General features: G+C 36.2%; 3 protein-coding genes and 8 non-coding genes across 12 annotated transcripts; 3 read left to right on the forward strand and 8 right to left on the reverse strand.

Moving 5' to 3' along the window:
* Positions 1 to 18,226: 18,226 nt before the first annotated feature.
* Positions 18,227 to 18,308, reverse strand: TRNAS-GCU. Its single transcript has one exon. It is a non-coding gene; the product is annotated as a tRNA-Ser (tRNA).
* A 1,356-nt stretch (positions 18,309 to 19,664) lies between these two features.
* Positions 19,665 to 19,746, reverse strand: TRNAS-GCU. The gene has a single exon. It is a non-coding gene; the product is annotated as a tRNA-Ser (tRNA).
* Positions 19,747 to 20,293: 547 nt separating this feature from the next.
* Positions 20,294 to 20,375, reverse strand: TRNAS-GCU. The gene has a single exon. It is a non-coding gene; the product is annotated as a tRNA-Ser (tRNA).
* An 871-nt stretch (positions 20,376 to 21,246) lies between these two features.
* Positions 21,247 to 21,328, reverse strand: TRNAS-GCU. The gene has a single exon. It is a non-coding gene; the product is annotated as a tRNA-Ser (tRNA).
* A 545-nt stretch (positions 21,329 to 21,873) lies between these two features.
* TRNAS-GCU lies at positions 21,874 to 21,955 on the reverse strand. Its single transcript has one exon. It is a non-coding gene; the product is annotated as a tRNA-Ser (tRNA).
* A 540-nt stretch (positions 21,956 to 22,495) lies between these two features.
* Positions 22,496 to 22,577, reverse strand: TRNAS-GCU. Its single transcript has one exon. It is a non-coding gene; the product is annotated as a tRNA-Ser (tRNA).
* Positions 22,578 to 23,111: 534 nt separating this feature from the next.
* Positions 23,112 to 23,193, reverse strand: TRNAS-GCU. The gene has a single exon. It is a non-coding gene; the product is annotated as a tRNA-Ser (tRNA).
* Positions 23,194 to 24,013: 820 nt separating this feature from the next.
* Positions 24,014 to 24,095, reverse strand: TRNAS-GCU. Its single transcript has one exon. It is a non-coding gene; the product is annotated as a tRNA-Ser (tRNA).
* A 9,081-nt stretch (positions 24,096 to 33,176) lies between these two features.
* On the forward strand, positions 33,177 to 52,150 carry LOC121425892. The gene is made up of 7 exons (XM_041621982.1): positions 33,177 to 33,361; positions 42,843 to 43,031; positions 43,474 to 43,581; positions 43,939 to 44,199; positions 45,070 to 45,268; positions 46,251 to 46,393; positions 50,518 to 52,150. Exons 1-7 carry the CDS (start codon positions 33,301 to 33,303, stop codon positions 50,820 to 50,822), a joined length of 1,266 nt encoding a protein of 421 aa, XP_041477916.1. The 5' UTR covers positions 33,177 to 33,300; the 3' UTR covers positions 50,823 to 52,150.
* Positions 52,151 to 53,514: 1,364 nt separating this feature from the next.
* On the forward strand, positions 53,515 to 76,192 carry LOC121426748. Its single transcript, XM_041623131.1, has 7 exons — positions 53,515 to 54,468; positions 69,197 to 69,385; positions 69,804 to 69,911; positions 70,267 to 70,527; positions 71,322 to 71,520; positions 72,417 to 72,559; positions 74,485 to 76,192. Exons 4-7 carry the CDS (start codon positions 70,281 to 70,283, stop codon positions 74,787 to 74,789), a joined length of 894 nt encoding a protein of 297 aa, XP_041479065.1. The 5' UTR covers positions 53,515 to 54,468; positions 69,197 to 69,385; positions 69,804 to 69,911; positions 70,267 to 70,280; the 3' UTR covers positions 74,790 to 76,192.
* A 505-nt stretch (positions 76,193 to 76,697) lies between these two features.
* On the forward strand, positions 76,698 to 111,717 carry LOC121426869. Of its 2 annotated transcripts, XM_041623272.1 has the most exons (7): positions 76,698 to 77,214; positions 104,061 to 104,249; positions 104,668 to 104,775; positions 105,131 to 105,391; positions 106,190 to 106,388; positions 107,285 to 107,427; positions 110,406 to 111,717. In XM_041623272.1, exons 4-7 carry the CDS (start codon positions 105,145 to 105,147, stop codon positions 110,708 to 110,710), a joined length of 894 nt encoding a protein of 297 aa, XP_041479206.1. In that variant the 5' UTR covers positions 76,698 to 77,214; positions 104,061 to 104,249; positions 104,668 to 104,775; positions 105,131 to 105,144; the 3' UTR covers positions 110,711 to 111,717. The 2 variants fall into 2 exon arrangements, with proteins under 2 accessions (XP_041479206.1, XP_041479207.1); XM_041623273.1 differs by lacking the exon at positions 76,698 to 77,214 and having other exon boundaries at positions 103,977 to 104,249.
* Positions 111,718 to 125,154: the final 13,437 nt, after the last annotated feature.

Here is a 125,154-nt window from a genome sequence, read left to right on the forward strand (position 1 = left end):
TCTTCTCTCCCGTTTCCTCTTTCCTTGCTCGTCTTCAAATCATGTATGTCACTTTTGATATTTTATATGTATATCTTTATAATGCTATTTTATTTCGATAGTTATTTCGGTAAGAATTAGTGAATTTAGCAATCATTTATTTATCTTTTTTAAATATTGTGTTACTTATATTGGATTTATTTTACACTATTTACCCATCTTTCTTTTTGTGTGCACAGCTCTGGGCCTTTTACATTTCATTTCCAATCTTTGCAGTTCTTTTCTTTTGTCAATCAATGCCTTTCAATGTCTTAATGAACCTCTCCATTGTTTACTTACCATTAAGATGATAAGTGTGCGCGGAATGAAAAAAAGGGGGAGAAGGATGAAAAAAAAACAAGGGCAATTTTCTGACCTGAAAATGGATATATCGGCCCGAAGGGGTATGGTTACGGTACATCTCCGCTATAGCCGGCGCACTTGGGAATTACCCAAGCAAAAGTACAGCCGTATTGGGAGGTTTTGGGTATCAAAGCGATAATTTGGGCAAATTTGGCAGGAAAAAGGGTAAAAATGAAATCTTTGAGATGGTTGTCATCATCAAGAGTCCGTCGGAGTTTGGTCTCGGGGATCCTGGCTTTGTTCCCTCGCATCCGAATTCCTCACGAAATCCGACCCGTTCAATACCGTTTCAGTTGAGAGATAAACAAAGTTTTTGGAAGTCGGAGAGACAAGGAGAATAAAGAGATGAGAAAAATAAACAAGCAATGTAGCAAAAAATAGTATTTTTACGGAAAATACATCGAAGATATACGAGGGAGTGTTCTCTTCTTTTCAAATAGCAATGTTGCCAAATTTAACCTATTTGGGGGATAAGCAGTGACTCTGACGAAAAATCTACAGTGTCTATCAATAAAAAGTTTACACTTTGAAAAAGCTCTGTGCATTAAAAAATCTACAACATGTCGGTAATTTTTTCACATACAATCTTGGGTTTTGGGTCTCATCTATCCAATGAAAGTAAAAGTTTTGACAGAATGTTACACTTGAGTGAGCACTGTCCATTTTTGTAAAGCTCGCAGAAATCTGTTTGCGCAGAAATGCCCGTTTGTACGCTGTATCAAGGGGAAAGGGTGAAATCAAACTTACCCTGCGAAACATTTCTCATATACAATTCCCTTGCACTTTAGTCAATTAAAATAAAACGGATACATTTAAGCATTTTCTAACAATTTGCCACCCAAATTGAAATTTATCACTTGGTATACACAACTTTTACATTTTTTGTAACTGCTGAATCTGAGGACATAACTAAATCTGAACCAAAGTTTATATCAGACATCTTTAGCACTTTTTCACTAAGTTTTTATCATTTAAAGTGGGTTTACATTTCATTTTTTTATTTAATACTTGTTTCTCCACACTTTTTCCAAGCTTGACAATGATTAACAAAATGAAAATCAAGCCTAAGCCATTTCATGTAAATCACATCCAGTGTAAAGCAATATCGTCACGATGGCCTCGGTGTGTGGGGGAGTAGGTGTGGCGCAATGCACTCCTCAAAGTGGTTTGGGCAAAGAAACAGGTTAAATAGGTAAAAGATATCTTCAAATCAATTTTACTAGCTAAATTCCACGTGTTATTCATGATTAAGGTCTACTTTTATTCGCATAACTATTTCAAAATTCTGCGCAAATCATTTCACTAACTTTTCAAAAGTATGTGGTGCTCACTCAAGCGGAAATATTTTTCGATAGTTTTATCGTCATTTGCTTAAATGGACCTGTACCAATGTTAAAGTGTGGAAAAATCTTCAGGATATTACAAATGTATAATTTTACAGGATTTTTTCTAAGTGTAAACTTTTTTTTGATACGCACTGTATATCGATTCACAATCTCTGTCATCATAGCAAAAAATGTGAATTTTCCATAAGAACTTCAGATTCGATATTTTCAAACCTACGACGATAAACTATTTTTCAATTCGTTATACCCTTTTTCACAAAAATATCTTATTCAAATTGTTTGAATTTCTGTCACTTTTTGCATTACGTAGGAAAAAAGAAAACAATTAGCAAAATATGTAATAACATTCACATGTCAATATAGACAATGATATGGTGAAAAATCCCCATATAATTTCAACATGATACAAGGGATTCGAGAGAACGGATGCAAGATAAAAATACAAAGCGCAATTCATATCAAAAAGTAAATTCAAGTCGTAATTCATAGTGAATTTGATTGCAATGATAAACAGATTAAATTGATTTTCATCTGAAATCTAAGCTTGATTATTCACACTCTAAAAAATGAAGTGCTAATTCAGCTCTTAAAGAGCGTGTATAGTGACTGCACTTCGGAGTGCTGATTTGTCTAGTTAAAATTTGAACGAGAAAAATCAGCACTCCGAAGTGCAGTCACTATACACGCTCTTTAAGAGCTGAATTAGCACTTCGTTTTTTAGAGTGCACAATTCATATCAAATTTAGTTTATACTTCTTCTTTCGTGTGTGTGTGTGTAATTGAGTTGTTGTTTTTTAGACCAGTATATCAATCAGATATGATTATTTAAGGCTGAGATAACCTTTAACGTCACCATCCGAAAGACAAAAAATCCATTATTTTTCATCTGTTTCGATTGGATTAAATTAATCAAAAACAATCGTTAAGAATATTGATATCGATGCATTATTTGGGGAAATATAATAAATTCTCTTTTATGGCCATGAAGTTTTCTGTAGTTTCATGGGAAGTAAACATGGTAAAAATGAATATAAGAACAATATAATTCCTGCGACAAAAACAATATTATATATCGCAATGCCAATCTGTTATAGCTATCGTATATATTCAATCAATAATATATTCCTCAGAAGGGCACATTATATGCCATTTTAAAGATTAACTTCTCTTTTTATACTCCCTACCTAGCTTTATCTAAATCTTTATCTTTTTATTCTCTTTTATGTAGAAACCTCTCTTTCTCAGTCTCCTTTTCTGGCTCTTTCTACCAATGAATACTATTTAAATTTCTATTTATTTTTCTCTCTCCCACACCTTCGCGAACAACAATAATCTCCCAAGGACACGCATCATTATCCATCTTCCTCCTCCGTGTCTTCCCGATCAATACTATCATCCTGTTTGGTCATCGAATCCCCACAAATCCATCTCATCCCCGCATCTCATCTCTCTTTGTTTTTCGATTCGATTCCTCGATCCGGAGATCGATACCGTGACGGTAACGGTAGATGACATCAGACGACCCCGACACGGAAATATCGTCTCCGATGTCACAACAACTCGGGATGACTCGGGACATCTCGGGAGACCTCGGGATGGACGCATCTATCTAAACGATTCGACAGAGAGGACGGGTTTGGGGAACCACTGCCGAGTTTCGGTGGAGGTGCATAAGGGGAATACTTTCCCCGCTTTTTTTCTTGAACCTTCTTTGTGTAAAGGTATCACTAGACTCAATAATTCATTGTCAACTATTAGTCAATCAAACTGATTTAGTCATAAAGTTAAGGGGAAAAAGGGAGCTATTAAAGGGTTCGAATCCGACACTATCGTCATTGAACAAGCTTTGTCTACCTAACTTTGTTGAGGTATATACCTTAAATACTTTTAAAAAGGGGGATTGCAATATTAATTGTATTGTAAGTGTGATAAAGTGTACTTATTCGTATCACTACCTTACAGTCATTTTATTCATGCCAGTTGAAATTTGGAACAATATTTGAACGGAATGAGATTGACCCAACTTTGCCTTTTCTATAGTATTGGACCATTAGAAAACCTGGGAACTTAATTGTGGGTCTGTGCTTTTTCTAAATGTCTTCTTTTTCCATTGTTTTTAAAGTAACATTGATTGACTTGGAAATGTAGAATCTTCCAACTATTGGCAAGTTTTCAAGGACGCGTCCATTTTATTCGAATTCTTGTTAATTTTAACAAGATAATTATTATGTTACCCCCTTATACTATCATGCTTTATTTTATACAGTGCGTATCAAAAAAAAGTGTACACTTAGAAAAAATCCTGTAAAATTATACATGTGTAATATCCTGAAGATTTTCCACATTTTAACATTGGTACAGGTCCATTTAAGCAAATGACGATAAAAACTGTTGAAAAATATTTCCGCTTGAGTGAGCACCACTTACTTTTGAAAAGTTAGTGAAAAATGATTTGCGCAGAACTTTGAAATAGTTATGCGAATAAAAGTAGACCTTAATCATGAATAACACGTGGAATTTAGCTAGTAAAATTGATTTGAAGATATCTTTTACCTATTTAACTTGTTTCTTTGCCCAAACCACTTCGAGGAGTGCATTGCGCCATACCCCACTCCCCCACACAGCGAGGCCATCGGGACGATATTTGCTTTACACTGAGCTGTGATTTACATGAAATGGCTTAGGCTTGATTTTCATTTTTTCATCGTTGTCAAGCTTGGAAAAGGTGTGGAGAAACAAGTATTAAATAAAAAATGAAATGTTAACCGACTTTAAATGATAAAAACTTAGTGAAAAAGTGCTAGAGATGTCTGATATAAACTTTGGTTCAGATTCAGCTATGTCCTCAGATCCAGCAGGCACAAACAGGGTAAAAGTTGTGTATACTTAGTGATAAAATTTCAATTTGGGTGGCAAAATTGTTAGAAAATGCTTGAATGTATCCGTTTTATTTCAATTGACTAAAAGTGCAAGGGAAATGTATGAGAAATGTTTCACAGGGTAAGTTTGATTTCACCCTTTCCCCTTGACACAGCGTACAAACGGGCATTTCTGCGCAAACAGATTTCTGCGAGCTTTACAAAAATGGACAGTGCTCACTCAAGTGTAACATTCTGTCAAAACTTTTACTTTCATTGGATAGATGAGACCCAAACCCAGGATTGTATGTGAAAAAATTACCCACATGTTGTATATTTTTAAATTCCCAGGGCTTTTTCAAAGTGTAAACTTTTTTTTGATACGCACTGTATAATGATAATGGTACATGATAACTGTGACGAGAGGAGATGAGACGCGTTCTCTTTGCTAAAACATTCAGGTATATTTTGTGGATACCTCTCCCCTTTGAATAAACTGGTTCTAGACTCTGAAATGTCTTCGAGTCACAACTAACATGACTAAACAAAGAGCGGAAATCCCAAAGAAGATATTTTTGCCTGAGTGAAACCTGTTCGAGCAATCCAGTATTATCTTCTTATTTCCTAGTGTTGCCTTCTCCTCCTCCTCCTCCTCTCCCTCATTTTCCTTCTTCTTCTTCTTCTGCTTCTTCGTCTTCTTCTTCTCCTCCTCCTTCTTCTTCATCTCCTCCTTCTTCTTCCTCTTCTTCTTCTGCTCCTCCTTATTCTTCTTTTCTTGACTTATACTTTTGCATATTTTACTTTTCCTTTGTAGTCATCCTTACCAAGCTTTCTGCTTTTCATGTACTCAGTACAAATTATCGGGGCTTTTTAATCGCATTCTTATTAAGTTACCCCAAAAAATATTCATTGAAAAGGTAAGAAAGTAACACATTATTCTATGCTTTAATGCTTCAAACCTCTACTCGATCTATTTAGAATATTTTTTTCTGTTTGTTTTCCTTCTTCTTATTCAAAACCAACATTTTTATTCTTGTATTTTTCAGAATTGTATCCATGATAAAAATGTAACACTTTCCAAATCACCGCACACTTTACCTGTTTACATTACTGTCTATTTTCTTATTTTTCCATTTTATTCCTCGTTTGTTCTCTCTTCATTTTATGTTGCATTGACCTCTTTTTTCATATTCAATGTTGTTCGATTCATTTTGCAAAACATCAAACTTTGCAGACTTGATTATATTTCAGGCTCAACGGAAAACAAGAATGAATAGGGAAATGCGCTGGAACATGCCGCCTTTTGTGTAAAGGGGTTTATTTTCATAAATCTAGAAGGTAGACCGGGTAGAATTCTCTATTTTTACTTGTTTTAAACTAATTTAAGCGGCGTCTACAGTCTCTGCTCAAATAGACACGATTGCTCCCGCGCTTTTTATTTTCCTTCTTCCCCCCCTCTCTCTCTCTCTCTCTTTCTCCTTCTCTTTCTCCCACTCTCTCTATCTTTCTCCTTTTCTCTCACTTTCAGGACATTCGATATGGACCTTTATTAAATCCTAGAAGGGGGGCAATGCCTGTCATGTCTTTCACTCCTAAAATCTGTTTCAATACTCGTGATTAGAACCGCTGTCCCACCGGGGCCCAAGCTCAACAATACGCGAAATAGATTGAAAACATCGAAAACTAGGTGGTTATTGAACGCAGGGACCAAACATACACGGATATGAGCACTCGGGATCACAGGATCAGGGAGCACCCCCAACATGCTACCAGATCTTGCATATTGTTGTATGTAAATTATCGACTATGAACACCGCCCTTTATTGCAAATAGCTTTACTTCCAAAAGACAGCTACTACCCTGTTCGATGAAAATAAAAAAAATAGTAAATAAATAAAATGTTTTGTCAGGCACATTGGCCTATAGTATCAATAATTGCGACGTTCGATACTTGGTATGCCATAGACTTAGTTTTGGGCTTTTTAACATGACTGTTACCGTATCTAAAGTACGATTGATTATTTCTCCTAAATTACAGTGTCCTGGGTTGGGAGAGGCAATGCCACATTATGCCTTGTAAGAGAGCTCGAGAGTGCCGTCCTTGGCCAAGATTCTATCGAATCATGTGATTAACTTCTGTGTGCAACACATTCAAAATATTTTTTTTCATAATTTGAAAATGGACTTATTACCTCCTGGCATTTAACTAGCAGTCGGTCACCTCCTTTCGGTTGGTAAGATGGTGGGGGTTCTTGATGCAGCCAGCAAGCGAAAGTGAGCATGGCGATGGGGTGGGTCAGGGGGCAGAAGAGGGACAGTGACTCGAACAACAAACGATAGATGAGTGGGGCTTTCGGTTGCCGACACCCACAAACAATGAAACGGGGGGAACGCAAACAGACTAGTGGTGAAAGATGGTCAGGGGTGGAGGGGGGAGGACTGCCTGACTGGGATGGAGGGGTGGCGGGGGCCTGGGATTTCGCGATGTGCACGAAGTGCCAAATTGGCAACAATAAGTATCAGAGGTAGTTATACATCCATCACGTATTTTTTATTAATTGATTATCAGTTTGTTAGTTTATTTATTCATTTATTATTCATCAATTTAATTATCAATTATTCATTTTATGTTTATTGATATGTTACTAAAGTTATGCATTATATCTTTTTATTCGTAGATCCTTCGTTTAGTCGTCTTCTTATCAACCTATTTTGTGACCCGAGATATGCTGCTGGGACATTTGCTCCATTCTCGGTATCAAGGCAATAGGGTTATAGTTGGAATTGTAAACGGGTTTTTGGCTAAGAGTAATAAAGATTAGGATTACGGTTTATTTAGGTTTGGAGGCTACTTTTTATGTTTGGCTTAACAGATTTAGCAGATTTTCCATCGGAGAAAATGTCATGGAACTCTCTATTTACTGAGATATGTTCTATACATTCATTCATTCATTTTCTATTTTTAAATTAAAATTTAGTTATGTTTTTGTCTATATCTATAAATCTGTTCAAGAATCATTCGTCATTCAATTCTCATTTTTATCAATATCATCATCATCACCACCATCACCATCATCACCATCATCATCATCACCATCATCATCATCACCATCATCATCATCACCATCATCATCACCATCATCATCATCATCCCCATCACCATCATCATCATCACCATCATCATCATCACCATCATCATCATCACCATCATCATCATCACCATCATCATCATCACCATCATCATCATTATCACCATCATCATCACTATCATCATCACCATCATTATCACCACCATCATCATCATCATCATCACCATCACCATCATCATCATCACCATCATCATCATCACCATCATCATCATCACCATCATCATCATCATCACCATCATCACCATCATCATCATCACCATCATCATCACCATCATCATCACCATCATCATCCCCATCACCATCATCATCATCACCATCATCATCATCACCATCATCATCATCACCATCATCATCATCATCATCATCATCACCATCATCACCACCAGCATCATCATCATCACCATCATCATCCCCATCATCATCACCATCATCATCCCCATCACCATCATCATCATCATCATCACCATCATCACCATCATCATCATCACCATCATCATCATCATCACCATCATCATCATCACCATCATTATCACCATCATCATCACCATCATCATCACCACCATCATCACCACCATCACCATCATCACCATCACCATCATCATCATCACCATCATCATCATCACCATCATCATCATCACCATCATCATCATCACCATCACCATCATCATCATCACCCATCATCATCACCATCATCATCATCATCATCACCATCATCATCCCCATCACCATCATCATCATCACCATCATCATCATCACCATCATCATCATCACCATCATCATCATCACCATCATCACCATCATCATCACCATCATCATCATCATCACCATCATCATCCCCATCACCATCATCATCATCACCATCATCATCATCATCATCACCATCATCATCACCATCATTATCATCACCATCATCATCACCATCATCATCACCATCATTATCACCACCATCATCATCACCATCATCATCATCACCATCATCATCACCATCATCATCACCATTATTATCACCACCATCATCATCATCACCATCATCATCATCACCATCATCATCACCATCATCATCACCATCATCATCACCATCATTATCACCATCATCATCACCATCATCACCACCATCATCATCACCATCATCACCACCATCAGCAGCATTATCTTCGTCAGCATCCTCGTCATAATCATTAGATTCTATTGCCGGATAGCTTATCATTGGAATCGACGGCATCCCGGGACGACACTAGATGACTTTTTTTTTTCTTTTTCATATTAATGAAATTGTTTTTGGATAGAGATAGCCAAGGGCATGCCAAGCCGGGTGTATCGAAGAACTGTATGGGCATGAACCATGAAGACTAGACTCTACTGGATATCATGGAATGGCGCAGCAGGGAATGGGGATAGCATGGAAAAAGGGGCGTCAGGGGCAATTTTAATCTAAAAATACAAAAAAACTAAAAGGCTTTTTTTAGGGGGCTAGGAAAGACGGCGTTTTCCACCTTTATTAAAACCACTGTCACTCCTATACCATTTAAAGGGGAAGTTCACCCTGAAGAAAACTTTAATGTAAAAATAGCAGAAAAAATAGTAAAAAATATTGGTGAAGGTTTGAGGAAAATCCGTTAAAGAGTAAGGAAGTTATTACAGTTCAAAATTTTGGATTTGTGACGTCATAAACGAGCAGCTGCCCCATGTGTTATGTAATGTAAAATGTATGAATTTCAAATTTTGTATGGTTCCTGATGACTTAATTTTACTTTCTTTTCATGATCGGGTGTGAAATGATTTGTCTATTGATATACAAAAGTTACAGTGAAAACCATTTTCAATTTTCTGAGAAAATGACATTTCATTGATTTTTTACCATTCGCTATGTAGGAATGCTGCTCGCATATGACGTCACAAATCAAATAATTGAAATTCTAATAACTTTTTTAATTATTTGATGAATTTTTTTCAAACCTTCGGCAATATTTTTTATTATTTTTTCTGCTATTTTTACAATAAACTTTTTGTTAGGGTGAACTTCCCCTTTAAAGGGTGATTTACCACTTTCTACACTCTAAAACGGTTAACCCAATATTGTGAAAAATTAGAACATGCATGTTGGTTGGGTAAATTTTACACAATACTGCGTTGAAATAGTCCAATATGGGGTTGAAAAATATACCCAGCAAACATTCACGTTCCCGTTCTACCCAATATAAGATGAAATTTTACTCAGTGTTTGTAGAGTGCACCTTGTCATTCTAGAGTGCTAGTATGAATCCCCCTGATCATGAAACAAAAAATAATTTATTATTGGTTAGCTAGACTATAAAACCTTTGAAAATTGTAAATGGGCAAGGGTGGGGTCTAAACATGATATGAAACTGACTACAAAAGATTTGAATATTAGTGATGAACGGTTTTAAACTTAGCACGATTAAATGTATCGCTGATATTCATCATGAAAGGGGCAATCGAATACGCCATATTTTGAAATCATATTAGGTAATGTTCAAGATACCTGGGGTCCAAGAAAATTAGAATGGTGGATATTAATCAATTTACTTTCGGAATATTTAATTTGTATTATCTTTTTTAATCTAATTTGATGGCCATTCAACTTCTAATGCAAATAATGGCACCAAGAATAATGAATTTGGTGACGTCTTAATTTCGATTGACAATGTCCGTTTCTTTAAAAATAATTCATTTTTACTTTTTGCCAGTTACCATTAAATATGAGAAACTTTTGTATCCGATATGACCGACCATTATTGTGGACGTTCGTTGTTCAAGGAAGTCTTTCTGTGTGTCATCTTGAAACGGTATAAAACACATGTCTTATAGTTAACTCTCAAGCATGTCTTATGAGCGTGAAAATGGGCATGATGGGTGAGATGTCTCCGCATCTCTGATGACAATGTGTCTTTTCAGTCTCGGTAAAGGCTCTGAAACGTACAGATGGAGGAAGGGGCTTGGGGCCATGACCCCTCCCCCTTAAAAAAAAGTTTCACGTATAAGGTAAAAACCAGGCAAAGAGGTAAAAGGATCACTAGCGTACCTATGGGGGCAGGGGGCGTACCTATGGGGGAGCAGACTGCCCCCCTCACGAGTCACAACTGATCCCTGGCGAGCCTCAGTGGCCCCCTCCTTTGAAGTTGAAGACTTTTTTTCTTACTTGTCAATATTTTTGTGGTGTGAAATGTCCTTTATATCCTGTTGAGGACCTTTTTTTTTTGCTGGTCAAGTTTTTTTTTCTGCTACGAAATCCTATTTTGTGGTTGAAGACCCTTTTTTTCTTCTTTGCTTGTCATTTTTTTGCGGACGATTTTGCCCCACCCCCTTTGGAAAATCCTAGGTACGCTACCGAAAAGGATAGAGAAAGGGGTCAGATAAATTTGTTTCTCTGAATAATATGTCAAAGTTTATCACAAACTTATGATTTTCTATTTATTGAAAAAGGTAATTTTTGCTTGTTTGCAACTTTATAGTAATTTTATTTCTGACGGCATGCCTTGCCCCTCAAAAATTTGGTTCATTACGCTACTGGATGGTGATGACGGTAAAGACGATGACGACGATGATGACGATGGCGTTTTTTTTCTCTTATCCTCTTAATCGAGGTATTTATTCACAATAACATGTACATTTATATACAAACAATAAAAAAAAAAATTCAATTCAATAATGCAATAATTTTTTGGATATCACATTTTTTCAAAATTCCGAACTTGTTTTTTTGTTTACATAAATTTTCTAAATAAATAATCATAGTAAGTTTGAATTCAATCCATAAAGAATTCGCATTATATCTTTTTCCTTTGAATATGCTTTTTATGTAATTTCGATAAATAACAAATTGGGCAATAACACAAAATAGATTACACATAATATTGCTGGCATTTTGCAGATCATAACCTATAATTAATGTTTTTTCATCTATAGAAATAGTAATCTTGAAAATATAAAATACCAACCTTTCTATAACTTTCCAAAATAATCGAACATATTTACAATACAGTATGAAATGAAAAGTGGTATCAACTTCTCCACAAATGTTACATGTGTTGCTTTCTAATACATGCCACTTAAATAAATTGTCTCTTGATGGTAAAATCTTGTTTAAAAATTTAAAACTAAACTGTCTAACTCTGTTATCCACAATTAAATGCAACTTGAAATAAAATACATGCTCCAATTAAAGGAAATTGGTAATGAGAACAGATTAGACCAAAAAGATACAATGCCTGGTTCTTCCGATACATCTGAACATAATAAAGAATATATCTTTCTTGTTGGTAAAGAATCTAGAGTTATTTGTACTCCACTTTTTAATGAAATTAAAATTCGTTCACTTTTCTTTAATTCTAGTACACGATTTTCCTTAAACAACTTATTCAACCAATAAACAGGAAAAGACTTTTTTAACTTAACATATTCTAAATCAAATAAAAGCTGAGACGAATAGACAGATTTATTCAAAATAATTGGTGATAACCACTGACGATTTCTAATAACATCTTTTACCCTAATTATACCTGCATGCTTCCATTTCTCAAATATCAACATACGTTTATTAAAAGTTATATTGCTGTTATTCCAAATAATTTCATTTTCAATGTTTTTTACTCCAAATATACCAATATATCTTAACTTAGACCAGCTACAAAAAAAATCATAGTAAAAACTGGGCATATTTGCTTTTGTACAAAGAAAATGCATATCTTTTGTTGAAATATTGTATTCAAAACATAAAGGAATTTCACCAATCTTTGATAACCAGTAATTAAAAAGAAATTTCCAACTACGTTCGCTTTGCTCTAACAGCTTGCTTATCCACGAAATCTTAAGTGTTTCAATTTTCGATTCTAAGTGGACCATACCGAGACCACCTTCGTTTGTTTTATTTATACAAACATTTCTTTTAACCTTTTCTTTTGAAGAATTCCAAATAAAAGTATATAACATTTTATTTAGAGATTTGATTATTTTGGGGGAACTCTAATTACTTTTGCAGGATACACAATTTGCGAGACCAACAAAGTTTTGATAATAATAATTTTTCCGAAAAATGTTAGATTTCTTAGCTTCCATACGCTAATAATATTTTGTATCTTATCTAGTTTATTTTGCCAATTATAATCTTCAACAACTTTCTCATTTTTCCCAACATATATACCTAAATATTTTATCGGTTCTTCAGTGCATTCTATTTGTCCGGGGACAATATCAATATTAAACTTCAGCAGTTTTGTTTTTTGCAAATTAATCTTTGGCCCAGCATTTGAACCAAAAAGTCTTAGTTCTTCCATCAAAGTATAAAAAGAATTTTCATTTTTCATAAATATAGTTGTATCATCCGCAAATTGGGATATTTTTACATCTACTTGATCAACATACATCTGAGAAATCGGTAAACTGAGACCTTCAATTTTATGATTCTGTTTAATTTTAGTCGCCAAAACTTCTGCGACAATTATAAAAAGTAGTGATGAGAGGGGGCACCCCTGCCTTACACCTTTTTTAATTTGAAAAGGTTCAGAGATCCAGCCATGATTTAATACACGGCCTTTTGCGTTGTTATACATTGTTTGAATCCACTGAATGAATGAATTTCCAAAATTTAATCTTTTTAAAAGGTAAAATAGAAAATTATGACTTATATTGTCATATGCTTTTTCAAAATCCAAAAACATTATAATGCCCGGAGCTTTCATGCCCTGATAATAATCAATTATATCTTGCACCAGACGTATATTTTCGGCTGAAGACCTTTCCTTAATAAAACCATTTTGATCGGATGATACTATGCTTGTTATTACATTTTGTAGTCGTCTGGCAAGAACTTGTGCAAGAATTTTGTAATCCACATTTAGGATTGATATCGGTCTCCAGTTATGAATAAGGTTTTTATTTCCTTTTTTAAACAATAACGCCAACATGGCCATGTTTTGACTTGGAGACAATTGCTGCTTTCTATATGTCCTTCATTTAAACTGTTCATTAACATATCTTTTATCTTGCTCCAAAAGCATTTATAAAACTCGACTGTGAGGCCGTCGCTGGCGTTTAAAACATGCCACAGATCATCAGAAAAATATACTACATATTCAAGGAATATCCTTCCTGTTTCAAGACTTCAAAGACGATTTAAATTTAGCATTTTATTTCGAACAATAACGTGTGATAACTCTGTTTTCGGCATTGTCCATATACATCCCGATTCGCCATTGTGGAGTAAATGTAAAGTTTGAAACTTCACACTGCTTTTTTATTACATTAGCTTGTTTGCATATCGGTCCAATCGTAGCCAATTGGTTATTTGGCACCTAATAGTGAACCAGACAGAGTAAACCAACCTGATTTGAGTAGATTATCAACGGCATTTATTTAGCAAACCTTTGCTTTGTTGAAGGAATAGATTCTTTTATTTTGTCTTACTTTTGTTTTGAATTAATTCATTTTGTCCTCTCACTTTACTTTAACCCTCCGTTCATATAATATTTTTTCCTAAATTAAGAGACGTGATTTCTAGGACAAATATTCATCACTATTGTGATGCATACTTTCAAAACATTAATTTTTAAAAAATATATCGGTATAAATGTTGACGTATAATATACGTCCACATCTATACCGATATATTTTTTAACAAATCAGATTGGTAGATGATAGGTTTGACAGGAAGATATCACATCAAAATATCAACAAACCATTCGGCTTACTCATGAACGTAAAAGGAAATGGACCAATATAATTTCAAGGTATCAATGGTGTTGACAACTTCTCAAAAAAATAAATAAATCACAAAACCCTAATCTGGAATCGATCTGTATATAAAAAAAATTAAGACATAACCACAGATAATACAAGAGGCCATATTAGGGGTCGGTTGCGCAAAGACTTGGAATTAAACCATCGCCAGTCACGAATACGTGCATTAGATTGGTTGAAATTCGAGTTGAGATTGATTTTTTTTAGTTGTATTTGTTTGCAAACCTTCCTGCAGTTGGGCCCAGGTCCGAGACAATAACGCGGACAAAGGAAATACCAGTAATCTATAATAAGATGATGAGCATTTGGAAGCTATATGTTTACTCGAGGAGACAGAAGATTTAGGACAGTGAATCTATCTCTACAAGGTCAGAAGGCAGAACTGATGACGATACTGGCACGCGACAGAGTCGTTAACTTCCCCCACATGTTTACCATAACAGACCCCCCTCAATCTCCGGTATATACCATCTTTTGTCTTGCCTGGCAACGCGAGAGATTCTGGCCATGTTGGTAGTATGGAGAGGAGAGAGAGGGGAAGAGAGAAAGAATGTAGGTAAGTGAGAAACAGAGAGAGAGAAACATGAAGGCACACGAGAAAGAGACGACAAAGGGAGGGGAGGGGGAGATATATAGAGAGAGAAGGGAAGAAAAGTAAGGATTTTTACGAAAAAGAGTACGACCGTTTGACATTATGTAAGCCTGATTGATTTTCCGGATCAAAGTTTTGGTGTAATTAGATGAAGGCGTGTATGGGCTAAGAAAACACATATGGTGACTTGCATATTTTGTCCATTAATATATTTCTTTTCACAATATTCTGACGATCACCCTGCATTAAAATATATCTGAAAAGCTCAACTATTAGCATGTTCTTTTCACCTAGTTGCACCATACTTGTACTTTTTTACCAAGAGATTGAGGACAATAAAAGCTTAGGATATTTTTGCCAGAGTTTCTGTGTTCAATTCATTGGCCGAATTGCGTTTTAACCTGAGATTGTATATTTCACCAGAGTTTTTATGATGAAACGTTTATTTGCAAGCCCCCCCCCCCCCCCCAAACTGCCCCCTCTCGTGGAACCGCCTGGAGATGTATTTTCATAACTGTATATACAGTGAAACCTGTCTATAGTGACCACCCGAGGTAAACACAAAATGTGGCCTTTATAGACAGGTGACTGCTATAGACAGGTTCTTATACACACAATCTTCCTTCATGGGAATCAGTTTTAGTGGCCACTATAGGCAGGTGGCAACTATAGACAGGTGGCCACTAACACAGGTTTGACTGTAATAGGCCTAATAATTTACAAACAGCCAGCTCGTTTCTTCGATCTCGTTTCCTTATTCTTATTACTGTTTGAAAAAAATCTCAACGAGGTCCATATTGGAACCCTTCGAGAAAAAGGGTTTCTATGAAGGTTCTTAAAGTGCTCAAGAACCTTAAAATGTTTCAAAAGGAACATATAAAGAGTCCAAAGTGTTTGTTTAAGGTAATTTAGAACTTGTTTAAGGAACTTTAAAGGTTCCAAATATGGGACTAGCATAGAGCTCTCTAATATCCCTTTTTTTCTATGAGTTGAATAAGGGAATTATTATCCATGCATATTGTTATTATTATTGTTTATTTGACCAATATAAAAAGTACAAATACAATGCATAAAAAACAATTACAATTTTACAAACATGCAAAGAAAAGTGTAGTACCTACACTGCGCTAAAGACCTTGTAATGTCAATACATTTATTGCAAACAATTATCTTTGTTTGATTTGACCCCTTGCACTTCTTCTTCTCCCCCCAAAAATGCTGCACTTCCGTTTAACATCGAGGAATCTCCCATTTTATCTGGCCGCAATCTGATTTCCGCATCGATTTTGAATGCGTCGTTGAGCACGTTGTTGTACTAGGGGAGGGTCGATGACAGGTACTCCGTTCATGCGTGGTCGTCGAAACCGTTGAGGTATTCATTAACCGTGTCGATGTCGTTATCGTATCCAGATGAGGTGAGGTGCTAGTGAAGGACCACGGTGGTGGTGGTGGTTTTGTTGTCTCCACCCGACATCTATGCAAATTAGGCATTTGTGAATTAAATCTTGTAAAACGGGAGAGAGGGAAGAAAACAAAAGCCATATAGAGAAAGAGCAAAAAAGTCAAGAATGAGGAAGAAGCTGACATTCTCACTTTCAAGTGAAATCCTTTGTTTACAATTATTACACAGATATTTAGAATTGATTTCATTACAATGATTAGCAGTTGTTCGTGTTTCTAATTTCGTCGTTTCCTCTTAATATTCGCATAAAAATATAAAAATAGAATATTTTGTTTTATTATATAAAGAAAGCATTGCATCATAGACGCATATTATCCGTGGTAGATGACAGAAAAGGAAAATAAATTTCGATAGAAAAATTATAGACATGAACGATTTAATTCACTCTCCTCGATCGCGCCCCACCCCCCCCCCCCCATCATCCTCCTGTAGACAAGACCCAGACTAAATCCATTTCCTCTGGTTGCCCCCGCAAAGTAGTAGCACCTAACAACTCGATATCCCCGAATCTGGGTTCGATTATTAATGCATGGTTTCGATGCGGCAGTCGGATGTGTGTTTGTGAATGACTTTAATGTACTGTTTCAACAGGGTATGTCTTCCCCCAGTGAAAAAAATCATGCCACTGTATAAGAATATTAAAGATATTGTCAAGTTCATATATGCGTTGGAATGAAGTAACTTGAACCTTAAAGATGGTGACAAAACTGTTAAGCCATTTCTTTCACTTGTAGTTATTATGCCTAGCTGCTAAATAAATCTTCAGATTGACAGGCAAGATATTCTGTTGAGAATCATCGGTCATTTTTCGAGACAATAATTGTATTGAAAATTCCAAGGGGTACGTGACCCCTCTCCAGAATGTCCGCACGTCAATGGTATTTATGGTCATATTGTACCTCTTTATATATTATCATTTTTTAATGGAATGATGCTTATTCATACAATTTGTTCCCAATTTTCGTTTTTTTTTATTTTAATGAATTACGATTAGCATGTTGCAAAAAAGAACCCGTCATAATTATGAGCGGATCACGGGTTGATGTCACGGGTCTATTAATGAATGTCTGACAACCTTAGACGATTATATCGGTATCATGACAATTCTACTCTTGCCGTACTCTTGCCACCACCAATATTCGATATCTTTGAGGGTACACCTTTAAAAAAAGAAATGTTAACCAAAGTCAAAAAGTCCAAGTTCAAAAGAGACACATCCTATTGTGCAGTACCTGAAGGATTCGGAGCGATTATCGGCGGGGTCTCGCGTTACATCATTGGTGGCCCGCGGGAGATCGAGGGGGAGAAATATGGAACAGGGGTGCTGGAGTGTTGATTGACCCGCTCACTCCCGATCGTATCGGGGGTGGGGTGTGTATCGGGTATATTCTGTCTGCTTCGTGGTAACGTTGGCGCATATAATATTTTAATGAGAGCGCGGTCAAAAACCAAACAAGAAGTTCACTATTCATAACTATGTACCTACAACTAGGTCCATGTCATAACTAATAAGTAATCGAAGTACCAAAACATGCAAAAAGACAATACTCCGCTATAGCAATGACGCCAACATTCGTATATCTTTTTTTAATCAGTCATTATATTAAGTGACTGCTTCAGACAATTCTACTTAAAATATATGCATGCATGTTTTCAATCGGGTCAAGAAACGAAAAAATAAACGACGAGGATGGGATTCGAACCCACGCGTGCAGAGCACAATGGATTAGCAGTCCATCGCCTTAACCACTCGGCCACCTCGTCTCACCATAACAACTCACAAATTTACAATCTGATCAAATGTTATTGACTGTAATCATCTTTGTAATGATTTACACAAATCTTGTCACGCTGCAAACTAGGGCATTTTCTTGACTACCCAGATCACTTTTCGAGGATTCTCACTACGTTATGATTATGAAATAATGGACTAGAATTCTAATAGAGACTATCAACAATAAAAATCACCAATTAATCTAAATTCTTACCCAGTGTCAGTTTTTACGAAAAACCGTTCACAGAAATGAAGATGAATAATCGGTATTGTTTGTCCTTCACATCAGGTGACCTTTTCCATCTGTTTTGGGTTTTTTTATATGATCATCTTTTCAGTATAAATAATGTTCGTTTTCATCAGGTCCAATGATGACCCCAACATTTACGAGAAGGAGGGTGATCAGACTAACTCCCCAACTTTTCATCAAAAAAAGTTCATGACATTCAAGCAAAAGCAGGGGTCAATGAGGACTCCTTCACCCCCCCCCCCCTCCACACACACAAAAAAACACTGATTATAATTTTATTAGCTCCTATATAGTGATAGTTGGTACTACACTATTAAAAATATTGGATAAAATTTTAACCGGCATGAGGGTATTTATGTGTCCAACCAAGTTTGGGCAGTATTTCACCCAATACGGGAAGCATATTGTCCAGTAAGGTTAAAAGATAAGCAGCAATTACTTTAGAATGGGCAAAATTTTCATCACACTGGATAAATAAAAAATGTCCAAAAATAAATACCCAACGTTGGTTGGACAATTACCCTCACGTAGCATTTTACCCAATATATTCTTTAGAGTGTGATTGTGGAATACGACAATAAAGTTGCATTCATATTAACGAGCTTTAAATTTCATAACTTAGCTCATCGGTGCGGAATCTTCTCCCTCTTCCTTTTTCTGCGTCGTGTTCGCTTTGTGACGAACGTAGTATAGCAAAGTAAAATAGTGCCACAATACTACCGCAATTTGTCGATACTGGATGTACTGCAATCGTATTTCGATCGTTAAAAAATTGCTTTATTATGGAAATAGTTCTTCCATTTCTTCATCGAGTGTGCCACGTCAGAATTTTGAAGTTCAAATTTGCGCACCTCGAATTCGGTAAAAACCTTAAATTTCCTGACAACGGTTGTGAAATTAATGATTTGCGACGAATGCATATAAGGCTGATTCCCAAAATTCATAAAAATTTCGCGTCATGAATAAGAAATCCAAAGTTCCCTTTAAATGATTTCAGTAGTCATGGTAGTTTGGTCAATTTGATAAGGATTCCTTGACCTTGATAAGAACACTGAGCACTCATTCTAAATGAATTCGATTTTAGAACAAAAATAAACGACGAGGATGGGATTCGAACCCACGCGTGCAGAGCACAATGGATTAGCAGTCCATCGCCTTAACCACTCGGCCACCTCGTCTCTTATACGCCGCCAAGAAAAATACAATAATTAATCAATTCTTATTGTAAATTGCAATTAAAATACAAAATGTGATTAAAAAACAATGAAGGTGGCATGTGGTAGCGCTCCCATTCGCGCACAAGGAGCATTCGGTGTTGGCGAATTTCTTTATTTTTCGACGAACAGAGTTCATAAGTCTTTTAGCAATAAATTTTAATCTGTTAAACACTGCTTGCTTCAGGTTCATGAGCTCAAATTTTTTTACCTGTGCCAACTTTGATATAGACTGAAGGAGTTTGGTGAGCAGAAAAAAAGAAAGACAGGAGATGATTTAGTTTGTATTCTTAAAATTTGTTCAAAAAAGGACAAAAAATCGGTCTCCCCGTTGATAGCAAAGCAGGCTACCGATGCTCATGTAGAAAATATGAAGCAGGTTGAAAAAAACCCACGTTCTATTTTCTGTTCCCATGCAACTTTGAAGTTCCGAGAAATGTACGAAATGGATTTTGATAAGCAAGTGGATGCATGCCATGTTGAACGGGAAAAGGCAAAACAACATCCCTCGCGACGAGGATGGGATTCGAACCCACGCGTGCAGAGCACAATGGATTAGCAGTCCATCGCCTTAACCACTCGGCCACCTCGTCTTGCTTACGATCCATTATTCTTAGTAAAATCAAGTACAATATAAAATAATGACAATGACAATTTGAAAAATGTACATGAATTATTCACAATACCCAAAGTCCAAAGGTCATAAATGGGCTGTCACGTATCAGAAATGAAAAGAGTGCATGAAAATGATTAAGAAGCTGACTAGATTCTGTCAGATTGACGAACACCTTCGCACATTTGTGTTTCGTCATATTTACTTTATCTCTTATAAGTGTTACTAGTTTCATAATCTTTCTTTTACTTAGTTCATGACTCATAACGTTTGGCATTATTTATTTATTCAGTTAAAATCGTGATGAATACATAATGTTATATAAAAAAATTAAAACAATGAACAGAGTTGCGGTAGAATGTCCACATTTTGCATAATTCTTTTTGGGGTGCTTAATTTTTTTTCGAGTCCGTATATAGCAGGGGCGGATCCAGCATTTTTCGAAAGTGTTGGCACATTTTCCCGAGGAAAAAATTGACAAGCAAAAAAGTTTTAACTCAAAATTTAATGATATTTCGTCCAAGAAAAAAAATTAACAGCAAAAAAAGTAAAAAAAAAAAGATCTTCACTTTCAAAAAGGGGCACACTTCTGTTTCAACAGTGTGTGCCTCTCAATAGGGGGACGGGCCGGCTGTTCCCCCCCCCCCCCCTCGATCCGCCATTGGTATATAAGCTATTTTACAAAAAGTTGATGCACCGATAAAATAACGCATCTGAATCATTGCGTAATCAGTGGAACTATTTTGAATTCCCAATCTTAAAGTTCATGGAAATGGACGAAATGACTTTCAATAAATGCATCGCCGTTATGTGCGTTGTTGAACGAGCAAAAGGCAAAACAACATACTTCGCGACGAGGATGGGATTCGAACCCACGCGTGCAGAGCACAATGGATTAGCAGTCCATCGCCTTAACCACTCGGCCACCTCGTCCCTTATGCTCCACTAATATAAATATAATATTGAATTTATCCCGATTGCAAATTGCAAATAAAATACGAAATGTGATTAAAAAAAACATCAATGATGGTCATGATGGTGAAATGTGGTAGCGCTCCCATGTGCGCACAAGGAGCATTCGGTGTTGGCGAATTTCTTAATTTTTCGACGAACAGAGTTCATAAATCTTCTAGTTTCGATTTTTTTATCAAAACACTGCTTGCTCCAAGTTCATGAGCTTAAATTTTGTTTACTTGTGACAACTGTGATACTGATCGAGTTTGGTGAGCAGAAAAATGACATAAATGATTAATTTGTATTCGTGAAATTTTGTTCAAGAAAGGACAGCAAATCAGCCTCCCAGTAGGTTGCATATTATGTTGCCGGAAGTTCATGTTCAAAATATTAAAAATATTAAGCGGGTCGAAAAAAACGCACTTTTGTTTTCTGCTTCTATGCAAATTTGAAGTCCCAATAAATGGGCAAAATGGATTTTGATTAGTGAGTGGATGTATTGAACGGAAAAAATATAAACCTGGCGACGAGGATGGGATTCGAACCCACGCGTGCAGAGCACAATGGATTAGCAGTCCATCGCCTTAACCACTCGGCCACCTCGTCTTGCTTACTCACTTCAAAATCATCAAAAAAAAAATCTTCAATATTTTATTCAAGTTATTCAATAAAAATCGGAATGAATACATATTGTCATGAAAACCACGAATACGGTTGTGCAGTAGCAAGGAGCATTCGGTTTTGGCGAATTTCTTCATTTTTCGACAAACAGAGTTCATATATATTCTAGCTATAGAATACTTTTTATCAAACCCTGCTTGCTCCAAGTTCATGTGCTTAATTCTTTTACTTGTGCCAACTGTGATACAGACTGATGGAGTTTGGTGAGCAGAAAAAAAGAAGACGTGAAATCGTTAAGTTTATATTCTTGAAATTTTTGTTCAAGAAATGACAAAAAAAATCAGCCTCCCAATATGTTACCGGGTGTTCATATTCCAAATATGAAGCAGGTTGAAAAAATCCGCACTTTTGTTTTCGGTTTCTACGCAAATTTCAAGTCCCAAGAAATGTATAAAATGGATTTTGATAAGTGAGTGGATGTATTCCATGTTGAACGGAAAAAAAAGAAAGAAAACAGAAACCGCGCGACGAGGATGGGATTCGAACCCACGCGTGCAGAGCACAATGGATTAGCAGTCCATCGCCTTAACCACTCGGCCACCTCGTCTTGCTTACTCACTTCAAAATCATCAAAAAAATCTTCAATATTTTATTAAAGTTATTCAATAAAAATCGGAATGAATACATATTGTCATGAAAACCACGAATACGGTTGTGCAGTAGCAAGGAGCATTCGGTTTTGGCGAATTTCTTCATTTTTCGACAAACAGAATTCATATATATTCTAGCTATAAAATACTTTTTATCAAACCCTGCTTGCTCCAAGTTCATGTGCTTAATTCTTTTACTTGTGCCAACTGTGATACAGACTGATGGAGTTTGGTGAGCAGAAAAAGAAGACGTGAAATCGTTAAGTTTATATTCTTGAAATTTTGTTCAAGAAATGACAAAAAAAAATCAGCCTCCCAATATGTTACCGGATGTTCATATTCCAAATATGAAGCAGGTTGAAAAAATCCGCACTTTTGTTTTCGGTTTCTACGCAAATTTCAAGTCCCAAGAAATGTATAAAATGGATTTTGATAAGTGAGTGGATGTATTCCATGTTGAACGGAAAAAAAGAAAGAAAACAGAAACCGCGCGACGAGGATGGGATTCGAACCCACGCGTGCAGAGCACAATGGATTAGCAGTCCATCGCCTTAACCACTCGACCACCTCGTCTGGCTTACTCCACTCCGAAATCATTAATTTAGATTTTTACTATTTGATTCATATTATTCCATAAAAATCGGAATGAATACATTTTGCGCATAATTCGGTTTGGGTTGGTTCTTTCCAGATTCTAGATGAGAAAGTTCCCACCTAAAGGGTAGATTTACCCTGAATAAAGGATGTTTTTAATGAATAAAAGCAGAAAACAGAGAAATATATTGGTGAAGATTTGATGGGATTCTGTCAATGAATTACAGATTTTATATTTTGCGACGTCACATACAAGTAGCTTTTCCATAAGTGCGGTATAAATCCGTTAACTGCCAAAAGGAAATTTCTCAATAGCCAAAAAATGAAAGTAATTTTATTTGAGCGGTGAATATTTCATCAGACACATCATTTCATATCCCATATTAAAGAAAATATTTTCATTCATGCTGTACCATTGTTAAAAAATGGAATTTATGGAATATGTATATTGGGGAGCGGAGCTTGTCGCATATGACGTCACAATTAAAGACTTAAAAATTAATAACACCCTTATTCTTTCATGGATTTCATGAAACCTTGTCCATTTTAAAAAGTATTTTTCTGCTTTTATTAAACCAAACTCATCGTCGGGCAAAAATTCCCCCTTTACTTGGTAACGTCTAATGTTGTTTAAGTTCATATACTTAACCAAAAAACTGATCTATCATCGTATCTGAATCCCGATCAGTTGAATAATTTTCAATTCTCAAATATGAAACTAAGAAATGAGAGAAATGGGGATTGAGACAAAATTGATTCATGCCATGTTGAACAGACAACGAGCAAAATATAAAATAAACGACGAGGATGGGATTCGAACCCACGCGTGCAGAGCACAATGGATTAGCAGTCCATCGCCTTAACCACTCGGCCACCTCGTCACACTTGCTTTCTCTTTAAAAAAAATAATCTTTTGTAAAGATACTGATTTTAATAAAAAAAAAAAAACATGATACAATTAAGGGTGATTCAAAATTATAAATTTTTCCCATCATATTTACGTGTTACTAACAATGAAAACACTAAATAGAATCTATCATACAATCCATGTTACTATGCATGGTAAGGCCCTTATGAGCTTTTTAGAGTACATTCATTAAAGGCTTAATTCAAAAGGTGGCAATATAATTCGAAGAGTCAGCGATTGGACGCATCACCTAAGGTATTTGAAATAGTTTGTTTTCTTTTGTTTTTACTACCTGACCGCGAAGGCTATGTTCAACTCACTTTACACATCTTTCAAAAACTTGTTGGGGATCTTTTTTGTTCACCCATAGTGTCTGTGTGGGATAGCAACAAAAAAATAGGATTTTCGTTTTCTTTTATATTCAGGTATTTAATAAAGTTAATGAATTTGTAAGTATATTATCTTCAATTCTCCATTTTGTGATTACCTTTCTTTTGATACAAACTGTATAGGCTATATACGACATAGACCTGACAAGAGCAATAGGGCCTAATGTGTTTATTTTACTCATGCAAATCCGAATTAACGATAGCGGACTACGCGCTTACGGTGCAACGGCAAAAGCGCATCTGTCATTTTTCAGGAGTACCAAATTGATGTTTTTCAATCATCCATTTTCACAACACTCTTCATCCCTCCCCCCCCCTCCCTCCCTCTCTCTCTCCCTCTCTCTCTCTCTCTCTCTCTCTCTCTCTTCCCCACTCCACCTCCTCCTCTTCTTCCCCTTATTACCTCTCATTTTCTCTCTCTCTTTCAGTTGGTCTTCCATAACATGCCTATATTAAATCATATAAGATGATGAACTATTATACAGTAATAACATCTCAGCCTTCTTTTTCTCTCCAGTCGTTACATGCTCCGAGTGCCACAATCTGTTCACCTCCCCCAAAATGAACGCTAATTATCAATCACGATTATATTTTTATGATTTAATTCGTCTCCTCTTCCTCCCCCATCATTATCATCATCATCACCATCATCATCATCATCATCACCACCATCATCATCACCATCATCATCATCAACAACAACAACAACGTATTCGGACCGATGATTGAAGTGCAACCTCTCTCATAATGTTATAATCCATTTTGTCGTGTACAGGATGACAATTTTGTAATTTCTGTATCTGTTTTAAGGATTTTTTACGTTAGAAGTCGGGATAAGATAGGTTTGAATTTGACCGCTTGGGGGCGTGATGCTAATTTTGCCTAGTGCGCGCAGTTATTTGTGGGAAAGTGTTGCGCTGAGTTTCCTTGATATTTCGTTTATTCCGAGAAACACGCCCAATGATGTGAGTAAAATTGCTTTGTTATCTTAAAATTAATGAATTAAAATGTTTTTTAAGGCCAAGTGGCATGACGAAATTTCTGAAATTAGGACCACCGATCACTTCATACATGTGGGGGGGGGGTGTTACCGAATTGGCATGACCTCTTAGTGTCCCGTATTACGACAGCCACCATTTTGTCTAGCCCCTTCAAAATTCTTTGCTCATTTCGCTACTGGAATTGGGAGTTTTAATCAATAATGCAGTGGTTAATTTCTGTTTGATGGTATAATGAATACAAAGGTTGCAGCTAGCGTACCTGCGAATTCCCCAATCTTTCTTAGAGGTCAAAAATCGGTTTACTTTTTTATTCATCAATCTTTTTTCAAAAAGCACAAAACAGGATTGTCTCAGTCAATCACACACATGGATATCAATCGCTAATAGTTGTCAAAGAAAATCACTGACAAAGGGCTTCGTGAAACCCCCTCCAAGAGTATGAAGAAATAATACAGGGAACTAGGAATAAGGTCGCGAGAAATGTTGAAGTGTTTTGCATGTATTGTTCAACCCTTCCCCCTTTTATATACAAAGCCTAGTAAAGACATTACAGCGTTTTTCGGACAATTCTATTTATTCAGAGGGCACAATAGGCTCCGTCGCGTGCTGTTAAACAAACCAAACAGAATTCTAACATTTCGAAAGAAGGTACAAGGAAACAAATAAAGATGGGACGGTCATTAGTTTTACTACATAATTGGTCTGCTGAAGTTTTTGAGTAGCCACTGATGAGGTTGAGTATAGACACACTCTGGGTGCAGTCACCCTCAGGTCCATCAGCGTAACCGAATCCAGTCCGATCAACGCTATTACGTTATTACCAATGGCATATCACCAGTTGGTTTAGAGCCAGTTTGGTTTAGTGTGACTGAGATAATTTTTGAACGGCCCAGCACGGTGCCAACTCCTCACTTAGAACACAGGCTGCACAGCTAGCAGATGGGAAGATTGGACAAAAAGGAACGAGAAAAAGGGCAGAGAGGTTACATAAGATTTTTATCCGTAATAGTTGAAGATACATGTAACAATAGTCCAGCTGCCCGATTCCAATCATAATTCAAATAAAAAAAATGTTTTGAAATGTTGATAAAGCTCTCGAAGTTGTGGTTCGTAACGGTTTTGTCTTAAAATGAAATATTGATAGGATTAACCCACCCTATCTAGGCCGCGGGCATCGGACCCCCCCCCCCCCCCTGTCAACGATCAGCGCAATTTATTATTTTTCCCGCGCGAATATTATTGACTGCGCCGCTCGCCGACTTTTGCTTTTTATGTTCAAGTCTTGCGCATCTTTAGAGACCAATGCGGTTCCAGAATTGCGTAACATTTTGTTCGTGCATGTAAGACCAAAATTGCTCAAAAACGTGGATTTTAGTTGCTGCTGGTCTAAATGGATTCATTTTATGCCGTTTGTGATCTAAAAAGATTCCCCGAACAAGTTCATCGGAAAAAACAATGAAATACAAACGGTAAAAAAACAAGGAATTACGTAAGAAATTGGCAAAAAATCATAAGAAATTGATCTGATATCGCATTTTTTCAGGTTCATTTGCGAACAACGCCACAAAGAGTTTCTGTACCAAAATTAGAATATATGGGGCTTTATTTAGGGAGTTAAAGGAAAAGTTATGATTTTGCATACTAATGACACATAAATAAGCATAATAACTTTATCATGTTCATTTTGCATGAATTACTATACAGATTTGAAGATTATAGGTCTTACACAACCTCCGTGCCAATTTTCGGCGCGATCGACGGCCGACATTTCAAGGGGGCCTGTGAGCCCCCTCCCCCCCCCCCCCCCCCCTCCCGGTATTATGATCTCCCAATACACCCCGGTTTAGATCGTGAATCTGAAAAAAAGAAAAACCTCTTTCATCCGTTCGTTAAAAAAAAATCTTCAAAGGAATAAACATTTTACCATGCATATATCTTCTTTCTTTATTTATATTTATTTTCTTCTGCTGCTTCTTATTCTTCTTAATCTTTTTCTTCTTCTTCTTCTTCTTTCTCTTCTTTATTCTTCTTTATTTCTGATGAAATATAATTTTGACAGCTGTCTTATGAGTTGAGTCTATGCATGTTCTTTATCATCCATTCTGAAAAAGCAAGCTCTACTTTTAATTTTATTGAGTTCGCTTATTAAAGGGAGAAAATCAGATAGAACTACTTGGGTACAAGCAAGGCCACAAATTGCACACTCTCTGTAATCATGGATGGGGGCGCTCGACCTTCTGATACGGCTTCTTACTGACTATCGTGAGTAGTCGGGAACTTCTGGTGCTTATGGTGAGAGATCGAATCAAAAAGACAGTGTATCATTTATTGTACAAGCTTGAACCCCTTTTTATTAGCATGATTAAAATCAGGTGAGACTCGTGATTCGCGAATCATCTTCTTTAAAAAAGGGGGTCGGTGGTCTCTTCGACATTGAAAGAATCTTCTTCAGACTGAAAAGAAAGTGCAGAGACAGATAAAATCTCGTTGACATATCAAAGGCTTTTTATTAAATCTCAATAAATTCAGTGCGTGTAGTACTGCAAATAATTGTCAACAATGTTTCTGTTTTTTATAAGAAAACCACCGCCTTTCTCTATTGTAGCAGTGCATTGACTCAGAATAAAAATCGAAAATATCCCATTATTTTTGCACGGCGTCAAGATTCATATAAGAATATAACTGATCAGTCCAGTGGTAATAATGGTCATAAAAAAATTATTTACCAAGCAATAAAACTCAATTTACTTCAGTAACAGCAACATAAAGGTCTGGACAGGAATAAAAGAATAAGAGGTAGGCATGGCTCTCATGCAACAAAAGCCGTCAAACTAGCTCGTACTTTGTGAGCACCCCTTTTCTTAGATTACCGTGGTAACAAAGGCCATTGAATATGTAGTAATATAATGGATTTCAAGAAGTTTTAGAATTGATTAACATATAATACTTTCTCCACGTATACCGATTTAATATGTCAGTGCATGGCCATTTTCTAAAATCTTGATAAAAATGTTATAGCATTGATTTCAAAACCTTTATACTCTCCTCTTTTATTCTAAAGTTATTTACCAAAAGAATCATGATTCAAGATGATTTATTGTCATGTATTTAAAAAGAAATGCATGACAATAAATCATGTAGTTAAAAAGGAATACACAAAATTTGCTCTTAGGTATATATATAAAAGTGAATTCACTCATACGTTGACATACTACACTGCAAAAACTCCGGTGTTGATTTAACACCAGCCCGGAATCTATATATGTCCACACCAGAGAAGTATTAAACAACACCAGTTTGAAATCAAACCGATGCTGTTTCAATACTAATTGGTGTTGTACAAACACCTATCTGGTATTAGACCAAAACGAGACTGGTGTTGTTTAACACTTCTCTGGTGTGGACATACCTAGATTCCGGGCTGGTGTTAAATCAACACCACAGTTTTTGCAGTGCATCCTGGTCCCGTCTTACAAAGAGTTAAGATTAATCAACTCAACCTCATCTGTATGGAAATACATCAGTGTAATTTTCTTTACAGGAAATGTGCACATTGTCCTTTGTAAACAAAGCGAAGCACACGGAAATTTCGAGAAAACAATGAATATATGAAAATCTGGAATATATTTTGAAGAAACATGGATTTTAGATGTTAACGTTGCTGGCTTCCCATAGTTGTGGTTGATTTTGGTCAATCTCAACTCTGCATTAAAAAAAAGACGGGACCCAGAGGTTTACAAAGATGTTTCAAAAATATATCATAGACAAAAATTTTTGTACTCATGCACGGAAGAACGAGCAAAAACGTATCCTCGGAGTGTATTTTCAGTGTACATGCTGTACGAAGTAAAAAAAGTTCTTATGTGTGACATAACAATTCTTGTTCTCATTGCGAGTGCAAAGATCTCCATTGATTTGCTGATAACTCTCCCATTGTTGGTCCAATTATTCGTCTCAATCTTCATTGATCATATTCTTTGATTTGCTTTTTTCGTTCAAGCTAACTAGCTTTAACCAACCCGCCCCTACTCCTCCCCCTTTTCCCTACAAGCATAAGATTGAAACCGTGATGAAAACCACAAAATAATTCAATAACGGTCACGTTTTATAATGGTATAGCCAGAGCGTGACAGAACGATTCACTAGCGATTCAACCATGGAGCTATCTGTGTCAGAATAGCGTCTTCCGAAGATCACCTTAATGGCTTTATCTACACTGCAAAAACGCCGGTGTTAACTTAATACCATCCTGGGGGCCGTTTCATAAAGCTGTTCGTAAGTTAAGAGCGACATTAAGAACGACTGGTGATCCTTTCTTACGCCCTAAACCATCACCTATGGTGTATACCATATACCAAAAGAAAGGATCACCAGTCGTTCTTAAAGTCGCTCTTATCTTACGAACAGCTTTATGAAACACCCACCTGGTATCTATATCGGTCTACATAGAAGCGTCGAAACAACACCAGTTAAAGGTAAAGTCCACCCCAGAAAAATGTTGGCTTGAATAAATAGAGAAAAATCAAACTAGCATAAGGCTGAAAATTTCATCAAAATCGGATGTAAAAAAAGAAAGTTATGACATTTTAAAGTTTCGCTTATTTTTCACAAACAATGATATGAACAACTAAGTTATATGCAAATGAGACGGGCAATGATGTCCCTCCCTTACCTTTTCTTTTGTTTTTTATTGTTTGAATTATACAATATTTCATATTGACAATAAGGACCAACTTGACTGAAACATATAGTATTACACAATGCTAATTACACATGTTCAGGGAAGAATTAATCGTTGTTTCACTTGAAAAGTTAAAGTATTTCATATTTCTATAATAAAATACAAAAAATAGTGAGTGAATGATGTCATCAGTCTTCTCATTTGCATACCGACCAGGATATGCATATGACTTTTTTTTAAGCTTTAAAATGTCATAACTTTTATCATTTTACATCCGATTTTGATGGAATTCTCAGTGTTATGCTTGTTGGATTTTTCTCTTTTTAATCAAATCAACTTTTTGTTGGAGTGGACTTATCCTTTAACAATCAAACCGATAACACTAATTGTTTGTACTTAAATGCCAGACTGTTGTTAGCCTAACACCAAACCGGTGTTTCAACACTGGTGTTAAATTAACACCGGGCTTTTTTTTACAGTCCACATGTATTTTTATAGTTACAAAGCTACAATTCGAATTGCACCATTGAACGTAAAATCAACGCAGCATAAAACGTGCAAAGTTACAACTTCTAGGTGGACACAAAAACGTTAAGGGGAAAACAAGAACAAAAGAGGTATCTTTTACCCCCAAACAAAATGTTGCCAGTTGTGTATTTTCGGGTCTAACTTAAAGGGGAATGAAACCTTTGGAACAAATAGGCTTGTGTAGAAACAGAAAAATCAAAGAATAAGAACAAAGAAAGTTGGAGAAAAATCGGACAAATAATGAGAAAGTTATGAGCATTTGAATATTGCAATCACTAATGCTATGGAGATCTTCCCATTGGCAATGCCACAAGGATGTGTGATGTCACTGATGAACAACTTTCTCTTTGGTGGACTATAAAATACCCTCAAAATGTCTCTTTTTGCTTTTTCTTATGATGATACAAACTCTTTGTCCATGATGTATTCTTAAAAAAATATGTATTACATGCCCTCATGTAGAAAGAACACATAATCTATGGATAGATGTGATAAAAGAGGCAATTCAAGTGAAATATATACTAAAGTAATGGGGAGAGTTGTTCACAAGTGATATCACACATCTTTGTCGCATTGCCAATTCGCTATCTCCATAGCAATAGTGATCGCAATATCAAATGCTCATAATTTTCTCATTATTTGTCCGATTTTTCTCAAACTTTTGTTGATCTGTTTCTTTGATTTTTCTGTTTTCACACAAGCTATCTTGTTCCAATGGTTTCATTCTCCTTTAAGTTTAAGGAATAAGTTCTGAAAATGTGGATTACAATGAAGTCCCTTTCTGCATTATGATGAAACGAAATCAAGGACAGAGAATAAAAGATGTCGAAGAAATGTGAAGTGCTGTCTTTTCATTTGGATGTATAGCTAATTAATTGAGAAATTAGTGAGTAAGCGAAGCGAGCGAGCTAAAAATGATATATTTTTTATTCTTTTAAAATGATGACTTGGTCTAAATTGATTTTTACTAAGGGTTATCTTTTTCAAACGGGTAAGGAAATTCCAATATTTATTATCTTTATAAAAAAAATGTAATCATACTGATTTCATTATAAAACAACATACTTTTAAAATCATCATTAAAAGGTAAGGGCTCTCTTGATTTTATAAGTATACACTATTTGAACCGGTCATGGTGGCTCAGTGGTAGAGCGTCCGCCTCATGAACGGGAGGTCATGGGTTCGATCACTGGCCGAGTCATACCAAAGACTTCTGAAGAAAAAAATTGAACCTCCTGCCTTCTTGCTAGGCGCTCAGCATTTAGATTGGATAAGTATAATAATAACATATTATGTTAAGATGTGCCCGCTGGACGAGCAGTTTTCTAACTGAAGTGGCTACCCTGGGTAAATAAAACGTTATTATTATAATCATTATTATTATTATTATTATAATTTAATCTAACTTCGTTAAACTTGCCTAGTAACTCGTAAACATCAAGGCATTGTTGATAAGATGACATCATCATATTAGAAAGGATTGTTAATAATCTACAGCGAGTCTGGTTTCAATCTTCAAATGTAATCTACTTGAAACCAAGGTTCTTACAGCTATTAAATTCGTGAAAACGTGATATATGCCCCAGAACATGTAAGTAGTAACCATTAAAACCGGCATTGTCCGTCTGGGGCAACACCGGGATATGTTAAGAGGGAGAGGGGGGTGAGAGGCCTTAGCTGGTGCTATTTTCTTCCAATTTAATAAGAGGGGTATTATAGTGTTTCGCGGCCCACCTCTCCATTTCTTTACTCTACGTTTTCTTCTTTCTTCCATCTTATCTCTTATATCATCTCTTTCATTTCCTTCTTGAGCACTTCTCCCTTGGCCGGTCAATATCCTTATCGCAAGCGTATCGTGTTCAAAATGCTGACCAATTAGAAACGTTACTCAAGGTCTGTTGAAAGTTTTTATGGGCGTTGACAATTTTCTGTTCAAGAGTTTGACCATTCTTCTTATTGGCCAGTGTAATAGACCAGTTCGTAGTTACTTCATTGACAATTTTGGTCAAATGACCTTTCATTTCTTTCATTATGATAGGCAGATTTCAAAGCAAGATATTACGTAAGCTTGCCTTACATAGCAGGATGAAGACATTGAATAGGCCAGGTGACTGGATTAGTACGCCAATTAACACTTAATGAAGGTATTTGTTGCATTCCTACTTTGAATGCATATCATGCATGTTGCACAGTGTGCTTGGCAAACTGTGAAATACCAGTCGTTTGTGGACGCATTGTTGTTGTTTTTTGTGGATGTAAATGATACCACTATTCAAAAGAATATATGAATAATCAAGACATCAAAGTTGGTGCTTATCTCAGATTTTTAAGCCACCATGTCACTTTTAATAGTACAAATGAACTTCCTCTGATCATGCGTAGAATCTTTCGATCATGCGCAGAAAGGAACTACGAACTGGCTCATAGTCAAATGCTATTTTCCAGTTTCATGAATCGCACTCAACACTTGCGATGTTAGCATCAAACGCAAAATCTATAAGATTTAGATTAGCCAGTTAAGACGGAACGCATTACTTTACTCAAAGTTCACTGAAGTAGGCCTACCAATCAACTGCAGTTATGTTTGCTGGTCTTCTGGGATTGGAACACATATATTTCATCACGGCGGTCATTGTGATGGGTAAGTATGATCAATAATGTTGCGTTTGACTTTGATTATGCTCAACGTGCTGCTATAAGGGGGGGGCAAACTACCCTATAATTTTTCAAGTATTGAAAAAGAAGGAAATATGACATGTAAGAGGGGAAAAGAGGAAGATAATGAAGAGAGACGAACGGAAAAGAAAAGGGGTATAGGTCTTGTAACGCTATATTACTCTATAATTCATAGAATTCTCCATAGGCTCGCAGACAGTTAAAAAAAAACAGTCGTTCAGCGGGTATTCAGGAAAATGGTATTTCAGTGGTCTTTCAGCATGTTCAGCACTCCCAATGGTGAGGTTTAAAACGACTTCTTAGCCGATTCAACATGTTAAGTGCTGTGTTGTACATGCTGGACATTTTGGACAATATTTTTCGTCTCATTTACATGAAAATAAAGAAGCACATTCTTGATCGATTATGATCCTCCAGTAGTACCAGAAGTGGACTAATTGCTAGGACCAAGGCTTAACTTGACTCGATTATCTTTTAAAATAGAAATGAAAAAGAGAGCTATAAGAGAAAAAAAGCATTGAATCGCCATGTTAGTCTTTCCATGATCTTTCGACAGTATCTTAATTTTTCGTCGAAATCACTAACAGGCTGCCGAGACATCCTTTAAAAGTCATTGAAAGACAAGGAAAAGTCTGAAAAAAAAAAAGATTTTCGAAAAATCATGTTCCATAATACCCCTTTTCCACTAGGGCCAGGACAGCTAATATCGTTTTTCCACTAGGGCCAGGACAGCGTCAGGACAAGGCGCGGAATATAATAATTACAATCCGCGACACTTCCGCAACCTGTCCGGACATTCCTAGGAGTGTCCGCACGTTGTCCTAAACCCTTCCTGGTGTTCGGGAAATCAAAATTTGTCCGCATCCAAATTTTGGTCGAGACCAAAATTTGGACGCGGATATTGAATTTCTGACACCTTCGGGACCCTGTCCTGACGATGTCCTGATAATGTCCTGCCCTTCCCTAAACCCTTCCGCGTCTTCCGGAAACCATCCGCAATCAGGTCAGCTTCAAGAAGGAAAGAAGAAGCCATGCGGATTTTATCAGGAACATGCAGATTGGAATAAGAAGGCAAGCGGACAGTTTCAGGAACGTGCGGACAGGAATAAGAAGGCAAGCGGACTGTTTCAGGAACGTTCGGACTGGAATAGGAAGGCAAGCGGAGTGATTCAGGAATGTGTGGATCCAATGCTAATGATGTATGGAACGAGTACACAAGTAGCAAAAACCATTTGCAAAAGCACTAGATGGGGCAACGGGATAATACAAGACAAGAAAATTACAAAAAGTAAATAAATACGGGGTCAAGGGGCCTAATTAGTATGTACTAAACAAACCTGAGAACCTAGTATCTCAAGCAGTTTTTTAAACATAATTATGCGAGCGCAAAGCACGAGTTGATTTTTTTTTTGTGGGGGGGGGTTACAGACTTGAAGAAGAAATATTTCAAGCATTTTCTACTGATCTTAAAAGTGGACTTTTCAAATATTTCTTGCAATAGTTAAACTGGCAATGATGCGAGCAGATTATTTTATTCTGTACTGAACATAAAAAGATGTTTCATGCAACGTTTGATTATGAACTAGATTGTTTTAATGTACTCGACTGAAAAAAAGGCCGTATAGGCAGCGCTTGACTTTACAAAATAGGATAAATATCATAACAAAATTAATAATACAGGTGTAGATTCCAAACTGAAATTCAAGTTTATATTCCTATTACATTTTAAGCGCTTTGTTTGATCATGAATGAGGTGTCATTAATAAGAAATAATAAAAAATGGTAGCAAGTTTATAAATATCGCTTTTCTCAGAACGGCTCAAAACGATTTACCCCAGGATTCATTTCTATCCCGCATGAAAAGTGAACAATTTCCACACCCTGGGAAGCATTCCTTGCATTTATCTCGGTCTAAAAATTGCGCTGGCAAATTCAAGCATACAATAACTTTCGCTTCCAACCGGGTACCCATTTAGCACCTGGGTGGAGAGTGGCAAGGTATGCAATACGTCTTGCCAAAGGACGGTTTAGACCGCGGTGAGAATCGAACACACGACTCTCCGTTTACAAGGCGGGAGTTAAAACCACTACACCACGACTCTTTACAAAAAATAGGCCTTCCTGAAAAAAGTCGTGCACAGAGCATGTTTCTCATAAACATAAAATATGAGCGCGAAGCGCGAACTTACTTCTTTCAAACATCAAGGACGAAAAAGAAAAGACCTAAGTATTTTTCGTAAAAAATGAACAGCGTGCACAATCTTCTTATGATTAAACTATTGAAAGTATGAAGCGTTAAATGGATCATTATTTTCTATAAATTGAACTAGCTGAAACGCAGATATTCTCCCGTCTGCAGGTCTGTCAATTTCTTCACTCTTCTTCCTTTTTTCCCCTCTTCTTTGGTTACTCCATTTTTCCTATTTTTACGCAGTCAATAGGGCGTAGCGATCGCATTCGGCCTCCTGGAATTGCCCATTTACATTTTCTTACTTAGTCTATTTCAATTGGTTCAAGAGGAGGCAAAGGCGATTAGACACTGGATTCACATTTTCGTCTAAAAATTAAAACTGATATTTCTAATCTTACACTTTCATAATCTCGACCAATTATTTTCTGTTCATTATCGTGATTTTTTTCCTCGATTCTATTTCACCTTATTTCATTTATCTCCTTCGTTTATTCCTTTTTCTTTTGTGCTGTTTGTATATCTCTTTAATATTGGGAGGGGTAAGCCAGCAGCAGGGAGAAGAGGGCCGCATCAGCACGGCACCCCCTTTTTCTTTTCCCTTTCCATTTCACTTATTTTTCTTCTGTTTGTATTTTTTTAAAGGGGGAACAAGACCACCTCACCCCTTGATCCGCATGTGCCTGTCGAATGCAATTTGCATTCTAACTTCCTGTTTTCTTCCTCTGTTGTAATATATGATCATGTATTGATTTGTAGAAAAATTATAAGAAAGTAATGTTATAAAGAGAGCCCCGACTTTGCTATGAACATATGCAGTCTTTTTAAAGTTACCTTAGTTGAAAAAAAATCAAGATCCGAGATAATTTACCCTTATGCACAAAATCTGCTTTCAAAAAGTGAATACTACATTACACCGCTAACACACTTTCCTTTATCCTCCATATTTCAACTATGAAATAATGCGAGCGCGAAGCGCGAGCTGAACATTTTTTTACATTCCTACCTAAGTACTGGGCATTCTAAGCACCTTTTAAAAGCATGAACAGAAAAGGAGTATGACGATACACTTGATGTGAGCGCGAGCCGAAATGAAATTCGACATATCGCGTTTTGTAAATCAGGAAAAGGAAGGATAATTGGATAGATGGATAATATTCCTACATGAATAATAATATTTGGTAATCTGATCTGAAACTGGCACAAGATTCGTATCTAAATAAACATGCGTGCGTGTGTTTAGATCCAGACCTAGAATCTGGACATTCTAATTACATTCTTTATTATAATATCAATAATAAGAGCGCGATGAGCGAGCTAAAGATATTTGATTTTCAGATCTAAAAAAAGGAATTTAAGCGCAGTTACGAATTGGATATGGATCTCGCTTAATAAATGATGCGAGTGCGAAGCTCAAGTTTATATTTTTATCATTACATATATTTTGAGTTGCGACCGGGACATTTTAAGGACATTTTTTGTCTTCAAATGACTATGATGACTACCTTCCTAAGCGAGAGATGAAACTTGTCGATGTTCCATTCTGAAAAAAAAACGGACAATGATTATTAGGAAATCATGAAAATATTGTTACATTACTTATTAATCAAATGAGGGCGCGAAATTGATATCAAGGTCAGATAACTGGACATTTTGTAATCATGAATAGGATACATGGGTTGATATATTTTTAACAAAAATAATGCGAGCGCAAACTGTGAGCCGAAAATTTTAATAAACTGTCATAAAAGAGGAATATAAAATAATTTGTTACAATTTATACAGGTATACATAACTCCCCAATCAAAATGCAAGCGAGCAGCTTTAGCTGATACTATTCACAATCAGACCATCCTAAAAAGGGATATTTTTTAAAAAAATATGGAATACACGAAGAGAATAGTTATTTGACAAATCAAATAATGCTAGCGCGCAGTGCGAGCGGAAAATGTTCATATTTAGACCATAAAATATAGTCATCTTACAGAAAACTATAAAATCTATTTGTAAATCAAACAAATTATTTCCGAGAAATGTTTTGTATATTTACTTCAAAACTTGATCTTTTAAGCTCAATATAAGTATATTGAGCAAGTTATACATCTCATAGATTAGACAATGCGAGCACAAAGCGTGAGCAAAAATTTAAAATAGTGACATGAAATCCCCCCCCCCCCCTCATTTTATATAATTCACTCGTCTTTTTTCCTCCTCTTGTTTTTCCTCTTCGTTTTTCTCTTCTCTTTTCCCTTCTGGTTCTTTTCCCTCTCTTTCCATTTTTTTCTTTTTTGCTCGTTCCAAATATTGGGGAGGGGGGCATTTGATATCAAATGCCCCCCTTCCAAAAAAGTGAGGGGACGCGTCGCCCCTGTCCCCCTGGGATGTCCACCAATGTATGCGCCCTAGTGGAAAACCGCCTTAAAGGCGGTTTTCCACTAGGGCGCGGACAAGACCAGGAAGGGTTGCGGAAGCTACTTTTGCCATTTCGGCTTGCTGTCCGCAACCAAATTCCGTAAAAGATTATGCAAATGATCTTGTTCTAGGACACAACCAGGACTGTCTGCGTATTGTCGAAGGACATTCCTGGGACTCTTCTAGAACAAGATCATCTTAATAAATTTGTCGGCGTTCGGTGCGGACAGCATGCAGATCGAGGACAGAACCGGAGACATTTAGGACAACGTCACGAGTGGTAAATTCAAGGACTAGGACAATCGGACAACTTGCGAATACTCCATGAAAATTATCGTTCATATATTTTTAAAAATAAATTTAGGGGTGTTATTTTCTGCGACTACAAAGACTATATAGGATTTCTTTTAATTCAATTCAAATTGCATACATTGGTGGACATCCCAGGGGGACAGGAGCGACGCGTTCCCTCACTTTTTGGAAAGGGAGGGGGGCATTTGATATCAAATGTCCCCCCTCCTTAATATTTGGAACGAGCAAAAAGAAGAAAAAATGGAAAGAGAGGGAAAATAACCAGAAGGGAAAAGAGAAGAGAAAATGAAGAAGAAAAACAAGAGGAGAAAGACGAGTGAATTAAATAAGATGAGGGGGGGGATTTCATGTCACTATGTTAAATTTTCGCTCACGCTTTGTGCTCGCATTGCCTAATCTATGAGATACATAACTTGCTCAATAGACTTATATCGAGCTTAAAATATTAAGTTTTGAAGTAAATCTACAAAACATTTTTGTATTTCAAGTTATTTGATTTACAAATAGATTTTATAGTTTTCTGTAAAATATCTATATTTTATGGTCTAAATATGAACATTTTCCGCTCGCGCTGCGCGCTAGCATTATTTGTCAAATAACTATTTTCTTCGTGTATTCCATAATTTTTTGAAAAATATCCCTTTTTAGGATGGTCTGATTGAATAGTATCAGCTAAAGCTGCTCACTTGCATTTTGATTGGGGAGTTATGTATACCTGTATCAATTGTAACAGATTATTTTAAATTCCTCTGTCATGACAGTTTATCATAATTTTCGGCTCGCAATTTGCGCTAGAATTATTTTTGTTAAAAAATATATCAACCCATGCTTCCTATTCATGATTAGAAATTGTCCAGTTATCTGACCTTAATATCAATTTCGCGCCCTCATTGGGCTTATTAGGTTAATAAGTAATATAATAATATTTTTCATGATTTTTTAATAATCATTGTCCATTTTTTTTTCAGAATGGAATATCGACAAGTTTCATCTCTGGCTTAGGAAGATAGTCATCATAGTCATATGAAGACAAAAAAATGTCCTTAAAATGTTCCGGTCGCAACTCAAAATATAAGTAATGATAAAAATATCAACTTGAGCTTCGCACTCGCATCATTTATTAAGCGCGATCCATATCCAATTCGTAACTGCGCTTAAATTATTTTTTTTGATCGGAAAATCAAATATCTTTAGCTCGCTCATCGCGCTCTTATTATTGATATTATAATAAAGAATGTAATTAGAATGTCCAGATTCTAGGTCTGGATCTAAACACACGCACGCATGTTTATTCAGATGCGAATCTTGTGCCAGTTTCATATCAGATTACCAAATATTATTATTAATGTAGGAATATTATCCATCTATCCAATTATCCACCCTTTTCCTGATTTACAAAATGTGAGATGTCGAATTTCATTTCGGCTCGCGCTCACATCAAGTGTATAGTCATACCCCTTTCCTGTTCATGCTTTTGAAAGTGCTTAGAATGCCAAATTTTATAGGTCGGAATGTAAAAAAATGTTCAGCTCGCGCTTCGCGCTCGCATTATTTGATAGTTGAAATACGTAGGATAAAGGAAAGTGTGTTAGCGGTGTAATGTAGTATTCACTTTTTGAAAGCAGATTTTGTGCATTTTTATACGTAGCAATAAATTATCTCGGATCTTGATTTTTTTTTTTCAACTAAGATAACTTTAAAAAGACTGCAGATGTTCATAGCAATGTCGGGGCTCTCTTTATAACATTACACTCTAAAAAATGAAGTGCTAATTTAGCTCTTAAAAAGCGTGTATAGTGACTGCACTTCAGAGTGCTGATTTGTCTACTTCAAATTTGAACTAGACAAATCAGCACTCCGAAGTGCAGTCACTATACACACTCTTTAAGAGCTAAATTAGCACTTCATTTTTTTAGAGTGTACTTTCTTAATTTTTCTACAAATTAATACATATATTACAAAAGAGGAAGAAAACAGGAAGTTAGGATGCAAATTGTATTCGACGGGCATATGCGGATCAAGGGGTGAGGTGGTCTTGCTCCCCCTTTAAAAAAGTACAAACAGAAGAAAAATAAGTGAAGTGGAAAGGGAAACTTAAAAAATTATATGGTGGAAAAGAAAAAGGGGGTGCGGTGCCGATACGGCCCTCCAAGGAGGGAACAAATCGCGGTAATGAACAGAAAATAATCGGTCGAGATTATGAATGTGTAAGATTAAAAATATCAGTTTTAATTTTTGGACGAAAATGTGAATCCAATGTCTAATCGCCTTTGCCTCCTCTTGTACCAATTGAAATAGACTAAGAAATAAAATGTAAATGGACAATTCCAGGAGGCCGAATGCGATCGCTACGCCCTATTGACTGCGTAAAAAAAGGAAAAATGGAGTAACCAAAGAAGAGGGGGAAAATGAAGAAGAGTGAAGAAATTGACAGACCTGCAGACGGGGAAAATATCAGCATTTCAGCTAGATCAATTTGTAAAAATTAATGGTCCATTTCGCGCTTCATACTTTCAAAAGTTTTATCATAAGAAGATTGTGCAAGCTGTTTATTTTTTCGAAAAATACTTAGGTCTTTTCGTCTTTTCTTTTTCGTCCTTGATGTTTGAAAGAAGTAAGTTCGCGCTTCGCGCTCATATTCTATGTTGATGAGAAACATGCTCTGTGCACGACTTTTTTTTCAGGAAGACCTATTTTTTGTAAAGAGTCGTGGTGTAGTGGTTCTGACTCCCGCCCTGTAAACGGAGAGTCGTGTGTTCGATTCTCATCGCGGTCTAAACCGTCCTTTGGCAAGACGTATTGCATACCTTGCCTCTCTCCACCCAGGTGCTAAATGGGTACCCGGTTGGAAACGAAAGTTATTGTATGCTTGAATTTGCCAGCGCCATTTTGAGGCTGGCATGAATGCAAGGAATGCTTCCCAGGGTGTGGAAATTGTGCACTTTTCATGCGGAATTGAAATGAATCCTGGGGTAAATCGTTTTGCCCCTGCTGTAAATCGTTTTGAGCCGTTCTGAGAAAAGCGATATTTATAAACTTGCTCTCATTTATTATTATTATTTCTTATTAATGACACCTCATTCATGATCAAACAAAGTGCTTAAAATGTAATAGGAATATAAACTTGCATTTCAGTTTGAAATCTACACCTGTATTATTAATTTTGTTATGATATTTGTCCTATTTGTAAAGTCACGCGCTGCCTATAGGTCCTTTTTTCAGTCGAGTACATTAAAATAATCTAGTTCATAATCAAACGTTGCATGAAATATCTTTTTATGTTCAGTACAGAACAAAATAATCTGCTTGCATCATTGCCAGCTTAACTATTGCAAGACATATTTGAAAAGTCCACCTCCCAGATCAGTTGAAAATGCTTGAAATATTCCTCCTTCAAGTCTTTGACCCCCCCCAAAAAAAAAAATCAACTCGGGCTTCGCGCTCGCGTAATATGTTTAAAACACTGCTTGAAATATTAGGTTCTCAGGTTTGTTTAGTGATATACTAATTAGGCCCCTTGACCCCATACTTTTTTACTTTTTGTAATTTTCTTGTCTTGTATTATCCCGTTGCCCCATCTAGTGCACTGACTACAAATGGCTTTTGCTACTTGTGTACTCGTTCCGTACATATTAGTTTTGGATCCACACATTCCTGAATCACTCCGCTTGCCCTCCTTTTCCAGTCCGAACGTTCCTGAAACAGTCCGCTTGCCTTCTTAATCCTGTCCGCACGTTCCTGAAACTGTCCGCTTGCCTTCTTATTCCAATCTGCATGTTCTTGAAACATTCCGCATGGCTTCTTCTTTCCTTCTTGAAGCTGACCTGATTGCGGATGGTTTCCGGAAGACGCGGAAGGGTTTAGGAAGGGCAAGACATCATCAGGACATCGTCAGGACAGGGTCCCGAAGGTGTCAGGAATTCAATATCCGGGTCCAAATTTTGGTCTCGACCAAAATTTGGATGCGGACATATTTTGATTTCCCGAACACCAGGAAGGGTTTAGGACAGCGTGCGGACACTCCAAGGAATGTCCGGACAGGTTGCGGAAGGGTCGCGGATTGTAATTATTACATTCCGCGCCTTGTCCTGACGCTGTCCTGGCCCTAGTGGAAAAGGGGGTATAAAAGACCATTAGATTTCTATTGAAAGATCGTTGTATAGGACTAATGTACAATCTCCGCTAGACAAGAAATGTCATTCAGAGTTTACCGTCTCCGATCAAGGGGGTATTGTCTTGGTCTTTCAAAGTTCTTTCAGTGGTCTCTCTGACAGTCTTCCAGAGATCTTTGGCAGCATACCAGATGATTTTCAGTGATCTCTCAGCTGTCCTATTCCAAATGTATCAACATAAGTAATTTTTCTGGAAAGGTTTCTCCCTAATGTTTTCAGGAGGTTACAGACCGATAGCATGGAGACCACAATCCTCAGTAATCTTAGAGATTTCTTAATTTTATTGTTGGTTTTTTATTGTTCTTTCAAGTGTATCCTTTTTGTGATTATCTATTCCGCCATTGTTACCTATCTGTTTCAAGCTTCCACGACTATCGGAGGGACTCGGCTAAAGTCGACACTTAGGACCTCTGAGTGTCAAAGCTGCCGGTACTTAAGGCTTGAGGATGGGGTACTGGTTCAAGGAACCCTTGTCAATGCAAGTTCTGTCTTCAAACGAAACCAGGAAAGAACCGCTACCACATCCATCGTTTATTGTGCTAATGACAAAGGTATATACTTGACAACATGATCATATAGATTACGCAGGCGGCAGGGGCAATCCCTTAAAAGAGATTGATATAGGCCCTCTTGCTTTCTATGACTAAAATAATTATTATGATATGGACATGTATGGAAGGCCAATGACGCCATAGTGTATACTAATTGTGTCCACAGTACTTTAAAAAAGGAGTGCGCTGATTGGTTGAAAGGTGAATACGTACGATAAGCATGATTGAGGGCTGCTGTCATTTGCACTTCCCCGAGCACATTACATGAGATGGGTATTCATTGGCCTTCCATACTTCCGAAAGTTTGGCACTGCAACCGAAGCATTTCGTGTGTGTTTTATATTGTAAAGATTGTATGTATTTGCTTTTCTTTGCTTTTTTGTATTGTTTTGTTTTTGATAGTTTGTTTTGTTGTGATTTTTTTTGCTAATCCAACCAACAGATCCATGTTTATCGAACCCCTGCAGTCAAGCCAAGGAGTGCTACGCACATCCGTACGACCAGGGATACGATTGCGACTGTGCTTTCGGTTACTACGGTGACGAGTGCCGTAAGTTATTAGATATTTCTCGTCAAATTCTTGTTCTTTAACTTCTTCATCATCTTTTTTTGTTGAAAAAGAAATGAAAGTATGATATTATTTTCTGGATGGTATGACAAAATTTTCATTAGAAAAGGCTTAACAAATTGGTTCGCTTACTAACCATGCTAACCTCGTCAAATATAATAGCTAATAACGCCACTGCTCAGTGTTGATTACTAGTCTTATCATTATCATGATAATCATCATACGTTTCACATGTATATATCGATTTTTTCTTATTTTTGATAATATTTTTCTCTTGATATCCGTGGTAATATTAGAAACAGGCGAAGTAAAACACTTTTATCATTTATGTTAATGCAGAGAAAAACGGGAAAATAGGTGGGATTGTCCACAATGAAGGAAAGCTCTTGTTGTTCAAGATGCCGACATTTGAGTTAGAACACGAGATACTGATAGCTGCTCCCGATCCAATGAAAGCGCAATACAAATTTTACGCGGCCTACGATCGCCTGAATGATCTGGTCTACGTTGCGGCGAATGGCGTCTTCTACCGTGGCCGACCAGGGGCTTCAGGCCACTTTGAGCGTTTCAACGACTTCACCGAAGTGTATCCCGGACAAGGTTAGCTATTGGGGCCTTCTACCATGTTTTTTTCAATGTGGAATTTCTTACAACAGGCTGGATTTTCTCTTTGTTCAAATTATGCTTATGGTCCATTATCCCGAGGAAAAAGTGCGGAGACCCACCGCAGAAATTATATTTTTATTTTTAGTCGTGGTCTTTGCATTTTGTAATGGACCGTATTCAAACTTACTTTCTGTGAGTCTGTGGGAGACCGTCCTGGGGCCTGTTTCATAATTGTGACTGTCGTAACTTTGCCATTATGGCAGCTATCATGGCAACCTTGATTCTGAATGACTGCTGAGCCCTGCTACCATGGCAGTTGTCATCATGGCAAAGTTACCACAGTCGCAAGTCCTTTGTGAGACTGAACTCTGGTCCCGCTACAATCCAGTAGTGGCATTTTCCTTCAGGGTGCGAACGCGACATCTAAATTCATAATACAAGATTAGTTACAGGGGTTACCCAGAGCACGGTCTAGCAAAAGAGCAACACGCGGCGGCAACACCATTGATGCAAAGCAGATGGTGAAAGGGGCTACCAACCAACTAAAAAGGCTTTAAGCAGGAATTTACCAGAAGGGGGGGGGCTAAATCTGACAACTACAAAAAAGAGACAGAAAGAGGCCCCAATCAATTTCGGGAGCACATTTTCATCGAATAATTTCTGGCACCCCCCCCCCCCCCCCCCCCGGGCATGTGCCCCTCCCCAACCATGTTTATCCTACCTACTTGTACTGACTTCGCCATCTCTCTGCGATCCGTATTTTTTGCCATACTTAGCTACTAGCGATGCTAGAATCATGGCAGTATTAGAACCATCATGAACGAATATAACTCTGAATATTTTATGTTTCTATTTTTGTCAAAGGAAGGAGTATATTGCTTGGCGACAATTCTACCTGGTTGTATCTGGGTAACACCGACTCTGGTCTCATAACGCGCCACCAGCTTCCGGATATGCTCCAGGAGGAGACAATCTACCTTGAACTCCTCTACACTAGGCCTACACGAGAGGATACTCCTTTTTATACTGGTCCGTTCGTCATGGCCATTTCACACATCCGAAGGTATGCGCCATCTCCGATTTCTATTTCGTTGTTTCGATTCATCCACAACTATGGAAAGCCAGCAACGCCAACATAAAATGCAGGTTTATTCAAAATTTCTAGATAATGATGTATATTCGTGCATCCATCGCTGTCGTGACAAATTGGTGTGCTTTCCTTCTGCTTTCAAAGAACACTATGCAAATTTTCAGGAGAAAAAATGTGACATCGTTGGATTTCCATAAAATTGAAGGACAACTCCATCCCATCAAAGAGTTCATTTGAATAAAAAGAGAAGAATCAAACAAGAATAACATTGAAAATTTCATCAAAATCGGATGTAAAACAAGAAAGTAATGACATTTTTAAGTTTCGCTTTAGTTCACAAAATATTTATATGAATATTCCGGTCGGTATGCAAATGAGGGGACTGGTGACATCACTCATTCACTAGTCCTTTTGTATTCTATGAAATATTCCAATTTTTTCCTTATTGTCATATGAAACAAAGTTTCATTTCTCCCTGAACATGTGGAATGACCATTGTTTAACATTTTATGGTTCAGTCAAGTTGGTCCTTATTGTAAAAAGAATGTAAAAAATGAAATATTGTATAATCAAAACAATAAAAAAGGAAATAGTGTTTGAGGGACATCATTCTTTCATTTGCATGTGACTAATTTGTGCATAAAACTATTTGGTGAAAAATAAGCGAGACTTTTAAAATGTCATAGTCTTCCTATTTTAAATCCAATTTTGATGACATTTCCAGCATATATGCTTGTCTGATTTTTCTCTATTGATTGAAATCAACATTTTTCTGAGGTGGACTTGACCTTTAAGGTTGATTTGATCAATCATAAGTCGTTGTGAGATGGAACACTGGAGCCATGCCCTGTAATTCACATTCAGTCATTGGACATGTTGGAGTCAAAGAATAGTCGTGCTTATCTCCGTGAATTAAAAAAAAAACTATTCCGGCTCTTGTATTCTTTCATTAAAGATTACTTTTCTGGATGGATTCGAAAGGGATAATGAGCTGCACCGTAGACGATTGTATGAACACTGCTGGCCGTGTCCATTTATTTTCCGAGGAAAAATATCCAGCAGGAGTAACTAAATGCAGTCTCGTCGTGGAAGATAAAAGTAGGTACAAGGATTCAATTTGCCAAATCTGTAGGACGTCGTTTGACAAAGATTTGATATTGAAATCGGCCTTTGCAGTATACGCAAAGTCCGTAGGTTTAGCACACTTTGATTAATATGACAACTCACGCGCTAGTGTTTGCTTTGTTTGGAAAATCCTGTAACGAACTCCCGGAACGAACTATGGCGTCTACCGCTTTCCATAGTCAAAATATGTAAAAGTCAACCTTTCAATATGTAATCGTAAAATAAATGCACTGGGGTCTCATATAAGGTTCAACAACTGAAGGTGTAAGGGCACTTCGTGTATAAAATCATTTTTTTTAACGTTAGACGACCATTAAACCTTAGATTAAAGGACAAGTCAACCGCAACAAAAAGTTCGTTTGAATAAAAAGATAAAAATCTAACAAGCGTTACACTGAAAATTTCATCAAAATCGGATGTAAAATAAGAAAGTTATGACAACTAGCAGCAATTACCCGTGGCAGCACAGGGGGTAGGAGTCATTTTTCTTTATCAAAGTGTGTGGGGGGAGGGGAGGGGGTGACAATCTTGTATGTACAGCTAGACTGCCTATTCACACATTGTTTACGTTTCAGCAGAGCGCACACATGCATATATGCATGCAGCCAGCGCATGAGTAAGTACGTACCGTACCGTACCATACCCGGTCGCGTATTTTTTTTTTACACCACGGCTCCGCCAAAATATTGAAAAACCCCACAGAAACGGCTCGCGCTAGAGTCTAACACGTTGACCACACACGTTTCGTCGTGCACATCTTGATTTCGTTCAATAGTCATACAAAACAAACCTTATGATTTCAATATAGATATATAGCTTTTTAAAAGCGTTTAGTTTGTAGGGACCTAATCGCACTTATGGCACCTCCAGACATTCAGATACATGAAACAAAGAATTAGCGAGGGTTCTTAGCTGCAGATAGACTAGATTTCTTTTCTTCGTCGACTAAAATTTTCACCTCTCTGATCTTCAGCACTCACCCTAGCTCTCTCTCACTCTCCAGCATTCTCCGTTCTGTATTTGGGCGACAGTGGTCTTGCCCAATACAAAAAACCTTTATTTTGTTGTCATTAAATTAGGCACAATCACTTTGGTCTGTATTTATTGATAAGTACACCTTGATACCTTTGCTTTTCTCTATAATTACAAAGCACATAGGGACTGCTTCTGCAGTGATATGCGCTCTAGGAATATGATTTTATATTAGTCATATTTTGATCATTATTATTATTATTTTTATTTGGCAGATAAGATCTTCTCTCTACGGCCTCTATTAATTCTTTCTTTCTCATTTTTTTAAAGGAAAGTCTACGCCAAAAAACTTTTTTTTCAACGGGACAGGAAAAATCAAATTGACAGAAAAGGCATAAAGGGAAATCGGAAAACTAATACGAATGTTATGAATTTTTAATGAAATGAATATCACTAGGCGATTACCAACTTGCTGACATCATAGGTGCACGACTAACCAGCATAGTTCATTAATCATTACTACAAAATGTAATTTTTTCCGAAATTTTGATTTCCTCAAAACTTTTTCCAGGATATCTAGATGATGGATATGCTTTTCATGTTTCCATTATTACAGACTTTATAGTTCTATTTAACAACCTTGAAAATATGAATTTATGATTCAATATTTATAATAATTGAGTGATTAAAGGTATAAAAATATAGTCAAGCTCAATATTTTGAGTTCATTATATTTTAAGAAGGCCTACATAACAAGGCTTGATTCGAGTTCTGAAAAAAATCATGTGATTGGTCAAATAATGATAAATACATTTGTAAACAAAATGAATGGTTAGTGGTGCATCCATGACTTCATGAAATCAGCAATTTGTCATGTGATTTCCCCATATTTTTATGTGATTAAAATTTCATAAATATTTAGTTGTCCAATGAACGTTTTCGTTTTGTTCATCTGATTTTTCTGCTTGGGTAGACTATTCCCCCACCCCTCTTGCTTAAGGCCCATTTCTTTTGATTTTTTTTCACAATATAATTTCTTTCCAAATCAATCTCCTTGTATCTCCTAGCTCTCCCCCTTTATCTCTATTCCTTCGCACTCCCCACCCCTATAGCTTCTCCTCTCTTTTCGGGCTCTTTTCATCTTTCTCAGATCACAGCTACAACTGAACTTTATCCAACAGGTGCACTACGTACAAATTGCTGCAAATGTATACTCTGTACGTGATTCTGAAAAGTATTTAAGGTTGGGAAAACCTCAGAACAAGTCAATACTAGAAAGCCTAGCTATATCAGTGGCGTACGTACCTAGGATTTTTCACGGGGGGGGGGCAAATTCGTCCGCCCCAAAATTTGACAAGCAAAAATAAAAAAAATAAAAAGGTCTTCAACCACAAATATAGGATTTCACGGTACCAGAAAAAAAATTGACAAGCAAAAAAAGGGCTTCAAGCTCGTCAGGGGGGGGGGGCAGGGATACGTCCCTTGCATGGTTTGTGACTCGTCAGGGGGGGGGGCAGACTGCCCCCTGCCCCTCCCCCCCGTAGGGACGCTGGTGAGGCCTATATATATACTGTAGGAAAAATACCTATAAAGTGCCCTCACCACACTTTCAGCAAATTCAATTCGCCACAAGACTTTAAATAGACAATATCCTTTACATCTTATTCATTTTCAATACAAAATCAGCTCAGTTACAAACTAAAATGGTTTTTAGAACCTTTTCCGTAATATCAACAATAACCTTAAGAAAATAATGTGGTAACGGGATGATTTCAGGTGGTTTTGGATGATTCATTCAACTTAATACACCGGGTTCATAATACACATCTCACGCGGGAATTCCGAGAGCTTTGCTTTCAAGAGCGCATAGATTAGACTTGCCCGAGAGTCGTTTCTTTCGTATTTCTGGGGATTTTGGCGGAGCAGTGGTGTAAAAAAAAAATACGCTACCCGGTCGACAGTCGGCATGATGGCATGAATGCTTTGTATTTCGCTGACCCTAGAGAGGTAAAAGGGACTGGGAACTTCGAAGCTATACTCAGGGCTGCGAAAAGGAATGCCAACAAGTTACGAATTGTAAAAAAAACTTTAAATAATGCGACCAAAATACCACAAACAACCCCCTCATGACAATCTGTGAACAATTTGACCATGTTTAGAAAAAATTCCAGCTCCATTGAGTGGAAAACCACGGAAAAAAGCTGCGTCAAACAAACGGAAGGACACACAAGATTAGCCAAATTATAGTAAGGATTCAAAGTTTCGCTTAATTTCACATCCTGGTCGGTATACAAATGAGGGGACTGATGACATTACTCACTATTTCTTTTGTATTGTATTATATGAAATATGAAATACTCTAATTTTCTCCTCATTGTCCTGTAAATCAAAGTTTTATTTCGCCCTGAACATTTGGCATTACCGTTGTTATAGTTGGCCCTTGATGTCAAATTGGTAAAAAAATAAAATATTGTATAATTCAAACAATAAAAAAAAACAAATAAATAGTGAGTGATGGATATCACCGACTCTCTCGATTGCTTACCACTGAATTGTGCATATAACTGTTTTGTGAAAAAATAAGCGAAACTTTAAAATGTCATAACTTTCTTATTTTACATCCGATTTTAATCAAGTTTTCAGCATTATGCTAGTTTGATTTTTCTCTATTTATTCAAATCATCATTTTTCTGGGGTTGACTTGACCTTGAAGAATATAATCCCAAAACCATTCGTTTTGTCTTTTGCCTCTATCTGACTACAATTATATGGAAAGCGAAAGACGTCAACGTGTAAACGCACAGTCCTTTGGGTGAACACACTTTGATCATAAAATATGACAACTCACACGCTTGTGTGTGTCTGCTTGTTTGGAATATCCTGTAACGAATTATGGCGTCTACCGCTTTCCATAGTCAAAATACATGTATATAAATGCCAACTTTTCAATGTATAATTGTAAAATAAGTGCACTGAGGTCTCCGATAAGCTTCAACAACTGAAGGTGTAAGGGCAATTTGGGTGCAGGGGCTACCTTTTTTTAAGTTTTGCCGGCCATTAAACTCCGAATTTAGAACATAATCCTAAAACCACTCGTTTTTCTTTTGCCTCTATCTCACTACAAGTTGGCAAGATATTTTGGTCTGACTATCTTTCAACTGAGGAATGCTATCCCCAAGATATCCTAATGGCAGATTTGGATGGCAAGCGGGTTCAGACGGTGTGGAAACGTACTTCCAACTTCAAGCTGATGGTGTTTACAATATGGAACGACTGGCTTGTAGCCTACGAATTTGAGTCGTTTCGATTCTGGATGAGTAGATTCCGGAGTCACATCGCCGAGTCAAGTAATGGAACCGCTCTGCCGTGGAAGTGGTTCCAGTCTACGTTCCAAGGAATACATTACATAACTGAAATGGTTTCAGTTTAAAGTTCTCATGGCGGTGTAATAATTTATGAAAATATACCTGTTGGCCTATGAGAGTGTTTTAGGCATCTTTATTAGTACGTTCATCGTCAAAGTTTTTAATCTGTTGTGGATTTTTGCCTACAATCCTTGAATCGCTTTGATTATTTCATCAAGATGGAAAGTACTCTATATCACTATAAATAATTATTATCATTACCCAGAAGTTATTTTTTTAATATTCTGTGCTCAATACTAATTTTATACCTAGATCAGATTACAAAGTCAAACCTTTTTGTGTAGGCCTATAATTCATTTATCTTGAAGTTGTAGTTAGTGCCCTTCCTAATCACATATTGTTGGTGTTATATTATCGCCTTGATTAATCACCATTTAAAATCACACTGTTGATGTAACTGTTGATGTTTAATACTCCCTTTTTCAGCCCTTGATTATAAGGTTTTGATATTTCAATCTTTATGTATTATATTATTATATATAAATATACCATTTTTACATTCTAAATTACTTTGCACATATATTGTCAAATAAATGGTGGATAAAAATTTAATAGAAAACAAGAAATATGGAAAGGATAAAACGTTTCACAACAAAGTTCGGCACAAGGTATCATTATAGAGAATGAAACACCACGCCTAATATATAAAATATAATACGCTTCTCACCGCAGTACAACACATGATGATGGAGATGATGAATTCACTGCTCGACTTCAAGCGACGACGAGAAATCACCACTATCGCCGGAAACTCCAGCTCCAGACAGGCAAAAACATGGAAAAACATTATACGAAAAGAAAACTAAAAGGATAGATAACAAGCAAAAAAGTAGAGTGCAAAGGAAAACACTAAGCTGTGAGCGAATAACGAATGAAAGGGAAAAGTATAAGTCGATCATGAAATGGAAGAAATCATTTCAAAATCAACAAAATTAATGAATGATGACTCGATTTCTCTTCATCTTATATCCTTAATGTGGGATAAAACGAAAAGAAGCAAATCGTTGCTTCGTGCAAAAAAAGACAGATATTGTTTGTTTACAAGAAACTTACTGGACGAAAGAGCTAGAACACGAGACTTCATCGCAATGGAATGGTGCATGTTTCTTTAGTAATGGGTCTAACCACTCCAAAGGGGTTTCAATATTATTGAGAAAGAAATTACCTCTAGAAATTGTAAACATCTATGCGAGAAATGATGGAAGGACCGTTGCTCTTAGATTAATTTATAACAATTGTTATTATTTATTATTGAATGTTTATGCGCCAACAAAGTATTCTGATAAAGTCACACTTTTTAAATGACCTAAATGACCTTCACCTTAATGATGTGACCTGAAACTAGCACAGGATGATCAGTGTTACTTGATTACTATTATTCCCAAGTTTCATGAATCAGATCCATAAACTTTCAAATTTATGATGGTAATTCAACAGATACCCCACAAATTTGGTCAAAGTTCATTGACCCTAAATGACCTTTGACCTTGGTCATGTGATGTAAAACTCATGCAGGATGTTCAGTGATACTTGATTAACCTTATGTTCAAGTTTCATGACCTAGGTTCATATATTTTCCTAAGTTATGATGACATTTCAAAAAACTTAACCTTAGGTTAAGGTTTGGATGTTGATTTCCCCCAACATGGTCCAAGTTCATTGACCCTAAGTGACATGTGACCTTGGTCATGTGACATGAAACCCAGGTTGGATGTTCAGTAATACTTGATTAACTTATGTCTAAATTTCATGAACTAGGTCCATAAACTTTCTAAAGATATGCTGTCATTTCAGATACGCCGCCGCCGGAAAAACGGCGACTATAGTCTCACTCTGCTGTGCAGGTGAGACAAAACATGGATAAAGAAAATGTTATTTTACAAAGTTACAAGATGAGCTCAATAAACAGAGTGAAAAGGCTGATAAAAATCCAACCAAGAAAGAAATTGATAAGTTAGAAACAATCAGAAATGAATTAGATAAATGTTACACATAAAAGTGCAAAGGTGCTTATATTAGAGCGAGGGAGAAATGGATGGAGTCTGGCGAAAAGTCGTCCAAGTAATTTTTGAAAAAAAGAAACCATAAATGGAATGGAAAAAAAAGAGATTAACGGTATGGTACAAAACGGTAAGACATTTACTAAGAAAACGGGATTTTGAAGATTATTAATAATTATTTCAGTAAATTGTACATAAGTAGCTATAACGATGTCGATATGAACATCAAATCCGGGATCAAATCATACTTTAAAAATATTGAATTGAAAGAATTAGAGGAGAAGGATGCACTAAGTTGTGAAGAAATAGTAACCGAAAACGAGTGTATAAAGCTTTGCTTTCAAAGCTTTGCTTTCAATGCAAAATAACAAGGCACCTGGTTGCGATGGATCGAGTTCGGAGTTTTATAAATGTTTTTGGCCAGACATAAAAGATTTGCTAATCGACAGTCTAAATGGAGGACACGCTCAAGGGGGTTGTCAGAAGGTCAAAGACAAGGTATACTCACACTGCCATTGAGAAGTAGGGGATAGTAGATTATTAGACAATTTGAGGCCAATCTCATTACTAAATACTGGTCATAAGATTTTGGCGAGAGTTTTGTCACAACGACTACAACGATTAATTCATAAAATGGTTTCGTTTAATCAAACAGGTTACGAGTATATTAAGGGGCGTTCAGCCTCAGATAACTTAAGGTTTTACAAGATGTTATTGATTATTGCAAAATTTTGGAACAACAAGGATTGGTATTTAGACTTCAAACAACATTTTGTTCGTGTGAGACATGGCTTTCTTTTCGAAACCCTGTCAATATTAAATTTTAAAGATTCATTTATCGAATGGGTTGAAGTATTATATAAAAACGCTGGAGGCAAAGTAATAAATAATGGTTGGATTTTAAAACAGTTTAAGATAGACAAGGGTGTAGACAAGGATGACCTCTATCGGCTTTGTTATTTGTTTTAGTTGTTAAGGTAATGACGTCACAGAAAGAAAGTCGGTGGTATTAAGATTCCATTCCACAAAGAACCATTTTTCAAAAGAATTAAAGATCTCATAGCTAGCAGACGACACCGCTCTTTTTGTTAATTCCGTCCAGGTAAGAAATGTCGCAATTCAAGATGTTATTAATTTCGGGGATTATTCTGGCTTAAAACTTAATTGAAACAAAACCAAAGTTATGCCACTTAATATAAATCATAATAAAACAAATGGTATATGCAATTTTGGATGGTCTGATGAACCAATTAAATACCTTGGGCTTGTATTATGCAAGAATACCAATGACTTTAATGTCCTTAATTGGTCTGTAAAGATAGATAAAATTAAACGTATTATAAATCTTTGGAAGATGAGAAATCTGACATACTATGGGAAAATAGTTATTATAAAAATGTTACTTGTATATAAGCACATGCTACATCATGCCCCAAAATTATATCAAAGAACTTGCCTTGTACAGGATAAAGATTTTAGTAATTTTCTAATTTATGATGACTCTCTTTGTTTCATTTTGTAAATTTATTTTTAATTAGATTTGAATTCACCGATTGAGGGCGTATTGTTTTTTTTGTACAGTCATGGAAAGCGTGTCGCTTGTCCGTTTAGTTGTTAAATTTCTTTAATTTCGTGATACGAGCCCAATGACGTAAGTATTGTTGTTGTTGTTGTTTTTTTAAGTTTATCAGTTATATTATCAGATAAGCCGAGTGGCATGCTGAAATATGGTTTGAAATATTACGAATTAATATGTCAAAGTTATGTAAGCTGAGTGAATTTGTTCTTATGAAAACGCCGTATACGTGTACATGCATGCATTATGTAATAGAAAGCGTACGTGGCGTTATACGTAGTTGTGTATGTAACTTGAATTTGGCGCCTTCGGGCACGTGATGTCTGCATTGTCATAAGCCATGTAAACATAAAGAAGTAAACAGATACGCATTTGAAGTAGTAATTGATTTCTTTTATTATGAAAACTGCTGTACAAAAGGGATGAATTTAGGGGCATTGATCTGTACTACATGACGTATACAGTATGCTTATACTTGATATGACCTTTAAACTTGTCAAGGTAGTTTGCACTTGTTCACTGCAACCATCCTGCCTGTGGGGAATCTACAGGTAGGACTATGGTATGCCAATGCTGTACATAGCACACACTTTGAAAAATCATTGAAATATCACTTTTGTGACCAAAATTGCTGATTTCCATACAATTACAATTTATTTTTCATTAGTAACTTGGGAATAATTTTTGTATTCACCAGATCGCTCAAAAACTTGAGTTTTGGGCATATTTTTGTGTATGCCCTCTATTGGTAGAAAGTAATATGGCAAGAAAATTTCAATTTTTCAATCTCTATATTTGATTCAGAAAAAAATAATTTAAAGAATTAAATTTACATAAGAGCCAAGTTATATGATGAATAGCTGTAATGAAAACTGACAGTGTAAGAAAATCAAACATTTGTCCCATATAAAAAGAGAAATTAAGCCAAACATTGCCACCATTATTTTGCCACACATGGAAATGTAACTGAGAACAAGGTTATATCATAACCTTGTTCATTGAATGAGTGGTAATTTGTTGGATAATTTAAGTTGTAATGCCGGTCAACGTTGTTTGCCTGTTTGTAAATCTATAGACATTATATATATATATATATATATATATATATATGCCATGACATGTTGTCAATTTAGCTTATACCAGTATTGTTTATTCTGTTATTAAATTGCAGATTGAACCAGTCAGTCTTATTGTGCACACATAAACTAGACTAGGTCTGATTCTTGGGGTTTTGTTTCGACGTATCACACGCCACAGAACTTAATAAAATAATTCATTCATATTCATGGAATTCTAAAAGAGTAAAAGTGAAGAGTTTGCATTATTAATCCATCCCAATATGGGGTTTGGATATGATTGACATAAATTCTAGATTGAAATCACTCACACTTTCTTGGTTACCAAAAATTGTAAGAGGCGATGAACCACCCTGGAAATATATTTGTGAGTTTTGGTTACATAAATTAGGCGGTATACCATAATCCCGCATACATTCGTATTTCCGAAGCTTCGTTATTCCGAAGGTTCGGTTATTCCGAAGGTTCGTAATTCCGAAGGTTCGTTAATTCGAAAACGAAATGAGGTTCGTAATTCCGAAGGTTCGTTTACCCGAAAACGAAATAAGGTTCGTTGATCCGAAAACGAAATGAGGTTCGTAATTCCGAAGGTTCGTTATTCCGAAAACGAAATAAGGTTCTTAATTCCGAAGGTTCGTTAATCCGAAAACGAAATTAGGTTCGTTAATCCGAAGGTTCGTTAATCCGAAAATTAAATAAGGTTTGTATTTCCGAAAATGAAATTAATTCATTTTGGTGTTGTTCTTGCAAGATAACAGGATATTATGCAATGATAAAATAACAAACGATGATGCATGTGTGTGTTGTGGCCAAAGAATGTATTAATTTAAGAATAGGCGCCCGGATCATACGCTTAATTTCGATTTTTCTCTGAGCAAATGCTGCCGAAGCAAATGGTTTAAAGATGCAGGGGATTAAGTGTGTTGGTCGGGTGCGAGTAACCTCCAGATAATAGGATTTGTATTGGATGGGATGTCATTTTTAATAGGAGCTTCTGCTGGTAATAAAATAAATAATACTAATGATGATCATAATAATCCCAAACGATGAATATGATAAAAAATGGTGATAAAGAATATAAATGTTAATAAAATTTTATTGATCGTTACGCCTCTTGTTAACAATGTTAATCTGTTTTTCATGATTACCAAAAAATGCTCGCAATGTTAACTTTTTATGTGGGGCGTTGTGGCCCAGTGGATCAGTCTTCTGACCATGAAATAGTGGTCGTAGGTTCTAATCCCAGCCATTGCGTAATTTCCTTCAACAAGAAATTTAGTCACCCGGGTGAGGTGACTGGGTACCCGGTATGAAGAAATTAATTAAATGCATTCCTTTGGGCGCCTAGGCAGCCCAGCTAAAGCCGTGATAATAACAGTTTTCAGAACTGAAGTGGCTTCCCTTGGTAAATAATACCATTATTACTATTATTATTATTCTTATTACTATTATGTCTTATTATGCCTACATGAAATTTCCAAAGCTTGAGCTCGTGAATCGCTCGCAATATCTCACAATGATGCACTTTTAACAGAAATTAGGTCCATAATTGACAAATGCGAGTCAAAAAACTTCAGATTTACTTTTTTTCCAAACTACATGCTCGCTACGTTTGCTCGCGAAAATAAAACCTAAATATATATCTTATCAATCATAAATCAATTAAAAAAACATTACTCAACTTAATTACTACAAAACACACAGCATTACACAGATGATAATCTCATGATTTGCACAAAAATGTCCGTTTAGGCATAGAAGTGCACCTTTTTGGCTTTGCCCCCCCCCCGGAAAATACGTTCCGCCGCCCTTGGTTGAAACATGTATCATCTTCATGGCTAGCTGCAAAAATCCCTTAACATGTCCCTTTTACATGTAGATCAGGTCAGAGCTTATAATAAAAACTTCTGCTCGCGCTTCTTGCTCGCAGCTGTTATCTAGTTTATAGTTCATACATAGCCATCTTGTATTGAAGATCACAATTTCACAAACATATTGCCCAACATATTTTCAACAAAAAATATAAAGCTCGCGCTTCGCACATGTATCATCGTTCGTTATTTTATCATTGCATAATATCCTGTTATCTTGCAAGGACAACACCGTTCTTGTTACCAAAATGAATTAATTTCATTTTCGGAAATACGAACCTTATTTAATTTTCGGATTAACGAACCTTCGGAATTACGAACCTTATTTCGTTTTCGGACTATCGAACCTTTAGAATTAAGATTCTCATTTCGTTTTCGGATAAACGAACCTTCGGAACAACGAACCTTATTTCGTTTTCGGAATGACGCCACAAATGGTCGGATTAACGAACCCTTTTTCGTTTTCGGATTAACGAACATCGAGGCATAGGCAATTTACGTGTTTCGGAATGACATGAATGACGAACCTTCGAAATAAAGAACCTTCGGAATTACGAAGTGTAACCCCATTATCCATTCAATTTAACTGTTCTCCAGTAGACATGATCGAATTATGTAAAAAAAAAAAATATTCATTACCTACATTTTATACAGACTTACTTCATGGGCTGAACTTCACTATCTTAATATATTCGAAGTAACTCAATTTGAAAATGAAATCGTATGGAATAATTCAAATATAAAACATGAAAACATGTTATTGTATTTCAGAAAATGGTACGATAAGGGTATAGAAAGTACACCATTTAACTGAAAATTGATCATGGAAAAACTCTGAAAGTATTACAGACTTACTGTCGATGAATTCTCTTTGTATCAATATTGCTAAAATTAAAACCGCTTTTCCAAAATATTGGTTCGATAAGTTGAACAATGCTCAGCTTGAAAATCACGGTGATTAGCGAATGCAAAATGATAAATTGATTTAAATTAACCGGTGACTCATTTGACATTACAATATCAAAAACAAAACAATTCTACACATATTTTGTAGATTTAAAAAAGAATTTACACCCAACGGTGTTATATTTTTGGAAAGATAGACTATCACTTGCAGAAGATTATAATTGGATCACATTGATGAAATTTAAGTTTCGAAAATTATTTAATAACAGAGTTAAACAATATAATTTCAAATTGCTGCATCGGATTTTGCTGTATAAAGAGAATTTAGTTCGATGGTTCGATGGAATATCACATCAGATATGACTTGTCACCATTGTAAACAAACTGAAACTCTAGATCATGTTTTTGTAGCATTATCCACATGTGAATTCTTTTTGGCAGAAACTACGGTATTTCATAAAGATCCAGTTTAGTGCGAATATTCAAATTAATGAGAAAACATTATTGATTGGCCACGATGTTGAAAATGGAAACATGGCTTTTCTGAATGTAATTTTGGTTTTCGCACAATATACGATTTATAGAGTCTATAAATTCTAAGTTCTTGGTCCTATTGGATCTGCAATAAACATTTTTTTTACATTAGAGGAGATAAATAAAACTACTCTTCTTAAACAATATTTAAAAAATTTCCAGCTGCCCATATCATTGGCCCATGAATAATCCAAACTGAATTATCTGGTCCAAAAACTTCATTCTCTCTGTATAGTATCATAAAGTTTTACAGAGAGGCATAAGCATACCAGGTACCCGACATGTTTATTAAAGTAAAATGATTCCAACCATATATTGCTCCAGCTGTATAGCTGAATCAGGACCTGGTCTATCCGACTATGCTGGTCCTGTATATAACTAAAGAAACACATCACATTTGAATGGAGTAGTAATTATGTACTAAAAACGTTTTCAGAATACCACCCCAGGCCAGGCCCAGGGCATCCTGTTCAAATAGAAACTTGATTTACGTCTAGGCCTAAGCCATTTCATTCAAATCTAACAGTAAATCAATTGGATTTCAGTCATGATTACTCTGAAGTAAAAGGTTTCTGAATAAAAGAAGCTGCTGAATCAATATGAAGATGAAATAGCGTGGACGGACTAGGCCTAATCTTCAACTTTCAATCTTGAAGTTTACCTTTGGGCCTAGTCCGTCCCCGCTATTTTCATACCCCATGACTACATCGACAATCTCGCTAGCCGGCTAGCACCGGCAATATCAAGGCCGGATCTCGCTCTGGCCAAAATCGACAGTTTGTCCTTACTAAAACAAGAGGTCGGAAACAAGTCCACATCTACCACTGATAATTGACAATAAAGCTGAAATACAGGTTTACTTTTTGCCTACATGAAGTATTCCGATGAAGGTCTAGATCTACGACAAATGGTAAGTTAGGCCTATTTTTTTGAGAAACTCACTGATAGATGATTTATTTGGAAGTCAGGGAAAAGAAATGGGAGTGCATGGAAATGGAGGTTTACGTAGTAAAGTAAATACGGGATGGGCCCCGAACCCCCGCAAACACATCACCTTTGCAAGTGAGATCAAAACAAGAAAATAAACTTAGCTAACTTTTATTCTTATGGAATGTCATTAGATTAATATTGATGTTCCCTCCAAGATTTTCTGCTGCAATGAAGTTCACTCAGAAATCACGATTTCGAACATCAATTCTATAAACAGATGATTAGTCGAGCCATTTCGTTGTAGAAACTGGAAATTCGCAGAGTCCAAAAGAACAACACTTCGCACAGATCTCGTGGGGAATTGTGGGAAGGAAAAAAACATTAGCGTCTTAGCCAATCATAGAAGTGCATTTTGCGTAATTTGACGTCATTTCATGAATTAAACATTGACCCTCCAAAATCAACATTCAAATTGTCCGCCGGCAGCCATGTTGGCTGTGTACAAAACCTATGGGAGAAGAAAAAAGAGTTCCCTCTCTAGCTCCCTTCGGGAGCTTACGTATACGTAAGATCGTATCTCTGTGGAAAGGAAACGCTCTGGAAGAGCGCCCTACAGCGTTGAGTAAGTAACCTTTTTTACCTTTGCGTACGTATCGCGAGATGGTTGTGTACAAAACATATGAGAGAAATGGTGAAGGGTTGAAGGGATGGACTATTTTTACATTTCAAATTTTTTTTTCTTCAATTTTTCCCCCTTACATTTGAGATGAATATATTTCAGATGTTTCTTGGTAAGAAAATGTGGAAATATTTTCACGAGCCACCCTTGAGCCCTCTCCAAACTCCACTCTCTCATTTCCCCCATATGTTTTATACACAGTCGCGTGCCAATATGCGAAGGTTTACTTACTCAACGCTAATGGGCGCCCTTCCCTATCAGCATTTATCGAGCGTTTCAAAAAATCGCCGAAGTATCCGATCTTCCCCTAGTAGTATCTTTGGTTCAAAGGACCTTTCTCTAAAAAGGGGGTCGACGGTCTCTTCGACATTGAAAGAATCTTTAGACTAAAAAGAAAGTGCAGAGACAGATAAAAATCTCGTTTACATATCAGAGGCTTTTTATGTTATTGTAGCGGTACTACAAATAATTGTCAACAATTGTTCTGTTCTTTATAAGAAAACCAGCGCCTTTCTCTATTTCGTTTGTTTGTGAATTTTCCTGAGTAGCAGTGCATTGACTCCGAATAAAAATCGAATATCCCATTAATAATGCATGGCGTCAAGATTCATATAAAAATATAACTGATCAGTCCAGTGTTAATAATGGTCATAAAATTATTTACCAATCAATAAAACTCAGTTCAATTCAATAACAGCAACATAAAGGACAAGAAGAAAATAATAAATGGTAGGCGTGGCTCTCATGCAACGAAACCCGTCAAACTAGCCCGTATTTCGAGAAAACCCCTTTTCTTAGATTACCGTGGTAACAAAGGATATTGAGTATGTAGCAATATAATGGATTTCAAGAAGTTTTAGAATTAATTAACAAATAATACTTTCTCCACGTATACCATTTTAATATGTCAGTGCATGGCCATTTTGTAAAATCTTGATAAAAATGTTATAGCATTGATTTCAAACCTTTATACTCCTCCTTTATCCTAAAGTTATTTATCAAAATATTCAAGATGATTTATTGTCATGTATTTAAAAAGAAATACACAAAATTTGCTCTTAGGTATATAAACAGTGCGTCCCCCAAAAATATACACTTTTGAAATGGCTCCCAAATAAAAAATGTAGCAATTTGGGGGAAAATACTTACATATATGGAAAGCAAATAAAGTCACCTTTAAAATGACACCAAAAAGTTGGAAAACTATTTATACTTGAGCGAGCACTGCCCACTGAAACAAAGGGTATGAAAATTAGGGTGGGCTGGAATTAGCCTTCCAATTTATGTCAATTTTTGAGAGGCAAATCCTTTCGAACTTGCAAATTTAAGGGCGTTTTGAAAAATTAATGACAAACCGTGACGAGTTTTGGTTGCTTAAGCAAATTCTGTAAATTATTAAATTGAATTTTAATGCATGAGTGAATACTTTTTGGGCAGCATTTCAACTTTATCATTTGGATCTCTTTTGGGCAGCATTTGATCTTTATCATGTGGATCTCAGCAATGTGTTCATGGGAGTCGGGAGAATAGGGGATGAGGTAGGACTTAAATGGGATAAGTGTCAACAGAACATTTCGCCTCCGCCCCCTCTCTCTTTCCCGCCCTCCCCTCCCGTTGAGAGGCTGATGGCTATTGTCGTGTAAGCGTGAAGTCCAGAGCAGAATGTTGATTTAATTATTTATTCTGAATTGGGGCATCAACTTTTTCCTATCAATCATTTAATCAACAATTTATCAGTAAATCAACTCATTCAATGTGCAATGTAAACAATCAAACATGCATTTTTTTTTTCAATAAATTATTTAATTAATCATCAAAATCGTTAAATTTCTCGGTAATCATTCAACAAAAAAAAGACCATCAACCACCGGTCACTTGGCAGTTAAGTTTTGAATAGGGTACACTCCAGGAGGTGAGACTGAGAAAGAGGGGGGGGGGGCTGGAAATGGAAGTGGAGAGGGAAGGGTACATAATTATGACTTTTAATTTTTAACAAGGACAAAAAGAAGAGGAATGCCCTTTTATCTTAGCATATCTTGCCCTCTTGCTTGTAACAGGTACCATCACATGACTCTGACTCTCACGAACACACTTCTGAGGTCCACAAGATGAATACATAAAATTACAATTCCTGTCACTCATGCATTAAATTTCACTTCGGTAACTCGTGAAATTTGCCTAAGAAACCAAAACTTATCTCACTCATTAATTTAGCTTAGCAAGTGCCAAAGGACTAACCGCTCAAAAAAACTGTAAGGCTAATTCCTGCCCAGCTTAGCCGAGGTTAGTCTCTCAGGAGGAGAGAAGTGGGGGGGTGACATGGAGAGAGGGGTAGCTAAATGTTATGTTGACTTTTATCCCATCAACGTACTTCACCTACTTCAGTCCTATCTTACCCCCTCTTCTCCTGACTCTCATGAACACATTGTTGAGATCCACATGATAAAGACAAATTGCTATACTTAAAATTGCAATTCATGATCATTCATGCATTAAATTTCAATTTAATAATGCATTAAATTTTCACAAACAACAAACTGATCACAACTGATCTTTAATTTACCAAATAACCCTCAACTTTGCAAGTACCATACAAAAACACCTGAAAGAAATTGGAAGGCTAATTCCAGCCCACCCTAATTTTCATACCCTTTGTTTCAGTGGGCAGTGCTCGCTCAAGCATGAATAGTTTTCCAACTTTTTGGTGTCATTTAAAAGTTGACTTTTTTGGCTTTCCATATCTATAAGTCTTTTCCCCCAAAGTGCTACATTTTTTTATTTGGCAGCCATTTCAAAAGTGTATAGTTTTTGGGGGGACGCTCTGTGTGTATATATATATATATATATATATATAAGTGAATACACACATGTGTTGACATACTACACTGCAAAAACTCCTGTGTTGATTTAACACTAGCTCGGAATCTAAATATGTCCAGACCAGAGAAGTATTGAAACAACACCAGTTTGGAATCAAACCGATGCTGTTTTAATACAAATTGGTGTTGTATAAACACCTATCTGGTGTTAGACAATACCAAAACCGGTGTTGTTTAACACTTCTCTGGTGTGGATATATATATAGATTCCAGGCTGGTGTTAAATCAACACCGGAGTTTTTGCAGTGTAGTACATATTACACATTTGACAACAATCATAACCGTTGAAATATGTATTGCCCAAACTGTTTGAGAATAAAAAAGGCAACAGATGAGATGGACAGAAGAGAAAATAGAGAAGATAAGGGCAGAAGAAATAGAGCAAAGCAAATCTACATGAGAATATAAAGGAAATGAAATCAGAGAAGTCCGAAAATAAAATAAAGTATAATAAAGTTATAGAGGCATTTGAATGTTAAGATCAAGAATACAGACTTCCTCCCAATTGCGATGCGACAGAGATGAATATGATGCCACACTTGAATAGCGTCTTCGTTAATTTTGTACATATTTTATTGAATTTGCCAATTTAAAGTCAATCCGTACGTGCCGTACACATTGCAAGAACTCCGGTGTTGATTCAACACCAGAGAAGTATTGAAACAACACCAGTTTGAAATCAAACCGATGCTGTTTTAATACTAACCATGCTAATTGGTATTGTACAAACATCTATCTGGTGTTAGACCAAAACGAGACTGGTGTTGTTTAACACTTCTCTGGTGTGGACATACCTAGATTCCGGGCTGGTGTTAAATCAACACCAGAGTTTTTGCAGTGCATCCTGGTCCCGTCTTACAAAGAGTTAAGATTAATCAACTCAACCTCATCTGTATGGAAATACATCAGTGTCATTTTCTTTACAGGAAATGTGATCATTGTCCTTTGTAAACAAAGCGAAGCACACTGAAATTACGAGAAAACAATGAATATATGAAAAGACAGAAAATCTAGAACATATTTTGAAGAAACATGGATTTTAGATGTTGACGTTGCTGGCTTTCCATAGTAGTGGTTGATTTTGGCCAATCTCAACTCTTCTTAAAAAAAGACGGGACCCAGAGGTTTTACAAAGATGTTTCAAAAATATATCATAGACAAAAATTGTTGTACACATGCACGTAAGAACGAGCAAAAACGTATCTTCGGAGTATATTTTCGATGTACATGGCGTACGAAGTAGAAAGTTCTTATGTGTGACATAACAATTCTTGTTCTCATTGCGAGTGCAAAGATCTCCATTGATTTGCTGGTAACTCTCCCATTGTTGGTTCAATTATTCGTCTCAATCTTCATTGATCATATTTATTTTGCTTTTTTCGTTCAAGCTAACTAGCTTTAACCCCCCCCCCCCTCCCCCTCTTCCTCCTTTTCCTTACAAGCATAAGATTGAAACCGTGATGAAAACCACAAAATAATTCAATAACGGTCACGTTTTATAATGGTATCCAAGCCAGAGCGTGACAGAACGATTCACTAGCGATTCAACCATGGAGCTATCTGTGTGAGAATAGCGTCTTCCGAAGATCACCTTAATGGCTTTATCTACATTGCAAAAACGCCGGTGTTAACTTAATACCATCCTGAAATCTATATCGGTCTACATAGAAGCGTCGAAACAACACCAGTTAAAGGTAAAGTCCACCCCAGAAAAATGTTGGCTTGAATAAAAAGAGAAAAATCAAACTAGCATAAGGCTGAAAATTTCATCAAATCGGATGTAAAAAAAGAAAGTTATGAAAGTTATTTTAAAGTTTCGCTTATTTTTCACAAACAATGATATGCACAGCTCAGTGACATGCAAACGAGACGGGCAATGATGTCCCTCCCTTGCCCTTTCTTTTTTTAATTGTTTGAATCATACAATATTTCATATTTGACATATTTGAAAATAAGGACCAACTTGATTGAACCATATGTATTACACAATGCTAATTACACATGTTCAGGGAGGAATTAATCGTTGTTTCACTTGACAATGAGGACAAAGTTAGAATCTTTCATATATATAATAAGACACAAAAAATAGTGAGTGAATGATGTCATCAGTCTTCTCATTTGCATACCGACCAGGATATGCATATGACTTTTTTGTGAAATTAAGCGAAGCTTTAAAATGTCATAACTTTCTTATTTTACATCCGATTTTGATGGAATTTTCAGTGTTATGCTTGTTGGATTTTTCTCTTTTTAATCAAATCAACTTTTTGTTGGGGTGGACTTATCCTTTAACAATCAAACCGATAACACTAATTGTTTGTACTTAAAGGACAAGTCCACCCCAACAAAAACTTGATTTGAATAAAGAGAAAAATTCAGCAAACATAACAATGAAAATTTTATCAAAATCGGATGTAAAATAAGAAAGTTATGGCATTTTAAAGTTTCACTTATTTTCAACAAAATAGTTATATGAACGAGCCTGTTACATCGAAATGAGAGAGTTGATGACATCACTCACTCACTATTTCTTTTGTATTTTATTATATAAAATATGAAATATTGTTATTTTTTCGTCATTGTCATGTGAAATGAAGTTTCATTCCTCCCTGAACATGTGGAATTCCATTATTTTATCATTTTGTGCTTCAGGCAAGGAGGTCCTAATCGTCAAATTCATAAAAATTGAAATATTTCATAATTCAAACAATAAAAGCAAAAGAAATAGTGAATGAGTGACATCGTCAACTCTCTCATTTGGGTGTAACTGGCTCGTTCACATAACTATTTTGTTGAAAATAAGCGAAACTTTGAAATGTCATAACTTTTTTATTTTACATCCAATTTTGATGAAATTTTCAGCATTGTGCTTGTCTGATCTTTCTCTATTGATTCAAATCAACTTATTTCTGAGGTGGACTTGACCTTTAAATGCCAGACTGTTGTTAGCCTAACACCAAACCGGTGTTTCAACACTGGTGTGGACCGATGTAGATACCAGGCCGGTGTTAAATTAACACCGGGCTTTTTTTTTTACAGTCCACATGTATTTTTATAGTTACAAAGCTACAATTCGAATTGCACCATTGAACGTAAAATCAACGCAGCATAAAACGTGCAAAGTTACAACTTCTAGGTGGACACAAAAACGTTAAGGGGGAGAACATGAACAAAAGAGGTATCTTTTACCCCAAAAAAGGTGTTGCCAGTTGTGTATTTACGGCTCTAACTTAAGTTTAATGAATAAGTTCTGAAAAAAGGTGGATTACAATGAAGTCCCTTTCTGCATTATGATAAAACGAAATCAAGGACAGAGAATAAAAGATGTCGAAGAAATGTGAAGTGCTGTCTTTTCATTTGGATGTATAGCTAACTAATTGACAAATTAGTGAATAAGCGAAGCGAGCGAGCTAAAAATGGTATTTTATTATTATTGTTTTTATTTTGTTTTCGATTTTCGATTTTTGATTTTTTTTCCCCAACTTTGCGAGAAAAATTCGACCCTCTCTCCCTATCGCTCCAACAACGCTCGGGCGGTGTGACCAGGCCTTTACTTCGTTAAACTTGCCTTGTTACTGGTAAACGTCAAGGCATCGTTGATAAGAAGACGTCATCATATTACAAATGATTATTAATAATCTATAACGAGTCTGATTTCAATCTTCAAATTTAATCTACGCGGAGCCAAGGTTCTTACAGCTATTAAATCAGGAAAACGTGATATAGGCCTCGGAACACGTAAGTAGTAACCATTGAATCCGGCATTGTCCGTCGGGGGCAACACCGGGATATTTCAAGAGGGAGAGGGGGTGAGACGACCTTTCGCTAGTGCTTTTTTCTTCCAAGTTAATAAGAGGGGTGTTATAGTGTTTCGCGGCCCACCTCTTCATTTCTCATACTCTACCTTTTCTTCTTTTTTTCTTCTCCCTATCTTATCTCTTTTATTTCCTATACTTGAGCACAACTCCCATTTAGTGACGTCCTAGTGGCCGGTCAATATTTTTTATCGCAAGCGTATCGTGTTCAAAATGCTGACCAATTAGAACTGTTGTTCCAAATCAATTGTAAGCTTTTATGGGCGGTGACAAAATTTCTGCCCTGAGTTATATAGTTTAAAGAGTTTGACCATTCTTCTTAGTGGCCAGTGTAATAGACCAGTTCGTAGTTACTTCATGGACAATTTTGGTCAAATGACCTTTCATTTCTTTCATTATGATAGTCAGATTTCAAAGTAAGATATTACGTAAGCTTGCCTTACATAGCAGGATGAAGAAATTGAAAAGCCCAGGTGACTAGAATAGCACACCAACGAACACTTTATGAAGGTATTTGTTGCATTCCTACTTTGAATGCATATCATAGCATGTTGCACAGTGTGCTAGGCAAACTGTGAAATACCAGTCGTTCATGGACGCATTGTTGTTTTGTGTGGAAGTAAATGAATACCACTATTCAAAAGAATATATGAATAATCAAGACATCAAAGTTGGTGCTTATCTCATTAGATTTTAAAGCACCATGTCACTTGAGTACAATGACCTTCCTTTGATCATGCGTAGAATCTTTTGATCATGCGCAGAAAGGAACTACGGACTTGCTTATAGTCAAATGCTATTTTGAAGTTTGGGATGAATCGCACTCAACACTTGCGGTGTTAGCATCAAGCGCAAAATCTATAAGAATTAGATTAGCCAGTTAAGACGGAACGCATTACTTTACTCAAAGTTCACTGAAGTAGGCCTACCAATCAACTGCAGTTATGTTTGCTGGTCTTCTGGGATTGGAACACTTATATTTCGTCACGGTGGTCATTGTGACGGGTAAGTATGATCAATAATGTTTCGTTTGACTTTGATTATGCTCAACGTGCTGCTATAAGGGGGGCAAACTACCCTATGATTTTGAAGTATTGAAAAAGAAGGAAATGTGACATGTAAGAGGGGGAAAAGAGGAAGAAAATGAGGAGAGACGAACGGAAAAGAAAAATAGGGGTATAGGTCTTGTAACGCTATATTACTCTTTAACTCATATAATTCTCCATAGGCTTGCAGACAGTTAAAAAAAAACAGTCGCTCAGCGGGTTTTCAGGAAAATGTTTTTTCAGTGGTCTTTAAGCACTCTCGATCACAATGGTGAGCTTCCAAAGGACTTCTTGGCCGATTCAACATGTTCAGTGTTTTGTTGTCGAGGCTGGACATTTCGGACAACATTTGTCATCTCATTTACATGAAATTAAAGGAGCATATTCTTGATCGATTGTGATCCTCCAGTAGTACCAGAAGTGGACCAATTGCTAGGACCAAGGCTTAACTTGACTCGATTATCTTTTAAAATAGAAATGAAAAATAGAGCTATAAGAGAAAAAAAACAGAGATAAAAAAAAGCATTGAATTGCCCTGTTAGTCTTTCCACGATCTTTCGACAATCTCTCAATTTTTTTGTCGAAATCACTAACAGACTGCCGAGAGATCCTTAAAAGTCATTGAAAGACAAGGGAAAGTCTGAAAAAAAAAGATTTTCGAAAAATCATGTTCCATAAAAGACCATTAGATTTCTATTGAAAGATCGCTGTATAGGACTAGTGTACAATCTCCGCTAGACAAGAAATGTAATTCAGAGTTTACCGTCTCGGATCAAGGGGGTATTGTCTTGGTCTTTCAAAGTTCTTTCAGTGGTCTCTCTGACAGTCTTCCAGAGATCTTTGGCAGCATACCAGATGATTTTCAGTGATCTCTCAACTGTCCTATTCCAAATGTATCAACATAAGTAATTTTTCTGGAAAGGTTGCTCCCTAATGATTTCAGGAGGTTACAGACCGATAGCATGGAGACCACAATCCTCAGTAAGAGATTTTTTAATTTTATTGTTCTTTCAAGTGTATCCTTTTTGTGATTATCTATTCCGCCATTGTTACCTATCTTTTTCAAGCTTCCACGACTATCGGAGGGACTCGGCTAAAGTCGACACTTAGGACCTCTGAGTGTCAAAGCTGCCGGTACTTAAGGCTTGAGGATGGGGTACTGGTTCAAGGAACCCTTGTCAATACAAGTTCTGTCTTCAAACGAAACCAGGAAAGAACCACCACCACATCCATCGTTTATTGTGCTCCTGACAAAGGTATATACTTGACTAATATGATCATATAGATTACGCAGGAGGCAAGGGCAATCCCTTAAAAGAGATTGATATAGGCCCTCTTGCTTTCTATGACTAAAATAATTATTATGATATGGACATGTATGGAAGGACCAATGACGCCATAGTGTATACTAATTGTGTCCACAGTACTTTTTAAAAAAGGAGTGCGCTGATTGGTTGAAAGGTGAATACGTACGATAAGCATGATTGAGGGCGGCTGTCATTTGCACTTCCCCGAGCACATTACATGAGATGGGTATTCATTGGCCTTCCATACTTCCGAAAGTTTGGCACTGCAACCGAAGCATTTCGTGTGTGTTTTATATTGTAAAGATTGTATGTATTTGCTTTTCTTTGCTTTTTTGTATTGTTTTGTTTTTGCTAATCCAACCAACAGATCCATGTTCATCAAACCCCTGCAGTCAAGCCAAGGAGTGCTACGCACATCCGTACAACCAGGGATACGATTGCGACTGTGCTTTCGGTTACTACGGTGACGAGTGTCGTAAGTTATTAGATATTTCTCGTCAAATTCTTGTTCTTGAACTTTTTCATCATCTTTTTTTGTTGAAAAAATGAAAGTATGATATTATTTTCTGGATGGTATGACAAAATTTTCATTAGAAAAGGCTTAACAAAATGGTTCGCTTACTAACCATGCTAACCTCGTCAAATATAATAGCTAATAACGCCACTGCTCAGTGTTGATTACTAGTCTTATCATTATCATGATAATCATCATAAGTTTCACATTTCTATATCGAATTCATTATTTTTTATGATAACATTTTCCTCTTTATACCCGTGGTAATATTAGAAACAGACGAAGTAAAACCCTTGTATCATTTATGTTAATGCAGAGAAAAACGGGAAAATGGGTGGGATTCTCGACAATGAAGGAAAGCTCTTGTTGTTCAAGATGCCGACATTTGAGTTAGAACACGAGATACTGATAGCTCCTCCCGATCCAATGATAGTGCAATACAAATTTTACACGGTCTACGATCGCCTGAATGATCTGGTCTACGTTGCGGCGAATGATGTCTTCTACCGTGGCCGACCAAGGGCTTCTGGCCACTTTGAGCGTTTCAACAACTTCACCGAAATGTATCCCGGAAAAGGTAATTTTTTGGGGCCTTCTACCATTTTTTTCAATGTGAAATTTCTTACAACAGGCTGGATTTGCTCTTTGTTCAAATTATGCTCATGGTCCATTATCCCGAGGAAAAAGTGCGGAGACCCACCGCAGAAATTATATGTTTATTTTTAGTCGTGGTCTTTGCATTTTGTAATGGACCGTATTCAAACTTGCTTTCTGTGAGTCTAAGGGAGACCGTCCTGGGGCCTGTTTCATATGACTGTCGTAACTTTGCCATTATGGCAGCTATCACGGCAACCTTGATTCTGAATGGCTGCTGAGCCCTGTTACCATGGTAGTTGTCATAATGGCAAAGTTACCACAGTCGCAAGTCCTTTATGAAACTGAACCCTGGTCCCGCTACAATCCAGTAGTGGCATTTTCCTTCAGGGTGCGAACGCGACATCTAAATTCATAATACAAGATAAGTTACAGGGGCTACCCAGAGACAGAGTGGACACGGTCTCGCAAAAGAGCAACAAGTGGCGGCAACACCATTGATGCAGAGCAGATGGTGAAAGGGGCTACCGACCAACTAAAAAGGCTTTAAGCAGGGGTTTACCAGAAGGGGGGCTAAATCTGACAACTACAAAAAAAAGAAAGGAAGAGGCCCCAATCAATTTCGGAAGAACTTTTTCGTCGAATAATTTTTGACACCCCTCCCACCCCCACGGGGCATGTGCACTTTCCTTACCATTTTTATCCCAACTGCTTGTACTGACTTCGCCATATCACTTGGCGAATTCTGAATATTTTATGTTTCTATTTTTGTCAAAGGAAGGAGTATATTGCTTGGCAACAATTCTACCTGGTTATATCTGGGTAACAGCGACTCCGGTCTCATAACGCGCCACCAGCTTCCGGATATGCTACATGAGGAGACAATCTACCATGGAATCCTCAACACTAGGCCTACACCAGAGGATACTCCTATTCATCCTGGTCCATTCGTCATGGCCATTTCACACATCCGTAGGTATGCGCCATCTCCGATTTCTATTTCGTTGTTTCGATTCATCCACAACCTTACTATGGAAAGCCAGCAACGCCAACATCTAAAATGCATTTGATTTCTAGGTAATGATGTATATTCGTGCATCCATCGTTGTCGTGACAAATTGGTGTGCTTCCCCTTTGGTTTCAAAGAACATTGTGCAAATTTCTAGGAGAAAAAATGTGACATAGTTGGATTTCCATGAAGTTGAAAGACAAATCCATCCCATCAAAAAGTTCATTTGAATAAAAAAGAGGAGAATGAAACATGAATAGCACTGAAAATTTCATCAAAGTCGGATGTAAAACAAGAAAGTTATGACATTTTTAACTATTCATTTCGTAATCTATAAAATATTCTAATTTTCTCCTCATTGTCATATGAAACAAAGTTTCATTTTTCACTGAACATGTGGAATGACCATTGTTTAACATTTTATGATTCAGTCAAGTTGGTCCTTATTGTCAAATCTGTAAAAAATTAAATATTGTATTATTCAAACAATAAAAAACAAAAGACATAGTGAGTGAGGGACATCATCGATTTTTTCATTTGCATGTGACTAATTTGTGCATATAATTATTTTGTGAAAAAGTAAGCGAAACTTTAAAATGTCATAACTTATTTTACATCCAATTTTGATGAAATTTTCAGCATTATGCTTGTCTGATTTTTTTTATTTTGATTAAAATCTACATTTCTCTGAGGTGGACTCGACCTTTAAGGTTGAGTGGATTAATCGTAAGTCTTTGTAAGATGGAACACTGGAGTCATGCCCTGTAATTCACATTCAGTCATTGGAGTGAAAGAATACTCGTGCTTATCTCAGTGATTTAAAAAGAAAACGCTATTCCGGCTCTTGTATTCTTTCATTACAGATTACTTTTCTGGATAGATTCGAAAGGGATAATGAGCTGCACCGTAGACGATTGTATGAACACTGCTGACCGTGTTCATTTATTTTCCGAGGAAAAATATCCAGCAGGAGTAGCTAGATGCAGTCTCGTCGTGGAAGATAAAAGTAGGTACAAGGATTCAATTTGCCAAATCTGTAGGACGTCGTTTGACAAAGATTTGATATTGAAATCGGCCTTTGCAGTAAACGCAAAGTCCGTAGGTTTAGCACACTTTGATTAATATGACAACTCACGCGCTAGTAATTGCTTTGTTTGGAAAATCCTGTAACGAACTCCCGGAACGAACTATGGCGTCTACCGCTTTCCATAGTCAAAATATATAAAAGTCAACCTTTCAATATGTAATCGTAAAATAAATGCACTGGGGTCTCAGATAACAGCTGAACAGCTGTTGTTCTAGAGGTAATTTCTTTCTCAATAATATTGAAACCCCTTTGGAGTGGTTAGACCCATTACTACCCATCAACAGCTGAAGGTGTAAGTGCACTTTGTGTATAAAATCATTTTTTTTTAACGTTAGACGACCATTAAACCTTAGATTAAAGGACAAGTCAACCGCAACAAAAAGTTCATTTGAATAAAAAGATAAAAATCTAACAAGCGCAACACTGAAAATTTCACCAAAATCGGATGTAAAATAAGAAAGTTATGACAACTAGCAGCAATTACCCGTGGCAGCACAGGGGGTAGGAGTCATTTTTCTTTATCAAAGTGTGTGGGGGAGGGGAGGGGGTGACAATCTTGTATGTACAGCTAGACTGCCTATTCACACATTGTTTACGTTCAGCAGAGCGCACACATGCATATATGCATGCAGCCAGCGCATGAGTAAGTACGTACCGTACCGTACCATACCCGGTCGACAGTCGGCATGATGGCATGAATGCTTTGTATTTCGCTGACCCTAGAGAGGTAAAAGGGACTGGGAACTTCGAAGCTATACTCAGGGCTGCGAAAAGGAATGCCAAAAAGTTACGAATTGTAAAAAAAACTTTAAATAATGCGACCAAAATACCACAAACAACCCCCTCATGACAATCTGTGAACAATTTGACCATGTTTAGAAAAAATTCCAGCTCCATTGAGTGGAAAACCACGGAAAAAAGCTGCGTCAAACAAACGGAAGGACACACAAGATTAGCCAAATTATAGTAAGGATTCAAAGTTTCGCTTAATTTCACATCCTGGTCGGTATACAAATGAGGGGACTGATGACATTACTCACTATTTCTTTTGTATTGTATTATATGAAATATGAAATATTCTAATTTTCTCCTCATTGTCCTGAAAATCAAAGTTTTATTTCACCCTGAACATGTGGCATTACCATTGCAATAGTTGGCCCTTGATGTCAAATTGGTAAAAAATAAAATATTGTATAATTCAAACAATAAAAAAAAAAACAAATAAATAGTGAGTGATGGATATCACCGACTCTCTCGATTGCTTACCACTGAATTGTGCATATAGCTGTTTTGTGAAAAATAGGCGAAACTTTGAAATGTCATAACTTTCTTATTTTACATCCGATTTTAATCAAGTTTTCAGCATTATGCTAGTTTGATTTTTCTCTATTTATTCAAATCAACATTTTTCTGGGGTTGACTTGACCTTGAAGAATATAATCCCAAAACCATTCGTTTTGTCTTTTGCCTCTATCTGACTTCAGTTATATGGAAAGCGAAAGACGTCAACGTGTAAACGCACAGTCCTTTGGGTGAACACACTTTGATCATAAAATATGACAACTCACACGCTTGTGTGTGTCTGCTTGTTTGGAATAACCTGTAACGAATTATGGCGTCTACCGCTTTCCATAGTCAAAATACATGTATATAAAAGCCAACTTTTCAATGTATAATTGTAAAATAAGTGCACTGAGGTCTCCGATAAGCTTCAACAACTGAAGGTGTAAGGGCAATTTGGTTGCAGGGGCTACCTTTTTTGATGTTTGACGGCCATTAAACTCCGAATTTAGAACATAATCCTAAAACCACTCGTTTTTCTTTTGCCTCTATCTCACTACAAGTTGGCAAGATATTTTGGTCTGACTATCTTTCAACTGAGGAAGGCTATCCCCAAGATATCCTAATGGCAGATTTGGATGGCAAGCGGGTTCAGACGGTGTGGAAACGTACTTCCAACTTCAAGCTGATGGTGTTTACAATATGGAACGACTGGCTTGTAGCCTACGAATTTGAGTCGTTTCGATTCTGGATGAGTAGATTCCGGAGTCACATCGCCGAGTCAAGTAATGGAACCGCTCTGCCGTGGAAGTGGTTCCAGTCTACGTTCCAAGGAATACATTACATAACTGAAATGGTTTCAGTTTAAAGTTCTCATGGCGGTGTAATAATTTATGAAAATATACCTGTTTTCCTATGAGAGTGTTTTAGGCATCTTTATTAAGTACGTTCATCGTCAAAGTTTTTAATCTGTTGTGGATTTCTTCCTATAATCCTTGAATCGCTTTGATTATTTCATCAAGATGGAGAGTACTCTATATTACTATAAATAATTATTATCATTACCCAGAATTTATTTTTTTTAATATTCTGTGCTCAATACTAATTTTATACCTAGATCAGATTACAAAGTCAAACCTTTTTGTGTAGGCCTATAATTCATTTATCTTGAAGTTGTAGTTAGTGCCCTTCCTAATCACATATTGTTGGTGTTATATTATCGCCTTGATTAATCACCATTTAAAATCACACTGTTGATGTAACTGTTGATGTTTAATACTCCCTTTTTCAGCCCTTGATTATAAGGTTTTGATATTTCAATCTTTATGTATTATATTATTATATATAAATATACCATTTTTACATTCTAAATTACTTTGCACATATATTGTCAAATAAATGGTGGATAAAAATTTAATAGAAAACAAGAAATATGGAAAGGATAAAACGTTTCACAACAAAGTTCGGCACAAGGTATCATTATAGAGAATGAAACACCACGCCTAATATATAAAATATAATACGCTTCTCACCGCAGTACAACACATGATGATGGAGATGATGAATTCACTGCTCGACTTCAAGCGACGACGAGAAATCACCACTATCGCCGGAAACTCCAGCTCCAGACAGGCAAAAACATGGAAAAACATTATACGAAAAGAAAACTAAAAGGATAGATAACAAGCAAAAAAGTAGAGTGCAAAGGAAAACACTAAGCTGTGAGCGAATAACGAATGAAAGGGAAAAGTATAAGTCGATCATGAAATGGAAGAAATCAATTCAAAATCAACAACATTAATGAATGATGACTCGATTTCTCTTCATCTAATATCCTTAATGTGGGATAAAACGAAAAGAAGCAAAATTATATCGTGGCTTCGTGCACAAAAGACAGATATTGTTTGTTTACAAGAAACTTACTGGACGAAAGAGCTAGAACACGAGACTTCATCGCAATGGAATGGTGCATGTTTCTTTAGTAATGGGTCTAACCACTCCAAAGGAGTTTCAATATTATTGAGAAAGAAATTACCTCTAGAAATTGTCAACATCTACGCCAGAAATGTTCGAAGGACCGTTGCTCTTAGATTAATGTATAATAATTGTTGTTATTTATTATCGAATGTTTATGCACCAACAAAGTGTTCTGATAAAGTCACACTTTTTAAATGACCTAAATGACCTTCACCTTAATCATGTGACCTGAAACTTGCACAGGATGATCAGTGTCACTTGATTAGTATTATTCCCAAGTTTCATATTTCAGATCCATAAACTTTCTAAAGATATGCTGTCATTTCAGATACGCCGCCGCCGGAAAAACAGATAACTTAAGGTTTTACAAGATGTTATTGATTATTGCAAAATTTTGGAACAACAAGGATTGGTATTTAGACTTCAAACAACATTTTGTTTGTGTGAGACATGGCTTTCTTTTCGAAACCCTGTCAATATTAAATTTTAAAGATTAATTTATCGAATGGGTTGAAGTATTATATAAAAACGCTGGAGGCAAAGTAATAAATAATGGTTGGATTTTAAAACAGTTTAAGATAGAAAAGGGTGTAGACAAGGGTGACCTCTATCGGCTTTGTTATTTGTTTTAGTTGTTAAGGTAATGACGTCACAGAAAGAAAGTCAGTGGTATTAAGATTCCTTTCCACAAAGAACCATTTTTCAAAAGAATTAAAGATCTCATAGCTAGCAGACGACACCGCTCTTTCTGTTAATTCCGTCCAGGTAAGAAATGTCGCAATTCAAAATGTTATTAAGTTCGGGGATCATTCTGGCTTAAAACTTAATTTAAACAAAATCAAAGTTATACCACTTAATATAAATTATAATAAAACAAATGGTATATGCAATTTTGGATGGTCTGATGAACCAATTAAATACCTTGGGCTTGTATTATGCAAGAATACCAATGACTTTAATGTCCTTAATTGGTCTGTAAAGATAGATAAAATTAAACGTATTATAAATCTTTGGAAGATGAGAAATCTGACATACTATGGGAAAATAGTTATTATAAAAATGTTACTTGTATATAAGCACATGCTACATCATGCCCCAAAATTATATCAAAGAACTTGCCGTGTACAGGATAAAGATTTTAGTAATTTTCTAATTTATGATGACTCTCTTTGTTTCATTTTGTAAATTTATTTTTAATTAGATTTGAATTCACCGATTGAGGGCGTATTGTTTTTCTTTTGTACAGTCATGGAAAGCGTGTCGGTTGTCCGTTTAGTTGTTAAATTTCTTTAATTTCGTGATACGAGCCCAATGACGTAAGTATTGTTTTTTTGTGTGTTTATTTTGAAGTTTATCAGTTATATTATCAGATAAGCCGAGTGGCATGCTGAAATATGGTTTGAAATATTACGAATTAATATGTCAAAGCTATGTAAGCTGAGTGAATTTGTTCTTATGAAAACGCCGTATACGTGTACATGCATGCATTATGTAATAGAAAGCGTACGTGGCGTTTACGTAGTTGTGTATGTAACTTGAATTTGGCGCCTTCGGGCACGTGATGTCTGCATTGTCATAAGCCATGTAAACATAAAGAAGTAAACAGATACGCATTTGAAGTAGTAATTGATTTCTTTTATTATGAAAACTGTTGTACAAAAGGGATGAATTTAGGGGCATTGATCTGTACTACATGACGTATACAGTATGCTTATACTTGATATGACCTTGAAACTTGTCAAGGTAATTTGCACTTGTTCACTGCAACCATCCTGCCTGTGGGGAATCTACAGGTAGGACTACGGTATGCCAATGCTGTACATAGCACACACCACTTGTTCACTGCTACCATCTGACCTGTGGAGAATCTACAGGTAGGACTATGGTATGCCAATGCTGTATATACTAGCACACACTTTAAAAATTCATTAAAATATCACTTTTGTGACCAAAATTACTAATTTCTATACAGTTTAAATTTATTCATCATTAGTAATGTGGGAATAATTTTTTTATTCACCAGAGCGCTCAAAAACTTGAATTTTGGGCATATTTTTGTGTACGCCCTCTATTGGTGGAAAGTAATATGGCAAGAAAATTTTCATTTTTTTATCTCTATTTTAAATTAAGAAAAAATGATATAAAGAATTAAATTTAAATAAGAGCCAAGCAGTATGAATTAACAGGTCTAATGGAAACTGTCAGTGTAAAAAAATCAAGCATTTGCCCCAAAGAAAAAGAGAAAATAAGCCAAACATTGCCACCCTTATTTTGTCACACATGGAGATATAACTGAGAACAAGGTTATATTATAACCTTGTTCATTGAATGAGTGGCACACACTTTGAAAAATCATTGAAATATCACTTTTGTGACCAAAATTGCTGATTTCCATACAATTACAATCTATTTTTCATTAGTATCTTGGGAATAATTTTTGTATTCACCAGATCGCTCAAAAACTTGAGTTTTGGGCATATTTTTGTGTATGCCCTCTATTGGTGGAAAGTAATATGGCAAGAAAATTTCAATTTTTCAATCTCTATATTTAATTAAGAAAAAAATAATTCAAAGAAATAAATTTACATAAGAGCCAAGTTATATGATGAATAGCTGTAATGAAAACTGACAGTGTAAGAAAATCAAACATTTGTCCCATATAAAAATAGAAATTAAGCCAAACATTGCCACCATTGTTTTGCCACACATGGAAATGTAACTGAGAACAAGGTTATATCATAACCTTGTTCATTGAATGAGTGGTAATTTGTTGGATAATTTAAGTTGTAATGCCGGTCAACGTTATTTGCCTGTTTGTAAATCTATAGCCATTTTATATATATATATATATATATATATATATATATATATATATATATATATGCCATGACATGTTGTCAATTTAGCTTATAGCAGTATTGTTTATTCTGTTATTAAATTGCAGATTGAACCAGTCAGTCTTATTGTGCACACATAAACTAGACTAGGTCTGATTCTTGGGGTTTTGTTTCGACGTATCACACGCCACAGAACTTAATAAAATGATTCATTCATATTCATGGAATTCTAAAAGAGAAAAAGTGAAGAGTTTACATTATCAATCCATCCCAATATGGGGTTTGGATATGATTGACATAAATTCTAGATTGAAATCACTCACACTTTCTTGGTTACCAAAAATTGTAAGAGGTGATGAACCACCCTGGAAATACATTTGTGAGTTTTGGTTACATAAATTAAGCGGTATACCATTATCCCGCATACATTCGTTGTTCCAAAGGTTCGTAATTCCGAAGGTTCGTTAATCCGAAAACGAAATGAGGTTCGTAATTCCGAAGGTTCGTTAGTCCGAAAACGAAATAAGGTTCGTAATTCCGAAGGTTCGTTAATCCGAAAACGAAATTAGGTTCGTTAATCCGAAGGTTCGTTAATCCGAAAATTAAATAAGGTTCGTATTTCCGAAAATGAAATTAATTCATTTTGGTAACAAGAACGGTGTTGTTCTTGCAAGATAACAGGATAATATGCAATGATAAAATAACGAACGATGATGCATGTGTGTGTTGTGGCCAAAGAATGTATTAATTTAAAAATAGGCGCCCGGATCATACGCTTAATTTCGATTTTTCTCTGAGCAAATGCTGCCCAAGCAAATGGTTTAAAGATGCAGGGGATTAAGTGTGTTGGTCGGGTGCGAGTAACCTCCAGATAATAGGATTTGTATTGGATGGGATGTCATTTTTAATAGGAGCTTCTGCCGGTAATAAAATAAAATAATACTAATGATGATCATAATAATCCCAAACGATGAATATGATAAAAAAATGGTGATAAAGAATATAAATGTTAATAACACTGTATTGATCGTTACGCCTCTTGTTAACAATGTTCATCTGTTTTTCATGATTACCAAAAAATTCTCGCAATGTTAACTTTTTATGTGGGGCGTTGTGGCCCAGTGGATCAGTCTTCTGACCATGAAATAGTGGTTGTAGGTTCTAATCCCAGCCATTGCGTAATTTCCTTCAACAAGAAATTTATCCACACTGCATGCTGCACTCAACCCGGGTGAAGTGAATAGGTACCCGGTATGAAGAAATTAAATGCATTCCTTTGGGCGCCTAGGCAGCCCAGCTAAAGCCGTAATAGTAACAGTTTTCAGAACTGAAGTGGCTTCCCTTGGTAAATAATACCATTATTACTATTATTATTATTATTATTCTTATTACTATCATGTCTTATTAGGCCTACATGAAATTTCCAAAGCTTGAGCTTGTGAATCGCTCGCAATATCTCACAATGATGCAATTTTAACAGAAGGTCCATAATTGGTCCATAGGTCCATAATTGACCAAAATGCGAGTAAAAAAACTTCAGATTTGATTTTTTCCAAACCACATGCTCGCTACGTTTGCTCGCGAAAATAAAACTTAAATATATATCTTATCAATCATAAATCAATTAAAAAACATTACTCAACTTAATTACTACAAAACACACAGCTTTACACAGATGATAATCTCATGATTTGCAAAAAAAATGTCCGTTTAGGCATAGAAGTGCACCTTTTTGGCTTTGCCCCCCCACCCCCCGAAAAATACGTTCCACCGCCCTTGGTTGAAACATGTATCGTCTTCATGGCTAACTGCAAAAATCCCTTAACATGTCCCTTTTAGATCAGGTCAGAGCTTATAATTAAAATTTCTGCTCGCGCTTCTTGCTCGCAGCTGTTTTCTAGTTTATAGTTCATACATAGCCATCTTGTATTGAAGATGACAATTTCACAAACATATTGCCCATCATATTTTCAACAAAAAATATAAAGCTCGCGCTTCGCGCCTGCATTATTTAAATAGGGCTTATGATATTATTACATATTTACTTTATTTCATAAGAATAAGGCTAATATTGGCTATTAGGACTATATACCCTTTCAAAGAATCAAACAAACAAAAATCAACTTTGAGTTGCCGATTGGGAAAATTATGGATGAAAAAAATTCGCCCCTCATTGGCGAAAGTTGGATCTGCCTCTGAGGAGGGGGGGGGGGGGGTAGCAGGGGGAACTTATATCCCAAAATAATTAACAGGGAAATGCTATTTTTCCAAAATGGAAAATTCCCTTTTTTCAAATTAAATGCTCTTATTAACAAGTGGAATGCCTCTGGCCGTATCACCTGCATCACGCAGTTCAATATAGCAGCAGTGCTGACTTTGAAAACTACTCTAACTCGCACAAGATGTTCAGTGATACATGGTTACTATTATGTCCACTTTTTATGAACTAGACCAATAAACTTACAGAGATATGATGGTTATTCAACAAAAAAACCCAACATGGCCAAAGTTCATTGACCTTACATGACCTTTGACCTTGATCATGTGACCTGAAACTTGCACAGGATGTTCAGTGATACTTGATTACTCTTATGTCCAAGTTTCATGAATCAGATCCATAAACTTTCAAAGTTATGTTGGTAATTCAACAGATACCCCTAATTCGGCCAAAGTTCATTAACCCTAAATGACCTTTGACCTTAATCATGAGACCTGAAACTTGCACATAATGTTCAGTGATGCTTGATTACTATTATGTCCAAGTTTCATGAATCAGATCCATAAACTTTCAAAGTTATGATGGGAATTCAACAGATACACCCAATTCGGCCAATGTTCATTGACCTTTGACCTTGGTCATGTGACCTGAAATGCGCACAGGATGTTCAGTGATACTTGATTACTCTAATGTCCAAGTTTCATGAATCAGATCCATAAACTTTCAAAGTTATGATGGGAATTCAACAGATACCCCCAATTCGGCCAAAGTTCATTGACCCTAAATGACCTTTGACCTTAATCATGAGACCTGAAACTCGCACATAATGTTCAGTGATGCTTGATTACTATTATGTCCAAGTTTCATGAATCAGATCCATAAACTTTCAAAGTTATGATAGGAATTCAACAGATACACCCAATTCGGCCAATGTTCATTGACCTTTGACCTTGGTCATGTGACCTGAAATGCGCACAGGATGTTCAGTGATACTTGATTACTCTAATGTCCAAGTTTCATGAATCAGATCCATAAACTTTCAAAGTTATGTTGGTAATTCAACAGATACCCCTAATTCGGCCAAAGTTCATTAACCCTAAATGACCTTTGACCTTAATCATGAGACCTGAAACTTGCACATAATGTTCAGTGATGCTTGATTACTATTATGTCCAAGTTTCATGAATCAGATCCATAAACTTTCAAAGTTATGATGGGAATTCAACAGATACACCCAATTCGGCCAATGTTCATTGACCTTTGACCTTGGTCATGTGACCTGAAATGCGCACAGGATGTTCAGTGATACTTGATTACTCTAATGTCCAAGTTTCATGAATCAGATCCATAAACTTTCAAAGTTATGATGGTAATTCAACAGATACCCCCAATTCGGCCAAAGTTCATTGACCCTAAATGACCTTTGACCTTAATCATGAGACCTGAAACTCGCACATAATGTTCAGTGATGCTTGATTACTATTATGTCCAAGTTTCATGAATCAGATCCATAAACTTTCAAAGTTATGATAGGAATTCAACAGATACACCCAATTCGGCCAATGTTCATTGACCTTTGACCTTGGTCATGTGACCTGAAATGCGCACAGGATGTTCAGTGATACTTGATTACTCTAATGTCCAAGTTTCATGAATCAGATCCATAAACTTTCAAAGTTATGATGGGAATTCAACAGATACCCCCAATTCGGCCAAAATTCATTGACCCTAAATGACCTTTGACCTTGGTCATGTGACATAAAACTCATGCAGGATGTTCAGTGATTCTTGATTAACCATATGTCCAAGTTTCATGAACTAGGTCCATATACTTTATAGGTTATGACGTCATTTCAAAAACTTAACCTCAGGTTAAGATTTTGATGTTGATTCCTCCAACATGGTCTAAGTTCATTGACCCTAAATGACCTTTGACCTTGGTCATGTGACATGAAACTCTAATAGGATGTTTAGTTATACTTGATTAATGTGCGGATTAACGAACCCTTTTTCGTTTTCGGATTAACGAACATCGAGGTATAGGCAATTTACGTGTTTCGGAATTACGAACCTTCGGAATAAAGAACCTTCGGAATTACGAAGTGTAACCCCATTATCCATTCAATTTAACTGTTCTCCAGTAGACATGATCAAATTATGTAAAAAAAAAAAAAAAATATTCATTACCTACATTTTATACAGACTTACTTCATGGGCTGAACTTCACTATCTTAATATATTCGAAGTAACTCAATTTGAAAATGAAATCGTATGGAATAATTCAAATATAAAACATGAAAACATGTTATTGTATTTCAGAAAATGGTACGATAAGGGTATAGAAAGTACACCATTTAATTGAAAATTGATCATGGAAAAACTCAGAAAGTATTACAGACTTACTGTCGATGAATTCTCTTTGTATCTTATTTCAATAAGCTAAAATTAAAACCGCTTTTCCAAAATATTGGTTCGATAAGTTGAACAATGCTCAGCTTAAAAATCACGGTGATTAGCGAATGCAAACTTATAAATTGACTCAAATTAAAACCGGTGACTCATTTGACATTACAATATCAAAAACAAAACGATTCTACACATATTTTGTAGATTTGAAAAAGAATTTACACCCAACGGTGTTATATTTTTGGAAAGATAGACTATCACTTGCAGAAGATTATAATTGGATCAAATTGATGAAATTTAAGTTTCGAAAATTATTTAATAACAGAGTTAAACAATATAATTTCAAATTGCTGCATCGGATTTTGCTGTATAAAGAGAATTTAGTTCGATGGTTCGATGGAATATCACATCAGATATGACTTGTCACCATTGTAAACAAACTGAAACTCTAGATCATGTTTTTGTAGCATTGTCCACATGTGAATTCTTTTTGGCAGAAACTACGGTATTTCATAAAGATCCAGTTTAGTGCGAATATTCAAATTAATGAGAAAACATTATTGATTGGCCACGATGTTGAAAATGGAAACATGGCTTTTTCTGAATGTAATTTTGGTTTTCGCACAATATACGATTTATAGAGTTTATAAATTATAAGTTCTTGGTCCTATTGGATCTGCAATAAAAATTTTTTTTTTACATTAGAGTAGATAAATAAAACTACTCTTCTTAAACAATATTTAAAAAATTTCCAGCTGCCCATATCATTGGCCCATGAATAATCCAAACTGAATTATCTGGTCCAAAAACTTCATTCTCTCTCTATAGTATCATAAAGTTTCACAGAGAGGCATAAGCATGCCAGGTACCCGACATGTTTATTAAAGTAAAATGATTCCAACCATATATTGCTCCAGCTGTATAGCTGAATCAGGACCTGGTCTATCCGACTATGCTGGTCCTGTATATAACTAAAGAATCACATCACATTTGAATGGAGTAATAATTATGTACTAAAAACGTTTTCAGAATACCACCCCAGGCCAGGCCCAGGGCATCCTGTTCAAATAGAAACTTGATTTACGTCTAGGCCTAAGCCATTTCATTCAAATCTAACAGTAAATCAATTGGATTTCATTCATGATTACTCTGAAGTAAAAGGTTTCTGAATAAAAGAAGCTGCTGAATCAATATGAAGATGAAATAGCGTGGACGGACTAGGCCTAATCTTCAACTTTCAATCTTGAAGTTTGGCCTTTGGGCCTAGTCCGTCCCCGCTATTTTCATACCCCATGACTACATCGACAATCTCGCTAGCCGGCTAGCACCGGCGATATCAAGGCCGGATCTCGCTCTGGCCAAAATCGACAGTTTGTCCTTACTAAAACAGGAGGTCGGAAACAAGTCCACATCTACCCCTGATAATTGACAATAAAGCTGAAATACAGGTTTACTTTTTGCCTACATGAAGTATTCCGATGAAGGTCTAGATCTACGACAAATGGTAAGTTAGGCCTATTTTTTGAGAAACTCACTGACAGATGATTTATTTGGAAGTCAGGCAAAAGAAATGGGAGTGCATGGAAATGGAGGTTTACGTAGTAAAGTAAATACGGGATGGGCCCCGAACCCCCGCAAACACATCACCTTTGCAAGTGAGATCAAAACATGAAAATGAACTTAACTAACTTTTATTCTTATGGAATGTCATTAGATTAATATTGATGTTCCCTCCAAGATTTTCTGCTGCAATGAAGTTCACTCAGAAATCACGATTTCGAACATCAATTCTATAAACAGATGATTAGTCGAGCCATTTCGTTGTAGAAACTGGAAATTCGCAGAGTCCAAAAGAACAACACTTCGCACAGATCTCGTGGGGAATTGTGGGAAGGAAAAAACGTGTTTAATTCATAAGATATGAAAACATTAGCGTCTTAGCCAATCATAGAAGTGCATTTTGCGTAATTTGACGTCATTTCATGAATTAAACATTGACCCTCCAAAATCAACATTCAAATTGTCCGCCGGCAGCCATGTTGGCTGTGTACAAAACCTATGGGAGAAGAAAACGCGCGAAAAGAGTTCCCTCTCTAGCTCCCTTCGGGAGCTTACGTATACGTAAGATCGTATCTCTGTGGAAAGGAAACGCTCTGGAAGAGCGCCCTACAGCGTTGAGTAAGTAACGACCTTTTTTACCTTTGCGTACGTATCGCGAGATGGTTGTGTACAAAACATATGAGAGAAATGGTGAAGGGTTGAAGGGATGGACTATTTTTACATTTCAAATTTTTTTTCTTCAATTTTTCCCCCTTACATTTGAGATGAATATATTTCAGATGTTTCTTGGTAAGAAAATGTGGAAATATTTTCACGAGCCACCCTTGAGCCCTCTCCAAACTCCACTCTCTCATTTCCCCCATATGTTTTATACACAGTCACGTGCCAATATGCAAAGGTTTACTTACTCAACGCTAATGGGCGCCCTTCCCTATCAGCATTTATCGAGCGTTTCAAAAAATCGCCGAAGTATCCGATCTTCCCCTTGTAGTATCTTTGGTTCAAAGGACCTTTCTCTAAAAAGGGGGTCGACGGTCTCTTCGACATTGAAAGAATCTTCTTTAGACTAAAAAGAAAGTGCAGAGACAGATAAAAATCTTGTTTACATATCAAAGGCTTTTTATTTTATTGTAGCGGTACTACAAATAATTGTCAACAATTGTTCTGTTCTTTATAAGAAAACCAGCGCCTTTCTCTATTTCGTTTGTTTGTGAATTTTCCTGAGTAGCAGTGCATTGACTCCAAATAAAAATCGAATATCCCATTAATAATGCATGGCGTCAAGATTCATATAAAAATATAACTGATCAGTCCAGTGTTAATAATGGTCATAAAATTATTTACCAATCAATAAAACTCAGTTCAATTCAATAACAGCAACATAAAGGACAAGAAGAAAATAATAAATGGTAGGCGTGGCTCTCATGCAACGAAACCCGTCAAATAGCCCGTATTTCGAGAAAACCCCTTTTCTTAGATTACCGTGGTAACAAAGGATATTGAATATGTAGCAATATAATGGATTTCAAGAAGTTTTAGAATTAATTAACAAATAATACTTTCTCCACGTATACCATTTTAATATGTCAGTGCATGGCCATTTTGTAATATCTTGATAAAAATGTTATAGCATTGATTTCAAACCTTTATACTCCTCCTTTATCCTAAAGTTATTTACCAAAATATTCAAGATTCAAGATGATTTATTGTCATGTATTTAAAAGAAATACACAAAATTTGCTCTTAGGTATATATACAGTGCGTCCCCGAAAAATATACACTTTTGAAATGGCTGCCAAATAAAAAATGTAGCAATTTGGGGGAAAATACTTACATATATGGAAAGCAAATAAAGTCACCTTTCAAATGACACCAAAAAGTTGGAAAACTATTTATGCTTGAGCGAGCACTGCCCACTGAAACAAAGGGTATGAAAATTAGGGTGGACTGGAATTAGCCTTCCAATTTATGTCAATTTTTGAGAGGCAAATCCTTTCGAACTTGCAAATTTAAGGGCGTTTTGAAAAATTAATGATCAACCGTGACGAGTTTTGGTTGCTTAAGCAAATTCTGTTAATTATTAAATTGAACTTTAATGCATGAGTGAATACTTTTTCCAGCATTTCAACTTAATCATTTGGATCTCTTTTGAGCAGCATTTGATCTTTATCATGTGGATCTCAGCAATGTGTTCATGTGAGTCGGGAGAATAGGGGATGAGATAGGACTTAAATGGGATAAGGGTCAACAGAACATTTCGCCTCCGCCCCCTATCTCTTTCCCGCCCTCCCCTCCTGTTGAGAGGCTGATAGCTATTGTCGTGTAAGCGTGAAGTCCAGAGCAGAATGTTGATTTAATTATTTATTCTGAATTGGGGCATCAACTTTTTTCCTATCAATCATTTAATCAACAATTTATCAGTAAATCAACTCATTCAATGTGCAATGTAAACAATCAAACATGCATTTTTTTTCAACAAATTATTTCATTAATCATCAAAATTGTTAAATTTCTCGGTAATCATTCAGTAAAAAAGACCATCAGCCACCGGTCACTTGGCAGTTAAGTTTTGAATAGGGTACAATCCAGGAGGTGAGACTGAGAAAGAGGGGGGGGGGGCTGGGAAATGGAGGTGCACTGGAGAGGGGAGGGTACATATGACTTTTAATTTTTAACAAGGACAAAAAGAAGAGGAATGCCCTTTTATCTTAGCATATCTTGCCCTCTTGCTTGTAACAGGTACCATCACATGACTCTGACTCTCACGAACACACTTCTGAGGTTCACAAGATGAATACATAAAATTACAATTCCTGTCACTCATGCATTAAATTTCACTTCGGTAACTCGTGAAATTTGTCTAAGAAACCAAAACTTATCTCACTCATTAATTTAGCTTAGCAAGTTCCAAAGGACTAACCGCTCAAAAAAACTGTAAGGCTAATTCCTGCCCAGCTCAGCCGAGGTTAGTCTCTCAGGAGGAGAGAAGTGGGGGGGGGGAGGTGACATGGAGAGAGGGGTAGCTAAATGTTATGTTGACCTTTATCCCATCAACGTACTTCACCTACTTCAGTCCTATCTTACCCCCTCTTCTCCTGACTCTCATGAACACATTGTTGAGATCCACATGATAAAGACAAATTGCTATACTTAAAATTGCAATTCATGATCATTCATGCATTAAATTTCAATTTAATAATGCATTAAATTTTCACAAACAACAAACTGATCACAACTGATTTTTAATTCACCAAATAACCCTCAACTTTGAAAGTACCATACAAAAAACCTGAAAGAAATTGGAAGGCTAATTCCAGCCCACCCTAACTTTCATACCCTTTGTTTCAGTGGGCAGTGCTCGCTCAAGCATGAATAGTTTTCCAACTTTTTGGTGTCATTTAAAAGTTGACTTTTTTGGCTTTCCATATCTATAAGTCTTTCCCCCAAAAGTGTTACATTTTTTTATTTGGCAGCCATTTCAAAAGTGTATAGTTTTTGGGGGGACGAACTGTATATATACATATATATATATATCTTAAAGTTTCACGTATTGGCTTCTCTAATAGACAACAGTGTTGTAGTCAAGGCTCAAACCTCCAAGGCCAAGGCCAAGGCTTTAATACCCAAGGCCAAGGCTTCAATAACCAAGGCTGAGGCCAAGGCATGGAAACCCAAGGCCAAGGCCAAGGCCTGAAAACCTCAAGGCCAAGGACAAGGCATTTCAATTGTACAATATATGGAAAAAAATAGACAACAATGCTTAGGCGGCATACATGACACACAGGACCAAATGTATAAAAGGTGTGAGCGAGCAAAATTTTTTACCCTTGTACATTTAAAACGAAAATAATTTCATGATAGATCATGTAGATTTAGACATAAAATTAAAATAAGTATATAGTTACCTTCGTACATTTAATTATTGTTCTAGGCGATTTCACATTGCAATAATTATTATTACCAAGGTGATCTGATCCTGGTATGCCCATTCTTAACATACGTCTTTCTCCTCTACCTGGGACAGGGGAGGCAGAATTTTTTTTTCTTTTTTGGGGGGGAGGTCAAAGCCAAAAATGCACTTACAGTATAAGTCAAAATGAGAATTTTGGTGCAAACAGATATTTTCAAAATGAGATTATCAACTGTGTGAAGAAGTTGTGTGTTTTGTGGAAATTAAGTTCAGCAAAGCTTTTTAAAGTGATTTCTAATTGATAAGACAGATATTTTGATTTAGGCTTTAATTTCCCGTTATAGAAAGCATAGCGAGCAAGTAGTTTTGAAAAAAAAAATTTTGAAGTTGTAAAACTCGATTTTGGGTCAATTATGGTGCTAATCACTGTTTAAAGGGCATCCTTGCGAGATGTTGTAATAAGATATAATAAGAAATGAAATTTCGAGCTGTTTTTGTAATCATGGAATAGGTGTGCATCTTACTAAACAAATTAACGCGAGCACAAAACACAGGCTGAAATTTTTACTGACCAGAAAAGGAAGCTATTCCGGACTGCATTTAGTGACTCATAAATAGGATACATAACTCACCAATCAAATAATGCGAGCGCAAAGCGCGAGCTCAAAAATATGTAATATTCCGACCTAAACACTAGACATTCTAAGAATTTTTTTTGGTGTAAATTGAATGCGAACCTTACTTAACAATAATTTATGCAAGCACAATCCAAAATTTGTTGATTTTGAAACCTAAAATTTTGCTCTGTATGCCATGCTTGGCCCCTTAAAATATTTGGCTCATCATGCCATTGATGCCATAGCCCATTTGGAAATGACAAAATTGAAGTTTGTGTTCAAGTTTACCGAATCTTTTCAGAATATCATTAAGACTTAAACATTCTTGTTTGTCAAAGAAAACCTAATGGAATAGAAATCAACCTTGTTATCATTCTTTAGAGTAAGCTATTTTTAAAGTATGAAAATTGTTGTCAAAATTGCAGTCAGATCTGTCAGAATTATTCCCGTCATAAAATCACTATAATCAGTGGCGTACCGTGGGTCACGGCATGGGGGGGGTGTTACACCCACAAATGTAATAATCGCCCACAAATGTAATAACGCCCACAAATGTAATAACACTTTACCCACAAATGTAATAACGCCCACAAATGTAATAACACTTTACCCACAAATGTAATAATTTTTGATCGCCCACAAATGTAATAACACTTTACCCACAAATGTAATAACGCCCACAAATGTAATAACACTTTACCCACAAATGTAATAATGCACTGTACCCACAAATGTAGTAATGACTTTACCTACAAATGTAAGTGATTTTTGGCGAATTCGTTCTAAACTAATATCCTATAGTAATGCGTTCATATAGCACACAAGTTCAAAGTCTTTTTTCAGACCCGGTTAATGAAATATTACAGTACAAGTCCAAGTCTTTTTCCATACCCGGTTTTTCAAAATTATAATATACGTCCAAAGTCTTTTTTACCAGACCCGGTTGTTTCAAAATTATAATATACGTCCAAAGTCTTTTTTCCAGACCCGGTTAATTAAAAACTTATAATGCAAGTCCAAAGTCTTTTTTTCAGACCCGGTCGTTAGTTATAGTTATGATATACGTCGGTGAGGGGTAAAGACAACACTCTAAGCCCAAGCATTTTAAGTGGGTTTAATTTTGTAGATTGGTCTCAGCTGTCATTTTTTTCAATATTTCTTTATCTTTAAATAACCGGGTCCAGACGAAAGACTAAGCATAATACTCGTGTTATTCCACAAGAATAAGAACATGAGTCTTTTTTTTAGGATTGTTTAAGTTATTTTTAAATCACCGGGTCTGGAATAAAGACAATGCTCTAAACGTGTGCTTTTCTACATGCATGGTCTTAACTTGGAGGATTGTTGGTTCTTAGATTCGTTGTTGGGGGTTGAGTTTTATTGTTTTTTTATTCCTGAAATAATTGTGTCTGGAGGAAAGTCGATCTTCGACAAACGGTCTTCATGTTGTTCCACAGTAATTAGATATTGGGTATTCGTTTTAGAATATTTGTAAAAACTATTTTATTTTTCAAATAGTAACCAAGTCTGGAGAAAGGATGTCTGCTTTACCCACGCGTTATTACAATGTTTTGTAGGGGTAGTAGTATTATTTAAAAAAAGGCATATTTTTACTGGGTGAAACTTTGGAAATTTGGTCTTAGATTCGAAGTTTTTCAGTTACTTTTTTTTAATAGCCGGGTCTGGAGGAAAGAGTATGTTTTAAAACTCGTGTTATTCCACGAGAACAAGAATATAAGGTCTTATGTTACAAGATTTTTTTCGTAACTGTTTTAGGTCTGGAATAAAGACAACACTCTAAAACTCTTTTAAAACAGGTTCTTAGGTTGAAGGTTTGTTTGGTCTTAAACTTTGATTTTTTCTAATTCTTACCATTAGCGTTTTTTTAAGAAAAAAATGGTCGGGCTGAAAGACTACGCTATATATCCAGAATTAATAAGATTATGGGGTCTTTATACTGTTTTTAGACTGTTATTCATAATGTTTAAATAACAGGTAACCGGGTCTGGAGAAAAGACTACGCTTGATTCTCAATTTACTCTTAGTGCATATATTCACAATATTCACAATATACACCGTATAAGTTGAAACAACAACAAAGACATTAATTCCACCAGTTTTAATTAACTGGGTCTGGAGAAAAGACTAAGCTTGATTCCCATTTTTTCCACATGAATATCATTATCGTATATTAGTTTGGACTTATATAATAAATTTTGAAATAACTGGGTCAGGAAAAAGACTTTGGACTTATTAAAATTCTTGAAACAACCGGGTCTGGAAAAAAGACTTTGGATTTATATCATAATTTTTTAAACAACCGGGTCTGGAAAAAAAAGACTTTGGACTTATATCACAATTTTTGAAACAAGCGGGTCTGGAAGAAAGACTTTGGACTTGTAGTTTGATGTTTTATTAACCCGGTCTGAAAAAAGACTTTGCACTTTTGTGCTATATGAACGCATTTCTATAGGATTTCAGTTTAGAACGGATTCGCCAAAATCCCTTCAAATTTATTACATTTGTGGGTAAAGTCATTGTTACATTTGTGGGCGATCAAAAATTATTACATTTGTGGGTAAAGTGTTATTACATTTGTGGGCGTTATTACATTTGTGGGTAAAGTGTTATTACATTTGTGGGCGTTATTACATTTGTGGGCGTTATTACATTTGTGGGTGTAACAGGGGGCACCAGCAAAAACTTGGAATTGCCTAGTGAGCGCGCGAAGCGCGCCCAGTTGCCAGGTACTCTGACGTAATAGAGATATTTTTATAAGGACAGTGCCAATAAACGGACATGTATCTCACTAGTCAAATAATGCGAGCGCGAAGCGCGAGCTTAAAATTTTTGATATTCAAACCTAAAAAGGGACATTACAATCAATCTTTTGTAATCATAATACGTACCTGTCTCGCTAAATAATGCGAGGGCGAAGCGCGAACTGAAATTTTTGTAAATATTGACCCCAAACAGGAAGATTTTAAGGACTATATTTTAGGAATCTTTTATCTATTAAGATTATACACATCTCACCATAGTCATCTAATGGGAGTGCCAATAAGCGCTTGCTGATTTTGTTAGAATCACATCTAAACATGCACATAAAGCACTTGTAATCATGATTAACATACCCATCTTACTAATCAAATCTTTCGAGCGCGAAGCGCGAGCTGAAAATTTAGGAAATTCAGACCAGAAGAGGGGCATTTTAAGACTTGTTTGTAGGAATTCAAGAAGACCTTACGTAGTTCACTAACCAAATGATGCGAGCGCGAGCTGAAAATTTTTGATATTCAGATCAGGAAACAGAAAAAGGGACATTTTAAGGAGTCATTCTAGGAATTGATGGAGAGCAGACATCTTTCACCAATCCACTACTGCGAACGTAAGCACGGAGAGGAAATGTTTTATATTAAGAACTTAAAATGGGACAATCACTTAAAGTATTCATGAAAAAGAAGCATACTATTGTACATGTAAAAGAATAACTCGAAGTGCGAGGAAATATATTTGGTAGTTTGGTGTATATTGACTTGAAAACGGGAGGTTTTAGTATAAAAGGATTATATATCTCGGTAAACAGACAATGGGAGCACCAGAAACAATGAAGACATAATTATGCCCTGAGCAAATTATGTTTCATTTATATGAAAAAAATGTTTCTAATGTATAATGTAACATAACATAATTATAACATTATAATGAACATTAATGTCTTCTTTCCCACTACGTTTCTCTTCCTTTCTCCCTCTTTTCCTCCTTTTTTTTAGTCAGCCGATGGGGGGGGCACGTGCCCCCATGCCCCCCTGTAGTTACGTCACTGACTATAATCCTAATCATAATCATTATCATTATTATTGATATTGTCATTATCCTTATTAGTCATGATTACATCATATTACCAATAAATAATATTAATTTTCATCACTTCTCTTTGTTACATAATTATGTGATGATAATTGCAATTGATGGCACTGCTAAGTACACTTACTGCTCTGCTGCTGCTACTGCTGACTGGTAGTATTTAGTGTCATTAGATATACAGAACAAATGAAACATTTACAATTACTTATATAAAACAAATAAAAGTACAAAATACAAAATGCCTTGAAAAGCCTTGAAAATGCCTTGAAAATGCCTTGAAATTTCAAGGCTCAAAATCCTCAAGGCCAAGGCCCTCTCAAGGCCAAGGCTTGAATGTTCAAGGCCAAGGCTTTGAAAAAATAGGCCTTAAGGCGCCTTAAGGCCAAGGCCGAGCATCAAGGCACTACAACACTGATAGACAAGTAACAAAATATGCTGAAGATAAAAGGTAATGCTTTCAATGCCAATATAGTTTTTATTTACTCGAATTTTCGACGGACCTCCGTCTTCTTCAGGAGTATATACAATGTGTGGTATCAATCAGAGAGCGCATCCTCAGACAGATGTTGTTATGATGACTGGCTGAGGATGCGCGCCCTTCACAGAAACATACATAGTAACGCTTGTTTGTAATTATCTAATTGTTACGTTTGTAATTATCTAATTGTTATATATAAGTGAATACACACATGTGTTGACATACTACACTGCAAAAACCCCTGTGTTGATTTAACACTAGCTCGGAATCTAAATATGTCCAGACCAGAGAAGTATTGGAACAACACCAGTTTGGAATCAAACCGATGCTGTTTTAATACAAATTGTTGTATAAACACCTATCTGGTGTTAGACTAATACCAAAACCGGTGATGTTTAACACTTCTCTGGTGTGGATATATATATAGATTCCAGGCTGGTGTTAAATCAACACCGGAGTTTTTGCAGTGTAGTACATATTACACATTTGACAACAATCATAATCGTTAAAATATATATTGCCCAAACTGTTTGAGAATAAAAAAAAGGCAAGAGATGAAATGGACAGAAGAGAAAATAGAGAAGATAAGGGCAGAAGAAATAGAGCAAAGCAAATCTACATGAGAATATAAAGGAAATGGAATCAGAGAAGTCAGAAAATAAAATAAAGTATACTTATAGAGGCATTTGAATGTTAAGATCAAAAATACAGACTTCCTCCCAGTTGCGATGCGACAGAGATGAATATGATGCCACACTTGAATAGCGTCTTCATTAATTTTGTACATATTTTATTGAATTTGCCAATTTAAAGTCAATCCGTACGTGCCGTACACACTGCAAAAACTCCGCCGTTGATTCAACACCAGAGAAGTATTGAAACAACACCAGTTTGAAATCAAACCGATGCTGTTTTGATACTAATTGATGCTGTACAAACACCTATCTGGTGTTAGACCAAAACGAGACTGGTGTTTTTTAACACTTCTCTGGTGTAGACATACATAGATTCCGGGCTGGTGTTAAATCAACACCAGAGTTTTTGCAGTGCATCCTGGTCCCGTCTTACAAAGAGTTAAGATTAATCAACTCAACCTCATCTGTATGGAAATACATCAGTGTCATTTTATTTACAGGAAATGTGCACATTGTCCTTTGTAAACATAGCGAAGCACACGGAAATTTCAAGAAAACAATGAATATATGAAAAGACAGAAAATCTAGAATATATTTTGAAGAAACGTGGATTTTAGATGTTGACGTTGCTGGCTTTCCATAGTAGTGGTTGATTTGATCAATCATAAAATATATCATAGACAAAAAGTTTTGTACTCATGCACGTAAGAACGAGCAAAAATGTATACTCGGAGTATATTGTCAGTGTACATGATGTACGAAGAAGAAAGTTATGTGTGACATAATAATTCTTGTTCTCATTGCGAGTGCAAAGATCTTCATTGATTTGCTGGTAACTCTCCCATTGTTGGTTCAATTATTCGTCTCAATCTTAATTGATCATATTCTTTGCTTTTTTCGTTCAAGCTAACTAGCTTTAACCCACCTCCACCCCCCCCCCCCCTTCCCTCCCCCTCCTCCTTTTCCCTTCAAGCATAAGATTGAAACCGTGATGAAAACCACAAAATAATTCAATAACGGTCACGTTTTATAATGGTATCCAAGCCAGAGCGTGACAGAACGATTCACTAGCGATTCAACCATGGAGCTATCTGTGTCAGAATAGCGTCTTCCGAAGATCACCTTAATGGCTTTATCTGCACTGCAAAAACGCCGGTGTTAACTTAATACCATCTTGGTATCTATATCGGTCTACATAGAAGCGTCGAAACAACACCAGTTAAAGGTGAAGTCCACCCCAGAAAAATGTTGGCTTGAATAAAAAGAGAAAAATCAAACTAGCATAAGCCTGAAAATTTCATCAGATCGGATGTAAAAAAAGAAAGTTATGAAAGTTATTTTAAAGTTTCGCTTATTTTTCACAAACAATGATATGCACAGCTCAGTGACATGCAAATGAGACGGGCAATGATGTCCCTCCCTTACCTTTTCTTTTTTTTTATTGTTTGAATCATACAATATTTCATATTTGACATATTTGAAAATAAGGACCAACTTGACTGAACCGTATTACACAATGCTAATTACACATGTTCAGGGAGGGATTAATCGTTGTTTCATTTGACAATGAGGAGAAAGTTAGAATCTTTCATATATATAATAAGATACAAAAAATAGTGAGTGAATGATGTCATCAGTCTTCTCATTTGCATACCGACCAGGATATGCATATGACTTTTTTGTGAAATTAAGCGAAGCTTTAAAATGTCATAACTTTCTTATTTTACATCCGATTTTGATGGAATTTTCAGTGTTATGCTTGTTGGATTTTTCTCTTTTTAATCAAATCAACTTTTTGTTAGGGTGGACTTATCCTTTAACAATCAAAACGATAACACTAATTGTTTGTACTTAAAGGACAAGTCCACCCCAACAAAAACTTGATTTGAATAAAGAGAAAAATTCAACAAGCATAACAATGAAAATTTTATCAAAATCGGATGTAAAATAAGAAAGTTATGGCATTTTAAAGTTTCACTTATTTTCAACAAAATAGTTATATGAACGAGCCTGTTACATCGAAATGAGAGAGTTGATGACATCACTCACTCACTATTTCTTTTGTATTTTATTATATGAAATATGAAATATTGTTATTTTTTCGTCATTGTCATGTGAAATGAAGTTTCATTCCTCCCTGAACATGTGGAATTCCATTATTTTATCATTTTGTGCTTCAGGCAAGGAGGTCCTAATCGTCAAATTCATAAAAATTGAAATATTTTATAATTCAAACAATAAAAGCAAAAGAAATAGTGAGTGAGTGACATCATCAACTCTCTCATTTGGGTGTAACTGGCTCGTTCACATAACTATTTTGTTGAAAATAAGCGAAACTTTGAAATGTCATAACTTTTTTATTTTACATCCAATTTTGATGAAATTTTCAGCATTGTGCTTGTCTGATCTTTCTCTATTGATTCAAACCAACATATTTCTGAGGTGGACTTGACCTTTAAATGCCAGACTGTTGTTAGCCTAACACCAAACCGGTGTTTCAACGGTTACACTTCGTATTTCCGAAGCTTCGTAATTCCGAAGGTTCTTTATTCCGAAGGTTCGTAATTCCGAAACACGTAAATTGCCTATACCTCGATGTTCGTTAATCCGAAAACGAAAAAGGGTTCGTTAATCCGAACATTTGTGGCGTAATTCCGACGATTCGTTATTCCGAAGGTTCGATAATCCGAAAACGAAATAAGGTTCGTTGTTCCGAAGGTTCGTTAATCCGAAAACGAAATAAGGTTCGTTGTTCCGAAGGTTCGTTAATCCGAAAACGAAAAAGGTTCGTTATTCCGAAGGTTCGTTAATCCGAAAACGAAATAAGGTTCGTTTTTCCGAAGGTTCGTTAATCCGAAAACGAAATAAGGTTCGTTAATCCGAAAACAAAATAAGGTTCGTTTTTCTGAAGGTTCGTTAATCCGAAAACGAAATAAGGTTCGTTAATCCGAAAACAAAATAAGGTTCGTTAATCCGAAAACAAAATAAGGTTCGTTAATCCGAAAAATGAAAACCGGGAAAGCAGAGGCAAGGGGAGGGGGGCGGGGGACACTGTTGCCGTTCAATTATCATATGAGGATGGGAAGGCAAGGGCGGCCGAACGAATTTTCGTTGGGGGTAAAGCCAAAAAATGAAACTCATACGTCAAAATTGGGACTGTGGTGATATTTTCACCTTAAGATTATCATCTGCTTGAAGTCATAGTCTGTTTGATAGTGATTAAGTAGAGAATAACTTTTTTGAAGTGACTTCTTATTATGGCAAAATGTATATTTAGGCTTTATTTTTCGGGAGAGAGTATAATGAGCGAGCGGCTTGGTAAAACAAATTCAAAGGTGAAGTTGTATAACGTTTTTTGTGGTCAGTTATTCTTAAAATGGCATTATTGCGAGGTGTTGCGAGCGTGAATCACAAGCTACTTTAGGTTATTTCAATAAAAAATGAAAATTAGTTTTTAAAAATCCGAGCAGATTTCTGCTGTCATTAAAAAGATGTGCATCTAACTAAAGAATTAACACGAGCGCAAAACGCGAGCTTAAACATACTGACCAGAAAAGGAACCTGTTAAAGAAAGCATTTAGTGACCTCTTAAGGATGCATATTTCACCAATCGAATGAGAGTGCGAAGCGCAAGCTGAAATTTTTCAATATTCCAGCCTGAAAACTTAACTTAACTTGTATACTTTAAAAAGAGTATTTTATTTCGAAAAAAACATGAAAAACGGCATATTTGTTTTTGAAAAAGGAACTTTCCCATTTTGGAAAATATTAATTCCCCTGTTTTTTATTCCATTTTTGATGCCCCCTGCCTCCCTCCCGGCGGATCCAACTTTCGTCAAATAGAGGGGGGGGGGGAATTTTTTTTTTGCCATATTTTCCTTGATCGGCAGTTTAAAGTTGATTTTTGTTTGTTTCTTTGAAAGGGTAGTCCTAACAGTCAATAATTAGCTTTATCCTTATAAAATAAAGTAAATATGTAATAACATGATAAACCCTTTTTAAATAATGCGAGCGCGAGCTATATTTTTGTTAATATGATGGGCAATATGTTTGTGATCTTCAAAGCGAGATGCCTATGTAACTAAATTTAGATAATAACTGCTAGCAAGAAGCGCGAACAGAATTTTTAAATATATAAGCTCTGATCTGATCTAAACATGCTAAAGGGGACATTTTAAGAACTTTTTGCAGTTAGCCATGAAGACGATCGTGTTTTAGCCAATGGCGGCGGAACGTATTTTTTTTTTGGGGGGGCAAAGTAAAAAAAAGGGGCCAATAGGGGCAATTTGGTGCAAACGGATATTTTCACCATTAGATTATCATCTGTGTAAAGAGGTTGTGTGTTTTTGTAGTAACTAAATTGAGCACAATTTTTTAAGTGATCACTAAACCTGCTAAAGTTATATATTTACGTTTCATTTCTGCGAGCGTAGAGAGCAAGCGGTTTGGGGGAAAAAGTCAAATCTGAAGATGTAAAATTCACCTTTTTGGTCAATACTGTGAAAAGGGCATCCTTGTGAGATGTTGCGAGCGAATCACGTGCTCAATCTTTTGGAAATTTCATGTGGGCCTAGAATGATGATATTGATAAAGATATCATTTACCCAGGGAAGCCACTTCAGTTCTGAAAACTATTCTCCCAGCTATTATTATTTTTTTTACAAGAATGCTATAGAATGTCCAGTTTTCAGGTTGGAAAATCGGAAAAATTTGGCTCACGTTTCTCGCTCGCATCAAGTATTGTTTATTGAGGAACTCATTCTATTCCTGGTTACAAAAAAGAAGTATGAAATGTCCAGTTTTCAGGTTGGAATATCACAAATTTTAAGCTTGCGGTTCGCGCTCTCATTATTTAGTTCGTGAGATATATATTCTATTCATGAGTCACTAAATACAGTCCTTAAAAGATTACTTTCTGAAGCCTGTTGCATAAAACTTTTTACCTGAGAAAACTCCGGTAAAAACTGAAAACTAAGGTTAGTCTGATTTCCGCCAATTACTTTAGCACAGGGCAAAAACTCCTGTAAAAACAACCTGAGTTTTCTCAGGTAAAAAGTTTCATGCAACGGGCCCCAGGTCAGTATATAAACAAATTACAACTCGCCCTCGCATTAATTCTTTAGAAAGATACACATCTTTCTCACGATTTCAAAAAATGCTCCGAATGCTCACTTCACGTCTTGTTACATGAAATGTCTACTAGTTTCAGCTTGCGATTCGCGCTTTCAACATCTCACAAGGATCATTATTAGTATTATTTTTATTTTTATTACCAGCAGAAGCTGTTATTAAAAATGACATCCCCTCCAATACAAATCCTATTATCTAGAGGTTGCTCGCACGCTTCCAACACACTTGATCCCCTGCATCTTTAATTAAACCATTTGCTTATAGGCAGCAATTGCTCAGATAAAATCGAAATTAGCCTATGCTTGATCAGGGCGCCATTCTTAATGAAATACATGCTTTGGCCCCAACACACATCATCGATCGTTATTACTATCATTGCATAATATCGTGTAATCTTGTAATGACAACATCGTTTTTGTTACCAAAATGAATTATTTTCATTTTCGGAAATACGAACCTTATTTAATTTTCGGATTAACGAACCTTATTTCGTTTTCGGATTAACGAACCTTATTTCGTTTTCGGATTAACGAACCTTATTTCGTTTTCGGATTAACGAACCTTCGGAATTACGAACCTTATTTCGTTTTCGGATTAACGAACCTTCGGAATTACGAACCCTATTTTGTTTTCGGATTAACGAACCTTCGGAATTACGAACCTTATTTCGTTTTCGGATTAACGAACCTTCGGAATTACGAACCTTATTTCGTTTTCGGATTGACGAACCTTCGGAATTACGAACCTTCGGAAATACGAACCTTCGGAATAACCGAACCTTCGGAATTACGAAGCTTCGGAATTACGAATGTATGCGGTTTCAACACTGGTGTGGACCGATGTAGATACCAGACTGGTGTTAAATTAACACCGGCGGTTTTTTTTTTTTGTTTTTTTTACAGTCTACATGTATTTTTATTTTTATAGTTACAAAGCTACAATACGAATTGCACCAGCATAAAATGTGCAAAGTTACAACTTTAGGTGGAAACAAAAACGTTAAGGGGAGAACATGAACAAAAGAGGTATCTTTTACCCCCAAAAAGGTGTTGCCATTTGTGTATTTACGGTTCTAACTTAAGTTTAATGAATAAGTTCTGAAAAATTACAATGAAGTCCCTTGGTGCTTTATGATAAAACGAAATCAAGAACAGAGAATGAAAGATGACGAAGAAATGTGAAGTGCTGAATTTTCATTTGGATGTATAGCTAACTAATTGACAAATTAGTGAATAAATGAAGCGAGCGAGCTAAAAATGGTATTTTGTTATTCTTTTAAAATGATGACTTGGTCTAAGTCGATTTGTACGAAGGGTTATCTTTTTCAAACGGGTACGGGAATTTCAATATTCAGTATCTTTATAACAAAAATGTAATCATACTGATTTCATTATAAAAGATATACTTTTATAATGGGAGGGGGCAATAGTCCCGCAAAGTTTATCATTAAAAGATAAGGGCTCTTTTGATTGTATAAGTATCCATCTATTTGAACCGGGCATGGTGGCTCAGTGGTAGAGCGTCCGCCTCATGAACGGATGGTCGTGGGCTCGATCCCTGGCCGAGTCATACCAAAGACTTACGAAAAAAATGGAACCTCCTGCCTTCTTGCTAGGCGCTCAACGTTTAGATTGGAGAAGGGTTATAATAACATAACATATTATGTTAAGCAGGGCCGGCTGGAAAAGCAGTTTCCTAACTGAAGTGCCCACCCTGGGTAAATAAAACGTTCTTATTTTATGATTATTATCATTATCATTATTATTATTTAGTCTAAAGGCCTGGTCACACCGCCCGAGCGTTGTTGGAACGGTCGTGGAGCGGTAGGGGGAGAGGGTCGAATTTCACTCACAAAATTGGGGAAAAAATCGAGAAAAAAAATCGAAATCGAAAAGAGTGAACGGCAGCGAGCGGTGATGATTTTTTTTTCTCTCCGCTCCACGACCGCTCCAACAACGCTCGGGCGGTGTGACCATGCCTTAAAGGCATGGTCACGCTTGCTCCCGTTCACCATTTTGGATTTCGATTGTTTTTATTTTGTTTTCGATTTTTTTTTTCCCCCAATTTTGCGAGCGAAATTCGACCCTCTCTTCCTATCGCTCCAACAACGCTCGGGCGGTGTGACCAGGCCTTTACTTCGTTAAACTTGCCTTGTTACTCGTAAACGTCAAGGCATTGTTGATAAGAAGACGTCATCATATTACAAATGATTATTAATAATCTATAGCGAGTCTGATTTCAATCTTCAAATTTAATCTACGCGGAGCCAAGGTTCTTACAGCTATTAAATCAGGAAAACGTGATATAGGCCTCGGAACACGTAAGTAGTAACCATTGAATCCGGCATTGTCCGTCGGGGGCAACACCGGGATATTTCAAGAGGGAGAGGGGGTGAGACGACCTTTCGCTAGTGCTTTTTTCTTCCAAGTTAATAAGAGGGGTGTTATAGTGTTTCGCGGCCCACCTCTTCATTTCTCATACTCTACCTTTTCTTCTTTTTTTCTTCTCCCTATCTTATCTCTTTTATTTCCTATACTTGAGCACAACTCCCATTTAGTGACGTCCTAGTGGCCGGTCAATATTTTTTATCGCAAGCGTATCGTGTTCAAAATGCTGACCAATTAGAACTGTTGTTCCAAATCAATTGTAAGCTTTTATGGGCGGTGACAAAATTTCTGCCCTGAGTTATATAGTTTAAAGAGTTTGACCATTCTTCTTAGTGGCCAGTGTAATAGACCAGTTCGTAGTTACTTCATGGACAATTTTGGTCAAATGACCTTTCATTTCTTTCATTATGATAGTCAGATTTCAAAGTAAGATATAGCGTAAGCTTGCCTTACATAGCAGGATGAAGAAATTGAAAAGCCCAGGTGACTAGAATAGCACACCAACGAACACTTTATGAAGGTATTTGTTGCATTCCTACTTTGAATGCATATCATAGCATGTTGCACAGTGTGCTAGGCAAACTGTGAAATACCAGTCGTTCATGGACGCATTGTTGTTTTGTGTGGAAGTAAATGAATACCACTATTCAAAAGAATATATGAATAATCAAGACATCAAAGTTGGTGCTTATCTCATTAGATTTTAAAGCACCATGTCACTTGAGTACAATGACCTTCCTTTGATCATGCGTAGAATCTTTTGATCATGCGCAGAAAGGAACTACGGACTTGCTTATAGTCAAATGCTATTTTGAAGTTTGGGATGAATCGCACTCAACACTTGCGGTGTTAGCATCAAGCGCAAAATCTATAAGAATTAGATTAGCCAGTTAAGACGGAACGCATTACTTTACTCAAAGTTCACTGAAGTAGGCCTACCAATCAACTGCAGTTATGTTTGCTGGTCTTCTGGGATTGGAACACTTATATTTCGTCACGGTGGTCATTGTGACGGGTAAGTATGATCAATGTTTCGTTTGACTTTGATTATGCTCAACGTGCTGCTATAAGGGGGGCAAACTACCCTATGATTTTGAAGTATTGAAAAAGAAGGAAATGTGACATGTAAGAGGGGGAAAAGAGGAAGAAAATGAGGAGAGACGAACGGAAAAGAAAAATAGGGGTATAGGTCTTGTAACGCTATATTACTCTTTAACTCATATAATTCTCCATAGGCTTGCAGACAGTTAAAAAAAACAGTCGCTCAGCGGGTTTTCAGGAAAATGTTTTTTCAGTGGTCTTTAAGCACTCTCGATCACAATGGTGAGCTTCCAAAGGACTTCTTGGCCGATTCAACATGTTCAGTGTTTTGTTGTCGAGGCTGGACATTTCGGACAACATTTGTCATCTCATTTACATGAAATTAAAGGAGCATATTCTTGATCGATTGTGATCCTCCAGTAGTACCAGAAGTGGACCAATTGCTAGGACCAAGGCTTAACTTGACTCGATTATCTTTTAAAATAGAAATGAAAAATAGAGCTATAAGAGAAAAAAACAGAGATAAAAAAAGCATTGAATTGCCCTGTTAGTCTTTCCACGATCTTTCGACAATCTCTCAATTTTTTTGTCGAAATCACTAACAGACTGCCGAGAGATCCTTAAAAGTCATTGAAAGACAAGGGAAAGTCTGAAAAAAAAAGATTTTCGAAAAATCATGTTCCATAAAAGACCATTAGATTTCTATTGAAAGATCGCTGTATAGGACTAGTGTACAATCTCCGCTAGACAAGAAATGTAATTCAGAGTTTACCGTCTCGGATCAAGGGGGTATTGTCTTGGTCTTTCAAAGTTCTTTCAGTGGTCTCTCTGACAGTCTTCCAGAGATCTTTGGCAGCATACCAGATGATTTTCAGTGATCTCTCAACTGTCCTATTCCAAATGTATGAACATAAGTAATTTTTCTGGAAAGGTTGCTCCCTAATGATTTCAGGAGGTTACAGACCGATAGCATGGAGACCACAATCCTCAGTAAGAGATTTTTTAATTTTATTGTTCTTTCAAGTGTATCCTTTTTGTGATTATCTATTCCGCCATTGTTACCTATCTTTTTCAAGCTTCCACGACTATCGGAGGGACTCGGCTAAAGTCGACACTTAGGACCTCTGAGTGTCAAAGCTGCCGGTACTTAAGGCGTGAGGATGGGGTACTGGTTCAAGGAACCCTTGTCAATACAAGTTCTGTCCTCAAACGAAACCAGGAAAGAACCGCCACCACATCCATCGTTTATTGTGCTCCTGACAAAGGTATATACTTGACTAATATGATCATATAGATTACGCAGGAGGCAAGGGCAATCCCTTAAAAGAGATTGATATAGGCCCTCTTGCTTTCTATGACTAAAATAATTATTATGATATGGACATGTATGGAAGGACCAATGACGCCATAGTGTATACTAATTGTGTCCACAGTACTTTTTAAAAAAGGAGTGCGCTGATTGGTTGAAAGGTGAATACGTACGATAAGCATGATTGAGGGCGGCTGTCATTTGCACTTCCCCGAGCACATTACATGAGATGGGTATTCATTGGCCTTCCATACTTCCGAAAGTTTGGCACTGCAACCAAAGCATTTCGTGTGTGTTTTATATTGTAAAGATTGTATGTATTTGCTTTTCTTTGCTTTTTTGTATTGTTTTGTTTTTGTTAATCCAACCAACAGATCCATGTTCATCAAATCCCTGCAGTCAAGCCAAGGAGTGCTACGCACATCCGTACAACCAGGGATACGATTGCGACTGTGCTTTCGGTTACTACGGTGACGAGTGTCGTAAGTTATTAGATATTTCTCGTCAAATTCTTGTTCTTGAACTTTTTCATCATCTTTTTTTGTTGAAAAAATGAAAGTATGATATTATTTTCTGGATGGTATGACAAAATTTTCATTAGAAAAGGCTTAACAAAATGGTTCGCTTACTAACCATGCTAACCTCGTCAAATATAATAGCTAATAACGCCACTGCTCAGTGTTGATTACTAGTCTTATCATTATCATGATAATCATCATAAGTTTCGCATTTCTATATCGAATTCATTATTTTTTATGATAACATTTTCCTCTTTATACCCGTGGTAATATTAGAAACAGACGAAGTAAAACCCTTGTATCATTTATGTTAATGCAGAGAAAAACGGGAAAATGGGTGGGATTCTCGACAATGAAGGAAAGCTCTTGTTGTTCAAGATGCCGACATTTGAGTTAGAACACGAGATACTGATAGCTCCTCCCGATCCAATGATAGTGCAATACAAATTTTACACGGTCTACGATCGCCTGAATGATCTGGTCTACGTTGCGGCGAATGATGTCTTCTACCGTGGCCGACCAAGGGCTTCTGGCCACTTTGAGCGTTTCAACAACTTCACCGAAATGTATCCCGGAAAAGGTAATTTTTTGGGGCCTTCTACCATTTTTTTCAATGTGAAATTTCTTACAACAGGCTGGATTTGCTCTTTGTTCAAATTATGCTCATGGTCCATTATCCCGAGGAAAAAGTGCGGAGACCCACCGCAGAAATTATATGTTTATTTTTAGTCGTGGTCTTTGCATTTTGTAATGGACCGTATTCAAACTTGCTTTCTGTGAGTCTAAGGGAGACCGTCCTGGGGCCTGTTTCATATGACTGTCGTAACTTTGCCATTATGGCAGCTATCACGGCAACCTTGATTCTGAATGGCTGCTGAGCCCTGTTACCATGGTAGTTGTCATAATGGCAAAGTTACCACAGTCGCAAGTCCTTTATGAAACTGAACCCTGGTCCCGCTACAATCCAGTAGTGGCATTTTCCTTCAGGGTGCGAACGCGACATCTAAATTCATAATACAAGATAAGTTACAGGGGCTACCCAGAGACAGAGTGGACACGGTCTCGCAAAAGAGCAACAAGTGGCGGCAACACCATTGATGCAGAGAGAGCAGATGGTGAAAGGGGCTACCGACCAACTAAAAAGGCTTTAAGCAGGGGTTTACCAGAAGGGGGGCTAAATCTGACAACTACAAAAAAAAGAAAGGAAGAGGCCCCAATCAATTTCGGGAGAACTTTTTCGTCGAATAATTTTTGACACCCCTCCCACCCCCACGGGGCATGTGCACTTTCCTTACCATTTTTATCCCAACTGCTTGTACTGACTTCGCCATATCACTTGGCGAATTCTGAATATTTTATGTTTCTATTTTTGTCAAAGGAAGGAGTATATTGCTTGGCAACAATTCTACCTGGTTATATCTGGGTAACAGCGACTCCGGTCTCATAACGCGCCACCAGCTTCCGGATATGCTACATGAGGAGACAATCTACCATGGAATCCTCAACACTAGGCCTACACCAGAGGATACTCCTATTCATCCTGGTCCATTCGTCATGGCCATTTCACACATCCGTAGGTATGCGCCATCTCCGATTTCTATTTCGTTGTTTCGATTCATCCACAACCTTACTATGGAAAGCCAGCAACGCCAACATCTAAAATGCATTTGATTTCTAGGTAATGATGTATATTCGTGCATCCATCGTTGTCGTGACAAATTGGTGTGCTTCCCCTTTGGTTTTAAAGAACATTGTGCAAATTTCTAGGAGAAAAAATGTGACATAGTTGGATTTCCATGAAGTTGAAAGACAAATCCATCCCATCAAAAAGTTCATTTGAATAAAAAAGAGGAGAATGAAACATGAATAGCACTGAAAATTTCATCAAAGTCGGATGTAAAACAAGAAAGTTATGACATTTTTAACTATTCATTTCGTAATCTATAAAATATTCTAATTTTCTCCTCATTGTCATATGAAACAAAGTTTCATTTTTCACTGAACATGTGGAATGACCATTGTTTAACATTTTATGATTCAGTCAAGTTGGTCCTTATTGTCAAATCTGTAAAAAATTAAATATTGTATTATTCAAACAATAAAAAACAAAAGACATAGTGAGTGAGGGACATCATCGATTTTTTCATTTGCATGTGACTAATTTGTGCATATAATTATTTTGTGAAAAAGTAAGCGAAACTTTAAAATGTCATAACTTATTTTACATCCAATTTTGATGAAATTTTCAGCATTATGCTTGTCTGATTTTTTTTATTTTGATTAAAATCTACATTTCTCTGAGGTGGACTCGACCTTTAAGGTTGAGTGGATCAATCGTAAGTCTTTGTAAGATGGAACACTGGAGTCATGCCCTGTAATTCACATTCAGTCATTGGAGTGAAAGAATACTCGTGCTTATCTCAGTGATTTAAAAAGAAAACGCTATTCCGGCTCTTGTATTCTTTCATTACAGATTACTTTTCTGGATAGATTCGAAAGGGATAATGAGCTGCACCGTAGACGATTGTATGAACACTGCTGGCCGTGTTCATTTATTTTCCGAGGAAAAATATCCAGCAGGAGTAGCTAGATGCAGTCTCGTCGTGGAAGATAAAAGTAGGTACAAGGATTCAATTTGCCAAATCTGTAGGACGTCGTTTGACAAAGATTTGATATTGAAATCGGCCTTTGCAATAAACGCAAAGTCCGTAGGTTTAGCACACTTTGATTAATATGACAACTCACGCGCTAGTAATTGCTTTGTTTGGAAAATCCTGTAACGAACTCCCGGAACGAACTATGGCGTCTACCGCTTTCCATAGTCAAAATATATAAAAGTCAACCTTTCAATATGTAATCGTAAAATAAATGCACTGGGGTCTCAGATAAGGTTCAACAGCTGAAGGTGTAAGGGCACTTTGTGTATAAAATCATTTTTTTTAACGTTAGACGACCATTAAACCTTAGATTAAAGGACAAGTCAACCGCAACAAAAAGTTCATTTGAATAAAAAGATAAAAATCTAACAAGCGCAACACTGAAAATTTCACCAAAATCGGATGTAAAATAAGAAAGTTATGACAACTAGCAGCAATTACCCGTGGCAGCACAGGGGGTAGGAGTCATTTTTCTTTATCAAAGTGTGTGGGGGAGGGGAGGGGGTGACAATCTTGTATGTACAGCTAGACTGCCTATTCACACATTGTTTACGTTCAGCAGAGCGCACACATGCATATATGCATGCAGCCAGCGCATGAGTAAGTACGTACCGTACCGTACCATACCCGGTCGACAGTCGGCATGATGGCATGAATGCTTTGTATTTCGCTGACCCTAGAGAGGTAAAAGGGACTGGGAACTTCGAAGCTATACTCAGGGCTGCGAAAAGGAATGCCAACAAGTTACGAATTGTAAAAAAACTTTAAATAATGCGACCAAAATACCACAAACAACCCCCTCATGACAATCTGTGAACAATTTGACCATGTTTAGAAAAAATTCCAGCTCCATTGAGTGGAAAACCACGGAAAAAAGCTGCGTCAAACAAACGGAAGGACACACAAGATTAGCCAAATTATAGTAAGGATTCAAAGTTTCGCTTAATTTCACATCCTGGTCGGTATACAAATGAGGGGACTGATGACATTACTCACTATTTCTTTTGTATTGTATTATATGAAATATGAAATATTCTAATTTTCTCCTCATTGTCCTGTAAATCAAAGTTTTATTTCACCCTGAACATGTGGCATTACCATTGCAATAGTTGGCCCTTGATGTCAAATTGGTAAAAAATAAAATATTGTATAATTCAAACAATAAAAAAAAAAACAAATAAATAGTGAGTGATGGATATCACCGACTCTCTCGATTGCTTACCACTGAATTGTGCATATAGCTGTTTTGTGAAAAATAAGCGAAACTTTGAAATGTCATAACTTTCTTATTTTACATCCGATTTTAATCAAGTTTTCAGCATTATGCTAGTTTGATTTTTCTCTATTTATTCAAATCAACATTTTTCTGGGGTTGACTTGACCTTGAAGAATATAATCCCAAAACCATTCGTTTTGTCTTTTGCCTCTATCTGACTACAATTATATGGAAAGCGAAAGACGTCAACGTGTAAACGCACAGTCCTTTGGGTGAACACACTTTGATCATAAAATATGACAACTCACACGCTTGTGTGTGTCTGCTTGTTTGGAATATCCTGTAACGAATTATGGCGTCTACCGCTTTCCATAGTCAAAATACATGTATATAAATGCCAACTTTTCAATGTATAATTGTAAAATAAGTGCACTGAGGTCTCCGATAAGCTTCAACAACTGAAGGTGTAAGGGCAATTTGGGTGCAGGGGCTACCTTTTTGTCTCACCTGCGAAGCAAAGTGAGACTATAGGCGCCGCTTTTCCGACGGCGACGGCGACGGCGGCGGCGACGGCGGCGGCGGCGGCGGCGGCGGCGTCAACATCAAATCTTAACCTGAGGTTAAGTTTTTGAAATGATGTCATAACTTAGAAAGTATATGGACCTAGTTAATAAAACTTGGCCATAAGGTTAATCAAGTATTACTGAACATCCTATCAGAGTTTCATGTCACATGACCAAGGTCAAAGGTCATTTAGGGTCAATGAACTTAGACCATGTTGGAGGAATCAACATCGAAATCTTAACCTGAGGTTAAGTTTTTGAAATGTCATCATAACTTAGAAAATATATGGACCTAGTTCATGAAACTTGGACATAAGGTTAATCAAGTATCATTGAACATCCTGCATGAGTTTCACGTCACATGACCAAGGTCAAAGGTCATTTAGGGTCAATGAACTTTGGCCGAATTGGGGATATCTGTTGAATTCCCATCATAACTTTGAAAGTTTATGGATCTGATTCATGAAACTTGGACATAATAGTAATCAAGCATCACTGAAAATTTTGTGCAAGTTTCAGGTCTCATGATTAAGGTCAAAGGTCATTTCGGGTCAATGAACTTTGGCCGAATTGGGGGTATCTGTTGAATTACCATCATAACTTTGAAAGTTTATTGGTCTAGTTCATTAAACTTGGACATTAGAGTAATCAAGTATCACTGAACATCCTGTGCGCGTTTCAGGTCACATGACCAAGGTCAAAGGTCAATGAACTTTGGCCGAATTGGGTGTATCTGTTGAATTACCATCATAACTTTGAAAGTTTATGGATCTGATTCATGAAACTTGTACATAAGAGTAATCAAGTATCACTGAACATCCTGTTCGAGTTTCAGGTCACATGATCAAGGTCAACGGTCATGTAAGGTCAATGAACTTTGGCCATGTTGGGGTTTTTGTTGAATAACCATCATATCTCTGTAAGTTTATTGGTCTAGTTCATAAAAAAGGGAAATAAGAGTAACCATGTATCACTGAACATCTTGTGCGAGTTAGAGTAGTATTCAAAGTGAGCACTGCTGCTATATTGAACCGCGTGATGCAGGTGAGACGGCCAGAGGCATTCCACTTGTTTTAAGTTTTGCCGGCCATTAAACTCCGAATTTAGAACATAATCCTAAAACCACTCGTTTTTCTTTTGCCTCTATCTCACTACAAGTTGGCAAGATATTTTGGTCTGACTATCTTTCAACTGAGGAAGGCTATCCCCAAGATATCCTAATGGCAGATTTGGATGGCAAGCGGGTTCAGACGGTGTGGAAACGTACTTCCAACTTCAAGCTGATGGTGTTTACAATATGGAACGACTGGCTTGTAGCCTACGAATTTGAGTCGTTTCGATTCTGGATGAGTAGATTCCGGAGTCACATCGCCGAGTCAAGTAATGGAACCGCTCTGCCGTGGAAGTGGTTCCAGTCTACGTTCCAAGGAATACATTACATAACTGAAATGGTTTCAGTTTAAAGTTCTCATGGCGGTGTAATAATTTATGAAAATATACCTGTTTTCCTATGAGAGTGTTTTAGGCATCTTTATTAAGTACGTTCATCGTCAAAGTTTTTAATCTGTTGTGGATTTCTTCCTATAATCCTTGAATCGCTTTGATTATTTCATCAAGATGGAGAGTACTCTATATTACTATAAATAATTATTATCATTACCCAGAATTTATTTTTTTTAATATTCTGTGCTCAATACTAATTTTATACCTAGATCAGATTACAAAGTCAAACCTTTTTGTGTAGGCCTATAATTCATTTATCTTGAAGTTGTAGTTAGTGCCCTTCCTAATCACATATTGTTGGTGTTATATTATCGCCTTGATTAATCACCATTTAAAATCACACTGTTGATGTAACTGTTGATGTTTAATACTCCCTTTTTCAGCCCTTGATTATAAGGTTTTGATATTTCAATCTTTATGTATTATATTATTATATATAAATATACCATTTTTACATTCTAAATTACTTTGCACATATATTGTCAAATAAATGGTGGATAAAAATTTAATAGAAAACAAGAAATATGGAAAGGATAAAACGTTTCACAACAAAGTTCGGCACAAGGTATCATTATAGAGAATGAAACACCACGCCTAATATATAAAATATAATACGCTTCTCACCGCAGTACAACACATGATGATGGAGATGATGAATTCACTGCTCGACTTCAAGCGACGACGAGAAATCACCACTATCGCCGGAAACTCCAGCTCCAGACAGGCAAAAACATGGAAAAACATTATACGAAAAGAAAACTAAAAGGATAGATAACAAGCAAAAAAGTAGAGTGCAAAGGAAAACACTAAGCTGTAAGCGAATAACGAATGAAAGGGAAAAGTATAAGTCGATCATGAAATGGAAGAAATCATTTCAAAATCAACAAAATTAATGAATGATGACTCGATTTCTCTTCATCCTATATCCTTAATGTGGGATAAAACGAAAAGAAGCAAATCGTTGCTTCGTGCAAAAAAAGACAGATATTTTAACGGTTTGTTTACAAGAAACTTACTGGACGAAAGAGCTAGAACACGAGACTTCATCGCAATGGAATGGTGCATGTTTCTTTAGTAATGGGTCTAACCACTCCAAAGGGTTTTCAATATTATTGAGAAAGAAATTACCTCTAGAAATTGTAAACATCTATGCGAGAAATGATGGAAGGACCGTTGCTCTTAGATTAATTTATAACAATTGTTATTATTTATTATTGAATGTTTATGCGCCAACAAAGTAATCTGATAAAGTCACACTTTTTAAATGACCTAAATGACCTTCACCTTAATGATGTGACCTGAAACTCGCACAGGATGATCAGTGTTACTTGATTACTATTATTCCCAAGTTTCATGAATCAGATCCATAAACTTTCAAATTTATGATGGTAATTCAACAGATACCCCACAAATTTGGTCAAAGTTCATTGACCCTAAATGACCTTTGACCTTGGTCATGTGATGTAAAACTCATGCAGGATGTTCAGTGATACTTGATTAACCTTATGTTCAAGTTTCATGACCTAGGTTCATATATTTTCCTAAGTTATGATGACATTTCAAAAAACTTAAGCTTAGGTTAAGGTTTGGATGTTGATTTCCCCCAACATGGTCCAAGTTCATTGACCCTAAGTGACATGTGACCTTGGTCATGTGACATGAAACCCAGGTTGGATGTTCAGTAATACTTGATTAACTTATGTCTAAATTTCATGAACTAGGTCCATAAACTTTCTAAAGATATGCTGTCATTTCAGATACGCCGCCGCCGGAAAAACGGCGACTATAGTCTCACTCTGCTGTGCAGGTGAGACAAAACATGGATAAAGAAAATGTTATTTTACAAAGTTACAAGATGAGCTCAATAAACAGAGTGAAAAGGCTGATAAAAATCCAACCAAGAAAGAAATTGATAAGTTAGAAACAATCAGAAATGAATTAGATAAATGTTACACATAAAAGTGCAAAGGTGCTTATATTAGAGCGAGGGAGAAATGGATGGAGTCTGGCGAAAAGTCGTCCAAGTAATTTTTGAAAAAAAAGAAACCATAAATGGAATGGAAAAAAAAGAGATTAACGGTATGGTACAAAACGGTAAGACATTTACTAAGAAAACGGGATTTTGAAGATTATTAATAATTATTTCAGTAAATTGTACATAAGTAGCTATAACGATGTCGATATGAACATCAAATCCGGGATCAAATCATACTTTAAAAATATTGAATTGAAAGAATTAGAGGAGAAGGATGCACTAAGTTGTGAAGAAATAGTAACCGAAAACGAGTGTATAAAGCTTTGCTTTCAATGCAAAATAACAAGGCACCTGGTTGCGATGGATCGAGTTCGGAGTTTTATAAATGTTTTTGGCCAGACATAAAAGATTTGCTAATCGACAGTCTAAATGGAGGACACGCTCAAGGGGGTTGTCAGAAGGTCAAAGACAAGGTATACTCACACTGCCATTGAGAAGTAGGGGATAGTAGATTATTAGACAATTTGAGGCCAATCTCATTACTAAATACTGGTCATAAGATTTTGGCGAGAGTTTTGTCACAACGACTACAACGATTAATTCATAAAATGGTTTCGTTTAATCAAACAGGTTACGAGTATATTAAGGGGCGTTCAGCCTCAGATAACTTAAGGTTTTACAAGATGTTATTGATTATTGCAAAATTTTGGAACAACAAGGATTGGTATTTAGACTTCAAACAACATTTTGTTCGTGTGAGACATGGCTTTCTTTTCGAAACCCTGTCAATATTAAATTTTAAAGATTCATTTATCGAATGGGTTGAAGTATTATATAAAAACGCTGGAGGCAAAGTAATAAATAATGGTTGGATTTTAAAACAGTTTAAGATAGACAAGGGTGTAGACAAGGATGACCTCTATCGGCTTTGTTATTTGTTTTAGTTGTTAAGGTAATGACGTCACAGAAAGAAAGTCGGTGGTATTAAGATTCCATTCCACAAAGAACCATTTTTCAAAAGAATTAAAGATCTCATAGCTAGCAGACGACACCGCTCTTTTTGTTAATTCCGTCCAGGTAAGAAATGTCGCAATTCAAGATGTTATTAATTTCGGGGATTATTCTGGCTTAAAACTTAATTGAAACAAAACCAAAGTTATGCCACTTAATATAAATCATAATAAAACAAATGGTATATGCAATTTTGGATGGTCTGATGAACCAATTAAATACCTTGGGCTTGTATTATGCAAGAATACCAATGACTTTAATGTCCTTAATTGGTCTGTAAAGATAGATAAAATTAAACGTATTATAAATCTTTGGAAGATGAGAAATCTGACATACTATGGGAAAATAGTTATTATAAAAATGTTACTTGTATATAAGCACATGCTACATCATGCCCCAAAATTATATCAAAGAACTTGCCTTGTACAGGATAAAGATTTTAGTAATTTTCTAATTTATGATGACTCTCTTTGTTTCATTTTGTAAATTTATTTTTAATTAGATTTGAATTCACCGATTGAGGGCGTATTGTTTTTTTTTGTACAGTCATGGAAAGCGTGTCGCTTGTCCGTTTAGTTGTTAAATTTCTTTAATTTCGTGATACGAGCCCAATGACGTAAGTATTGTTGTTGTTGTTTTTTTAAGTTTATCAGTTATATTATCAGATAAGCCGAGTGGCATGCTGAAATATGGTTTGAAATATTACGAATTAATATGTCAAAGTTATGTAAGCTGAGTGAATTTGTTCTTATGAAAACGCCGTATACGTGTACATGCATGCATTATGTAATAGAAAGCGTACGTGGCGTTATACGTAGTTGTGTATGTAACTTGAATTTGGCGCCTTCGGGCACGTGATGTCTGCATTGTCATAAGCCATGTAAACATAAAGAAGTAAACAGATACGCATTTGAAGTAGTAATTGATTTCTTTTATTATGAAAACTGCTGTACAAAAGGGATGAATTTAGGGGCATTGATCTGTACTACATGACGTATACAGTATGCTTATACTTGATATGACCTTTAAACTTGTCAAGGTAATTTGCACTTGTTCACTGCAACCATCCTGCCTGTGGGGAATCTACAGGTAGGACTATGGTATGCCAATGCTGTACATAGCACACACTTTGAAAAATCATTGAAATATCACTTTTGTGACCAAAATTGCTGATTTCCATACAATTACAATTTATTTTTCATTAGTAACTTGGGAATAATTTTTGTATTCACCAGATCGCTCAAAAACTTGAGTTTTGGGCATATTTTTGTGTATGCCCTCTATTGGTAGAAAGTAATATGGCAAGAAAATTTCAATTTTTCAATCTCTATATTTGATTCAGAAAAAAATAATTTAAAGAATTAAATTTACATAAGAGCCAAGTTATATGATGAATAGCTGTAATGAAAACTGACAGTGTAAGAAAATCAAACATTTGTCCCATATAAAAAGAGAAATTAAGCCAAACATTGCCACCATTATTTTGCCACACATGGAAATGTAACTGAGAACAAGGTTATATCATAACCTTGTTCATTGAATGAGTGGTAATTTGTTGGATAATTTAAGTTGTAATGCCGGTCAACGTTGTTTGCCTGTTTGTAAATCTATAGACATTTTATATATATATATATATATATGCCATGACATGTTGTCAATTTAGCTTATACCAGTATTGTTTATTCTGTTATTAAATTGCAGATTGAACCAGTCAGTCTTATTGTGCACACATAAACTAGACTAGGTCTGATTCTTGGGGTTTTGTTTCGACGTATCACACGCCACAGAACTTAATAAAATAATTCATTCATATTCATGGAATTCTAAAAGAGTAAAAGTGAAGAGTTTGCATTATTAATCCATCCCAATATGGGGTTTGGATATGATTGACATAAATTCTAGATTGAAATCACTCACACTTTCTTGGTTACCAAAAATTGTAAGAGGCGATGAACCACCCTGGAAATACATTTGTGAGTTTTGGTTACATAAATTAGGCGGTATACCATAATCCCGCATACATTCGTATTTCCGAAGCTTCGTTATTCCGAAGGTTCGGTTATTCCGAAGGTTCGTAATTCCGAAGGTTCGTTAATTCGAAAACGAAATGAGGTTCGTAATTCCGAAGGTTCGTTTACCCGAAAACGAAATAAGGTTCGTTGATCCGAAAACGAAATGAGGTTCGTAATTCCGAAGGTTCGTTATTCCGAAAACGAAATAAGGTTCTTAATTCCGAAGGTTCGTTAATCCGAAAACGAAATTAGGTTCGTTAATCCGAAGGTTCGTTAATCCGAAAATTAAATAAGGTTTGTATTTCCGAAAATGAAATTAATTCATTTTGGTGTTGTTCTTGCAAGATAACAGGATATTATGCAATGATAAAATAACAAACGATGATGCATGTGTGTGTTGTGGCCAAATAATGTATTAATTTAAGAATAGGCGCCCGGATCATACGCTTAATTTCGATTTTTCTCTGAGCAAATGCTGCCGAAGCAAATGGTTTAAAGATGCAGGGGATTAAGTGTGTTGGTCGGGTGCGAGTAACCTCCAGATAATAGGATTTGTATTGGATGGGATGTCATTTTTAATAGGAGCTTCTGCTGGTAATAAAATAAATAATACTAATGATGATCATAATAATCCCAAACGATGAATATGATAAAAAATGGTGATAAAGAATATAAATGTTAATAAAATTTTATTGATCGTTACGCCTCTTGTTAACAATGTTAATCTGTTTTTCATGATTACCAAAAAATGCTCGCAATGTTAACTTTTTATGTGGGGCGTTGTGGCCCAGTGGATCAGTCTTCTGACCATGAAATAGTGGTCGTAGGTTCTAATCCCAGCCATTGCGTAATTTCCTTCAACAAGAAATTTAGTCACCCGGGTGAGGTGACTGGGTACCCGGTATGAAGAAATTAATTAAATGCATTCCTTTGGGCGCCTAGGCAGCCCAGCTAAAGCCGTGATAATAACAGTTTTCAGAACTGAAGTGGCTTCCCTTGGTAAATAATACCATTATTACTATTATTATTATTCTTATTACTATTATGTCTTATTATGCCTACATGAAATTTCCAAAGCTTGAGCTCGTGAATCGCTCGCAATATCTCACAATGATGCACTTTTAACAGAAATTAGGTCCATAATTGACAAATGCGAGTCAAAAAACTTCAGATTTACTTTTTTTCCAAACCACATGCTCGCTACGTTTGCTCGCGAAAATAAAACCTAAATATATATCTTATCAATCATAAATCAATTAAAAAAACATTACTCAACTTAATTACTACAAAACACACAGCATTACACAGATGATAATCTCATGATTTGCACAAAAATGTCCGTTTAGGCATAGAAGTGCACCTTTTTGGCTTTGCCCCCCCCCCCCCCGGAAAATACGTTCCGCCGCCCTTGGTTGAAACATGTATCATCTTCATGGCTAGCTGCAAAAATCTCTTAACATGTCCCTTTTACATGTAGATCAGGTCAGAGCTTATAATAAAAACTTCTGCTCGCGCTTCTTGCTCGCAGCTGTTATCTAGTTTATAGTTCATACATAGCCATCTTGTATTGAAGATCACAATTTCACAAACATATTGCCCAACATATTTTCAACAAAAAATATAAAGCTCGCGCTTCGCACATGTATCATCGTTCGTTATTTTATCATTGCATAATATCCTGTTATCTTGCAAGGACAACACCGTTCTTGTTACCAAAATGAATTAATTTCATTTTCGGAAATACGAACCTTATTTAATTTTCGGATTAACGAACCTTCGGAATTACGAACCTTATTTCGTTTTCGGACTAACGAACCTTCGGAATTAAGATTCTCATTTCGTTTTCGGATAAACGAACCTTCGGAACAACGAACCTTATATAGTTTTCGGTTTATCGAACCTTCGGAACAACGAACCTTATTTCGTATTCGGAATGACGCCACAAATGTGCGGATTAACGAACCCTTTTTCGTTTTCGGATTAACGAACATTGAGGTATATGCAATTTACGTGTTTCGGAATTACGAACCTTCGGAATAAAGAACCTTCGGAATTACGAAGTGTAACCCCATTATCCATTCAATTTAACTGTTCTCCAGTAGACATGATCAAATTATGTAAAAAAAATATTCATTACCTACATTTTATACAGACTTACTTCATGGGCTGAACTTCACTATCTTAATATATTCGAAGTAACTCAATTTGAAAATGAAATCGTATGGAATAATTCAAATATAAAACATGAAAACATGTTATTGTATTTCAGAAAATGGTACGATAAGGGTATAGAAAGTACACCATTTAACTGAAAATTGATCATGGAAAAACTCTGAAAGTATTACAGACTTACTGTCGATGAATTCTCTTTGTATCAATATTGCTAAAATTAAAACCGCTTTTCCAAAATATTGGTTCGATAAGTTGAACAATGCTCAGCTTGAAAATCACGGTGATTAGCGAATGCAAAATGATAAATTGATTTAAATTAACCGGTGACTCATTTGACATTACAATATCAAAAACAAAACAATTCTACACATATTTTGTAGATTTAAAAAAGAATTTACACCCAACGGTGTTATATTTTTGGAAAGATAGACTATCACTTGCAGAAGATTATAATTGGATCACATTGATGAAATTTAAGTTTCGAAAATTATTTAATAACAGAGTTAAACAATATAATTTCAAATTGCTGCATCGGATTTTGCTGTATAAAGAGAATTTAGTTCGATGGTTCGATGGAATATCACATCAGATATGACTTGTCACCATTGTAAACAAACTGAAACTCTAGATCATGTTTTTGTAGCATTATCCACATGTGAATTCTTTTTGGCAGAAACTACGGTATTTCATAAAGATCCAGTTTAGTGCGAATATTCAAATTAATGAGAAAACATTATTGATTGGCCACGATGTTGAAAATGGAAACATGGCTTTTCTGAATGTAATTTTGGTTTTCGCACAATATACGATTTATAGAGTCTATAAATTCTAAGTTCTTGGTCCTATTGGATCTGCAATAAACATTTTTTTTACATTAGAGGAGATAAATAAAACTACTCTTCTTAAACAATATTTAAAAAATTTCCAGCTGCCCATATCATTGGCCCATGAATAATCCAAACTGAATTATCTGGTCCAAAAACTTCATTCTCTCTGTATAGTATCATAAAGTTTTACAGAGAGGCATAAGCATACCAGGTACCCGACATGTTTATTAAAGTAAAATGATTCCAACCATATATTGCTCCAGCTGTATAGCTGAATCAGGACCTGGTCTATCCGACTATGCTGGTCCTGTATATAACTAAAGAAACACATCACATTTGAATGGAGTAGTAATTATGTACTAAAAACGTTTTCAGAATACCACCCCAGGCCAGGCCCAGGGCATCCTGTTCAAATAGAAACTTGATTTACGTCTAGGCCTAAGCCATTTCATTCAAATCTAACAGTAAATCAATTGGATTTCATTCATGATTACTCTGAAGTAAAAGGTTTCTGAATAAAAGAAGCTGCTGAATCAATATGAAGATGAAATAGCGTGGACGGACTAGGCCTAATCTTCAACTTTCAATCTTGAAGTTTACCTTTGGGCCTAGTCCGTCCCCGCTATTTTCATACCCCATGACTACATCGACAATCTCGCTAGCCGGCTAGCACCGGCGATATCAAGGCCGGATCTCGCTCTGGCCAAAATCGACAGTTTGTCCTTACTAAAACAGGAGGTCGGAAACAAGTCCACATCTACCCCCTGATAATTGACAATAAAGCTGAAATACAGGTTTACTTTTTGCCTACATGAAGTATTCCGATGAAGGTCTAGATCTACGACAAATGGTAAGTTAGGCCTATTTTTTTGAGAAACTCACTGATAGATGATTTATTTGGAAGTCAGGGAAAAGAAATGGGAGTGCATGGAAATGGAGGTTTACGTAGTAAAGTAAATACGGGATGGGCCCCGAACCCCCGCAAACACATCACCTTTGCAAGTGAGATCAAAACAAGAAAATAAACTTAGCTAACTTTTATTCTTATGGAATGTCATTAGATTAATATTGATGTTCCCTCCAAGATTTTCATGAAGTTCACTCAGAAATCACGATTTCGAACATCAATTCTATAAACAGATGATTAGTCGAGCCATTTCGTTGTAGAAACTGGAAATTCGCAGAGTCCAAAAGAACAACACTTCGCACAGATCTCGTGGGGAATTGTGGGAAGGAAAAAACGTGTTTAATTCATAAGATATGAAAACATTAGCGTCTTAGCCAATCATAGAAGTGCATTTTGCGTAATTTGACGTCATTTCATGAATTAAACATTGACCCTCCAAAATCAACATTCAAATTGTCCGCCGGCAGCCATGTTGGCTGTGTACAAACCTATGGGAGAAGAAAACGCGCGAAAAGAGTTCCCTCTCTAGCTCCCTTCGGGAGCTTACGTATACATAAGATCGTATCTCTGTGGAAAGGAAACGCTCTGGAAGAGCGCCCTACAGCGTTGAGTAAGTAACGACCTTTTTTACCTTTGCGTATCGCGAGATGGTTGTGTACAAAACATATGAGAGAAATGGTGAAGGGTTGAAGGGATGGACTATTTTTACATTTCAAATTTTTTTTCTTCAATTTTTCCCCCTTACATTTGAGATGAATATATTTCAGATGTTTCTTGGTAAGAAAATGTGGAAATATTTTCACGAGCCACCCTTGAGCCCTCTCCAAACTCCACTCTCTCATTTCCCCATATGTTTTATACACTTTTTTTTGTTTTGAATAATGTTTTTATTCTGATTTCATGAACATAACATTTCAATTTAACATTTCAAATCATATATAATACTTTACACTTCATATTTTCACTTTTTTCCACTAACTTAACAAAATCATGAGTCATATATATCTTTAAAAAAAATCAACAATGAAATCAGTTATTATAAAAAAAACTTAAAGACCAAACTTCCCCCCCCCCACCCACACACACACACACCCAACACACCACTGCCAGAAGATCTGCTCACACTCATTATAAATAAATCATGTTTAAAAGTACAAAACAATTCGATGAAAAATTTGAATATAACAAGCTCACGGGAGAAGTATTACATATATTGAAAGTAAATAAAGACTTACAACTTAACCTTGTCACAATTTTACTGTTTCCCATTTTTGCAAGTGCCGCCCTAATTTCCCCATTTTAATAGCTATTTTCTTTTCTTGATCCTTATATTCTAAAATAAGTTTATGTATATCGTCAATGGTTGGTAAAACCCCCTCCTTTCTAAATATAAATAATATATATTTTACCATAAAGATAATAGTATTACAACTTTTTATTCTATTTGTATTGCCTGACAAACCAACAAATATATCCCGCCAATTCAAGTCCTTTATTTCATCTAATTCAAATCGCTGTATCAAAGTTTCCCATATCAGTTTGACCTTTAAGCAAGACAAAAATATATGTGAATATGTTTCCGTTTCCAGTTTACAGTACGAACAGAGATTATCTTCAACAAATCCAAATCTAAACAAATTAACTTTAGTGTAAATTGCCCCATGCAGAAGCTTAAATTGAAATTCCCTCTGTCTTCCAATTAATAATGTTATTCTTGGTCTAAAAAAACATTCACTAATTTCTTTCTCTGTATAATTATAATTATTTTGTCCATCTCTTATCTGTAAATCATATGACTTTTGCAATTCTTTAATAAAATATTCATATATTTTTCTTGATAATACCTCCTTAAAGCTAATTTCCCTCCCCAACAGAAGCAAGTTTATATTAGAATTAATTAAGTCTATCTCACAAAATTGTATCGAACCTAAATCATTTCTCCAATCACAGTCGCGTGCCAATATGTGAAGGTTTACTTACTCAACGCTAATGGGCGCCCTTCCCTATCAGCATTTATCGAGCGTTTCAAAAAATCGCCGAAGTATCCGATCTTCCCCTAGTAGTATCTTTGGTTCAAAGGACCTTTCTCTAAAAAGGGGGTCGACGGTCTCTTCGACATTGAAAGAATCTTTAGACTAAAAAGAAAGTGCAGAGACAGATAAAAATCTCGTTTACATATCAGAGGCTTTTTATGTTATTGTAGCGGTACTACAAATAATTGTCAACAATTGTTCTGTTCTTTATAAGAAAACCAGCGCCTTTCTCTATTTCGTTTGTTTGTGAATTTTCCTGAGTAGCAGTGCATTGACTCCGAATAAAAATCGAATATCCCATTAATAATGCATGGCGTCAAGATTCATATAAAAATATAACTGATCAGTCCAGTGTTAATTATGGTCATAAAATTATTTACCAATCAATAAAACTCAGTTCAATTCAATAACAGCAACATAAAGGACAAGAAGAAAATAATAAATGGTAGGCGTGGCTCTCATGCAACGAAACCCGTCAAACTAGCCCGTATTTCGAGAAAACCCCTTTTCTTAGATTACCGTGGTAACAAAGGATATTGAGTATGTAGCAATATAATGGATTTCAAGAAGTTTTAGAATTAATTAACAAATAATACTTTCTCCACGTATACCATTTTAATATGTCAGTGCATGGCCATTTTGTAAAATCTTGATAAAAATGTTATAGCATTGATTTCAAACCTTTATACTCCTCCTTTATCCTAAAGTTATTTATCAAAATATTCAAGATGATTTATTGTCATGTATTTAAAAAGAAATACACAAAATTTGCTCTTAGGTATATAAACAGTGCGTCCCCCAAAAATATACACTTTTGAAATGGCTCCCAAATAAAAAATGTAGCAATTTGGGGGAAAATACTTACATATATGGAAAGCAAATAAAGTGACCTTTAAAATGACACCAAAAAGTTGGAAAACTATTTATACTTGAGCGAGCACTGCCCACTGAAACAAAGGGTATGAAAATTAGGGTGGGCTGGAATTAGCCTTCCAATTTATGTCAATTTTTGAGAGGCAAATCCTTTCGAACTTGCAAATTTAAGGGCGTTTTGAAAAATTAATGACAAACCGTGACGAGTTTTGGTTGCTTAAGCAAATTCTGTAAATTATTGAATTGAATTTTAATGCATGAGTGAATACTTTTTGGGCAGCATTTCAACTTTATCATTTGGATCTCTTTTGGGCAGCATTTGATCTTTATCATGTGGATCTCAGCAATGTGTTCATGGGAGTCGGGAGAATAGGGGATGAGATAGGACTTAAATGGGATAAGGGTCAACAGAACATTTCGCCTCCGCCCCCTCTCTCTTTCCCGCCCTCCCCTCCCGTTGAGAGGCTGATGGCTATTGTCGTGTAAGCGTGAAGTCCAGAGCAGAATGTTGATTTAATTATTTATTCTGAATTGGGGCATCAACTTTTTCCTATCAATCATTTAATCAACAATTTATCAGTAAATCAACTCATTCAATGTGCAATGTAAACAATCAAACATGCATTTTTTTTTCAATAAATTATTTAATTAATCATCAAAATCGTTAAATTTCTCGGTAATCATTCAACAAAAAAAAGACCATCAACCACCGGTCACTTGGCAGTTAAGTTTTGAATAGGGTACACTCCAGGAGGTGAGACTGAGAAAGAGGGGGGGCTGGGAAATGGAAGTGGAGAGGGAAGGGTACATAATTATGACTTTTAATTTTTAACAAGGACAAAAAGAAGAGGAATGCCCTTTTATCTTAGCATATCTTGCCCTCTTGCTTGTAACAGGTACCATCACATGACTCTGACTCTCACGAACACACTTCTGAGGTCCACAAGATGAATACATAAAATTACAATTCCTGTCACTCATGCATTAAATTTCACTTCGGTAACTCGTGAAATTTGCCTAAGAAACCAAAACTTATCTCACTCATTAATTTAGCTTAGCAAGTGCCAAAGGACTAACCGCTCAAAAAAACTGTAAGGCTAATTCCTGCCCAGCTTAGCCGAGGTTAGTCTCTCAGGAGGAGAGAAGTGGGGGGTGACATGGAGAGAGGGGTAGCTAAATGTTATGTTGACTTTTATCCCATCAACGTACTTCACCTACTTCAGTCCTATCTTACCCCCTCTTCTCCTGACTCTCATGAACACATTGTTGAGATCCACATGATAAAGACAAATTGCTATACTTAAAATTGCAATTCATGATCATTCATGCATTAAATTTCAATTTAATAATGCATTAAATTTTCACAAACAACAAACTGATCACAACTGATCTTTAATTTACCAAATAACCCTCAACTTTGCAAGTACCATACAAAAACACCTGAAAGAAATTGGAAGGCTAATTCCAGCCCACCCTAATTTTCATACCCTTTGTTTCAGTGGGCAGTGCTCGCTCAAGCATGAATAGTTTTCCAACTTTTTGGTGTCATTTAAAAGTTGACTTTTTTGGCTTTCCATATCTATAAGTCTTTTCCCCCAAAGTGCTACATTTTTTTATTTGGCAGCCATTTCAAAAGTGTATAGTTTTGGGGGGACGCTCTGTGTGTATATATATATATATATATAAGTGAATACACACATGTGTTGACATACTACACTGCAAAAACTCCTGTGTTGATTTAACACTAGCTCGGAATCTAAATATGTCCAGACCAGAGAAGTATTGAAACAACACCAGTTTGGAATCAAACCGATGCTGTTTTAATACAAATTGGTGTTGTATAAACACCTATCTGGTGTTAGACAATACCAAAACCGGTGTTGTTTAACACTTCTCTGGTGTGGATATATATATAGATTCCAGGCTGGTGTTAAATCAACACCGGAGTTTTTGCAGTGTAGTACATATTACACATTTGACAACAATCATAACCGTTGAAATATGTATTGCCCAAACTGTTTGAGAATAAAAAAGGCAACAGATGAGATGGACAGGTTCTGCAAGAGAAATAGAGAAGATAAGGGCAGAAGAAATAGAGCAAAGCAAATCTACATGAGAATATAAAGGAAATGAAATCAGAGAAGTCCGAAAATAAAATAAAGTATAATAAAGTTATAGAGGCATTTGAATGTTAAGATCAAGAATACAGACTTCCTCCCAATTGCGATGCGACAGAGATGAATATGATGCCACACTTGAATAGCGTCTTCGTTAATTTTGTACATATTTTATTGAATTTGCCAATTTAAAGTCAATCCGTACGTGCCGTACACATTGCAAGAACTCCGGTGTTGATTCAACACCAGAGAAGTATTGAAACAACACCAGTTTGAAATCAAACCGATGCTGTTTTAATACTAACCATGCTAATTGGTATTGTACAAACATCTATCTGGTGTTAGACCAAAACGAGACTGGTGTTGTTTAACACTTCTCTGGTGTGGACATACCTAGATTCCGGGCTGGTGTTAAATCAACACCAGAGTTTTTGCAGTGCATCCTGGTCCCGTCTTACAAAGAGTTAAGATTAATCA

Source organism: Lytechinus variegatus, chromosome 13 (assembly GCF_018143015.1).
Source record: "Lytechinus variegatus isolate NC3 chromosome 13, Lvar_3.0, whole genome shotgun sequence".
In the NCBI taxonomy this organism is placed as follows: domain Eukaryota; kingdom Metazoa; phylum Echinodermata; class Echinoidea; order Temnopleuroida; family Toxopneustidae; genus Lytechinus; species Lytechinus variegatus.

Excerpts from the sequence above, each read along its gene's own strand:
- LOC121425892 (XM_041621982.1), top strand. The coding sequence starts at position 33,301 with ATGTTTGCTGGTCTTCTGGGATTGGAACACATATATTTCATCACGGCG. Across the intron at positions 44,200-45,069 it reads CGAAGTGTATCCCGGACAAG|GAAGGAGTATATTGCTTGGC; the intron begins GTTAGCTATTGG and ends TTTTTGTCAAAG. Across the intron at positions 46,394-50,517 it reads TCTCGTCGTGGAAGATAAAA|TTGGCAAGATATTTTGGTCT; the intron begins GTAGGTACAAGG and ends TCTCACTACAAG.
- LOC121426748 (XM_041623131.1), top strand. The coding sequence starts at position 70,281 with ATGGGTGGGATTCTCGACAATGAAGGAAAGCTCTTGTTGTTCAAGATG. Across the intron at positions 71,521-72,416 it reads GCCATTTCACACATCCGTAG|ATTACTTTTCTGGATAGATT; the intron begins GTATGCGCCATC and ends CTTTCATTACAG. Across the intron at positions 72,560-74,484 it reads TCTCGTCGTGGAAGATAAAA|TTGGCAAGATATTTTGGTCT; the intron begins GTAGGTACAAGG and ends TCTCACTACAAG.
- LOC121426869 (XM_041623272.1), top strand. The coding sequence starts at position 105,145 with ATGGGTGGGATTCTCGACAATGAAGGAAAGCTCTTGTTGTTCAAGATG. Across the intron at positions 105,392-106,189 it reads CGAAATGTATCCCGGAAAAG|GAAGGAGTATATTGCTTGGC; the intron begins GTAATTTTTTGG and ends TTTTTGTCAAAG. Across the intron at positions 107,428-110,405 it reads TCTCGTCGTGGAAGATAAAA|TTGGCAAGATATTTTGGTCT; the intron begins GTAGGTACAAGG and ends TCTCACTACAAG.